Source organism: Neolamprologus multifasciatus, chromosome 5 (assembly GCF_963576455.1).
Source record: "Neolamprologus multifasciatus chromosome 5, fNeoMul1.2, whole genome shotgun sequence".
Classification (NCBI taxonomy): domain Eukaryota; kingdom Metazoa; phylum Chordata; class Actinopteri; order Cichliformes; family Cichlidae; genus Neolamprologus; species Neolamprologus multifasciatus.
Genome location: NC_140443.1, coordinates 36269163 through 36412689, shown reverse-complemented (window position 1 = coordinate 36412689; position 143527 = coordinate 36269163). Strand labels below are relative to the sequence as shown.

The window sequence follows — 143527 nt, the reverse complement described above, 5'->3', positions numbered from 1 at the left end:
AACCAGGAGAGCAAACACAAAAGCTCAGAGTATTTAAAAAACAAAATGAACAAAATAATGGAAAAGGCTCATGGTAGTCAATTACTCTACGTTATCGTGTTTTACTAACACTTTTCAGTTGTCGTTGCTGACAATAAATAATACTGATTTGAATAATTAATGATTTTAGTACAAGATACTGATGAGTATAGATACCTATTTCTCAAATATTTTGATTCAATTTTAAACAAAAATATTAAGTACATGCAAAGAAGGTATTCTGTGAACCACATACTGAATTATTTATCTGAGATAAATGTAAATAAATACCTTAATTTAAAACAAACACATACTTTAACATTTTAGACATTTATTTCAACTTATCAAACTCAAATAATTACTAAAAGGATATTCATAGATTTTATCAGGCTCATCTAACTTATATTTATAGTGATATTTACTAAGCCTCTGAATTACTTTTTAGAGTGTATAGCTTATATATATATATATATATATATATATATATATATATATATATATATATATATATATATAAGCTATATCTATAGCTTAAAGAATATGCTGTGTTTCTTTGCTTTGAGAAACTCCTGGCAGTATGCTTTGGGTCATTGCTGATTTATCCTTACAGTTCTGAAGTGTTTGTCTGAATCTAATTAGAGACTATAGCCCTGTACACTTCAGCCCTGCTATTAATAATCTTTATCTTAGGTCTTATGTGGCAAAGTCTAATCTGGTTTCGGCGATGTATCAGTATTGGCATTTCTAACGGCTGTTAAATGAAAATTTTAAAAGTACAGAAGAAACACACTTCAGTCATCTTCTGAGTTTTAATGTTGCTTAGTTTGTCCACCACAGGAAACTCAACTCCCAACCTTCCTGTTGCGAACAGTGCTTGCTCAAAGCAGTCTAAGGAGCTTGGAAAGAAAAGCGTCTGGACTTCTTTAAGTTGCTTGAAGTTGTTTTAAGTTGAAGCTGCTTGAAGACATTTCACCTCTCATCTGAGAAGCTTACCCCACCCTATCATGTGATTTCCATGGGTGGGGTTAGGTTTCACAATGAGCTCAGCCGAAACCTTGGCTGATTGTGACCTACACCTGTTTTCACACCTTTGCTTGTGTGATTAGGTAGAGGATCATTAGGGGGTTCTTTGTCCCTCTTGGAGGGACATGAGAGGTGAAATATCTTCAAGCAACTTAAAGAAGTCCAGATGCTTTTCTTTCCAAGTTCCTTAGGCTACGTCCACACTAACGCGTTTTCGTTTGAAAACGCATCGTTTTCTCTCCGTTTTGGCCTCAGTGTGGACACTCGAAAACGCAGGCTTTCTAAAACGATGATGCATTTTAGTCATGTGATGCAGTCATGTGACCAATCAAACAAAGATAGCGGAGTGCATTATACAGCAGTTGTTTTGTTTGCTCTCAATTTTGACAGCCCTAAAAAAAAATTAATTTCAGTTTGTACATGCTTAAGATAGCTTTTCTTCAAATTCTTTCATTCTTACTCACTTTTGCGCATGCAAAGGACTGGTACGTAAGCGTTTTCGGCCGTTTCAATGTGGACGTACAACTCTGTGAAAACGACTGAAAACGGTAGTGTGGACGCGGAGCGTTTGCAGATGAAAACTCGGTTTTCAAATCTATCCGGGCGAGTGTGTAGCCGTACCCGGGTATTTTTGAAAACAGAGATTTTTATATGCGTTTGCACCTTTCGTCCACACGTAAACGTTGTTTTCGGTCACTGAAAACTGAGATTTTTAAAAATGCCTGCCAGGGTGGATATTTTCGAAAACTCAGTTTTTGCATTTACGTGTGGACGAGGAAAACAGAGAAAACGCAGCGTCAAAGGTGTGCGCCTTTTTTGACGTCACACTGTGCGCCACGTTATTGTTTCGGTGAAATGAATTTCTACAATACTGTTACTGTTAATTGTTCTCTCTGCAGTGTTTAAATGCTTACATATACACACACAGTTACTGTCCCTCCACACATACGACTCGGTTCTGCTTCTATGCCCCAGCTTTGTTTACTATTTCCCACCGAAGCTTCTAGACTTCTGATTGGCCAACATTTCTACACGGTTAGGAATATATCGCCACCTGTTGCTTTGGCATGTTCTTAGCAGTGTTTATATAGACTAGTTTTATTTTAAACAACATTTAAACAACAATACAGTAGTGTACTGTCAATGTTTTAATGCAGGGGAACTGGCAGACAGCTACAATACACTACACTGCAACTCTGAACTGTAACTTCAAGTTCTGTCGTTAGATCTGTCGTTTCCTTTTGTGCTCTACATATAAGACAAGAATATTTTGGAAAAAGTTGAAAGGCAGATTTAGGCCATGAACAGGCCACAGTTTGGAACTATATTACAGAGGAAAACATTGATAAGAGTAAGTCAATGATTGTTTTGTTAACACCAGAACATGCAATTGAAAATATACTGAAGTGAATTAATATACCTCTATAAAGACTAAAAACTGTACAGCTATTTTTAAATTGAGCTGCTGAAAGTAAACAGTTTATTTAAGTCTGTCTAACCCGGAATGTGCCCCACTTAGTTTGCCAGTGCTGGTTACTAGCATCAGCATGGAAGTGGAAATCCAAGTTGCAGAAACACTTGAAATGCACTTTCTATGAAGTATGAGACATTTTGTATCCAATAATAGTAGTTTTGAGAATTAAATTAAATGTACATTGCTTCTCTTCACATCCCCAACTAAGTACTTCACTAATCTATATGTTAAGATTAAATGGCTGAGTCTTAGTAGATAATTTCTGCAGTGACTGAACACACTTCTTATAATTCTCTTTTTTTTTTCCAGACACATTCAGGCCAAGCAAGAGATTCATCACCCACAAGACATTTCAAGGGTCATTATACATTTTTGTATTCAGTGCCTGGTTTAAAGATTATGATTGTATCAAAATGTCAGCAAGTGCTTCCAGACTGTCTCCTCTGTTATTGGTCTATGACCTCAAACTTGTTTGCACTCAGTGCTGTGTCAAGGAACAAGAAATTACATATAGATTGAAATCAGTTCAACACAAGTGCGGACACAATGTCCTGCTCTGCAAAGCCAAAGATGGCATTAAATGGAGGCCCGTTTCTAGACGGCCAATATTTCCAAACCCAAATCAGTATATGGCCTGTTGGTACTATGTAGAGGGGCGTGGTTGCACCCAGCACAAGAACCGGTGCACCTTTGCCAGAAGTGATGAGGAAGCTGCAGTGTGGACATTTGAAAAGCACCAGGGATTGGATCACGCACTTCTCTGTAATCTCATTGCTGAGTCTGAGAGAGGAACTCGTCAGGCTAACATTGATGAACCTCTGGGTGACCTCTTGGCAGATGTAGATCTAAAAGCTGTGTGTAATTTGTGCTCTGTCAAGGTAAATGAAATAACATACACAGTTCAGTCAGTTGTGCACACGTGTAGAAGATCTCTGCTACTAGCTAAAGGCAAAGCCTCCGACCTATGGAAGCTTGTCTCTAAGCGACCTACACTTGCTCAAACTGTTTGTTACAAAGTGTGTAAATACATTGCTGAGGACTCCAGATGCACACAACACACGCAGGGTCGAGGATGCACTCATCCCAAAAGCCTTGAAGAGGCCACTGTTTGGAACTATCTTAGAGAGAAAAAAATGGATAAGAATGAGTTAATCAGACTTTTAACTGAGTCACAGTCTGTTTCATTAACACCAGAACATGCAGCTGAAAGCATGCTCCGGCACTTTTCAGGTGAATTCATTGAGGTCTGTAAAGACTGCTTTCAGGAACACCCACAAAAACTAACGACCAAAAGGTGGAATGATTTTTGTGCGGCAGACATAGCACATGCCTGGAACCCAGTCTTAGTTTATCACCTATCAGAGAACAGCAGGAAACATATCTACAGTCAGGTGCGCCCGCTTCCCCCAAACTGTCAGTTTACATATTGTAGTTATGTAATACAAGGGAAGCCCTGCTGGCACACTGCCAGTGAATGCCAGTCTGCCCAAAGTGAGGTGGAGATGGCTGTGTGGAAAGCAGAGCATACCGGGCTCTGTGTTCGGCCTCACCTACTTCAGCTGAGCCAACCAGCGCAGACACAGCCCAGGAAAGTGACCATGTACTGCAAAGTTTGCCACCTGAGTCTTTCTTCCCCAGAGAGCTTCTATAAGCACTGCGCCTCTTTGGAACATGCCCAGTTAGTCGCCCAGGACACCACTACCAGGTGGAGAGGACGCGAGGTGCCACACAACCGGCGAGCTGAGCTTTGGCTTTGTGAGAGGTAAATGGCTCCAGTTTCTTTCACATCTTTTACCATGAAGGTTCGTAAGAAGGCTTTAAGCAAATACACCAAAGCTTTTTTTTCTCAGTTCAGTTTAGTTTAAGCTCATTCTGTCATGTAATTTGTTCAAAACAAGGACAAACAGATGTGGAACAAGTATTCAGATTCAGATCAACTGAATATTTTAACTAAAGTGGTTCTGATGTCTAAATGTGAGCAGAACTGAAACAGGACATAGTTTCATGAGTTATGCTTCCAGCACCTCATTTGCCAGCTTATAAGCATTCTAAAACTAATGTTAGCACGGTGGCATGGTGGTTAGAAGTCTAAGGAGCTTGGAAAGAAAAGCATCTGGACTTCTTTAAGTTGCTTGAAGACGTTTCACCTCTCATCCGAGAAGCTTCTTCAGTTCTAAAAGTCAAATGGTGGAGAGTCCCAGATTTAAACCTAGTGGGAGTATCCCCCCAAAGAGGGACAAAAGACAGGGGGTCCTTTGATGATCCTCTACCTAATCACATGAGCCAAGGTGTGAAAATGGGTGTGGGTCACAATCAGCCAGGGTTTCATGTATAGAGTGGGTGAAACGCCTTCAAGCAACTTAAAGAAGTCCAGACGCTTTTCTTTCCAAGCTCCTTAGACTACGATGACCTGGATGACTGAGAACGTTCACAGACATATGGTGGTTAGAACTGTTACCTCACAGCAAGATGGTCCTGAGTTCAATTCCTCCATCAGGCCTTCTGTGTGGAGTTTGCATGTTCTCCCTGTGTTTGTGTGGGTTCTCTCCAGGTACCCCGGCTTCCTCCCACAGTCCAAAGACATGCAGTTAGTGCGGATAGATTGAAAACTCTCATTTGCCCATAGGTGTGAATGTGAGTGAGCCCTAAGAATGTGAGTTAGCCCTAAGACTACTGGGCTAGGCTGCAGCCCTCCAGTGACCCTGAAAAGGATAAGCGAATCGATGGATATTATGAATATGATAATGACATCCATGTTATTTTCATAGATGGTTTACAAAGCATTGCTTAACATTTTTCTTTTGTTTTTTACTTTAAAAATATTTAGCAAAATCTATTTAACTATTTAATATCGATGTATATTGTAAAATGTCTTTTTGTCAAGGAGTAAAATTTATAAACTTATATTCTACAAAAACTGTTTTTATGTTCTGTCATACCATAGTAACAACCATTACAGGAAGGGAAAATGTGTTTCAAATTACTTTATTTGTTTCATTCTAATCAGATAAGTTTATATCTTCTATGTTAGGGAACAACAGAAAAATATAAAGAATTTAAACCTAATTGTTTATGTCTATAGTGGTAAAAATCATTGAAGGACCATTTCCATTTCTTTTGCTAATTTGACTGATTCATTTCACTTATTATTTGTCAAACTTGTCATTTGATCCTAGACCCCAAACTTGTGAGTATGGCAGTAAGTGCCCAAAAGCTCATTCTATGGAAGAGCTGCAGGAATGGATGATGCGTGCTGCAGAAGAGAAGGAGATCAAACATAACATTCAAGCCCAGGGTCTCATGTCTTATAATGATATGCTCTTGGAGGAATACAAAAACAGCAGTAATGAAGTGTACATTGTAAGTATAAGGCTTGAATCCACTGTAAACAATCTTCGTATTGTCTTGAAGAATTTTGTATTTGACAGGGTATGTTGGTGGATCACCAAGGTATGCAACAGTCTTTGGCAGCATTTCCATCACAGGAACTTTCTCCAGTTACTGAAAGCACACAGGTTGAAATTAAGCATAAGGGTAATGACTTTTTGCAACTGTGACATGTTGCAGCCCTTAACATTTTTGACTGACAAGGTTGTTGTTTCAGGCCAGGTTCTAGAATGAAATAAATTATGGTATGGCTGAAATTTGTGCTAAAGCCAACGTAGTGTGACCAGGCATGCTATAGCCAGAAGTGATAAATACAACTTGTGCTTTACATTTTGACACAAAGTTTTTACAAGGACGAAAAAAAAATAATTTCTTGAGGAAATAGCCTGTCAATTTTCAATTTTTAAACAACGAGTTACAACATAAACCGCTTGCACACAAACATCAACATATGCAGACTGCTCCAGTGTGTTATGGAGGGGTGGGAGTCATTATCGATGAATGGCAGCAAGTCTTGCCACCATTCTGTCACTGATCACCTCCACCAGTGTGGCGATCTCATGCCAACAACAGACTCGGCCTTCCTGATGAGTTTGTTTGGTCTGTTTGTGTCCTTTGCTTTGATGCCTGCACGCCACACCAAAGAAGATGGTGCTCGCAACAACAGACTGATAAAATATCTATATATTTTATCAGTCTGTTGTTCAGCAAGTCTGCCCAGAGCATAATTAGCTGACTTAACGCAATGAATCTCATGTCTGTGAAGATTCTCAGTCATCCAGGTCATCGTAGTCAAAGGAGCTTGCAAAGAAAAGCGTCTGGACTTCTGGCCCCACCTTATCATGCAACGCATGATAAGGTGGGGCCAGGTTTCACAATGAACTCACCCGAGCGTTGCATGATAAGGTGGGGCCAGGTTTCACAATGAACTCACCCGAGCGTTGCATGATAAGGTGGGGCCAGGTTTCACAATGAACTCACCCGAGCGTTGCATGATAAGGTGGGGCCAGGTTTCACAATGAACTCACCCGAGCGTTGCATGATAAGGTGGGGCCAGGTTTCACAATGAACTCACCCGAAACTCTGGCTGATTGGGACCCACACCCAGTTTCACACCTTGGCTCAGGCGATTAGAGGATCATCAGGGGTCCTTTTGTCCCTCTTTGGGGGGACACTCCCACTAGGTTTATATCTGGGACTCTCGACCATTTGACCTTAGAACTGAAGAAGCTTCTCGGATGAGAGGTGAAACGTCTTCAAGTAACTTAAAGAAGTCCAGACGCTTTTCTTTGCAAGCTCCTTTGACTACGATGAACATTACTTTTTACATGTTGATTTAAGAGTAGAATTTTTTTTATTCATCTTTTGACTATTCTAAACGATGTCTTTCACTTTTTCAAATGCTGAACAGATGTCTGAACATGTTGACGATGTCAGCATCTCTTGCGATGAAGATTCAACTGTGGAGTGTCAAGAGATTAATGCAACACTAAAATGGAATTTTGAAATTGAGACAGAGGTAGGACTTAATGTTTTGTTATTTTCAGAAAACATGTTCATTGCAGTTTTTTTGTTTCAAGTGTGAAATTTGTGTTCCCTGTGTCCAGGCACAGGTTTCACTATTTTGGGGCCACAGTCACGAAAATAGTGAAATTTGCACAAAATAGGACTCACACAATCAGCATAAAAGAAGCCAAACTTTTCGTTTAATAAAATGTATCTCAGAATGATGACACTAATGGCAGAACCTCCAGGCTTGAAACAACACATTTTTTAAACACTGTTTGAATGCTTGAGCCTTGATAGGGTCTAATAAGTCCAATTGCATCCTCGGAGAGGCTGGGGACCTGCAGTCTGAGTAGACCATGTTTAATTAACATCTCCTTTACAGAGGTAGCCTGTTACAGCAGAAGCCTGAGAAGTTTACCACTGCTAGAAAACAGCAGTGATAGATGGACTGGTTCTTATATAGCGCTTTTCTACTCTTTCTGAGCACTCAAAGCGCTGTACACAACTTGTACATTAACCCATTCACACAAGCACATCTTTCTAAGTGCTTTCTAAGTAACATTCACACACACATTCATACTCCGATGGATGCATCGGAGAGCAATTTGGGGTTAGTATCTTGCCCAAGGATATTTGGCATGCAGACTGGGGAAGCCAGGGATCGAACCACCAACCTTCCGATCAGTAGATGACCTGCTCTACCACCTGAGCTACAGCCACCCACATAGAGGAAGCTGTAAGGTTGAAAAAGGATTGGCTGGCACAGGGTTTTCCTAAAGCAAAAAACAGTTTTTCTTCAGTTACTATTGAAGAAAAAACATGGATGTATGAAGTGTCTAGGGGAGCTATAACTAAAGTTTTTTGTTTGGCCTCAAGTTCTAGCAAACAGTCTGGCAAATCAAGAAGGGGAAATAGGGCTTGGCTGTTCACATATGGAGACTGGTGATCCCAAACAGGAACTTGGTTTAATAGTGGAAAAATACTGGGGAGCTCCTGAACCCAAGCAACGCATCCTCAGTACAGAAGGCAAAGTCTGAAGACCTACCTGGGGGAAATCTTGCACATTTTCCAGTAGTTAGTTGTGGTAGTTGCAAAACTCCTCAATGGCAAGGTGTAGGATGTGAATGAGATTTTGTGATGAGATGCTAAAGTCTCTGAATGTGGTTTGGTGGTTTAGGCTGACTCCCCGTTCAGTGTTGCGGAGAGGTACCTCAAAGGTGTTTTAAAGGGTCCATTAAGAAACAAATTACTATGATTTTTAAATAATGGTTCATTGGTGATTAATAGTAAATTTACATGTCTGATTAAAAAAAAAAAACTATGTAAAAAAGAAAAATGAAAAAAGGTTGTTGTTTTTTTTCCTTTTTCTTTTTTAAATTGTTTTTTATTTTTTTGCTTTTATTTGAATAACAAGGATATTTCTGAGTAACCCCAAACACCTGAATGGTATTTTAGACTGAACAAAGTAGACTTTCAGGCTTTAACAGTTAGATCTTTTACCAAAACACTAATTTTGTGTGGTCTGGTTTCACTGCTCAATGCAAAATTTGTATTGCCCAAGAAAGGTTCGAATTATGTTACAGTATCCAAATTTGTGTTCAAACAGAGAGAGCTTGTGCATGTGGCATTGCTAAAGCAAGAACCAGGAGCTTCATTCACCCTTGGTGATGCAGATTCCGAACCTTGCATCTACTCATCAGGTGAACCTTTTCTCAGGGAGGATGGGACCTATGACATTACCGTATCATTCACATCCATCAACCCAGGCTTGTACAGACAGTGGTTAGTGCTTGATTTTGACATGAGACCAGTGCTCTTGAAAAAACTCAATGTCAGAGTAGGCCATTCTGTAGTCACTGAACAACCAGCTGTGAGCAGTGGAGCAAGATTTCAGAGTTGTGAACGTTGGCACAGAGGGAACAGGATAATCATCCCATGTTCGTCGAGGACAGAAGAACAGGATGAGTTATTAAAGATGTACAAGCCTCCACAGATTAGTTTCCTGTATAAATCCTCCCACAACATTCAAACACCAATGAATAATGAAAACTACAAAGAAAGAATGCACCATTTCCTCTACAATGAAGAATGTGCAGAAGACCAGGTTGTTTCAAGGTAACAGGTTTTTGTATATCATTTAAAATTTTCTGTTTGAATTTGCACATATACTCAGTTGCCTAAGTTTTTTTTTTCTTCATTTTTTTTAGACTAAATGTTTGTGGAGAAATTACAGCACTGGACTACAGTTTGCAGTTTGGTGAGGAGGCTCCTCGGGGGCAACTTTTTGGTGTTGTCTTGATTCCTTGTCACATTACACAAGACAGCCCCGAGGGACTGTCACTACAACGAAGCATCCGATCTGCCCTGATAGCCCCTTTAACTTCTCGCCCAAACTCTAAAGTCTATGAAGCCAGCGTGTTGCCATACAAAACAACTGAGAATAAACTTTTTTTGCTACTGTCAAAGCAATGTTGCTTTGATCTTGCACTAAAAAGAAATGAATCATATCAAATGGAGGTGCAATTCCAGCTGGACCGCCTCAACTACTGCACCATGCACAGGGCTGTCGATCTTCTTCCCGAGACAAAGACTGTGCTGCCAGTCCTTAAAAGTTGTGTAATTCCTGTTGGTAACGTTACCTGTGAAAATCTCAACACAAAGCAGCACTTAGCAATTGAATTTATCACAGGGAATTCTAATGTCAAAAACCTTGTGGCACCCCTCCTGATTTATGGACCTTTTGGAACTGGGAAGACATTCACCCTTGCAACAGCAGCCAGAGAGCTTTGTAAGGATCCTCAGAACAAAGTTCTAATTTGCACCCACACCAACAGGTAATATATTGAAAATATATGCACCAGTCTGGGCAGTTTTCTCTTTATTCAAAGTTTGAATAATTTTAGACTTATTCAGAGTCTAAAATTGGGTAAAACTTTGTTCTAAAGTGAAGGTTTGGTATATCTCAGTTAACATTACACTTTGGTAATGTTTCAAAAACATTTTAATGACTATACATTTCTTTAAAACAAAAAAAAACATTTCTGAGTAGATAGAGCGGGTCACTAACTAGAAGGCACTTAAGCACAGAGAAAAAATCAAATCAAATGCTAACATTTACTTGTCATTTCCTTTCAGTTCAGCAGATCTATATGTCAGAGAACATTTCCATCCAATCATCAGCAAGAAAAATGGTGGAATCAGGCCAATCAGAATAAAAGCAAACAAACAAGGGACTGCTTTGCATGCTACTGATAGCATTACTTTGAAATACTGTCTCCTTTCAGAAGAAGGACATTATTTTCTACCACCTACAAAAGCTGCTCTAGATCAGCACAACATAATCATAACTACCACAACCATGGCAAGACATTTTCATGACCTAAATCTTCCAGAGGGATACTTCACCCATATTCTGATTGATGAAGCCTCTCAGATGCTAGAATGTGAAGCCCTAATGGCCCTTGGTCTTGCTGGGTCAAACACAAGAGTTGTTCTAGCAGGAGATCACATGCAAATGGGACCAAAGCTTTTCTCCGTGCCTGACCATGCTCGTTCCAATCACACACTCCTCACTCGCTTGTTCCACTATTATCAAGGCCAAAACTGTGATGCTGCTAAGAAAAGCAGAATCATTTTTCATGAAAATTATCGCTCAACCAGAGAAATTGTGGAGTTTGTCGCCACCCATTTTTACGTTGGTAAAAATGATTTCATCAAAGCTGCTGGAGATGTTCCAGCTCCTACAAACTGCCATGCCCTGAAGTTTCACCATGTCAGGGGAGAGTGCCTCTTGGAGACAGTATCGATGTCTTGGTATAACAACGCAGAGGTGACAGAAGTGGTTGAAGTAGTGAAAGATATTCTTAAACACTGGCCAGCAAGCTGGGGTCACAAGGACCAAAGCTCAATCTGCATTCTGTCAGAGGGATTTCAGGTAATAACTTTTTGTGTTGAGTCCAGGTATAATCAGACTAAAAGATAAACATTAATCACAGTAATGATAAATACAGGACTTTAAGATTAATTTCAAGACACACATGTAAAGATATGATTAATAACATTTAATGTTTTTTCATTGATTTCCTTGATTTATAGGTTCCTCGAATTAGGACAGCGCTTTCAAGCAGAAAACTTGCAAACATCAATGTTGAGAGACTTGCAAATGTTCAAGGTAAAGACCCCTTGCCAGATTCTTCATTACTGTAGACAGAAAGGTAGTCTAAACTAACATCGCTATTATTAACATTTTCAAATAACACCTTGGATGTGTCTACAGGAAAACAGTTCAGAGCAGTCATAATGACAACTGTGCAAACACGTGACAGCCTAAAAACATCTCACCTGCCTGGTCTGGAGATGTTCAATGATGCCCGTGTTTTAAACACTGCGATGACAAGGGCTCAATCCCAGGTGGTTGTAATTGGAGATGCTGCCGCCCTGTGTTGCTTTGGGAAATGTTCAGGAATCTGGAAGAGTTTCATAAATCACTGCATCAACAGCAACAGTGTTGCACCACAGCATTTCACTAAAGAGTTCTTTGAACAAGATATTATGGAAACTGCAAAGTTTCAGAAGTTCGAACATGTGGATGAGAGCCATACTCTAGATGATGCGATTCTTAAAGAGCTGAAAGATGATTATGAGCAACTGAAAACAGATGAAGACAGTTTGGAATTTCAGATGACCTTTTCAAATCACCATGGGTCAAGAGCACTATACAATTTCACCGATACTGGCACAGATCTTTTAAAGATGTGTAAAAAACAACCGGAGATTTACAAACATGGGAAGTTTTTCAGGGAATCACACAGGAAAGGCTACGTCAAACCATTCCATAATCCGACCAAACGAATAAGCATCGTGGGACAGGCAAATCTTGGTAAGGCCTTTACTGGAGATCAAGTGGTCCTCCACGAAACAAAAGTTGTAAGCATCACCAAAAAAGAAGAATCAGCACGTGTACTTCTGTGCCTGCTTGAGGATGAAGATCACAGCAAATCACGACAGAATTCTGAAAGCAAATTTATCAGAAGGATGATGATACCGATAAAAAAATCGGAGCCCAAAATATGTATACTGATTTCCAAGAAGCAACGCAATTATATGCCAATATGGGAGGAAATTGATGGAGAATGGACAGTTGTAACACAAATGTATATTGATGAAAATCTAAAACAGAACAGTGTATTCAAGGTGCAAGTGATTTGCTGGAAAGAAAACAATTTTTTTCCATTGGGGTACATCATAGATATTCTTCCAGTTGGCAGCTCTTTGGATTCTGGACTAACGATCCTGAATGAAGAATTCAAAGTTGCGTACAATACATGCAAATCAGACAAGGCTGTTTACAACACTGATGAAAACAATACAAACAGACAGGACTTGCGTAAGATCATCACTTTTACTGTGGATCCTGCAAAAGCAAAGATCCTGGATGATGCTATCAGCGTCAGGGAACTTGAAGATCATTACGAATTGGGACTCCATATTGCTGATGTGGCAAGTGTTGTGAAGCCAGGTGATGATTTAGATAGGGCTGCAGAAGAAAGTGGCACTACCTACTACTGTGCTGAGGAGAAACCTATTTACATGTTTCCCCAGGACTTGAGCATTCAACTCAGTCTGCAAAAAGGTCGAGATCGCAGGGTGGTCTCACTGATGTTCAAAGCAGAAAAGGATACAAATAAGATAATAGGACAACCCGAATTTCAACTGTCTATAATCAACTCTGACAAGCAGCTGTCATATTTAGAGGCAGAGGACATCATCTCCAAAAGCTATAAAGAGACCCCCAAATGTGATACTGTTGAGCATTGTGTAACGGTTGCTTATTGTTTTGCAAAAGCTCAAAGGAAGATAAGACTTAAATCTGATTGGGCTTATTCTCAAACCGATGCTGACAGATTGCCCGGGCAGCGCAAAGCACATCTGATGATTGAAGAGCTTGCTGTGTTATTTAACCATCATGCATCCAAGACTTTGATCAGCTGTGACAAAACCAGGTATTCCACACCACTTCGCTGTCAGGCAAAACCAGATCCTGGAAAGGTAGAAGAATTCAAAGAGGAATGTGGAGAATTTATACCATTGTCTTTTCTCGTGCGGCACAAAGTAGACCATGAACAACAAAGCCCAAAGTGTCAAAACTTTCGCATACTCCCTGAAGTGTGGAAAGAAATTGTTGCAGCTACCAGAACAGATGATACAGACAAAATGATAGATCTAGTTGCTGCTGACGAAATCCACCCTCTGGTACAACCAGTCACTCAAAAGTTCAGAAGGTGCGTCAGTAAAGCTTACTTCATCTGTTCAAAATCATCTCCTGAGGCAGAAATAGGGCATTATGCTCTGAACCTAAAGTCTTACACAAAAGCTTCCTCACCAATACGGCAGTACATGGATGTCATCTTGCAAAGACTCTTGCATTCTTACATATGTAATACAGATGTTCAATACACTAAATCAAAGATCAAGGCTTTGTGCAGTCAATTTCAGGAGAACCTCAAGAATGCCGAGAAGTATGAACAGAAGGCTGAGCAAATTTCATATGCAGTGAGCATGAAAAAACAAAGTGCTTCAAAGATAGCCTTTGTTGTTCATGCAAATCCTGAAGAAGACAGTTTTGCAGTAGCATTTCCCTTTAACGAGAACATATTTGTTGGGAATTTGCCAATTATGTACAAAGATTTGCAACTAGACGATCAACCATTTTACAGTGAAGAAAAACACAGTGTCACTCTTAAATGGAAAAGGCGGATCTATTCAGCTGATGCCATGCAAATCCACCAAGAGCTGAAAATGATGGTAGATAGTCATCCTTGCATTGAGGTTCCATTGAGAGTATGGAAAGATACTATTGAGGCAATTGACAATGAAAAATTAGATCATGCAAAGCAACTCTTAATGCATGCTGATGCTGATTTGAAGGAACTGGGAAAACAAACTGTTTTGCCTCAGTCCTCTGAAGGTTACTATATTCAGGCTGAAAAGTGTCTCTCTGAGGAGCAAGAAATACCAGAGCTGCAAACTGAGCATTTTGTTGACATCCAACTCGAGTTGCAGCCAGGTGACATCCTACAGGTCCAATTGACTTCAAGCATTAAACGAGGTTATCAAATGCCCACTGTTCAGTTGGTACACATTAAACCAAAGTTTGAAATGTGTGTTGACCATGTCAACAGCCCTATCACATGCTTCTCCAGATTGGCAGATATTCCTTCAAGGACTCACTACAATGATACCAAGGAGTATATACGGATCTGGAAACCTTTGTGTGAGATGGAATCTGCTGCCAATGCAGTGAATGAAAGTGATATCGTTATCATTGAGAACCTCCAGGTAAAGTTTAACCAAGAGTTGGAAGGCATACTCAAAGGAAGCTTTTTCTTACCGCTACAATGGATCAACGAATGGGCCATTGAATTTAACCTTCGAAACTGCTTTCTGTGCATACGGAAAAGAGGTCTCAAACTGGAAACTTCAAATGTGGAAACTTCAAACGCCCTGGTAGACCCAAAAGAGTTCACATGGGTAGCCCATGGTTTCACAAGTAATGCAGAAAAATTAAAAAATGGTGGAAGTAAAGTGGAGTTCTACATTCGTCACCTGCCTATGGAGACCATTCCTGAATGTGTTTTTCAGAAAAACACTCATTTCACTGTTGAAATCATTCCAAAACTCATCCCTGACATGTAAGTTCAATTGTAGTTCAGTTTTATATTACATTGCTTACTGGATAGTTGAAACTTTTTTTCAGTTACACATTTTCTTACTTTGATTGACACTGATTTACTTCTTTATTTCTGTAGCCGGAAAGAAAATGCTGTAGTCAACATTACGTCGGCATGTGACTTTGTTAAGGCTATAGCACTAGGGCAGCGCATTCCAAAAGAGGGTATGTCCATCATTCATCAATAAACAGTTTGATACTTATATCCATATTAGTTACACAGAATATTACAAGCTCCAAACCCAGAATTTATTTAAATCTTTTGCATTGTCTTTCAGTTAAATCAAGCTTAAATATTGTGAGGAGAAACATAAATGGACTGCCAGAGCTGAACCAGAGCCAGCATCGTGCAGTAGATAAAGCTCTAAATAATACATTCACACTGATACAAGGACCCCCTGGTAGGTGTGTCAACTTGTGTACCTTGATGGTTCATATTTTCTGCTAAGTCTTAAACCATTTTCTTTGCCTCTTAGGAACTGGAAAAACAGTAGTAGGTGTTTACATTGTACACAGTTTTTTTGAGCACAACTCTAAAAACAAAATGAAATTGGATGACCCAAAGGATAAGGAAAAGAAAAAGGTCATTCTCTACTGTGGGCCATCCAACAAGTCTGTTGATGTTGTAGCAGGCAAGTTATGTTGATTCTCTGCAGAATTTAATCTCAATTTCATCTTTGAAGCGGTCATCAAAACCCGTCGTGTTCCGTGTGTCTTTTATTGCTTTATCACAGAGTACTTAATGAGGTTTAAGGACAGCCTAAGGCCCCTCAGGGTTTACAGCCAAGAAGTGGAGATGCTTGATTTTCCTTTTCCAGACTGCAAGCTGCAGTTTTCCCAAAGAACCCTTCGCCAAGATCGTTCCAAACCAGAGCTCAGGTACTGCAATCATATCAGTTGGTGACTAACTGCTTTTGGATTGTTTTGTTGATTGTTAATATAACACTGGCCTCGTTTACATTAATTTAGGGATATCACTATGCATCACCGCATGCGTCAGGACCAAAACATTTATTCAGTTCAAATAAAAGACTTTGATAAACGTATTAAACTTGCTTTTGAAAAAAAGGGAGAACTGACTGCTGAAGAAGTGAAAGAGTAAGTTATTTATTTATTTATTTATTTATTTTTTTAGTGCCTGAAACATTATTTTTTGACCTTTTAAATTAATGTATTATTGGAAGATTTTGGAACATTTTTTAAATAAATGTTAGTGAAACTATTATTTGCAGTAAAAGCAATCAATTTTGCATAAATATCAGTTGAAGGAACTGTATGGATTGTTTTCCTAGATACAAAAACCTTCTCAGAGACGCTCGGGCATATGAACTCCAACAGCACGACATCATACTGTGCACATGTACGCAGTCTTCCACCCCAGTCTTGACTAAGACTGTCACTGCACGTCAAATTCTAATTGATGAGTGTGCTATGGCCACTGAACCCCAGGCCCTGATTCCACTAGTCTGCAACAAACCAGAAAAGGTTTGGACATCATCAAATGCTGTGTTTCCTTCCTTGAGTTGCTCTGCTAGGCCTTTATAGAAACCACTGCTGCCTGTTCTGAGGTCTTTCTGTATTCTGTCTTCTTTAATAACTAAAAAGCATGCTCTCTTGGACTGAAACCAGGGGGTTTAAAGAAGTTTAGAAAAAGACCCCCCATCAGTACTAAATGTGGTTAATAAGATAAAATGATGTTGCTTCATATTGCTGACAAGACATTTAAAAAAGATATATTTTTGCACAGAAACACACTAAGCAGTTTTCTGTTGGTTAGAAGTGTAAAACAAGGTTCAAGTGGTTCACCCATCATATCCATGGGGTCAATATTAGTAACTATAACTTTTAAATAAAACACACGACTGTGGCAAGAGACATAACTGTGGAGATACTCATAACCTAGTATTACAAAGACAAAGCCAACACATGATAAAACAGGAATCAGATTCAAACAATGACAATGAATGGATGATTTTCATAATACTGGACAATAGTTCAATTCCTTTTTATTCATACAGCACCAAATCACAACTGCAGTTGCCTCAAGGCGCTTTATATTGTAAGGTAGACCCTACAATAATACATACAGAGAAAAACCCAACAATCATATGAGCAAGCACTTTGGAAACAGTGGGAAGGAAAAACAGGGAGGGGCAGCCATCTGCTGCAACCAGTTGGGGTGAATAAGACCTCTAGATACTATTGAGCTTACAATGGTAAATATCTTAAAATACCTGTCTTAGAGTCTCACGGGCTAATTGTCTACTGGAATAGACTGTACTCAAGTGACAGTAGCCTGATGGGTGGTGAAGAAAATTGATCTAATAGCATCCTTTCAACTAAACTTAGGTCAAGGGGCATCTTTTTAGAATCTAGGACTACTACTTCATTTTCATTTATGACTACTCCTAACCCATCTTTTGTAAATAAGACCCCAAAAAAGAGGGTGCCTCATCGCTGCTTTGACAGTAGTCACTCTATTGCTAGTTACTCACTCTGTCTTACACTATCACCAATATAACTTTCAGATCGTTTTGATTGGGGACCACAAACAGCTACGACCCATTGTGAGGAACGAACGCGTGAGGAAGCTTGGAATGGCCAAGTCTCTGTTTGAGCGCTACTATACAATCCATGAGAAGAGGGCAGTTATGCTGGACATCCAGTACAGAATGGTAAGAACATTAACTTTACACGATAGAAGTGTATATAATAGTGATATATAGCACATAATAAATATACTGGATTACAAAAGTTTAAGACCACATCAAAAATCTAATCTTACCATATTAAAGTTTTTATATATGCTAAACTTAATAAAGTACACACACATGCACAATCCTGTATGTGTGTGGGGGGAATAGAACAAGAATTTAAACAGCAGATTAGTGGAATTGCCCGTGGGAACACATCTGTAGCCTGCCATGGAAGTAGGTTTCAAGTGATTCAGGTGAATTTGATCTACTCAACAGAGGCTTGTTCAAATCAATAATTTTGCTGTCATTATTCACCTGGATGCTCGACCTACATGTCAGTCAATTTTTCATCAAAACATTGTTGGAAAAGTAAAACATCACTGACTATGTGGGGGTATAAATATGGCCTCAGTTATCAGATTTGAACAAACTTTTGGAGTCTCTGCAGCTCTATATTTAAACAGGGCCAAACAAATACGCTGTAACTATTTACTGCTGACAGGTTTCACAGATTCACTCAAATCCTACTCACTCCATTCTTCACTCAAATTGTTTAGATAGAGAGTATCTTGCCTATATTAAGTCTAATTGACAATGCCAGCTTAACAATTTGTTAGTATACTTATTAGTATAAGTATCTTGCCAAGTGGTCTCATACTTTTGGATTGCACTCTTTATACACTACATTGACTACCACATTCAAATTCTAACTAAACTGTTATTTACTTTGATAGCATGAGGACATATGTGAGTTCCCATCAGATGAATTTTATGATGGAAACCTGAAAACTGGAGTGACACAGCAGAGGAGTGTCTTTCAAGTTGACCACAAGACAAAACCCATTGTTTTTGGGGCTGTCAAAGGAAAGACGATAAGTCTAGTTGTCAACACAGCCCAAGGCAACCAAAACTCTAAAGCTAATCTTGAAGAGAGAAACGAAGTGGTACAGTATTGGATGTTCTTTTGTTTCCTCTTAAACAGTAACATTTACATATAAAAAAGCAAAAGTTACTGTAAAGCTACTGGATGCTCAACTATTTCAATTTGGTTCTCTTGCAGATTACCATTGCTGAAAAGCTAGTGAAGACTGCCAGAATTGCACAGCAAAGTATTGTGATTTTATCACCTTATAATGCCCAGGTGTCAGAAATCAGGAATGAGCTGAAGAAAAAGAAGATGGAACAAATCCCAGTTACCACGATCACAAAAAGTCAAGGTGACAGTGAGCTACTCTGTTACCTAACAACAAAACCTTTCCTAAAGTTTCCTAAAAAGGAAAGGCTTCAGAATGTGTTTCAAAATATAGTAAAATATATTTAGAATAAATAAAACATTAAAACTATATCAAAATGTAATATAAGATAAACAAAACATAATTTGGAAAAAGGCCAACAGAACAAAAATCTGTTCAGTTTAAAAAAGACCCATGTGTTGTAGTTTGCAGTTTGTTTTTGAATATAAAAGCAAATATAATTGACTTCATTTAATTCAGTTGACATGGAATTCTTTTTCTGGGTATGATTCAGGAATTTCTCACAAAATCATGAAACCAGAAGAACTACAACAAAGGATAATAACTAGGAAATTGGGGGATTAGGATCAGTTTGCATAATAAGCAATACTCAAAAGTGTCAAAGGATAGACACAGGAAAAACTCAGTTATGCTGTTTAATGATAGCAAAATATGTGACAACATTTTTGTCTTTTAGGAAGTGAGTGGCGTTATGTCATCTTATCTACAGTGTGCTCTCTACCAAATGAAGAAATTGAGAAACAACCAGAAAGAAGCTGGCTTTCCAAACATCTGGGCTTTGTTGGTGATCCCAATCAGATAAATGTAGCCATCACCAGGGCCAAGGAGGGACTCTGCATCATTGGTGAGATAATGCAGCTCTGCAGATCTGTTTTTAAGAATTATGCAGATGTTGCTGAGCTCCTAATATACAGTTGTCTAAGAAAATGACTCTTGTTTACACTATTAATTGAGTTGTGGATTTTTTGAAATTACTACCACTGTCATATTCCTAACCTAGTTTCACTGAATAACCAATAACGATTATTTTAAAGCATGTTTTAAAACATTTTGGTAATTAAAACCTAAAATATATTCAGTTATAAATATATTTTATTATTGTGTAAAGTAAACTATTCAATTCTTCATTATTGCTACTCATAAGTCATAATAAGTTTTAATTTTAAACATTCACAATGCTACTTGTACATGGCAAAAACCTCACCTGAGTAAAAAGTCTGACTTTGGTGCATTGTCTGCTATTTGTAGGCAGCTTGTATGCAGGAGGCCATATTAGCAGTTGTAGTCTTGTTTCATATTTGCTTTTTGGGGGGTAAATGATGACGCAAATCAGCTGTATTGCCACTGTATTTTTGGCCAGACTTTTTCATACAAGTCAGTTTGATGACCAGATCATTATCTAGTTTTCAGCATCACTTTTTAAAAGTGGATGTTTCTAAATTGAGCAACATTACAAAGATGAACGAAGCAGTCTCTAACATGTGTCTATTGTTTCAAAGGTGACCAAGAATTGCTCATGTGCAGTACAACTTGGAGCCATCTCTTGAAACACTACACTCTTCACAATGCAGTGACAAGTGCAGACAAGATTTCAGTGTGTTCAGCCACCTGATTGATTCTGTGCGTTGTGAAGTTTGCAGCAGCAGACCAGAGCTCCTACAGGGAAGCTAGTACAATTTTATGATTTTTTTTATGTCATTAGTTTTCTTTTTTTCAGTTCTGTTTTTAAGTTTATATTGGAAATATTTCTTTTATTACATTCACCTTACTCATTTGAAATATGAATAGTAAGTAGGAAATCTTACAACACTTCGTTACATGAATTGCAAATATTGAATTTTGTATCACAGTGAATATTTCAGTTGTGTATCGCTAGCAGGAGACTTGGCATGTTATTATAGATCTTTTAAGTTAATTTAGGTATACCTGAGCTGTATGAACTATCAAATTGTCAGTAGTTCCTGCTTATTGATGAATTATTTTGTTTTCTTACCTGAAACCTTGGTTTAGCACTTAAACAGCCTCACCATTCAGTGAGCCTGTCACTGTTTTTAAGGAAATATTATAATATTGCTTTTTTTGTCTTTTTACATTTTTTTATATTGTATCTTCAGGGATCAGCTTTAGCTGGAGTTTTGGACCAAAATCCTGGTTGTTTATTGTATTGTTGTATGTATTGACATGTGTAAATTCTAAGTTTGAATTTAAATGATATTGCTCCTTTATACCATGTTTCACATTGAACTCTGTCTTCAAATATATAGTGTAATAGTAATAATGCTCTCAAATTGATCAATATTCACTGTGGGTTTTGTCTTTGATTGGCTAATGAACTGTATTGAATAAATAATTAGTAAACTGCTCAAAAAAATGTAAACACATCCAAACTCAATCATGCTGGATATCTTTGGTGATAATGACTGTTAAAAATGAAACAGTGCCACATTTATTTTGATGGAAATTAAAATCATCAGCTTACAGAGGGCAAAATTCAAAGACATCCAAAAAATAAAAGTAAAAACAATTTGCATGCTAGTCCATTTTGCCAAAATTTCATAGAGCCACTCAAAATGGTACTCAAAATAGTGTGCCTGACAACACTGTAGCATGTTCCTGATGAGACAACTGATCGTGCCCTGGGGGATCTCCTCCCAGATTTGTATCAGGGCATCACTGAGCTCCTGGGCAGTTTGAGGTAGCATTGGATGGCCTGAAACATGCCCAGATGAGTTTGGGGGCCAGTCGGTGATATCAAATTCTTCATCCTCCAAGAACTGCCTGGATAGTCTCACCACATGAGCCTGGACATTGTCGTGCATGACCTATGCCACCTGCATAGGGTCTCACAATGGGATTTCATCCCCATACTAATGGCAGTCAGGGTTCTGTTGCCTAGCCTGTAAAGGTCTGTCCCTGGATATACCGCCCCAGACCTACCACCAAACCAGTCCTGTTAAACAATGTTAAAGGGAGCATATTGAGCTCCCAAGCCCTTTTGATGTCTGTCACATGCACTCGGGGTGAACCTGTTCTCATCTGTGAAAATCACAAGGTGCCAGTGGTGTACTTGCCAATTCTGGTATTTTATGACAAATGCCATTCAAGCTCCACAGTACAGGGCAGCTCACTAAATGACACCAGGCCCTCAAGCCACCCTTGTGAAGTCTGCTTCTGATTGTTTGGTTAGATATATTTAAACCAGCCTGAAGGTCACTTTGTAACTCTGGTGCTCGTGTGTTGCTTCTTGCACAAAGAAGCAGACACTGGTCCTACTGGTGGGTTAAGAACTCCTATGGCCCTATCCAGCTCTCCTAGAGTAATTTCCCATCTCCTGGAATCCTCTCCATGCTGTGCTGGACACACAGCAAACCTGTTGAAAATGAAACGCATTGATGTACCATCCTGAAGGAGTTGGACTACCTCTGCAGCCTCTGGAGCATCCAGGTATCATCTCATGCTACCAGTAGTGACTAGTGATGGGTCGTTCGCGAACGAAATGGCTCTTAGAGCCGGGTCTTTGACGTGAACGACGCGAGCCGGCTCCTTATCGCGAGCCGTCACGTGGGGTTTTTTTTGTTTTTTCTTTCTCTCAGCCTCTCTCTCGCACTTTTTTTCTGCTTCACTCAGCACGCGAGCTTTGTGCTTTACGCTGGGCAGAGGGGGGAGGGGCGGTAGTTACTCTCAGTAGCACAGGAACAGAGCAGGAGGGAGAGAGAGAGAGGCAGGGACAACAACGTCACATTAGAAAGGTATAGTCAGTGGCGGTCCTAGCCTGTTTGGCGCCCTGGGCAAACACCCCCTCTGGCGCCCCCCCCCCCCCCCACACACACACACACACACATGAAGAGAGAGACAGAGTATGCATTTTTTGCAAACGTTGTATGCAAACGGCTACTAAACAGACATAATTCGTCATACAATGAGAACAGGACAAATCAACAATTGACACTGACTAATTAATATTATATTATTGTATATATTGTTTGGAGTTTAGTCTGTTACTGTTACTATTTTTACCATTTCTTCTTGGAGGAACTGTAACCCACATAATTTCCTTAGGGATTAAGAAAGTATTCTGATTCTTAATGTTTTAGGATACATGACCTGCCATTATCCAATGACACATCTGCTTACCTGTATCTTTTGCTCGTTTCTCCTTGTAGGAGTCATAATTAAATGTATTGAATTTTAAGGATCACTGGGTTTTCATTTGTTTGGTTGCTATGGTGATGTGTAATGGGAGTCACGTGGGTGCTAGCGGTGACATTAAGAGGGCGTTGTCAGTCTGTCTTTCACTGGTTTGATTTTGACAGAGCAGGGCTGGGTAGCCGTAGTTTTTGTTGACCGCAGCACAACGAGTTTCCCCTTGTTGCATTAGAGCCTGTGATGGTTTAAGAGTTTGAATCGCGAGCCGATCACATTGCTCTGTAAACTTTTCAAGCACTTTAATAAACAAGCAAGCAATTCCACCTCTGGCATTATTGCGTAAAGTTGACAGCGCGTCAGGCAAATAGGCAGGCTCAGTCCCCGGCCTCTAGCGACTGTGGAAGTCGCTACGCTCCTCCTCTTCTTTTCTCTTTTTTTAGAGTTTAAAAACGGGTTGTGTGTGAGACTTTAGATCAACAAAATATAAAATATACATTTTCAATTGTTATTGATCCCTTTACCCCTAGTCCTAAAGTGTATATTTATTTTCTTACTCTTCTTATATATAGTTTGTTTACTTGCACTGCTGTAACTGGAGCCTCGTCGTCTCGTCTCTCTATTTACTGGACTGTATGTAGCGGAGATGACAATAAAGTTTACTTTGACTTCAGCAGCAAGCTGGCGCACCGAGGGCTCTCGCGCTCACTTTTCGCGTATAGAATTTTAAAAAAACATCGGTGCAAATTATAAGTCTGTATCATGATGTCTGGTGTTTTCGTGGTTGTTGGTTTGTTTGTAATTTGTTTTATTTTGCGAGTTGGTCATTTTTGCTGCTCCAGCCAGCCAGAGCATCCCCCGCCGCCCCGCCCTCTCCTCCCTGTGCCGCAAGCAGCAGGCGCACCTCGCAAACGGAGGGCGCCCTTACTCCCAGCAAATGGGCGATAGAAAACCAATGCCATTCCCAATATGCGCTGGCATGATGTCGGGGCAGCATGAGAACGAGCCGTGATGCCGCCCCCACCATGATGGCGCCCCGGGCAACCGCCCGTGTCGCCCGTATCTAAAACCGCTACTGGGTATAGCAATCATACACAACTATTTTCAGTTGCGGATGATAAAGGATTCAGAAAGTTTATTCATGCAGGCCCATATGACAGAGAATATGCATCTTCTTTTTGTTTTCATATTTTAATTTATATTTAATTGTGTTGTGGTTTGCAGTGTTTTGTGTTGTTTCACTTTAAATTTGTAAAAGGAAAAAGCTGAAAATTTAAATAGTTAAAAGTTGAAATGTGAATAGTTGATTTTTGTATTATATGATTTATTTATTACATTTTATGTGGAGTGAATAAATAAAAGTATATTTACGGTGGCCCCTACGGACAAAGCACATACAAACTTCAAATCACGTACAAACTCCAAAACACCTAAAAACTCAGAAGCACATAAAAACTCAAAACACTGGTTATTTATGGCCGTGTGCAGAGGATGCCCAGCATTGTCCATAATGTCCAGCAGTTTCTTTAGTGTCCTTTTCTCTGCCACTGTCACCAGAGTGTCCAGCTTCATGCCGACCACAGAGCCAGCCTTCCTGATCAGTTTCTCCAGCCTGGATGAGTCCTTCTTTGCTGTGCTGCTCCCCCAGCACACCACAGCATAGAAAAGTACTCCAGCAAACACTGACTGGTAAAACATCCTCAGGAGCTTCCTGCAGATGTTAAAAGACCTCAGCCTCCTGAGGAAGTACAGTCGGCTTTTTTGTACAGGTGCTCTGTGTTGCATGACCACTCCAGATTGTTGTCCACCCACAGCCCGAGGTACTTGTACTTGTTGACCACCTCCACCTCCTCTCCCTCTATCTGAACCGGCAGTAGACCTGGTCTGGACCTCCCGAAGTCCACAACCAGTTCCTTGGTCTTTGAGGTGTTGAGTTGCAGGTGGTTTGTGTGACTCCATGCGACAAAGTTCCTCACCAGACTTCTGTACTCCTCTTCCTGGTTATCCCAGATACACCCCATGATGGCTGTGTCGTCTGCAAACTTCTGAATGTGGCATAATTCAGAGTTGTAGCAGAAGTCAGAGGTGTACAGGGTGAAGAGAAGAGGGGACAGCACAGTTCCCTGTGGTGCTCCTGTGCTGCTGACCACAGTGTCAGACGTGATGTCCTTCAGCCTGACGTACTGTGGCCTGTCGGTGAGGTAGTCGGAGATCCAAGCCACCAGGCAGGGGTCCACCTCCATCCTGTTCAGTTTTTCCTGAAGCAGACAGGGCCGGATGGTATTAAAGGCACTGGAAAAGTCAAGAAACAGGATCCTGACCGTGCCTTTTCCCCCATCCAGTTGTGAGTGGGCTCTATGTAGGAGGTACAGGATGGCATCCTCCACTCCGACACCCGCCTTGTAGGCGAACTGTAGTGGGTCCTGGGCATGTTGTACCTGTGGTTGGAGGAGGTTGAGGAAGAGCCACTCTTCCTGAAAACTGGAGTGAGACAGATAAGATGTGACGTCAGTGCCACCAGTCGGAAGTCATTCAGACTTCCGACCGGCCATTGGGTTCCTTTTGGGGACCGGGACGATGCAGGATGTCTTCCATAGGGCGGGCACTCTCCCCAGTCGCAGACTGAGATTGAAGACTCGTTGTAGCGGCTCCCCAAGTTCAGCAGCACACGCCTTTAGCATCCTAGGACACACCTTGTCTGAACCTGCTGCCTTTCTGGGGTGAAGCTTCCTCAGTTGTCTCCTGACCTGATCCACTGTGACACTGGGAGATGACTGGAAGGGGGGGGGAGAGATGTCTTGCTGTTGAGAGAGGGATTGGAGGAGGGGGGTGTCATCATAGTGTCAGGAAGGGGGGGGAGCAAGGGAGGAAGGAGAGTGGGGAGAGGGCTCTGTAGTAAAGGTGAGGGTGAGGGTGGGGGGGTTGTGGGCTGGTCAAACCTGTTGAAGAAGTTGTTGAGTTCGTTTGCCTTCTCCACAGTCCCCCCACCCCCCCCCCCCCCCCCCCCCCCCACTGTGCTTTTCTTGGTGTTGTGGCCTGTGATGGTTTTCACACCATTCCAGACCTCCCTCATATTGTTCCTCTCCAACTTCTGCTCCACCTTCCTCCTGTAAGTGTCCTTTGCTTCCCTCAGGCAGCGTTTCACCTCCCACTGTGCTGCTTTAATCTCCTCCTTCACTTTGCTCCTGAAAGCCTTCTTCTTCATGTTGAGGACAGCTTTGACTTCCTGTGTTACCCACGGTTTGTTATTAGGGTAACACCGTACCGTCTTAGCAGGGGCGACCATGTCCACACAAAAGTTGAGGTAGTCTGTAAGACAGTGTGTCGCCCCCTCTATGTCCTCACCATGTGGGCTCAGAAGCACATCCCAGTCTGTGGTGTCATAGCAGTCTCTCAGAGCATCCTCCTTTTCTGGGGTCCATCTCCTGATGGAGCGTGTTGTGACAGGCTGCCTTTGGACGAGATATATGAGTGCCTGTGTATAAATACACAAACAGTACACACATGCTTTCAATTGTGTAATTTAAGTGATCTAGTAGCTCTGCTTTGGAAGTTCAGTTCATGCTAGAAATGTGTTTTGGAGTTTGTACGTGTTTTGTCTATAGGGGCCACCGCATATATTTATATATAAACATATATAAATAAAACCAAAGTCCAATCGTTAACAGAGCTCTATTGTTTGCAGCAGGTACAAAATTATTCGGGTATATATTTAAAATACATATTTTAGGATGAAGTGGAATCACATCACCAATAATTTGACTCAACAGATTTATTACCTTTTCCCAAAAGATTTTCACATGTGGACACTCCCATATACAGTGAAATAAAGTGCCCCTGTCCACTCCACACTTAATACAGGTGTCTGGGATGTTTGAGTTAAAATGATGCATTTTTGACGGAGTAATATATTGTCTTGTTAACCATTTACATTGAAGTAACCGAGATTGCACATTAAGTGTCTGACTCTGGGCTAAGGAGCATGATTTATACCACTCATCATCAGATATATCCATTTGTAAATCATTCCTCCATGCCTCTAAAATAGACTGTGTTGATTCTTTGGAATTTTCCATAAATAATTTGTACAATGCAGAAACTTGGCCTCTCCCATTTAGATGCTTTATAACTGTGTTCTCTAGAGAGGAGTAGGTGGGGATTTCTAAGCTGTTACCTTGTGTGGTTAAGATGAAATTTCTTAATTGAAGAAATTTAAAAAAATGTTTGACAGGAATAGAAAAGGTACTTCTAAGTTGTTCAAAAGACATAAGAGTATTATTCCTAAATATATCAGACACTTTTCTTATAAATCTTATAAAGAAATTACATTTTCTGTTAATATTAACAAATGAAATATTTACAACATGCATAATTCATAATTTAATACAATTTAAGTACTTGCAGGGCCAGTCACCTTTTTCCACGTTCACTGTGACATTAAGTTTTGTAGCTACAACACCAATCCGGTCGTTCAGTCCGACGTCACTAGCTGAGTCTGGGCCTAAACTCCCCTGCAGGTCCATATATCAAACGATCACTATGGCATTACTGAGAGTTGAGAAACTGTCTAAAGTCTTTCATCTTTAATAAAATGATCAGTGTTCTGCTCTACCAGGTGTAACAATTGAGTTTAACATCCAGGCATCCATGAAAACAGAATTTATGACATTTAACAGAGTTAGAAGTTAGCAGGAAGTTAGCTCGCTAGCTTCTATCTAAATACAATATAGCATGTCCTGACTGCGGGGTTTTGGAAACAAATTAAAACGTACAGCTCTGTTGTCACTTCCAACATAAATGAAGACAGAAAACTAAACAGCAGTGACGTTTGTAGGGTTACTGAAGTTTGGCTAGCTGGTTTAAAATGATGTGCTACATGACCGCTAGCGACACAGCTATGTTAGCATAATATAAACAAGCTAACTTTTTTTCCACTCGAGAAAAGTTAACGTGAGTGTTCTCGGTGGCCAGGAACAAATGTAATCGCCTGGCAGGATGCTGTAAAAGGACCAAACTTCAGCCAGGAGAACAACTGAGATAATCCATCCACAATACGAGGTTAGTCATTCATATACTGCTGCATGGGCTGGGCTGTAGTTACATCCTAAGGTTTTAAAAACTGAGCTTAAATAAATGATTAGCGGTAATAAAAGCCGAGGGAGGTCAACAGTGTTCATTGACTGTTTTAGGAGCTTTTTGAGATTAAATAGAAGAAAATACATAACATTAAACATGTTAACAACACAAAAACCATATTAAACGCAGACTACTTTAGGCCCGGAAGTAGGATTCGTCACGTCATCACTTAAGAACCAGATAGTAAAATTCTCACGGAAGCATGATGATTCCCTTATTGTGTTTCTTGATTTTTATAAAGCTTTCGATACGGTAGAACATTATTTCTTATTTAAAGCACTCAAAACCTTTGGTTTTGGTCCAAACTTTGTGTCAACTATCGAAATGTTTTATAAAAATATTGACAGTTGTGTTATACTATATCCAAATACTACTAAAAGATTTCCAGTCATGAGATCTGTTCGCCAGGGTTGCCCAATTTCACCCTTTTTATTTTTGATTGTGGCTGAACTACTTTCATTACACATTTTAAATAGCCCAGTCATTAAAGGTTTATCTATTTTTGGTAAAGAAATCAGAGTGACTCAACTAGCAGATGACACCGTTTTATTCTTAAAAAACAAAGATCAGATTGAAAATGCTATTTCATTAATAAATGATTTCTCAATTGCCTCTGGATTAAAACTAAATAAATCTAAATGTGAAATTTTATGTTTGTACCAATCAAATGTCAAATCCTTATACCATATTCCTGTCAAAAACTGTGTTAGATACCTTGGTATTCATGTCTGTAAGAATGACACAGAGCGTCAACAACTCAACTTTTCTCCCAGGATGAAAAAAACTAAAACTATACTAAACTTATGGCTCCAAAGAGACCTATCAATTTTTGGTAGAATCCTTTTGACTAAAGCTGAAGGTGTTTCCAGATTTGTGTATCCAGCCCTTTCCCTTAATGTGTATGATTCCACATGTAAAAATGTTAATAACTTATTTGTTAACTTTGTATAGAAGAATAAGCACCATCATCTAAAAAAATCATTGCTTTGTGGACCTAAAGATAAAGGTGGTTTTGGCCTTCTGGACTTTATGGACCTGAACTATACATTTAAGGTGAAATGGCTAAAAAAAAGTTTTTTAAATCTCCTGGATCATTATGGCATTTCATTCCACATAACATTTTTAGAAATGTTGGAAGTTTACAGTTCCTATTGTCTTGTAATTACAGAATATCAAAGTTACCAGTTAAAATGTCTGCATTTTATCAACAGGCATTGTTGGCTTGGAAATTATGTTATTCACATAACTTTTCTCCACATAGACCTATTATCTGGAATAACGAATGTATTACTAAGAGGAACAAATCACTATATTTGCAGAATTGGATTGATGAAAATATAATCTTAGACTTATTTGACTCTGAAGGCCAGCTACTTAGTTACAATGACTTTATTACAGAAAAAACATTCCCTATCAAATTTAAAGATTTTAGCTCTGTAATAAAGTCTGTTCCCAGCGGACTGACTGAATTGATGAAAAGCTACAAAAAACAGAACACACCACATGCATCCGTTAACACTCTTTATATAAATGGTATTGATTTCTTAAGCAAGAAATGCACCAATAAACATATTAGAGAATGTTTGTATAATGCGAAGAAAATAACTCCAAGAGGGAAGTTTTTTTGGAATGCTATTTTTGATAATATCAACTGGGATAAAGCGTGGCTTGTTCCTTTTAGATTTTGTATTACAAACAAAGTTAGAGAATTACATTTGAAAATATTACATAATATATATCCATCCAACACGTACATTTCAAGATTCTGTGACATTGATAGAAAATGTACTTTTTGTAAAACTGAACTTGAAAGTGTTACTCATTTGTTTTATGGCTGTTCAATAGTGCTACATTTTGGAGAGAGCTTGAAAATTATATACTGTGCAAGACAACCTACGGAATCAAAATTGAAGGGAAGAACATTATCACTTATTTTGAAACTAAAGAAAAAAAAAGTGCCATCGTCAATCTTTATATCTTATTAGGGAAATTCTATATACATAAATGTAAATTTCAAAACTCAACCCCATCATTTAATTTGTTTTTGATTGAAATTGAATATTACTTAAACTCTCTTAAATTAACTTCCAATAAAAAAGGTTTATCATTGATTGAAATTTATTCAGAAATGTTTTAACGAATGAGCTGTCACAACTTTCAAGTACAAAGTTGTTATGAAGTCTGTCACATCACCCCCTTTTTTTCTTTTTTTTTGTCCTTTATTTATTTATCCTTCTTATTTCATTGTACTGTATATTGTTACTCTTATTTGCCTTGTATGTCTACTGTACAAACTGAACTGGAATGACTGACTGTTCGCTTTATAATTTCAATAAAGTTTGAAAAAAAAATTCTCACGGAAGCAGCAGAAAATAAAGGAAGTGTGTGTGTTTGTGTGGAGGGAAAGGGACAGACTGTTATGTAACGCAGGCCTTGCGTTTTATTGTGAAGGCCTTTGCCGGAAATGCTTAGTTTTTCCTCACTTCTTCTGTGGTTTCTTCCTGTTTGTGTTTCGTGCGATATCGTCCCTATCGTTCTACATTGCTGTGGAAGTTTTCTGTGTTCTCTGTACAAAGGTGACGAGACACACGGGAACTGTTGCTGGAAAAATGTGACCGTTTTTGTTGAAAGGATGAGCGATTGTCGCGCGGATACCGTCGGTGGGGATAACTGGCGGAGACGTACAAGGAGTGCGCGAGCGTGCTGCAGACAAACCACCGAAGCGGGAGTTGACGAGTCCAGCGTGCTTCGGTGTCTGAACGTGGGAAACACGGAAGAGGACCATGACATGGAGGAGGACACCAGCCTCTTCAAGCAGGACGGCCTGGAGCAGAAGGTCATGGCGCCCCGCTATAGTCTGCTGCGGGAGGTGGGAAGGGGAACGTACGGCGTGGTGTACGAAGCTCTGGCCCGGAGATCGGGTGCTAAAGTTGCTGTAAAGAAACTGCGGTGCGACGCGCCGGAAAACGTGGAGCTCGCCCTGCAGGAGTTCTGGGCGCTAGCAAGTCTAGAAAAAAGGCATCAAAATGTTGTTCATCTAGAGGAGTGCGTGCTGCAGAGGAACGGTATGGCACAGAAAATGAGTCATGGAAACAAACTGTCCAAGCAGTACCTGCGCCTGGTGGAGACATCATTAAAAGGTGGGGGTCGCTCTCGCTTAGCCCTACAGCTTTACCTGTTTGAGCTGAGATTAGATAAATTGGATAAAAGCTGTGTTCACAATTAGTGCCGAAGTGAAATAGCATCCTAGGTATTAGATAGTTGTGCTGTGTAGCAATATGTTTTGCTTTTAGGTTAATGAAACCAAAATAAGAGGATTATTCAGTGTACTTTTGACTTTACGTTCTAAGGACGGGGTACTGCGTCAGATTTAGATATGGATTTGCTGCTTGTGCCACGGTTTTGTCTTATTTTGCTTCAATTACTAATCATTGGGGTTCATTAGTTATCAGTTTCAGTTCTGGCTTGGTCACAATTTGGATCACTGGTGACCTGATTTTTACCCAGAGGAGGCTGTTTAATCTTGCTGGTTTTACTTTTTGTGATTCGTGCCTTGTGCTGGCCTGTAGCCAGCTTTTAATGGCCCATAATAAGGTTCTTATGCTTGTAAAGGTTAGTTTGGAGGGTTAGCTTTGTCATTATAGCACAGTTGTTTTTGTCGCCATGACACAGACTCGCTGGGGGATGGGTAGATTTTGACACACTAAAATGGAGTCTGTTGCGTTGCTTGTGTTAGAGGTAATTTTCACATTCCACTCACAATCCGTGCACTTAAGACAAGTTTACACTTACACCGGTTTTGCTTTGTTGGTTTAGCCTGTCTCGGTGCCATCACCTCCCTGGCAATGCTTTCTTTAAACGCACAGTGACAATGTTATCTTTGGACAGTTTATCTCAGGCCCACCAGTCATTGATTGGTAGGTTTTCTCAGTAGAAGTGGCTTTTGATATGTGTATTAAAATCCACCACATCTGTGTTCTTCTCTCATAAGGGGGGCGGGGGGTAGATATGTCTCACCATTTACTTATGTAACAAGTACAAAAACCCCATCAAAGATGATTGCCTCAAGAAGATCAAAGAAGACGTGTGCAGTTTGCCTTGGATTAAAAACTCTGTGTTATGGGGCGATCGTGGCTCAAGAGTTGGGAGTTTGCCTTGTAATCGGAAGGTTGCCGGTTCGAGCCCCGGCTTGGACAGTCTCGGTCGTTGTGTCCTTGGGCAATACACTTCACCCGTTGCCTACAGGTGGCGCCAGTGTCCGGCAGCCTCGCCTCTGTCAGTGCGCCCCAGGGTGGCTGTGGCTACAATGTAGCTTGCCATCACCAGTGTGTGAATGGGTGGATGACTGGATGTGTAAAGCTCTTTGGGGTCCTTAGGGACTAGTAAATACAAAATACAGGCCATTTACCATTTCTTTCCAAAGTATTCATAAAATTTAACTTTTGTTTTTCCACAAGAAAACATAAGCTATAGACTGGTTGTTCAACACCTTTTTGACACTAATTCTTAGTGACATAAAATATTTCCACAGTGTACTGGTAACACATTTGCTTGGTAAGTGAAAGGTTTAATTTCAGACAGAGACGCAAATCCCCTTTGGGGTTGCGTCAGGAAGGACAGCAGGCATAAACTCTGGCAAATCAAACTACGTGACAAGGGAAGCATCTAAAAGTCTATAACATAGACTCGATGTAGGACCGATAATACACAACCACTTAAAAACAGAGAGTACAAATAATGTAGCAACTTGTCAGTACAGCATAGAGCAGGGCGATATGACCAAAAATATTTATCACAATATACATTTCAGGGCTCGCAAAATTTCAAAATCCCTGGTAGCCCTTCGGGCAGGGACTCTTCAGTTTTTGGTAGCCCAAAAATAAATTTAAGTAGCCGAATAAAAAAGAGAGCAATTTTTTGATTGATGTTTTGTTTCCTGTTTTGTTTCCGTTACAATATTATACATTAAAGTATAATATTGTAACGGAAACAAAACATTAATCAAAAAATTGTTGAAACACAAAGTACAACATTGTATAAAAATTACAATCATCAACTCAAATACTTGGTTCTAATTGAACAGAAATTTCTATGAACTTGTAAGAACTGTGTAGAACATGAATCAGTCTGTGTCAGATCCTGAATTTGAAATTTCCACTGAAGTCACAGGTAAGAGGCAAGTGGAACAAAGATCTAGGCCATTTGCTTTTTGAAGTTTGCAAAGACTGCTAAATTGTGCCAGTGGTAGTTCACTCTTTGCAACATAGTAGCTGTTCTAAACAGATTTTTCAGGTTTATTTTTAGTATGTTATTTGCAATTGGTGTTTGTTCTGGGAAAGATATTGCAGACTGAGCAATAATGCATTTCTTGCGTTTCTCATGGGTTCTAAAGGGGGCCTTTCTTAAAATGACTGGTCCCAGTAACAAAGGCGCTTGTCGATCGAGGGAAAACCAACAACATACCCGGCATTCACTGTCAAAATAAAAGACGCGCACCAGATAAGAAGTTGCAGCGCGCGTTTGTGTCCATATAAAAGGCTGTTTTTGTCCGCTAGAGTGGGATTTTCACGGCGCATTCTGCACAACATCTCTGTGCGTTCATCATTTGTTTGAAGCCAGCTCACCTCCTGCAACCACTTTTCCAAGAATACGCGCTTCTTTTGTGGTTCGGACTCCTTCTGACATTTCTTTGGAAGTGGAGGACACCAAAGTAATTGCTTAAAGGAGCTTCTTCGACATCTTTAAGAGTTCTAAACAAATGTCTGTCCTCCTCCAGAAAATCTTATGTACGCAAACATGCATTGCAACTTCTTATCTTGTGCGCGTTTTTTATTTTGACAGCGAATACGCACCTATTTAGCTCGTCATATTGCAGCCACAGAAATTCTTTTGTCCATGAAACCATAAAGCTGCACTTTCTTTTTGCCTTATAGTCTGATTTGTCATAACATTTCCGTTTTGTGGTAAGCTTTTCTTTGGCTGTCACGTCTTCACCCTGACCTGTCTTATTTGGCTCAGCAGAACTAAAATATATATCCTGCTGCTTTTACACACGCACTCACATAACGCTCAGCGATTCTCTGCACGATCAACCTCTCACATGTTTAAGCTTGCTGCGGGAGATTTCACTTGTTTCATGTTTGCATAGTAAGCTAACGATTGATAAGACGATGTCAGAGGAATTGGTGCGCAAATTATCGTCACTCACCAATCAGTACTGTTGCTCTGTATACACAGTTCGCGCGATTGCAAAGTGAAAGCAAAAAACAAGCGCAAATTCAAACGCGATTTCAATATGTCACATATTGACAGTGGCTCACCGATGCCAATGACATAATTACCCAGCTACATTTCTGAAAGAATGCAAAAGCATTGACATATATTTTTCCTTCCTACGATAGGCCGACGGGCAGGGCAGAGACAGATTTTGGTAGCCCGACTGGAAAAATCGCTTGCCCCGGGACGTTGGGTTAGCGATTTTGCGAGCCCTGCTTTTGGAATTTTTGGAAATTTGCGATAACGATATAACTGACACTAGACAAAATACTTTACAACTCCACAACTTTATTAGTGCAAAAAAAAAAAACATTAATGTATTTTCACTTAAACAAGCAGCTGTTTTTTATGTGCATTAAAGTTCTATAAATAAATAAAATTTAACAGTGTATAAAAATTTAACAGTGCAAATGCAAATTCCTTGCTGACAGTTTAACCAAAAGGCATTTCCAGTGGAAATTGGCCGACATATCCTCAGCATAACCATGTATAATATCCACAAAACTTAAAAACAGGTTATACACACACAATACGGTAATATTATGTTGAAGCACAGTACGTATCACTCCACGAGGCTCCTGCCTACGATAGCCATAATGCTCGGACAATCCATCAAGCAGTGCGGCTTAGTAGCTTAGCAAAGTCGTACTAAAACATTTGACAGATTTTCAAGCGCCGTGTACATAAAATCGTTTCAAGGTGAGTAAGCACAACCAGAATTCATACATAAGGCACACATAAGGGGCACTGTCGATTTTCAGAAAAATCAAAGGATTGATTTTAAACGTGCCGTGTGGTAATAACGACGGCCCGCTAGCATGCTCTACCAAAAATTGTGCTTTGTTGTGTATCTGACGGTCGAAAGCTAAACCAGTTCCACACCACCGAAGTTGCACCATTTTTACAAACCAATTCTGGTTCATCTGTTTCATTCAACAATCCGCTTTCGCCCTTCTTATTCTCCGTAGCCGCCATGCTTTTTCCACCATGTGTGCATCAAAACAAAGGCACTGCGCATGCACATTTTACCCATATTCTATTGCGATATTCCTCTTTCTTATCGTTGCCTAACATTATACCGGTATTAATGTGAACGGTATGATATAGGCCAGCCCTAGTACAGCATACCCTGTTTATCATACATCTGGACACTTACGAGGACCATAACTTACAAAGGGATCATTCAATTCAATGAAATTTTATTTGTATAGCGCCAAATCACAACAACAGTCGCCTCAAGGCGCTTTATAATGTACAGCAGATCGTACAATAACAGATACAGAGAAATTATAGCCAGTCAGGATGGAGACAAAAACAATCAGCCCTGGCATGTTTGGTCCAGGCGGCCCACCATGATCGATCTAAACACCGCAGATGGTCCAGTTAAATGTGCACATTTGTACAATTCTTCAAAGCAAAGGCAAAGCCGAGTAGTACCTGCAAAAATTACATAAATAAGAAATAATGTAATTGTAAAATAATATGTCCATACACATTTTATGTACTATATATTTCAATTTCTGTGATTATTAATACTGAAACCGGTTTTCTTTCTAATCAGGTTAGTATCGTTGTTGTTGTATTAGGACATTTGAGTTGCATTGCGTTGCGGCATGTGACAATAAAAAGTTACATTTTATCTATTGTCAGTGAGTCATGGTTCATTTGAATCCTTGAATCTCTCGCTTCCTAATTATGTGCCTCCATAATAGTTACACCTTACTTTGTGTCTTTCTAACTCTTGCTGGGACTACTGTCTAACCTCTCCACAGCAACTGCTAGCAATAGCAGCCTCCTGTATTTCTGAGGCCTTGTTACTAGTTGTTGCGGGTGCTACTGCACCCGCAACTACTGGGGCTGTTGACGGTGCAGCAGCCCCAGCATGTCAGTAAATTTGACACATTTTGCTGCATCTATTTCTGTAATTCAGTGTCAGTAATGAAAATGAATGCACATGCTGCTGTCAGTGCTGTAGCCTGTATAATTATATCGACAAAGGAAAATATAAATATATTTTTTACCCTTCAGCCGACCAGAAAAATACCCAGTATGCTAGATTACCAGTGCAGCCCTGTGTATAGACCTTTTGTAGATTGTGTACAGTGTGTAAAATATCACTGCTAGATATCAGTAGATTACATTTACAGTCAAAAATGTAATCAAACTGTTTGTCAGAGGGAAACTGAGTTTTAGCACAATGTCGGGAGTAAATAAGGATTTTTATGCACATGTGTGTTAGAGCCCTGATTTCAATTTAGGAGATGAGTTTTGAGATGAAGTGGAGGAAAGCTGTGGAGGGGGCAAAATGAGAGGGAGATAAAGAAAATCATGTTAAATGGTCATATATAATTTGAATGGGGCTGCAATGATTCATCGAGTGACTGGAGTATTTCTTATCCGATTACTTGAGTAATTGATGGAATACTCATTAAATTACTCGATGACTATAACGGTTTCCCATCTGTAGAACTGGAAGTCTTTTTGCACATCGAGATGCCTGCTGGCCATTAAAATGAATGCGGGTCTAAGGCACTTCGTCATACCACATAGACATCACTTTGATAAACTGTGTCATTCTACATTTTTTCCTCTTTTTTTTTTGTATCATTTCTGTTTTTACTGTCTATCTGATAAGTGTCTCGCTGTTACAGGTGAGAGAGTGCTTGGCCCCCCAGAGGAGCCTTGTTACCTGTGGTTCGTCATGGAGTTCTGCGAAGGAGGAGACCTCAACCAGTTCATCTTATCTCGGCGACCCAACCCACGAACAAACAGCAGCTTCATGCTCCAACTAACAAGTGCTGTTGCTTTCCTGCATGAAAACAATATTGTTCATCGAGATCTCAAACCTGACAACATCCTAATTTCAGAGAAATCAGGGACTCCAGTTCTGAAGGTGGCAGACTTTGGCTTGAGTAAAGTTTGCGCTGGTTTAGGAAACACCAGCGAGGGAAAAGACTGTGAAGACAAGAACAAAAACATCAACCTCAACAAGTTTTGGTTGTCATCTGCTTGTGGCTCAGACTTCTATATGGCTCCTGAGGTGTGGGAGGGCCACTACACAGCCAAGGCTGACATATTTGCCCTGGGCATCATCATCTGGGCCATGCTGGAGAGAATTACTTTTATTGATTCTGAGTCTAAGCGGGAGCTATTGGGTACCTATGTGCGACAGGGAGGTGACATTATGCCTGTTGGTGAGGCACTTCTCGAGAATCCAAAGATGGTATTGAGCATCCCACAGAAACGCAGGTCATGTATGTCAGATGGAGTGAAAAAGCTGCTTCAGGACATGCTCGCTGTCAACCCTCAGGACCGACCGGATGCTTTTGAGCTGCAAGCCAGAATGGACCAAGTTATGTGTACTACATGACCCTCAGCCATACTGTTCTACAGGTACGTGTCTCATTTTAATCACCCTCCAGCATTCTGTTTTGCTGATGGTTATTCTGCCTTCAGTTCGTCTGCTCGTACTGTTTGTATTGGTCTTTACGTTTAGCTAACCGCATTCCTTGTCCAGATTTGCTCCCTCTGCTGAGTCAAAGTGAATTGAAAAGAAAAAAAAACGATCTAAACTCATTGTACATTACTGCTATCTGAAATGTTCAGCCTGCTCTGTAATGTACTGGAGAAGTATCATATGAAGTAACTTCAGATCATCCTTTAGACTGAGACAGTTTGGGGAATTTCTCTAAAGCATTGCTAATGCTATGTCAATACTACTTCATATGAAATCAAGATATTATTGTGGTTTAACATCAAATATGCTTAGTATTGACTGCACAGGTTTTATTTGATGTTGAGGACCAAGAAAATAGAAAACTAGCAAAGGAACCAGCCGCCAGGGGAAAGTACAAGATAGGAAGGCCTTGGGCTACCTAATTAATTCTTAAACTTATTACTAAATATTATTTAGTCAATATTACTACTGAAATTATTTTTATTCGCTAAGTACCTTCTGACAGAAAAGTGGGAAATATCATCAGCCGATCTCCAGTAAGTCTCTTATTCTGTAAAGGAATAGAACCTTCCAGTCTTGAACTGCAGCTCGCCCCAGTGATAATTGCTCAGCACATAAACCAGTCTTCCACCTGCTGCAGCTTCTGTAAAGACAGGCTTACACTGTGTGAATTTTTTATTTTTTTTTAATTTTTGGCCCATTTTGAGACAATTTTTCACCTGTGTGTCGTGCATCGTGTAGTATACATGGGGTAATGAGAGGCGATTAAGACCTCATGACCATCTCCCGATCAGCGGTCGTATGGTCACAAGAAAATCAAACCTGTATCTCACTGATGAAGCAGTGTCACAAGCTGATTTAACGCAACCTCTCACGCTGCGCATGCGCAAACACGGAAATAGAAGTGAAAAAGACAGAGCAGCATGGCAGTGCAGTGTGGGATCTGGACACAGATTGCCGTCTCCCCACTTCTAGGTTCCTCTTACATTTCCGGAAACAAGAACACCATGTGTTGTGTATGGACGCACACTGTGAGCAATCAGGTTACATCAGCACATCGGGCATATAGTGTGAGAACATGCATTATGAGCTACGATCTTCTAACTCCTGTGATTCAGTCGCACAGTTTGAGCAGGAGCTGAATAACGCGACTGAAAAAATCGCAGTGTATGCCCAGCTTAAGAGTGACCCTCCAGCTCACTGTGGATCTCCAGAGCAGATCAAATGCTGCAGTCCACAAAGGTGGACACTGAGAGTTGATCATTCCATAGAATGATATGATTTTGGTCAAGTAGCTGAATGATATAAAAGACCAGTGCATCACCAACCTAGCCAGCTAGCCAACATAGAGTAAAAACCATAGACAGCAGAAAAAATAAAGACAGACTGTTCAGTATGACTCCACATGAACAACTGATTGCATAAATCCACACAAACTCTTGACATCTGGTGGCCTTCAGGTTGGCATTTCCAGCTTGGTCTATGGTATTTAGAGTAGCATCAAAGGTAGCTAGTTAGCACTTTTCAGTTGACTCGGTGGATCATCCACTAGTAAACTTATGGTGTCAATAATAAGTTGCCATATGTATTCAGGAAAACGGTCCAAGTAATGTGTGTTTGGGGAAGCCGTGCGTTGTATATCAGGCCAGTAAAGTATGGAGACAAATTTGCCTCACAAAGGTTGCAAGTACGTATGATATGATCCACAAGGGTAAACTAAGCTTTACAAATGTTCTGTGACTTATGTGTAACATTTAAGGACTCACGCATGTGCTTCAATCCACACAAAGATATGAAGCAATCTGACCACATGTAAAACTGTTTTACTAATGCATATATCCAAACCTGAATTAACACTGATCGTGTACGCAAAATTTACGAAGTTCAACTCATGAATCTGATCATTTTCTTGATGTATGCATTTGTAAAAGAGTTTTACATGTTGTCAGATTGGTTCATATTTGTGTGTGGATTCCCTTCTTTACTGGCCTAATATACAGTGCACTGTTTCCCTTCTCAAGGATTGTTCTGTCTCCAGCCTTGGTTGGGCTGTTCTCATATTGTTCCCTTGCCACTAAGAATACACCTTGGATGGTTCAGTGGAGAACGGCTGGTTTATTCTCCTGGTTTCTGTTCCTATATCTCTTTGCTTTGCAGTTTTCAAAGACTCCGGTATGGACAGTTTGCTGTACTTCTTAGGCATCCCTTTCTTCATCACACTTTTCTACATTACAGATAGTTGGCTGCCTTCCCCACGTGTTGCCTTGAGCTTATCTAGTCTCCTCCTCCATGTAGAGTACTACTGCTTTTGGCTGTTCATCTTGTAGCCAAGCATCTCAAGGACCACTGCTGTATTTCTTTTAATATTGGCTCTGCCCTGCTGTCAAATTAAAGAGAAAATTGGATCGTCTTCTGAGAAACATCTTTGAATCGTCTATTGCTGCCTACCTGTGCTTTAATAACAATCTATATTATTCATATAAGAATTCTCATTTCTGTTCCAATCTGTATTCCTGTACGTTATTTGCCTCAAATTACATTTGAGGTGTGAGCTACTGGGACCTATTATACAGAATTAATTTATTTGTAATAGTGGGCGGGGCATTTGTTTGTGTAGTGCCTACATACTTTATTTAGTGACTGGACTCTGGATATTTGTTCTCACATGTATAAATGTTTGTGTGTATTGTGGTGGTGCTAACCAAGACCACTGGTTGAGTAACCAAAGCTCCAGTTATCCTTTGACCTCTGAGCCACAGATGGCTGGTTATAAAGGGAGCATACATTCCCTTATTGGACATGGTCAGTGCACATGATGGGTGAGCGTCGTATGCCGTGACTGTACAACACACTATGCTTGTGTTTGCCATTGCATAATGTGACATTGGGGGGTGGGGGCACTACAAACCCAGCTGACCTCCGGTCTCTTGCTCTGCTTTCTTCCTCTAAGTGTTGTGAAGACTCCCACCACCCCTGCATGCATTGTTTCAGCCATCCCCCGCTCAGCTTCCTGCACGTTTTCCATGCTGAGCAAGACTGTCATGAGTTTAAATGGGCTGACTCGTTTACAGTTTAACAATTAATATTTATGCAAGTAAAGTCACGAGCACAGATTTTTTTCTGCAGTGTGAAATTTTGCATCATTGGATAAACATCAGAGAATGCGTATATGCTTGTTTTTCTTCATTGCAGTCACCACATGCTCCTTTCAAGGCTAACACACATACTGATTCACTAGAGTCAAACACGCAGATACACATGCACAAAAACACATAAATACACACCAAATCTCCAACATCCAGAAGACACAATACTGTCAGTTATTTTGTCTCCTACTAATGTGAAAACAACAAGAAGAAAGAAAGGAAGGGTAAAAGCTGCCAGTATTTTTGCATTTTTATGTGCGTGACGGTGTGCTAGTTGTTCTTCAGCAAGGAAGGAGGGACAAGAAGACTTGTAGAGGTTTGCTGACCCAATAGGTCTGGAAGAATTGCAGCCTCAGTGTGTACAGAGATACGAGAGAGAGAGATGGTATTTGTTCTGCTGACATCCTAGTTAACTCTCTTTGGCTTAGCTACAGATCACAATGACCTAAAAATCACCAAATATTCATGTAAAGGTAAGCTCTCCATCACACAATTGCTCCAAAAGGTAGTCCTGTGTGATGAGCGTTTTGAGTATACAATAAACCTGCTCTGAATAGTATAGTATGTTGCAGTGATGCGGCAAAGGGTGAACCACAAGAGTCTGTCAGATTCTCATGTTGCATAAAGCGACAAGTCAGCACTCATTATCAATGCGTATTCAGATTGCAGGATGAAGCTCCAAATCCCTGTTAAAGCTATCTAAGTCACTTATGTAACAGTACAAGTGGAAATGCATGACTGCATAACTGGGTGCAGTCTGCAGGGAAAGGCATAATGGTTAAGTCACATTTAACAAAGGGCCTGTTTGTGCTGCAGAATTCAGCAGAGTTTTTGGATCCTCTCCGCTCTACCATAAACACATCTGTGCAGTCTGCCATGCTGCCACATATTTTTAATGTGTGAATATGACCAGGGGATGCAAGGTTTTTGGGAGCTGATCACATAAACCCGGTTTTCACAGATTCCTTTATTTGACCACCATAATGTTACATTGTCATCTCTGCCAGCGATTTAGGGTTGGTCTGGCTGAGATGGATTCTTTTATGATATACCCTGGGATCTGCCAAGTGAAACATTTGTTTTGTCTTGACTCTAGAGTCAGCTTTCTCACTGTTCTTGTAGATTACAGTGTTGATATTCACTCATTTGATATACTGCTGACTTTGCCCTTGAAGATATTTCTGTGTAATTCAGTTTACATTCATTGTCCATCTGCTGGAAGCAAATGTGTGAATTGCTTGACGTGTGTGCAGTCTGCAGTGGGCATTGCTGTAATAAATTTGGGAGCTATTTACTGCAACAGGTACTGACTCAGCACATCTCTGCTGCTCTTTTCACATACTCACCAGTGCACATAGATCAGCCTTGTAGAATGTATGTCACTGAGGTCTGTCCAGCTGTCTCTATGCCATACATGTTTTTCTGAATCTGAACAACACCTGGCACCGATCTGAAATCCTCTAGGGGACAAGGAAAACACTTTTTAAACATGTTATTATTTTTAATGGCAGATGTGCCGCTACCAAACAGAAATGTGTCAGGAGAGAAGCAGTGTGCAATTTGATCTTTTAACTCCAAAAATAAGAGAGTACCCCCTGATGGCCACAGCTCACTTTGAGTTCTTCAGTAGCTAAACTTATAACGATCTACAGCGGTTTGCATTTTCTATAATTTATAACACATCAAATGTATTCAGCCTTTTTGGCTCTACAACCCTTAGTGTTTGTAATGTTTGGTACAAATTGGTGTCTGGATTGTGCATTCTGTATCACTGGCATTTTGCTGTCTGCCATGTTACTATTTGTTTTGTTTTTTTGTTTGTTTGTTTTTTGTGGCCAAGTTATCAGCTAAGATTGACTCGCTTGGTTAGAATATTTGAAGTCACAAATGTGTGTTCAAATATTCTAACCAAGCGTGTCAATCTTAGCTGTCTAAGACGTGTGTTAGACAGATGTCACAAGGCCCTGAGGCCCTGCACATGACCTCTAGTGAGGTCAGCTGCCCGTTGCCTCTGGTCGATCCCAACAACAGTCGCCTGGGATTTGCTTCTGCTGGGTTGGACACAAAGTTGTTGCCAAAATGTGTGGTCTCAGGTCTTCTCAGGTACTCTTTTGGGCTGTGGATGGCCCAATCTCCTGGATCTATCTCTGTCTGCCTTTGGCTCCTGGGGATTGTTATTGCAACTAGCCACCCTTGTAATCAAGTACATTTTGTAATTTCTCTCTCTCTCACACACAGTCAAGGAACTTGTGATGTTTGGCACAACGGTGCATTCAGATCATAATTCTGATGGCAAAATGTGCCATCAGATCAGGTCTTTTTTTTTTTTTTTTTTAAATTTCAAACTTTATAGCAAATGAATTTATCCTCTGCCAGGCTGTATTTGTAATATAGGACTTTAGAAAAACAAAACAAAAACTTTGTCACTTTGTCCCAAGCTTGTCCACCTCCATGTCCCACGTGTAATAAACCAAAGGTTTTGTGCATCTGTCTGCTTGTTCACTGGTTCTCCTGCTTCTTTGCAGATGTGTGTTGCTGTCCAAAGCTGCTGCATCTGCCTTCATTCAACCTGAAGACTGTGAAGATAAAGAAGTAAAGAGCAGTTTCTCCTGTGATGTAGATGGTGAAATGGGATCGTAATTCTTTTGCTTGTTAGATTGAATTCATTTGCCAGTGCTACTGATAAATGATTTGTTTCATCTTCACGATGGGAATAGATGGAACGGATAAAAAAGATGCAACAACATTTTTCATTTCACACTTGACTTGAGATGGTGACACTTTGGTCGCCAGCCTGGAACTCTGATGATATTTAATGAAAACACTGTGATGTAAGATAAAAACTGCTGCTGGAAAATTTTCACTTGATGCGGTGGAGCGTGTGTGTGAATTTTTTCATTTTGTTTTGGGTTTTTTTTTGTTTTTCTCTAAAAAGTGACAGCTTTCTGATCTTAGGACATGATAGAAAAGCGTGTCAGCTGCTTTTTTTTCTCTGTTGGGTTTAAATTCTAGAATTAAGTAATAATAGCTGGCAAACTCTGTTAGCCACTGTAATAATTCCAGATGTTTTAAGCCTGAATTTGTGTTGTGGTCCCGTTTGCCATCTTTCCAAGCTGCTTGTAGGCTGTCTTGCAGGCCAAGGTGTCAGTCCAAGCTAGTCCTTTCAAAATTTACTAATCATTTAATCTACAATGTGCTTGTCCATCACAATCCACGACAATCAGATCTACTCAGCTGAAGGTAAAAGGGTGTATCTTCACATTTGGGAAGTGGGACCTATTCATTACACTCCACCCCCTCCTGGTCACTACTGCATGCTTTCTTACTGCAGATTGCACCTATACAACATTTTGGCTTCTTTTTTGAATATCTTTCATTGAAGTTGAACTTTAGTGACACATCACCGCTCCATGTGTCATACCTTTAAATTCAAATTTGCACCAGCTGCTTCACCGTCTTTGATTTTGCATGCAACTACATGATCCAGGGTATATGGGCCTTGATAATTTAGCTTCTTCAGTATTTAAGTGTAATTATAGAAAAGGGAACCATGAATGTAATTTTACCCAAATAAATTTTCCATTCATTTCAAATGAGATGGTGACTCAGCAGTTTTTTTTCTGTTCTTGGAGCTTTTGGCATGCAAAGTCACATTTTTACTGGGGAACTGCAGTTGTGCTGTTTGAGCAAAGAAGCAAAGCTGCTGATGTCTTTCAAATTTTAGGCAGTTTAGTTGTGCCGTGTAAGCAGTGGGAGATGTTAGTGCAATGACCCCCAGCTCAATATTTTGGATTCAGTTGGCTGCAGAGTTGTACTGAGCTGACTAAAAGTTGTCTTTGTAATCGTGCTACCTCCTGTTTCCCCTTTTCATTGAGCCATTCCTCACACATTCTGGGTAGATTTCATTTTTGCTTCCACTCATCAATGTTTGTTCTAATTTTCCTTGATGGCATGTTTAAAAAGATTTGCATTACAAGAACATCACACAGGTTTTGAAAAATCTGCTGCTGCCTTGTTTCTTTGTTTTTCCTTTTGTTCAGTGTGTTTAAAAATTAAAAATAACAAAACCCTTATTAACACTGACAGAGATGATTAAATTTATTTAGCCCCGGATAGGTCATGAAGCTCTTAAAACAAATGTTAATTTCCTGACCTTCTGTGATGAACATACCTCAGCTCAACTCCTTTTGTTTTATTATTTTTTTAAATGTTTTATTGATAAACTGGAAATGAGTTAATTTGAAGAGGGAAACTTGAAATGACTGTTTTGTTGTTGTTTGTTTTTTAAATCAAGACTTCTGATCTATTGTTTGATTCAAATGACTCTTCTTAAAATATTATCCACATACATTCTGCTCCCGCTTTGTGCTTTCTTTTGCTGTTCAGGTTATGGAACTATTACGCCTGTCTAAACTTCAGTGACTGATGAGTCACTTGTTTTCTATGCAATCCAGCCCTGGCTAATTTGGTTGTAGCCCATTGCTTCACATCTCTACAAACAGTTGAACACAATGAGGTCCAGAGTTTAAGTGGCTGACCCTTTGCAGCAGTCCTTCGTTCTGCCTTTGACTGCTAAAGCCATTTGAATAAATGGAAATATGTTTGCCATGTGTTTTTTTTATTTTTTTTTTATTGCCAACTACATATAGGAACTGTTTTAATAAAGGTTGGAAATGCCTCTATTTTGTGTGACTTCTTAACATTGACATCACAGCGACTGGAGTGTTGGTAGGTAAGGGGAAGTTTTTGATGACAAATATTAGGATTAAGAGTCAAGTTTATTGTCATTACACATGTATAAATACAGGGTAATAAAATACAGTTAAGTATACAGATGTTTATATTGCTATACAGAGACCAAATGAACAGATGAACTATGTATATGTACAGATGTTCTGTATAGCATACAGATGTACCGAGTGCTATGAATATAGCTTTCACTACTTAAACAGTAGCAGAGGTGTAGCTCTAAAGACTATAATACTGAACAGTGTACGCACTATAACAGAGACTATGCTATGTCAGTGTCCTGAGCTATAGCAGTATCCAGTGTGAGCATATGGTGGAGGCTGAGAATGAATGACAGTCATGATCTTGGTCATCAGGAGGGATGGGGGAAGGAGGAGTGTAGGAGGGTTGAGTAAGTGTGGATGAGAAGGTTCAGCAAGGGACTGAGTTCAGTACGATGACAGCTGTGGGGAAGAAGCTGTTCCTAAACCTGCTGGTTTTACTCGGAAGGGTCCTGTAGCGACATCTGGAGGGGAGGAGCTGGAAGAGTTCATTGGCAGGATGAGAGGAGTCCCTGAGAATGATGCGTGCCCGGTGTAGATATCTCTTCTTGTGGACATCCTCAATGGCAGGAAGTGGAGTCCCGTGATGCGTTGGGCGGTTTTCACCAGTTCCCATACCAGACAGTGACACAGTTGGTCAGGATGCTTTCTATTGCACAGCGGTAGAAGTTACCCAGTATGTCAGCAGACAGGTGGTTCTTCTTCAGTGTCCTCAAGAAAAAGAGGCGCTGATGAGCCTTCTTGACCAGGCTGGAGGTGTTAGTTTGACCAGGACAAATTCTCAGAGATGTGGGTGCCCAAGAACTTGAAGCTGAAAACCCGTTCAAAATGTATCAATTTACTTCCGTCCATGGTCCATCCATAAACTGTCTTCTGTATATTTTAAAGTTAATATGAATTCTAAAAGTCTTCCAGAGCAGTAAGTCGTGAAATGGTGGGTAGGTAGAATAGGTCTTGAAAAAGACAAATATACTCATATTGAGCTACAGTTTCAACCAGCAAGAAGTGCTGAGAAATTTGGGGAAACTAAAATCATCCATTCGCTTATCCTTTACAGGGTTGCGGAGGGCGCTGGAGCCTATCCCAGCTGTCATAGGGCGAGAGGGGCACACCCTGGACAGGTCGCCAGTCTGTCGCAGGGCTAACACACAGAGACAGACAACCATTCGTGCTCACATTCATATGGGCAATTTGGATTAATCAATTAACCTATCCCCACTAACTGCATGTCTTTGGACGGTAGGAGGAAGCCGGAGTACCCGGAGGGAACCCACGCAAACACAGGGAGAACATGCAAACTCCACACAGAAAGACCCCGGCCTGATGGTGGAATTGAACTCAGGACCTTCTTGCTGTGCGGCAACAGTGCTAACCACCGTGCCAACTAAAACTAAAATCATAAGTTTTCCAATTTAAAAAGAAATGAACAGTCTTTAAATGTTATTTTAGTTTAAGTTTAATGAAGTGAGAGACCAAAAATCCAGAAAAAATAATTTGCAATAAATGTATCCGAAGTTCTGTGGTAATATGAAACCAAAACTGTGCTGGACCTGCTTTGGAGGAATAGAGATGCTGAATATGACCCAAACAACACCATCCCCACAGGCAAGCACAAAAGTGGAAACACTATGCTGTTATGCTAAAGGCAGAAGACAACGTCACTGTCTTCTGCACCAATGGACAGGGCCATACATACATATCTGATGTTTTAGAAAGCGACTGCTGTTTGAATGGTCATGTCGCATTAAATCCGTCTTTTACGTCACTGACACAAGACAGATGCCAATTATCAGCGCCAGAGAAGACATTGCGAACGCTTCCTGTCCATGCCGTGTAGGTGTCAGTGAAACTGTTGGGAAGACAACGTGAACATTTTATTTATATTGTATAATCTGCAGATTCTGACAGAAATCTGCTACTATCCTTTGAAGCACCGCTCCTCTCTAAAACAGCAATAAGGATTATTAGGCCATATGTAAATAACAAAATAACTTAAAGCAAAATTGGGGAACGTAAAGTCCGAAACAAGTCTTTATATTAAGGTCCATCAGTTAAACAATACTGTTTGGTCTGCGTCTGAACAGAGCGCGTTGTGTGTGACGTCTTCTTTTGCACATGCGGGCCACTTTGAGGGTTCACACAGGAGCACGTTTGCTGTCACATTTTATTTGTAGTGTGAACAAGCAGACAAAAAAATCGGATTTGATCAAAAAATCGGAATTGAGCATTAAGACCTGCAGTGCTATGACAGCGATATAAACCCCTCAGACTTCATTCAAGATTCGGGTGTTTGAAGGAGAGTTGCGGTTAGTTTGGAGACAGTTTGGAGACAGTTTGGAGGTTTATGAGAGTGAGGAGAGAAAGTCAGGAGAGAATGGAGCCAGCTAAGAAGAGGAGGATGTCCTCCCCTGTGTGGGAACATTTTGATCTTATTCCTTCCAACAAGGTATGTAAATTTCTACAGAAGATGTATTTTCATAATATTGATGGTGCAATACAATTTATGTTAAGCAGCTTTACTTTTGTACAAGGTGAAGTGTTTGCTATGTGCCAGGGAGCTGGGATATAACAACAACACCTCATCCATGCTTAGGCACTACAGAGCTTTGCATGAGAATAAGGGGAACACCGATTGTGGAGGAAGACCAGGTGAGCCATCAAATGCCATAATAATATAGCATGCAGTAATGTTACTAAATGATATAACAATATTATACTTATATTATACATATAAGTTACATGTGTGATATTTATATTTGTGCTTTGTTTTTGTTGTCTTTCCTCAGGAGAACAATCTCAAATAGATGAAGACCTGGTTAGCATGGTGATTGAGGACTCCCAGCCATTTAGCATTGTGGAGGACAAAGAATTTAAAAGATTTGTTAAATCATTAAATCCTAGCTATGTTCTCCCCACTAAAAAGGTCATAAAAGCAGTGAAAATGTAGTTTTTATAGAATAAAATGTGAACAGGCAGGACTGAGGCTCAAAGCCTCAGTCTGTAGCTGTCCATACCTCAACGTTACAAAAGCACAACCACTGTCCACACCCCAACCACACCTCACCTCACAGTAAATGATCATTTCCATTTTAAGCATTTCCAAATAATCATTTTCCATACTGCCAGTATAAATATACACAGTATACTGCCATCACTACAATATACATGTTTTACACACTCCTTTTGTTGTTGACATTTACAGGCTGTGTGCAAAAGGCCACACTCTTCAAATTCATGCCAACTAATATTTTTACGTCCAGTAGATGTCCTACTAGAGCAAATGAAGCTTCAAGACGCTTTGCGCTGGGGTGAACCAATTGGATGAAAAGCTTCAGTGCTTCATGAAGCTTCATCTGCCCATCACTAGATTATACTATGGAAAAGGAAAAGTTTTTAATGAAATTGCTAAGCAGATAAGCTACTCAGAAACACTGCTGTGTTTGAGCAGGAACAGGAAGTGATACTCTACCACAAAGCGAGCGAACACCAAGTGACAGCGCCACCAAGGCACTCTGTCTTCTGCAGTTTGAGCCTGAGCTCTGTCTGAACTCTGTTTTGAACCTGAACTGAATCTGAAATTGACAAGCTGTGTAGTTGCACACCAGTGCTCATTTCACAGCTGGAATGTGACAGTCCAAACATTTTCCAAACAGATTCCAAGATCATCAGTTCAAACAATTGCACATAAATGCTTACAAGTTATTTGGATATGTCACCACTACATGCCCAGGTCTGCAAGACCCAAACTGTCACCCTCAGATAAGAAGAAATTGGTGAGTGAGGCCAAGAACAACCAAAGAGCGCCCGAGGATAAGGACAACCAAACGGTCAAAAAAATCACTAAAAGCCCCAAATTATGACGGTATTTGTGATGACTGTACGTAAACTTCTGACCACAACTGTACTTTCCGCATCTGTGTGCATGTGAGGTAGTGTAGACCAAGTGGCTAAGAAGGCGATAAGTAGACAGCATCAACATCAGTTTCTTTTAAGTGTACTTTTATTTTTGGCATCTCTATTATACCATTTTAAAACCTGGTAGGCAAAATCTCACTTGCTTTCAACAGGACTTTACACACACCTGAACCTCATTAGTCTCTACCATTGGAAAATAGGTTGGACCAAACACTACAATTCTAATCAAAACACAGGAATACGATTATGCATCCAGTCGACAGACTAATTTACCCAGCTAAATGGCCTGAAAAGTAAAACACTGCATACAATACAACTTAAAAGGTTACTTTAAAGAAAATAAATAATACTATACAAAATTAAAAACCCTCTAGTTGGTTGTACCCAGTTGGGCACCAATGACATCATGACCCTATATAAACAAGTACTGGGCCGGCCCCTCCCACGCACCTGTTTTAGATCTAGGACCTGAACAAATGGATAAACATGGTAAGTATAACCAAAGCAACATAAGCAAACATAATTTATTAGAAATTTACCTGTGAACAGAAGAAAATTCAAAAGACTTGATGGTTAGTATAGTATTTGCTTTAGAAACATATGCATGGATGTAATGGATGTAACTAATGCTACCACAAACTAACCCGGGATAGTATGTAAAGCAAAGTTACACCAGCAATGTCTAAATTAAAGCATTATGGTCAACTGTAAAAAAACAAACAAGGGATAAATTATCAATATGGTAGAGGGAGAAGTGATAAATGAGTTCAAGCAGAGCTACTTTGTCACAGTGCACCAGAGGGTCCCAGTAATGATGTTTATCTTGAGAATCTGAGGTTTTGTAATCCTCATTTGCTAAGAAACAAACTGCATATGAACCAGAATGGACACTGAATGTGAGAAGCAGCTGTCTGTTTCTACTTACATGTGTACCAATAATCTTTAAACGGGCAGAGACAAACAAATATGCATTATGTCATGTTGTCCATGTGCACTAAACAATAGTCAACATCTCCATGACCATGGTATACTGTTGTGAACTGGAATCTTATACATTATATTGCCAAAAGTATTCACTCAGCCATCCAACTCACTGAATACAGGAGTTCGTCATTTCCATGGCTACAGGTAAAATCAAGCATGCTTCTACATGCCTAGGTGGATAGCTCTCTGGGGCTCAGTGAATTTCTGTGCCAGGATGCCACCTGTGCAACTGTGAAATTGTGTCCACTTGTGAAATTTCTTTATTACTAAATATTTTGCAGTCAACTATTAGCAGTTTTATAATAAAGTGGAAACAACTGGGAAGGACAGCAACAGTCATTAAAATAGTAGGCGATGTAAAATCACAGAGCGGGGTCAGTGACATCACTACAGGCCTCCAAAGTTCATGTGGCGTACAGATTGGCTCAAGAACAGTTCATTGAGCGCTTCATGCAATGAGTTTCACTGGCTGGGCAGTTGCATCCAAGCTTTACATCACCAAATACAATGCAAAGCATCTGATGCAGTGGTTATAAGGAACACTCTTGGCTGTGATGTCAAGGCAATCTCTTTCTGTCACAGGTCAGTCACACACATACATCTATCTATCCATACATTGTGTGTGTACACACACACACACACTAACAAGACGGTTCAGCAGTTCATGGCAAAACTTATAGCACTGTGATCTGCACTGTTACCTAACTGCATGAAGGGGCTGAGCTCAAACTAACTGGGGTCTGTGTGGCATTTCCATATTATGCATGTACCATGTGGGTTATCTCATGTACTGTGCCTTCCCACAGCACAAGACATACTTATTAGATTATTTAGGTATTCTAAATTGCTGTGAATTCGAATGTTGTCTCGTTTTAGTGTTACCTGTTTATGAGAACAACCATGTGTTGGGGTAAGCCACTAGGTGGAGACAAATAATCAGCATTACTAGTATAGTACTTAGACTTTGATTGTGTCATTGGTCTACTTCAATACGCACATATAAATAGAACTGAAATAAGAACCCGGTGTGTCTCATATTATATCTTAGCCTGATTAAATCAAGTACATTAACGATTGCTTATCTAGTCTGTGGCTTGCTGGCACCAGAGGTCAGAATAGAATGGCCAGACTGATCCACAGACAGTGTGACAAAGGATTATAGTGACTGTACATACAAAAAGGGTAACTGGGACAGAGTACAGACGCCTGGGGAAACTAATGTCATAAAGCAGAATGTCTATGTTGTGACATTCTGAACAACAGAACAGTTTTTTGATTAATCTTTTAATAAATCCCTATTCTTTGATCTTTTAAAACGTTTCTGTAGCTTATTTAAATATTATTTCATTTCATTTGTTTTTATGTGTTTCAGTTGGTTGGGCCACATACACACACAAACCATCGAAGTCATTTAAATATTATAAGGTACTGTGAGAAAGCTAGCTGTATCCTTTAGTGTCGTTTTACACAGCAGTGAGCTGACTGCATCTGTGATGTCAAATGATTTAAAGCAATACATGACTTAATTTGTACTTTGTGCGTGTCTGTTTTTATTTTTACTTTCTTTTTTCCATTCTTTACGTCATTATGAGTGTGCTACCATAGCTGGAAAAAAGTGGGCGGATACTTTCTTAAATTGCATATTCACTTGTGAGTTGTTGTTGTTGTTTTGTTTTTTTTCCCCCGATTAGCTTTCAGTGGAGGTCATTGCTCTGAGCGAGCCGATCACTGACTGCTGTGTTTTTGTAGGAGATTTTATATGACAAAGGTTTTACATCAATGCGAGAGATGTCTGTAAACAGCACAACAGGACCTTGTGAGGACAACCCAATCAATCTAAATTTTACGCACAGCTTTTTGCCGCCCGCCTTTATCACCGTGTTCATTGTCGGGACGGTGTCCAATATCTGTGGACTGAGAAGCGTATGTGTGAGCTGGAAGAAAAACGGAAACATCAACATCTTCATGTTCAATCTCGGGGTGGCGGACCTGCTGTATCTGTTTACCCTGCCGTTCCTCGTCTACTATTACGCGCGTGAGAGTGACTGGCAGTTTGGCCAGCCTTTCTGCAAGGTGACGCGCTTCTGCTTCAACCTCAACCTTTATGGCAGCATCGGCTTCCTTACCTGCATAAGCATCTATAGATACCTGGGCATTGTGCACCCGATGAAAGTGATGGGGAAAATCACCAGTCGCCACTCTCTGGCCATAAGCGCTCTGGTCTGGGTTTTGGTCATTATTCAAATTACTCCTGATATATTCTTTGACAAGAATGATGAAAAAAAAACAAACTCGTGTTTTGACACCACCTCAACCAACCTGACCAGATACTACCTGCCATACAGCATCAGCTGGACGGTCACCGGGTTTGTCCTGCCTTTGGTCATCATTTTGGGCTGTTATGGACACATAGTGGTGGTTCTGGCAAAGAACGCCAATGTCAACCCACTGCTGAAGCAGCGGTGTTTGAAACTGGTCGTGATTCTGGTCATACTTTTCTCCGTCTGTTTCATTCCCTACCATATATTTCGAAATTTAAATCTCACTACCAGGATTTTTAAACAAGATGGGCTTTGTCACCACCTCTTCGACGACATCTACATTGCACACCAGGTCGGCAGATTCCTGGCTTGTCTAAACAGCGCGATAAACCCGCTGATTTATATAGTAGGAAATGATGATTTCCTGACTAAGTTTCAAGACTTCAGTAATCGGACCAGGATGTCTCTTGCCGGACTCAAAAGCGCAATTATTTACCGCAAACCCATAGAAGCGGACGTGGATTTACCCGCAGACACGTGCACCAGTTTCGACAAGAGGAGTGGATAGGGCGCAGAATCAGTTTACGCGAGTTGCTCGTCTATACATGTCACGCACCGCCAGCACTTCCACAGATCCGTCAGCAAAGTACGTGACTGCGACTGATGATTGTGCTTGGGAGGACTGGCGAGGGGTAGGTCACTGAGGTGTCAGTGCACAGAGAAAGTCAAATGTCCGGATGGCTCCCTGGATGTTACCAAAAAGACTTAAAGCTGAAGCTCCAGCTCATATAGCTCTATTTTTGAACTGTTCCAAGTGTTAAGCATTGTAACAACTTATATATTTTTATTTTCTGCGTATTTAGTAAGCCTCAAATCTTTCTTCTGTACAGTGCAGCAGAAAGCATGCTGTTGACACTTATTTGTGTTATGTGCTACACTGCCCTACCTTTGGACTGTTAGATGAAGCTTTGTTATACTTCACCATGAGTTGTATTTTTCACCTCAACATGTAACCGACTCAGACTCAAACCATAAAAGGGATTTTAACAGCACTTGTTTTAGGAGTCTGGCACAGCCTACTTACTGCCGTTTGTTTAGATAAAACGGACAAAATACAGCAACAGCTATGCATGAAACTGGAGTGGACAGTCTGAAGTAGAAATACCACTAAAACTTTTCAAGTGCTCTCTTATTTCTTCTTCTTTTTCCTTTAACCTAAATAAAAAAGTAATATCATCAAATGAATCCGCGTGTCACAAAGGTGAAATAATCTAATTATATCTCATACAGATGGGTAGCAAAGGCGATGCACATTATGCGGAACCCTCACGCGGTTCCATTGAAGTATGCGTGTCAAACACGCACCGTGGGAATAAAAGTTGCTGGGTTTCAGTCTGGTCCACTGTGTTGCTTTGCAAAATTTGAAAATCACAGCGAACAATTAATAATGAATATACTGCCATCTCTGCTATGGGGAAACCACCATTACACAGGAATAAGAATACAGGCAAATATAGGCTACATGGGCTACAGTCAAGTATTTTTATACTGAAAAACGCGAAACTGTCTGGTTATTACATTTGCAAAAGTCTAACTTGTAGACCCCCCCCCCCCCCCCAATTCTACAGACACAATAGCATTATTATTATTTTTTTATTTTGTTTTTAAAGACGCACTTTAAACACTAGTCCTCTGTTTTTCAAATGGTTGCTTTATTAAAATCAGGATTTTGATCATCTTTACAATAAAAGAAAGTGTGACATGGTCTGGTTTTTGTTGGGTCCTTTTGGGACTTTCCTGGTTATTCTGAGGTTATTGTATTACAAGTTTTTAGTTTAATTTTCATTGTTATTCTTGAGCTCTAGTTTTGATTTATTATTATGTTTCTAGGATTATTCTAGTCTGGTGTTTTAGAAATATAATAATGGATTCTTTGTGTGTTAGTTGAACGTACCCTCTCCTGTGCTTTTTCTATGTTTAATTAATTATCCATGTCTTATCTTTAAATCTAGTTAGCAGGGCTGTTTTAAGGTTTGGGGCCCAGATAAGAAAAAAAAAATCCCTTTTGGCCCGACCACTTTACTATTGCAAACCATGCCAGCCCTAAAGCTGTTAACACTTTGCAGACAAGGATCAATATTCTGTTTAAATAGATATTTTTATTTAATGCATGACTGATGAGATGTGTGCAAGTAATTTTTTACATTTTAATATTTTTATTGGTAACATTACATTAAAAATATTTATTTATTCATTTATTTATTTTACAGTGATTGGTACTTTACACAAAATATAACTATAAAATATAAATACAAATATATGTTAACTTTCTGGATGGAAGACTATTTAAATTCTTATCTATAAAATGGTGAAAGTATTTTTTATAATATTAGGTATTGGGAAAACATCACTTAAATAATCCTTTGGGTAATAATTAAACCAATTATAGCCAAACAAGATAAGTTTAAATGTGATTCTGCAGCAGTCACAGGCAGTGTGCAAAACATATGCAGAGCAATGCACACTTGTCCAAAAATGCGCTTTATGTGATGTTATAATGATAATGGATTATTAATTAAATTAATCAAATTAAAACATTAATAGTGCATCGGGGAAAAAAGTCCCAAATGGCATCCTGCAATTAGACATGTTTTGTTTCGTTTTTTTACTTAAAATAACTTACCTCATTCTTCTTCACATATCAGTGGGGCTGGTTCGGTGTCAGGAGTGTGGGTGTGAGGATACAACAGCCTGAGCCAGAGGTTTGATCTGTTTGGCCTCGCAGCAGGTAGCAGATAAGTGATTTAGTACATGGGTATGCCTGCACCAATTACGTGTTGGCTAAAATAACTCAAACACGTTATTTTTGTTAGAAATTAAATATATTAGCTAGTTAAGTCAAACAGTGTCTGTGGACTGTATTTGTTTCATTTCCCCCTGTCTCTTTTCTTTTTTTTAAATACAGACTTCACTTTTAACTGAGCCATCCTAACGTCTTACTGCTCGGCATCAGCTAGGAGCAAGTGCACCTGGACCAAGCCAAACTGAAATAAAGAGGGTGGAGGCGAGGTCAGAGGCTGACTGGATATTGTTTGTTTCAAAAGAAAAAAAGAGAAAATGATGGCTAGTTGAGTGTTTTGTAGGACTCCTGTCAGTCATGAGCCCTTAGAATCGTCATCATTTTTCTCCCCCTTACCTTAGTTACTTTTAGTTAAATTTTTTGTGGGTTCTATTTTGCATTTACTTTTACTTCCCCATCCCTTGATATGTAAATTGAGTTCAGCTCTTGTGCTTTTATACCCTCATGTAGCAAAATAGAGAAGAGAATCAATGTCAACTCCACACAGAAAGGCCCAGGCATTTTGGTGGATTTGAACTCAGGATCTTGTTATTGTGAGATAACCATGCTACCAAGCCATCCATACTTAACAAATGTAGGCAACATGATAACAAGGCTTGACACAGAATTTTCTTTACATGTCTGTTCTTGACAGGTTAAGCTACAATAAATAGCAATAAGATAGACGTGATGTGTGTATGCTTTTCTGCCTCTTATAACTTCAGTGATTTTCCTGTGATTTGAAACATTTTCCTCTTTACCGAACATTACTGGATTTTTAAGCTATTTGCTTTTACAGGTCACAATGTGTATTAATTAAATTTTAAGAAAATTTTTTTTTTTTTTTAAATGAGCAAACTTCATTTTGAACCGTAAGCATGTTGTATCAACTAAATGGCAATGCTGCGCGCTTCTACAAACACTGGTGAAAAAACAGGTCGCTCAAAGGAGCCAGCATTAAACTTCAAAATGTGCAAAAATGTGACCTGTCCTGGGTTTGTGCTCTTCAGAGTACACACTTGGAGCACATGAGGTTGCCTGTTTGCAGTAAGCTCACTTTCAGTCTTTGCTGGATATTTGTACACCAACCACAATTAGTAACCCTGGATCTCCTGTTTGCAGTGCAGCTTTGCCTATTCATCTGTTTTGGCCAACGCTGTAGGAATGGTATTGAAGATGGTTGCCATAAAAATTGAGGCTACAGATCCAGTGTAGCTTCTTTCTTTAGGAAAAATATCTGTATCAATAAATTATAACCTAATGCCAGATGGGATAGTAATTTAAAGTGAGTGAGGATATTGTCTGTATTTACAGTTTTGATAACCACAGTGGTGATACACACTATCTCTGACTGGAGTTTTATAAAAGAGCTCTTTCAAACATTATCAGATCAGGCTGGACTCCATGTGTCAGGTTGAAGTCCATGAATCTTGAGTCATCTTGAGTGCTGTTGTCATCAAAGCATTAGAAGGAAATTGAGATGGGTTACAGGTACACTCTTTAGGTATGCCATTTTAAAAATAGTTTATTTATCGCATGGAAATTTCACTGAGAAGGTCCAAGTTGGAGAAAGGGCCCAGCCAGGAACCTGTTTGCTGTGAGGTGACAGCACTAACCACTGCAACACCCTGACATTTTTAACATGTTCAGCTAAGCGTGTTCAAATTTGTATAATTTGGCAGGAAAGTTTGTATTAAACATAAATGACATTTATCCAGTGGTCTCAATGTATTTTTGATGTCCTTCAGTAAATACCTGTTTCTGAAATGCCTTTCATAAAAGCACCATACATTTCTTTCCAGATGTGGAGCAACTTGGCAGTAAGCCCAGCTGCTAGTTATGTCATGTGCACATTTTCAGGAAAGGGTGTGCTTATGTAGCCTATAAAAGCTTTCATAGTAACAGCACATTCCTTGCCATGGTTTTCAATGCAAAAGCTCAGTAGAATAAAAAAAACACACTTAACCCACACTGTCTTAAATATAGCACATTTAAGAGAGTCTAAGGAACAATAAGAAAAACAAGTTGCAAAGAAATGAATTAACAAGGTCTGACAGTAAGCATTACATCAGCTGATGTTATCTATTGTAAGTATTATCTGGAACTGCGACGTTAACAATAACATAGGAAGTTAAGGGCAAGGAACTTTCGTCTGGCTTTCGTATGAGAATTTCACTAAATGACTTCAGATCTGGGACCCATACTCGCATAGCAGCCAGTATGTACATACAAGGCTTGTTAGACTAACCACTTGAGCTTTAGCTGCTATCACACCAGGACTGTTTTATAAACAGGAACATAACACAATGAGGATTTACATTTTCCCAGTATAACATTTTCCTGGTGGACTGAAGTGTACACAGAAGACACAAGTGCCTTGAGATATTTGACTAAAGTTGAAACAAGAATTGTGAACTGCTTCTTGATTCTGCAAAAACAACATGCACAACTTCCTTTCCCACCAGAATATTTTGTAAAACACCTCTCTGTAGGAAGTAATATATCGTCTGCTTTATGGCAATAAATCGCTGTAGTATGGAGGATCTTTTTCCTTCTCCCATCTCAAGCATATATTTGAATGGATCTCCCCACTCTGAATCTGAAACTGAATATTATGATGTGGAAAGAAACCAAGAGACAAACATTCCTCTTTCTGAATGTGTACTTTGTGTTCTTTTGGTGTTTGAGAAGGACCCAAACAAACGAATGTTATTACAACAGATAAATGTTACCATCTGGCAGATTTTTCCTGGGACATCGTTTCTAATTCTGTAAGCAGAGTCTGGTAACAAAAACAGAAACCAGCCTGATGGATGTGTAGGAGAAGTTAGAGGTAGCAACGACATGATACAGCTGCAGCCAGAGACCACATGCCACAGGAGCACGTCAGGAGAACAACAAAGGAAATCACTGCAATAGCTACATCTTTTTGCACACGCTCCTTTCTACTTGGTAATGTTGCTGTCTATTTTTCTTGATATTTATTTATAATCACATCTGTCAACCCTGGATATTTATTATTTGGTAATTTGTATATATTGTACTATTTCTTATATCTTGGCATATTGTATTGCTAATAGTCTAGTCTGTTTTTGTTTCTGTTTCTGTTTTTCTTAATGTTACTGTACTGGAGCAACTGTAGCCCACATAATTTCCCTGGGGATTAATAAAGTATTCTTATTCTGATTCTGATAGCAAATAAATTTGTCATGCAAATATTTTGGAAAATTAGAAATGGTCCACTTATGTTGCTGCTTCACATTTTTGGTGTCTTTTTGGAACTTAAGATTCTTCCAGATTCAGACTATTTGTCATTTCTAAAAAGAAATCAGCTCAGATGGGTTCAACCCTTGCGATCCAGATTTGGATGAATGTATGGTTATGTATAAAGCATACTCAATACATTTGAATATGAATTTGTTTGATGTACACTTAAAACAGTAAAGACATTGATGAGCTTGTATTAGTGTTACTCATCTCTACTTCTAACTTTTACATATATTTATATGGCCTGTTTAACAGAAAGTTAAATAGACCAAAGTGAAGTCCTGACTCTCTGTGAGAGAGGGCAGCTGGTTCTGCAATGATCTAGTCTGACTTTTTAATTAGATTACGTAAATGAATAAATTCACTGTAATTGCATAAAGTTAATGAGCTAATAATCAACATCAGGATATGTGGGGCATGGTTTTGTATAATATCATTAACTGTTGCTGTCTCTGTGGTAACAAGCAACTGCCATCAGATTAAATTTTAATGAATTATTTTGAATTATTTTTTATTCTTGTATGTTTAACAAGTTTAAAATGTCTTAGTTTTTTTAAAATCGTTACTTCTTGTTATATTTTATTCAGTTATAAATATAATAAAAACTTAATTTATTGTCATTATAGTCTCTGTGAATTCATTTTTATTAGTAGTAGTAGTACAGTTCTGATCAAAAATTTAAGATCACTTGAAAAATGGCCAAAAATCATATTTTGCATGGTTGAATCTTAACAAGGTTCCAAGTCGAGCTTCAACATGCAAAAAGAAGAAATAGGAGTGAGACAAAACATTGTTTGAGCATGCAATTTATTGGAAACAAAACTTAAACTGAAACAGTTTGTTTTACAGTGGATCAAAAGTTTAGGACCACGTGCCAAATCTGTGCAAAAATGTGGATTCATTGTCATTTTCTGGCAGGTAGTCACACTGTTATGACATTATGATAGCAAGGGCCAAAAAAAACCCTTTTCTGAACGTGGTCGAGTTGTTGAACTGCATAAAGCAGGGTCTTCTCGTGACATGACAATGAATCAACATTTTTGCACAGATTTGCCACAGAGGTAACAAAAATAAAAATGTCATGATTTTCATAGGAAATCATCAGGATGGACAGACATAAAAATTTGTATATCACAGACATAGAAGCTTGAGCAGTTTAGAGACAACATTAGAGAGGCCAGGTTGAGATGGTTTGGATTTGTACAGAAGGATAGTCGACATACTGGTCAAAGGATGTTGGATATGGAGTTTCCAGGTAAGGCATGTAGTGAGAGTGGACATTCATTTCATTCATTCATTCATTTATTCATTTCAGGCACAACAAAATACATATATTGAACATAAAGTGCACAAAACAAAAAACAAAAATTACCTGAAAAGGAGTGGGACGAAGAAAACTTATTAAATCCCACCCCTATACTCACTCATCAACAAAAAAACAAGCAAGCATCTCCACGGCAGCTCACAGGTAACAGGCAATAATAATTACATAGTGACAAACACACATACATACATATCTACACACACATATACATACATACACACACTTTTTTTCTTTTTTTTTTTTTTTTGGAATCCATACCAGCAATGGTAAGAGAACAGACATTACAGAGCACACTAAAACCATCATTGAGTATACTGTGACCAGACCAACTGTTTGTAGAGGAATTTAAATCTGTGAATATTTTTGCATTGTTTCAGTTGTAAACTCAGACTGTTCCAGATTTTCACACCACGTACAGACACACAAAAACCTTTACGGGTTGTTCGAGTTCTGGGTAATTTGAATTCCCCGAAGCCTCTCACACTATAAACCCTTTCTCGAATTTCAAATATAATTTGTAAATTTATAGGTAGAAGTTTATTAAAGGCTTTGTATAAGATTATAGATGTATTGTAATTAACCAGATCCTGGAATTTAAGTAACTTTGCCTGAAGAAAGAGTTTGTGAGTATGATCTAGATAACCAGCCTTGTGAATAATACGCAGTGCTCGTTTCTGTACTGTGACTAATGGATTAGTTGTATTTTTATATGTGTTTCCCCACACTTCCACACAATATGTAAGATATGGAAGAACCAGGGTACAGTACAGAGTACGAAGTGCATCTTTATCAAGGTATGGTTTCACTTTGTTCAAAACTGCGAGGCTTCTGGAAATTTTGGTTTTTATGTGTCTGACGTGTGGTTTCCATGAAATTTTGTTATCAATTACGACTCCCAAAAATTTGTGTTCACTCACATTATCAATTGGTACACCTTCAATGATAATTGGTAATTCTATATTATATTTTAAATTACCGAAAAACATTGCTTTAGTTTTATTTATATTTAATGATAATTTATTTATATCCATCCATTTTTTTATTAATTTTAGCTCCCTGTTTACGGTCATTACAAGATCAGTATAATCATCGCTACTGAAAAATATGTTGGTGTCATCTGCGAACAGTATGAGTTTAAGTACTTGAGAAACATCAAAAATATCATTTATGTATATATTGAAAAGTTTTGGTCCCAACACTGACCCTTGGGGAACACCACATGTAATACCAAGTTTCTCTGAATGGTAATGCCCTATGCTAACATATTGTTCCCGACCTGTTAGGTAACTTTTTAACCAGTTACCAGCTTTCCCTCGAATACCATATCTTTCCAATTTATCCAATAAAATTGAGTGATTGATTGTGTCGAAGGCCTTTTTGAGATCAACAAAAATACCAACTGCATATTTATTTTTATCCAGTGCATTGGTAATTTCTTCTACTGCCTCAATTATCGCCATTGAAGTGGTTCTTTGCGTTCTGAAACCATACTGACCAACATTTATTATTTGATGTTTTTCAAGGAATTTTTCTAATCTTGAATTAAAAAGTTTTTCTAAAATTTTTGAGAATTGAGGCAGTAGAGAAATAGGCCTATAATTGTTAAAACTGTGTTTATCATTACTTTTGTATAGTGGTATTACCTTCGCAATTTTCATTTTTTTGGTAAGGGTTGGTGTGGCAGAGGAGGATGCAGGGGATATGGTGAGATGAAGGGAAATGATCTGCTTTGGTGACACCCATATAATAAGATTATATGGGTGAAAGAAGAAAATAAACATACTAAACCTCTGTCAGGTCCCCAGTAATCCATCTAGGATTTGGGTTGGGGTTAGTTTAAGCTACATGCTACTAAATATTTAAGATATCAGAGATGATATTAGCCTCATACATTCAATCTGGGTCAACCATACAGGTATGAATTCAGTTAAAAAGGATGATGGTCCATAATCTTACATAGGTTTCCAGTGACATGGTAGATGTTAAAAAAAACAACAACCATAATTTCAAAGTGATCCAAGAGTGTCAATGAATAATACATATTTATAAGGCAGTAAAAAAATATTCTCAGTGGACCTTTGTCTGATACAATGATGTTTACAATTCACAGTACATAAAAGGCCTTAATGGGTTGTGGATTTTAGCGGCTACTGACATAGATCCTTTATCCATTTTAAAAACAATCTCTTGTGTGTGTATATTCTTCAATTCTTTTATTTGCAATAAAGCAGGTTAAGTCTATTTCTCTTTGTGTATGTGCGAGGCATTGGATTTCTCTCACTCTTCGTGTTCAAAAGAGTGAGAGATTTTCCTCTCAAAAAAGAAATGTTCAAGGTCTTCGGTGTCCAGGATGCATAAGGAAATTTTGTTCTCAACTGGAAACTTTCAGGATCTTCATTGTGATGGTGTCAACCCATCTCCCATAAACTAAATTAACAACATCTACTCTCTTAATAGAGAATTGATAGTACCTGTCAGGGATCGAGTTGCTGACTTGTATGTTCTGCAATTTGCATATCACATTAGAAAACTGTCTGTGTTCCTCTTCTCGGGAAAGGCACTTTACATGGAAACTCATTTTACGCAAACTCTTGGCTCCTGAGACTGGTCCCTGATAGAAACCAGCACAAATAAACAGAGTTGTGCATCACTTTTCCTTGACAGTATTCTCCGAAAAATGAGGAGAAGCTCTACTTGGGTTTTAAGACTAATTTTAAAAGTAGAGATAGTGTCTGTCTCACAAATCCAAATTGGAATTGTGGGCCTGGAAACTGAAGGCTCTGCCTCCCATCTACTTTTAAATACTCTAGGAACAACAAGTAAGCCCACAGTCCAGTGGATGAATCCACAGGTATGATCAAACAGATCTAAGAACACAAAAATAAAAACCTTACATGATTTGGTCTGATCTCTCATACAAGGTGTCAGAAGAATGTAAGAATCTCCGGCATGTTTGTCACAAATGGAAATAAGGGAAGTTGTTGTGTCCGTCAAAGGGGCCTAAGGAGGAACATGACATGTCCATTGATGGTGTTTCCGTCAAGAAGATGTCTAGACATGTCTGGACAGGTCCGTAGAGGTGTATAAAGAGGGGAGGCAAAAGCGGAGTGGGGCTTTTTCCTCTAGTCCCGAGCCGGTGAGTAGGTTGAGAAGAGACTGAAGATCCGCGGTGAGAAGACGAGCAAGGGACAACAAGAGGAGAAGTCATAACCCTTCACCGGGGATCAACGGATTGAATCATGAATTTTGCACTGCCTACGCATCGTATGCTGAGTTAGAATCGGAGTCAAGAGGGTGAAGTCGGGGAGCCTTGTACTGGGCTACACTTTATCTTTCCTTTGGACTATCGGTGCACACGATCATCTTCCTTCGCTCCTAAAAGAAGACCCACCTCAACAACGGTTGTAGATATTTAGCAACAGAATAGTTAGGGTTTATAGCGTGATAAATTGATTATTTGGATTTGATTGATTAAATTGCAATTAAGCTGTTTGCTAACCCCTGCTGAAATCTTGCTTTAAAAAAAATTATCTATCTGCATTCAAAGTCAGAATTGTGGACATTCATTCTATTACTTCCTTAAAACAGTAAATGGTAAGACTTTATGTGTGTTAACTCTTAACATCAGATTTAGGGTTCTTATAGGTTATTCTAGTCAATCATTATAACACGTCCTTGGGACCTACTGTCCAGGTCACTACATGTTACTCAGCACAATAACAAGTGCCATAGATCATTAGAGGAGAGCTGCCGTTAATAAGTGTGGCTTAAACTAGTCTCAACATCATCTAACAGGGTAATACCCGTAGGGATTAAGGGACTCTGACCCGAAGGACAGAGAGCCGGTCCAGACCACCTGTACAGGGGTAACTGGGATCTAACAAAGGTCATTGTAGGGTCTCTGCCTTACAGTATAAACTGCCTTGAGGTGACTGTTGCTGTGATTTGGCTTTGTATGAACAGAACTGAATTTCTGGGGCATGTCCACACAGCTCCTAGGATGGCTGAATTTTTTTTATCATTCTCTGGAAATTCTGTTCTGACAAGTGTTACGACCCCCTCTGCTAGGCGTCAGGGAAGGAGTAACATACACAAGCCCCCAACACAAAACTGAGTAAAGAAAAAGGTTTTAATTTGAAACTTTGAACAGAAAACCGACAGGGCTGTTCAACAGACCACTGGGCAAACAATTATTACATAAAGAAAAAAACAGTCAAGAGTAAAAGCTAAAGGTTAACTAAGGCAAGCCAGCATCACAAAATCCTACTCACAGCCAGCTAGCAGCTCAAAACTCTAATCAGTCTAAGTTCAAGCATGCACCAAGGCTTGACAAAGTTCAGCAATATGAACAAGTTCAACAAAGATCGAAGAGGGAGGCACGAAGGGCAAACTGCATGTTCAGTCCTAAGCAGCAGCCACTGAGTGAAGGACCTCCAGCCTTTTGTAGCCACAGGTGGGCACGATCAGCCACTGATTGCCTCTTGGAGCATCACGGGATCCCCGGGCAGCCAATCGTCCGTGTGGTCTGGCACACTTCATTCTGCATAAGAGAGGGTTAGCACGGGTCTCCCAGTAACCAATCACCACAAGTCATGGCACACATGGATTTGCATGAAAACAAAAAGGCAATCTCACTCCCTCCAAGGCCCAGGGCCGTAACACAAGCATAACATGGCAGGACAGGTTTTGCCCTCTTTAATTACTATGCAATTGCACCACAATCCTCAAACCTACATAACAACCATAAATCAACTTCTGTTTCAAACTGACTGAAAATTCTTGTGAAGGATAGTTGCTGGTAAGAGACCTCAGTCTATGGCTAACCACAGCAGACCAAAGCAGCGTGCAGTTTAATGGTGCTTAGTTTCCCACTGGGGGCATTGGGAAACTCCCCTCACCACACTCCCTGCCGGTGGCTGATCCCCCTCAGGCGTTGGTGGTTCTCGGTGTCCGGGGCTGGGTACTCCCAGGCATGTACCGGCTCACTCCCAGTGTCTGTTTGGCAGGGCCTCAGGCCTCTGGGCCAGGGCTCGGTCCACTCTGGCATGGCTGGCTGCCGGCAGAGCGGGCGGGCATGTCACTGAAGCCCCCTGTAGCTTCTGCACCATGGCTGCTCAGTGATCCCACATCTGGGGCTCTTCTCAGTTCTTTCCGGAAGGGTGGCACAGTTGCCCCTCCGTTGATCCTCCTTGGGCTCTCGCGCTCTGGAGGGCCTCTGGATGTCTGGGGCCTGGATCTCCTCCATGCCTGCTTCATGCCCTGGGGGACGGGATTATGGCTCCCCACACCCTCTAGCAGATCGTTACATTGAGAAACCTTTTGAATACAAGTGCGCATGTCCACACAGGTGTGCACACAGGTGTACACACGAGTGCTCACAAAAGATTTTAATAAAGATTTAGATTTTTATAGATCTGTGCTCTAAACTTTTTAGGATACATTTTTGACAGATGCATCTTCTCTCAGACAGCACAGGTACATATGGGAAAGCTTTAAAAGGAAACATTCAATTCTAGATTTACAATTCACCACCTGTTGTTATAAATCTACCATCTACCATAGCTTAGAACATGGATTCACCAATCTAAACTTCATGTGATTAGGTGAAAATGGATAAAATTGAAAACAAACAATCTAAAGTATCTTTTTATAAGAACAAGTTACAGTAGCAGGTTTAATTTATATATCGGGATGTAAAACTGTTATTATATAAATTACAGTGTAATTAGCCATCAATGGTTTTTAACCACAACACCACTCTACGGCAGTTTTATAAGCAGAATTGTCTCAAAATAAATTACAATACACTCAGAAGTATAAAACTTATGAGACTTTGCACTTCGACTTGTGTTGTGTTGTTTAAAGCAATCCTTACTATTTCTACTTATGGGACTTATAGTATCCTTTATTTAATCCACATTTGACACATCAAAACAAAACTTAACAATTCTAAACATGTTTGGATACTGAGTGAAGATCTCATTAAGAAATGTGAAAGATAGAAATATTAGCTGTTCTCCTATTGGACAATAAACAATCCACACAAACCAATCCTCAAGATAACAGAGGAAGTAACAACTTGCCAGTTCACTGAGCAGTCTGTGAACAGCCAAGTGTTCAGGGTTCTTCAAGCATGATGCAGCTATCCAGAGAGATATAGACACTTTAGATAAAGCTGTTTAGTGGGAAGTAGATTTGCATGAATTATTAACAATGGTTAAATGTGTTAACATGAAATTGACTTGGATCAATAGAGAGAGGAAGGTTGTATGTTGGTGATGGATGCTAAGTTTGATCCATAAACTGATGATTGAGCACTCAAAGCACTTTGAGCACTTTGTTGCCATCTGATAGTGTGTCAAATCAAGGCAGTAGGTCCAACTCAAGTGTATCATCCACTTCATCTCAGGGCAGATGACTGCCTTGCTCGCACGTCAACATATGCTCAAAGAAAAACACTCTCTTGAAGAATAGGAGGAGCAATTGAGGAGAAAGAAAGAACAACTTCAAGCAGATATGAGCAGTTTGAAGCAGATATAGCTGCAACTGTTGAAAAAGTGAATGTGCTGAGAACTGGATCCACTGTGCGGAGCGTTGCTTCACGGAAATCCATTGGAATGGAATCATATTTTAAAACAAAAAGAAACGGCGTCGAAATCCTTTATGCGGATGCAGAGACTTTTGTTCCACAGACGCTTACCACAGACAGTCACTGGGAATGCAGAGCTTCAAGTAAAAACAACACAACGGAGTATGAAAAGAGAAAGACCTGCACCCACTCTTATGGGACCTTCTGACACTTTTAGACCAATTCAACCTTTGTCTCGGCAACAAGCTGCTCATCCTGTAGCCAATGAAAACCTGCTGTCCATTATGGAAAAATAAAATGAATTAACTTGTATGTCGGCCCATCAGCAAAGTCTCTCTTCACTGCCCAAAAGAGAGATTCAAACCTTTGATGGCGATCCTTTACATTTTTAGGATTTTCTGTGTTTATTTGAACAGGTCATAGAAGCAAAGACTGGCGATGCTGGCGACTGCCTGCATTATCTTGCACAGTACACCAAGGGGCAGCCCAATGAACTTGTTAAAAGCTGTCAACATACGCCTGATGGTGCTGGATATGTAAAGGCAAAGACTCTTCTGTATGAGCATTTAGGACATGTGATTGCATCTGCTTATTGAATAAAGTTCACTCATGGCCACTGATTAAATCAGAAGATGGAAAGGCTCTTCAGGCATACTGTTTGTTCTTACATGTTTCCTTCCTTGAGGTTCAAGCTAAGATTGCTACAGATCCTATCTTTGGAAATCTATTTGATGTTACAGCAACACAGCTAACAGCCAAGGGCAGTGATGGAGGGAGACATTCTCCACATCCAAGGGCTAAAGGAAGTAGTTTTGGCACAACTGTCTCTGATGTTGAGAGAAAGAATCAAACAGGGGCTCAAAATCATCACAGTACTGCGAAGGCTTGTTTGCTGATTTGCCAGAAATTAAGGCCAGTGTGGAGATTTTGATTGGCATGAATATACACAGAGCTCTAGAACCTTTGGAGGTCATCTGGAGTGTAGGTGATGGACCTTTCACCAGTAAGACTGTGCTTGGTTAGAGAGTGAACAAGCCACTTAATCAAGAATGCTGTGGAAGGCCAGGATATCTGTCAACATTTACCACTAACAGAGTTTCTGCTGTTACACTGGACAAGCTATGATGGACTTTCCTGAGAGCAGCCATGATGAGCAGAAAGGACTGTCAAAGGAAGACTAAAAGTTCCTGGAGTTGGCCAGCAAGACAGCGGCCTTGAGTGATGGGCACTAGAGTATTGTCCTACCAAGGGGAAGATGCGGGTTGTTTGATTGTCTAGCATCATTCCAGAGTTTTTCTCTTAACGTGCAGCTCCTGAGTGGTCCTGACTTAACAAATGATTTGGTTGGCGTGCTGACAAGGTTCAGGAAAGAGGCTGTTGTTTTGATGTCTGACACTGAAGCTATGTTTTACAGTATATTCCTCTGTGCATGTGCTAGAGGAATATACTGCCCTACTGAGATTTTTCTAGTGGTCTGGTGTAGAGATGGCACGATACCACTTTTTTATGTCCGATACCGATACCAATATCATAAATTTGGATATCTGCCGATACCGATATGAATCCGATATAGTGTGTTTTTTAATCAATAAAGCTGTTTTTTTAATATCTTGCTGCTTTTTGTATAAGTTCATACTCAAGTTAAAAAACAACAACAACACTAAAGCTATTCTGTTATACCTGTATGTAAAAAAAACACATTGCACCCAAAATATTTCATAGATCAGCAAAACTGATCAATCTAATAAAGTTAAACCTACTCCATCCTCCCTATTCTGGTATTTTAAAGAGTACTTAGCAGAAATATTAAGCAACCTAACTAATAGGGTTGCAAACTCCCAGCAAAAGAAAATAGGGAATTACCCTCTTCCTCATGATGCTTAATCAATGTAATCAACTTTAATTTGATGCAGGGTGAAAAAAATTCACAGAAAAAAAATATTTTTCAAGAATAATTAAATAGATTCAACATCTTTCTTCAACAGAATTGCAGAATTCACAGATGGTATCTTCCCCAAAGGAAAAAGTACTATAGCTTACTAGGGTATATTAGACTTAACAGTTACTATATACAGTAATGGACTTCTATACGGGCAGCACGGTGGCACGGTGGTTAGCACTGTTGCCGCACAGCAAGAAGGTCCTGAGTTCAATTCCACCATCAGGCCGGGGTCTTTCTGTGTGGAGTTTGCATGTTCTCCCCGTGTTTGCGTGGGTTCCCTCCGGGTACTCCGGCTTCCTCCCACTGTCCAAAGACATGCAGCTTGTTGGGGACAGGTTAATTGGTTAATCCAAATTGCCACTAGGTGTGAATGTGTGATTGAAAGTGAGTGCGAATGGTTGTCTGTCTCTGTGTGTTGGCTCTGCGACAGACTGGCGACCTGTCCAGGGTGTACCCCGCCTCTCGCCCTATGACAGCTGGGATAGGCTCCAGCGCCCCCCGCGACCCTGAAAAAAAAGGATAAGCGGAAGCGAATGGATGGATGGATGGATGGATGGATGGACTTCTATACATTTTACATCAGATTAAAACTTTGGGTGTAAGATTCAGATAATTATTAAATAATTAAAAGCTAGATATTTTAAATGAGAATAAGAAAGAAAAGTATGTCTTTGTGCCCCCTTTTCCCTGTTCATGCCCTATCGGCCCCCCTGGCTAAACTTTGCTAGATCCGCCCCTGCACAGTTACCAGCCGTCAGCTGCGTAGAAAAAGATCCTGGTGTAGAAAGTAATATTAAATAAATTCTAACAACAGCTTATCAAGCTTAATAGTGCTGCTGTTGTTCAGCCGCTGGTTTCCTCTTTCTGGTGCAAAGTGGGCCAAAAACAAAGAAGAGAGACGGACTCGCGACAGAAAAGCCGATCAGCTGATCATTAAGCAGTTTCACAATTGAAGTAGCAGCAGGAGAGAGAAGAGGCAGTTGCTCTATATATCGGTTGTTAAGCTTAACGCGGGAATGCTTTACAAACATTCAGAGATGAACTTACACACTTGCTTTACTTCTCTCCGAGATAACTTCCTCGGAGATGAAATGTTTGCTAGCAGGCTACAAATACACACAGCCGCTCTATCATGTGACCACACTGCTCCGACGTGCTAGGTTATGAGCCGAGTTACGCCGTGTAGCAAGTTTTGTGAGGTGCTTTTTTGATATTTAATGGATCGGATTACATTTTTTATTTCTCTCCGATATCCGATCCAGTAATTTAGGTCAGTATCGGACCGATACCGATACGTAATATCGGATCGGTCCATCTCTAGTCTGGTGGTGGCCTAAATCAGATCATGCAAGAGTACAGGATGTGTGTTCATTTGTTTGGGGCAATGTCCTCTCCAAACTATACTAACTATGCCCTGCGGAAATGCACAGAGGACAACAAAGCATACTTTAGCCAGCAGGTGATTGACATCATTCCATAGTTTTTGTGGATGACTGCCTTGCTTCAATAGGCTCTGAAGAGGAAGCCATCTCTCTTAACTCAGATCTCAGAGACATCTGTGCCAAGGGTGGCTTTCACTTAACAAAGTGGATAAGTAATAGCCACAGCGTGTTTAAGTTCTGCATGTCCATCCCAAACACACCATTGACCCTGAGAGGGTTCCTATCCACAGTAAGCTCCTTTTATGACCCTTTGGGGTTCCTTGCTCCTGTCATCTGCACAGCCAAAAGGATCCTTCAAGATCCTTCAATCAGCAGTTGCTCAAGAGTGGAAAAGCTGGATGGAAGAATTACACCTGTTAGACAACATCAGCATGAGGTGATGTTTAATTCCAGAGTCCAGGGTGGCACCTTTAAAACCAGTCGTAATCCCCGAGCATGGAATGTGGAAGTGGTAGCAGCAGTTCATATGGCTAGAAGGGAGGAGGGAGCTAAGACTACGTCTCCTAAACTCAGTGTTTTGAACAGAGAGCACCGCAGTGTTGAAATATATAAATAACGAGACTTCCTGGTTCTGTGTTTTTGTGGCGAAGTGAGTGTCAGAGATCCTCAAGGCTTCTAGGGCCTCCCAATGGAGGTATGTGAACACAACGCATAACTCGGCAGACCTTGCTTTCAGAGGTATGAAGATAGAGACTTTTCTACATGACACTGAATGGATATCTGATCCTGCATTGCTTACACAGCCAGAGAACGACTGGCCTGTGAATCCAGAGAATTTGCAAGAACTTCCACATGAAGACCCTGAAGTCAAGGTGTTTGCTACTATCGATGCAAGCACGTGATGTTGATCGTCCTCTGACCCTTTTGATCAGTCATACCTCATCCTGGACTCATCTTATCAGGGTGATGGGTTAGATTTTGAGGTTCAAGACATTGTTTTTGCATTGCAGGAAGAACAAGACACAAGTCCAGTCTGCATCTGATACAACTCAGTCTGAAGGTGTTCATCATAGGGTTGAGTTCTACAACGGCTTTCTTTCATTGGGAGAGACTGAGGATGCTGAGATGCAAATAATCAAATTCTGTCAGAGGAAAATATATGCAGAAGAAATTTCCTGCCTCCAAAGGGGAGAGAGTGTGAAACAAAGCACTCACATATATGAGTTGAATCCTGTTTTGGAGGACTATGTGCTGCAGGTTGGTAGATGTCTCAGTAGGGCAATGGAAAAAAAATTCAAAGCACCCTGTCATAATCGCTAAAGATCTTCACATTTCTAATCTCATTCTACAGCATATTCATAAAGAGGTCATGGTGGAAGGAACCACATATTCTCGAAGCTGCATCAGAAATATTGGATTCCTGGTGCTGGTACTTTGACTAGAAACATTATGTCGAAGGTAGAACGTTTCATGGAGTTGCAGGCCAGCAGCAGATGTGTGGCTTGCCCGAAAGCAGATTTGACCAACTTTGTGGAAGCAGAGCGCGACCTGACATGAGCTATGGAAGAAAATCAGGAAAAGATCTCTGATACGCTGTAAAGGTAAAGGACACAGCATTTGGACGAAGAAGGACTCCAAACTGCTCTTTGTGGAGTGTAGTCCATCCTCAACAGTAGACCCATTACACTGGAATCCACTGATCCAAATGATTTGGAATCCTTAACACCAAACCATCTCCTCCTTCTCAAATCCAACCTGTGTTTACCCGTCTGTTCCAGAAAGGTAATCTCTTAACGATGGAGACAGGTCTAATATATATCTCACCTGTTTTGGAAAAGATGGATTAAAGAATACTTGCCACGACTTCAACAGCGCCAGAAATGGGGAAGGATTAAATGCAACTTTATTCCTGGAGATGTGGTCCTCATAGTTAATGACTCTGCAACTCGTGGTTCCTGGATTATTGGCAGAGTCACAGGAGCTGTGCCAGAGAAAAAGGAGCTTGTATGTCAGGTCTGGATTAAGACCCCAACCAGCCGTGTGTGCAGACCCGTCACAAAGGTATGCCGTCTTCAGGAGACCTTTGACCCAGGATGATGACAATTTTGACACAGCGTGACATAACTTACTTTGATTTGACTTTAACACTAAGAGAGATACATCACAGACTGACTATATTTAGGCTATGTGCTGGTAACTTCTGGCCTATGACTGACTGACCATGTGTGGACAGAAGAAGAGAAGAAAAGAAAAAACAACTTGTCTCGTTATGTTGTCTAACTGTGATGACATGTGATGTGTACGTCTTGAGTTATGGTGTCCAATATGTAATTATTACAGTACTGATTAGTTGCTGGAATGTGGTTGATAGGCATAGCTTTGGGTGTTGGTGTGAAGTGGGTGATGGGGGAAGTCGACTGTTGCTGACCGCTCAAGCTTGGAGTGTTGTCATCACTGTTGTTTTGGATGGATTTTAACAATTTTTGATACCATATAAAGAAGTCTTAAATTGAAACTGAATTGCATTACATTGGCCTCTAGTATGACTGTATGGAATCTGGAATCTTCCCATCCACCTGTTAGTGACCCTTCATCTGAATTATTAAGCCCCTACTGGCTCATATCTATGGGGGTGATTTCTGCTAATAACGCCCATTGTATAGACTGATAACGTCCGAAGTGCATAGGGATAAATCGCAACTGCTGAAACTTTTTGGAATAGGGTTTGCAGATTTTTTTTCTTTGAGTACTACAAAGAAAACAGATTTCACTACTTGGGTAAAACAGTGATACAACTGTTAGCTGTCACCTGAAAAACATTTTTAATGACAGTCCTTGTGACTGTCAGTCAAAAGGAAAGTGAAGTTTGAAGTCACTGAATTTATCCTTTCCTCTGTTGCAAACTCATTGTCAATTCTGCCATCTGCTGACATACAACAGCAACTGGAGAAAAACTCTTTGCTGCTTATACTGAATGGGCTACACTGTACTGAAGTCCCTCTATTTAACACAATGATAAAAAAAAAACCCCAAAACTATTTAATATTCTCATAATATCTTTTAAGAGATATGCTTAAGAGATATTCCAGGTTGATTTGTTAGCGTCTATTGCCATTTCATATAAAATGTGCTCGGACACTTGTGTGTCAGTGTGTGCATTTAAAAAACAAAACAAACCCCCCAAATATGTGGTGACGTACACCAGAGAGGGCAAGTAAGACCTAACCTGATCTGATGGGGACCAACTATCAAAAATGGTCAGAGTCAACTGGTATTATGGGAAAAGAAAGGAAAAGCACTGTTTTTCATAAATAGATACTTGTTAATGGTAATAAACAGGTACATTAACAAATTCTACATTTTCAGGTCAAATTATCACTTGGGCAAAGATAGGCAACTATCCATGTTCCCCAAAGAACCATATCATAAAAATGAGCACTTATTAAAATATAGCATAGATAATGCAAAGCTTGAATGTGTAGTAGAAGCTCAACAAGGGGCTGCATTCTCCAATCTCCATTCTTGTCACATCTTAGAACTCAGACTTTTAAAATAACGCCAAGTCATGCCACTTTAAGAAATCCTTTCAGAGTGCATGTATTAGTACGTATCATGTACTAGTACATGATATTACCAAAAACCTTCTTTTTCTACTGATTATTTTGAAATGAATGCCCAGATCGAAAACCCTTTGTGCCAATTTCTTTTTTTTTTCTTAACTTTTCTACATAAGTAAAAGCCACTTGTTCTGATTAATTAATCATTTCAGGAAATAGTAAAAAAAGAACCATAAATGTGGTCCAAAACCTAAGGTAACCATTTTGAATGTTTGTGATTCTTACCTAAGAAGTTAAGGCAACATGTCTCTTTCACCCACTTAAACAAGCAGTTTTTTCTTCTTTTTCTGTTTAAGTGCGTTCTGTTTAACAGTAGTGCCACTTGGGTTTAGTACCTTAACCAAGGATTTTTGGCATGGATTGGCTAAGTGAACCACCAACCTTCCAAATTTGTAGATGATCTGCTGTATCAGGTCAAGAAAAAGTCCCTTTTAACAGGAAGAAACCTCCAGGAGAACCAGGTCTTCTGCTGCAACCAGTTGGGAGTGAGGGAAGGAAGACAGGACAGAAGACGTGTTATGGAAGTGAGCCAGAGATTGTGATACAACATACAAGAGAAGGGCTGAAATGAAAGAATGAAAGACCTATAAAAAGGACACAGGCTTTTCAAATCCTAAATAAATTAATACAGAAAGCGCTTCTTTTATGTATAAATGAAATTGAGTATGTATGACTTATGACTGAAGAAACAATAAACAGTAAACCACTAACACTAGTAGACTTTGCCACTAACTAATAATAACTTTATCATTGTTCTAATATTGTTAAAATACTTTATAACATATAAACCGTTAATGACGATTAGAAAACCTAATTACGTATTAGTATGTCCACATACCGTCACCAAAGCCTGTACAAATGACAACAGGTCAACAACGTCATGACGTCACCCAGCGTTACTTCAGCCAGCCAAAGCTCTGAAGTAGTTCGAGGCGCTCTCGTTCTGTCCTGACCGCCTGATAGAGAAGCTTTATTTTCTTTCGATAGTGAAAACACCAGCGAAGAACGGAAGCGAAATAACGGGAAGAAGAACTCAGACTGTGCGCTTCTGTTCAGAAACCCGGCAACCATGGGAGCTGTTCTGGGGGCATTTTCTTTCGCAAGCTGGGTAAGGTCTAATGCTGCGACTCAGAAGTGAGGTTTTTACAAGCGCCTTGATTTAAAGTGATGAGAAATGTAAGGTGTCGTAACAACCTGAAGCTTAGACAGCAACAGGTAGTAGGCTAGTGCTAAAGAACATGGACACACTCAGTTAGCTGCTATATTAATTCCCGTTGTGTTCTGTGATCTAGCTCAGGTTTGTTAAAACAGTTATGGTTTCGGTGACGTTTCAGCTACGCTGTATTTTGATTTTATCTGCAGAAATCTGAGTATTCCCCTGAAGTAGCTGCCGCGTGAGGAGCAGTTCAAATATACGGCACAACAGATAGTTAATCCCAACGCACTTGGTCATCTGCTGGCATGTGATTAACTGGATTAGTTGCGCTTTGTTACATTATAATAAGAACACAACAAGCGTCGTATTTAGTAATGTCAGTAGATGAAACGTAGAGAATGAAAACAGTGTCTTTTTATATAAGGCAAGAGAGGAATAGCACTACATGGATACGCAATTAGGAGTAGAGCAAATACCACAAATATATCTTGTAATAAAGCATTCAGTTTTTCACAGAGCTGTATTATCTGTCAATTTAACAACTTCATTTATACAAAAAGACAGACACAAGTAAAACTATAAAAACGGTATTAACAGTATATTTTCTGTCTGGGTTTATTTATGGTTGAGGTCATGATGAGGCATGGCCAACCATTTTCAGGCTGTATGTTTTCTGGCAGACATTGTCAAGGCCAGTCTGCAGAAGAACTAAGCTGACCTTGTCTGGCTGGCATACTTGTTGACAATCTTCCAAGTATCGTTATCACTTGACTCCACGTCTGGTATTAGTGTATATGAGAGTCCATGCAGTGGTTTACTGTAAATTAATACACATGCTGACAATGTCAGTTTGTGATTGTTTGTTTTGTTTTTACTACACCAGACAACAAACTTTATCAGTTTAGTCCAGTTATATTTCTAAGTAAAGACACTAACATACATATACATATAAAGGTTAGCATGTAGTACTTGCATTATATTACTGCTTCCCACAATCATGTGTCATGTAGGCAGGTCTGTATCCAAACTAGACTTAGAAACTTTGGAGTAGCAATATACATTTTACATAACGCTAAACAAATATTCTCGTGGCATATTTTCAAAGCTTTAGAATCAATGTAGCTAAAGTATATATTTGAGGAGGAGTCGCTGTGACAAATTCCTGCCCACAGGCCTGCTGGGTCTGACCACAAACACCACATGCTGCCTTTCTTAAATAGCTGCCCCAGTTTTAACAGTCTTTCCTGGGTGTTTTACTGCAACTGATAGCTCATTAAATGAAAGTGAATACTGAAATTTTGATACATTTAAGTACACATATTACCATACTATAGTTTGATACAACATCACACATGATTCTGTAGCTTTAACTGTTAATGTATATTGAATGTATAATGAATATTCTCCAGAAAGCCTGCATGCCCATAGAGGGCATACAGTGTCTTTAATTCAAGAGGTAGAATAGACCACTTGCATAAAGTTATTGGCGCACATGTTGGCAAAGTGCGTCTCCTCTGTCCTCATAACATTTAAAGCATGTTCCCACTGTGGTCCAAATTAATGTGCCTTTACCACAAGGTAACTGTGGTCCAGTAGTTTCCAGTGAGTAAACCACATTTGCTTCCTCCACTTTATCTTTCTCATACAAATTATGTATCTTAATACAAATAAAAAAAACTGGTCTTGTCAAGGGGACCATTTGACAAAGCTTTTTGAACTTGCCATTCAAAAGTCTCTTTTCTTTATCACTTTCTGCTCACCATACATATTGTTACTGCTGCGTCACTACCAGACATCCTGAACTACGAAAGTGGCCAAAGTCACATACTGTGCGTGAATTCCTATGTGCGTTAATTGTGCATCAAAAAAGAAATTAAATAAATGCATATATACATATAATATAATATATATTTGTAGCATCTATTCTGGCAGTCAGCATGCTGGTTGCCTGATCCCTACTGATATGCTATTGTGGTACAACTTGTCATATTTGTTCCATCCAGCATGAAAGTTGATTGAAGTAGCATTTTCTTTCATTTCATTTGCGATTAAGAATTTTATGCTAACAAGTATTCTATTTGTGTATACCTTTTACCTTTTACCTTAATCTTAAAGTGTATATTTGTTTCTTACTCTTCTTATATTTATTGTTTGTCTTTTGCACTGAATGGAACTGGAGCCTCGTTGTCTCGTCTCTCTATATACTTTACTGTATATAGCACAGATGACAATAAAGTTTACTTTAACTTTGACCACAATAAATACAACATACAACAATATACCATTCAGAAATGTTTTTTTATTAGCCTGTGCTTAAATAAGGGGCTTTACAGGACTGCTTGAATTTCTTTTTGTCATATTTTAACTAGCCAGTACTCATTTTTCATGTGTCTGTTCAAAATTGCAGGTTCTGATTCAATGTCATGGTAGGAAGGGGTATTTAAAACTTCAGGCTTTTGTCTTTAATATTTTTTGAGACCTAACTTCAGATTTCAAAGTGTGGGAAAACATGCTGAAAGTGGGTCAATAGACATTTTTCAATAAATTTATATCTTAAAATAGATTTGATATATGAAGATGTCGGCCCAACCTTTGCAACCTAACAGCTTCAGATATTGCCAGGCAGGCGGGCAGCATAGACACTCAAGTTTGTGAATGCGATAACTTAAGAAGGAAGTCACCGAGGACTTTCAAATCAATACTATAGGTGCATCTACTAGGAGGCTGCGGGGTACCACTGGTGCTTGCCAATATTTTTAAAATTTGTGTTACTATCCATACATGTGTGGAGAGAGACAGAAACATGTTACTGTTTGCAAATATTTGATAATCATAAGAAGAAGAGCCCAGCCTGTTGTTCTTATAATATTATGTTCATATTAAATGAACAGTAACTGTAACATTAGTTAGTGACCAGGCAGGCCCAATGACTTTTATCTGTTTCTCATATAAACAGGTTTAAGTGGCTCATCTTTAAGTACCAGCTAGAAGTCTTAATATCCTTCTGTTCAGTACAGTCAGAGAAGCCAAGGTAGTGTTTGAACTATAGTACTTTTAATTAACATTCAAGCAACACCAGCTTTGCCCCGACAGCTCACTCCTCGTCTTGCCTAGCAAACTAAGAATATTAATTTACTCATTATCTTAGAAATCACACATTTAACTTACAGAAAAAGTGAGACAATGAGGCCTCAGGTTCCACGTGTCAGTTAGTCCAGTTTACTGCAGAATACTTTACTCTGTCAGTTTGCAGCAGTTGGAAACACTCAGTGCTTCTGCTTTATTTGCAGTTCCAGAAAAGAGATACATACAAGTTTCTCCATGACAGCAGCTGCCAATAAAAGCTTTCATCATTAATTATATTCAGGCAGGGGAAAACAGGACATGGGAAGGACTGCTGCAAACTCATTAGGATTAAATAAGTAATTTTCACAATAAGAGTGAAGGAAATGTCTAATAATAAGTCAGTAAGTCAGTACAAGAAAACACAGCAAACTTGTGACAACTTTTTAACCTGCAGAAAAAAAACTTAACGAGGGATAATTTGTTTAAAGTCTCAGAATCACACAAGCCAATCTGCTTCATATGTCCTCAAGCCTGATGGCAATAAAGTAGTCACTTTATGACACAACATATCAGATGGCACAGTGGTCAAAATACAGAGTGCTCTCAGTGCAAAGTAGTTTTTCTCTGAATGTCATTGTCTCTAATTGCCAGTGCTGTGCTGAGTCATTGAGTGTTACTCAATGAGACGTTACAGTAGACTGTGTTTTTTTATCGAACCACTAGCAGCAGCAATTAGACAGAATTCAGCAATTAAGGGCATAAAATGCAAGAACGTGGAACATAAAATCAGCCTTTATGCTGATGATGTGTTACTCTTTCTCCAAAATTCACAAACCAATATCTCTGGGGTGATTGAATTGATAAACTCTTTTGCAAGAATATCAGATTACTCAATTAACTGGTCAAAATCTACAGTCCTTCCTATTAATTGCTGCTTCCATAATTCCTCTTCTACTCCACTGCAATCGGGAAATATAAAATATTTAGGTATTAATATTTCTCCCAAGCTTGCAGATCTAACTAAATTAAACCATACCCCACTTTTAAAGAAAGTAGAAGGTGATCTGGCTAGATGAAAATGTCTACCCATATCACTCATGGGAAGGGTTGCTGCTATAAAAATGATGGTATTACCAAAAATAAATTATTTATTCTCAATGATCCCAACTAAACCGCCGCAAGATTGGTTCAGATCTCTAGATTCATATATGTCCAAATTCCTTTGGAAAAATAAGCCCCCACGTATAAGCTTAAAAACACTACAAAAGACCAAGGATAAAGGAGGATTAGAACTACCTAACTTTCAGCACTACTTCTTAGCCAACAGGCTTCAGTTTATCTCAGGATGGCTAAAACATACGCTTTTAGATGAACCTTGGCTAGATGTAGAACAAGCACTTTGCAATAATCTAGAGATTTCAGATCTACCATTTATCAGCTCAAACATCCAACGACATGAATGCTTCAAAAGCATCAACATCAGCTCTTCTCTGACAGCATGGTGGGAGTTTCTGAAGTTGACAGAGTCTTCATTAATCCCATGCAAACGTACACCTATCTGGAACAACCCTGACATATTACAAAACAATAATATGATAAACTTTTCAGATTGGAATGGTAAAGGAATCAAATATGTAGAACATATACTAGAAGGAACAGAATTTATTTCATTTGACAGACTAGTTACACAATATGGGATCAACAAGAAAAGATTTTTAGAATATCAACAAATTAAATCCATAATAAAAAAGAAATTTAAACCGGGTCAAGTTGAACTACAAACACCACCAAGTGTGGTTCAATTTTTTACTCTTAAAACCCCCAAATTACTATCCAAAATATACAGAATGCTTTCTAAAACAGATGAATCAATATCACTTCCTATTGCAAAATGGGAAGCGGATTTATCAGTTAACTTAGACCAAAACTTCTGGTCTCAGATTTGCTTAAAAACCTTTCATCTAATCAGAAATCCCAGTCTTCAATTAATTCAATACAAAATACTACATAGAGTGCACTATACAGGTCATCGGATGTTCAAGATGGGCTTTGCATCTACCAACAACTGCTCACACTGCCAAACCAATTCACCGGACAATTATATCCATGCTCTTTGGTTCTGTCCACCAGTTCAGAAGTTTTGGCGCGAGATATGTGAAGACTTATCAAAGTGTCTGAAATGTAACATTCCAACTTCCCCCTTAGTGTGTTTGTTGGGCAGCTTAGATAATGTCACTACAGAAAAGAATATAGCCCATATGGTTTTCACTGCCCTATGCATAGCCAAGAAAACAGTCCTCATGAACTGGAAAAATAAAAACAATCTTAATTCTAACCAATATAGAAATTATCTATTAGATTACATTAGTCTTGATACAGCTTCTGCCACCACATCAGATCAATCGCTCTGGGCTCCTCTGATCAGCTCCATCACCTAGTGGGGGTGGGGGGTCATATTTTGGTCTCGCCTTCACTGTTGTGATTGGTGTGGGGGTAGGGTCAGGCTTAGGGCGTCGGGGGGTTCCCCGGGAGCATCTTCCTTGGGGGGCTCAACCCGGGGTAGCGGTCATGGCCAATTAGGGGCTCTGTTGGCTCTTAGGTGGCGGTTTCCTCGTGGCTACGTGCAGCGGGGCTAGGGGAGGGTCTGTGCTGACGGACGGGGGTTACTGACCTGGTAGCCTGGCTGCCCCTGGGTGGGTCCGGGACGGGCGTGAGGTTCTGGGGGCGCTCCGGCTCTGGCCTGGGGCCCTGGCCGGGCCTCGGGGGCCTGGGTCCTGGTTGGTGTGTTGCCGGGGTTGTGGGCCGGTGGGTGTATGGGGGCCCACCACTGGCGCAGGGTGCTGCCGGTGCGCCGAGCCACCTGGGGGGCTCTTCAACTGGTGGGGGGGGGGTTGTCACATCTTGCAGGAGCTTTCCTCTCTCAGGAACTCTCTCTGCAAGAGGGGGAGATACAGGAGAGGTGGAGGAAGATCTCAGCCTGGGCGTCTATTGTCTTATGTAGTCTGGAAGATGAGTGGATGATGGGGTGGGTGCAGTTTTCTCTGTGGTGGGGTTGGGTGGACTGCCCCGGGCTCTGTGGGGCCGGGCGGCGCCGCTGCACTGGGCCCCGGTTCGGATGGGCCTGGGCCCCCCTTCCCTGGCGGGTCGCGGAGTATGGGGGTGCCTACTGGGGTCAGCGGGGGAGCTGGTCCCAGGGAGGGGTCACTTGCCCCTCCCTTCCTTCCCTCCCCATCTCCAGCTGCCTCCCTCTTCCCGCTCCACCACAACCACCCACACATGCAGGGCCTTGGAGTAGGGGTGTGTCACCAGGGTGCAGAGGAGGTAACCCCCCCCTCTGTCCCCTTCTGGCTGCCTCTGCCTCAATTTTATCCCGTAACTTAGACATTCACATTACTCACACTCTCATTACACATACATATAGGATCTTGGGGGTGGGCACGCTACACGGAATCCCAATTACCATCAGGGTGTACACCTCACCCCTGGCGACGTTGCCCACCTCTCAATTTTAAATACACGTAGACATTGAGGGCTAGCAGGAGGGACTATGCGCTTACCTGCTGCTCTCTGGCAGGTAGCTCCATGCCCTCCTGGGTTTTAAATGCACCTTAGAACACACATACATCAACACTACAATGAGCGGGTGGAGGGAGGTTAGGAGTCTTCTCTCACCCTCGTTCTCTGCGGTCTGCTGGAGCAGGGGGGCTAGGAGGAGGAGTTGGCCGTCCGACTGGGGTCCGGAATGTGGGGCCTCCCTGCTGCTGCGGAGTCGGGGCGGTCTGCTTCTCCCCACCACAGGGAAAAGGGTAACACAACCTGGGTCTGGGTGCGGTTCCCCCCTCCAGGGGCAAGGGTACCTAGACCCGGTTCGTAGAGTACGCTTGGGGAGTGTGATTGTGTGTACAGCGTCTCTTTATGTCTGTCTCCACGTTGGTTGAGTGTGGAGTAAGTGCATATGAGAGCATGAGGGTGGGAATAGATGTTTGTATCTGTGTGTGCCTGTATGTCTGTGTCCATATGTCAGGTTGGGTATCAGACGCCACCTCTCTGAGGACAGCTCAGGCCCTCCAAGGTTTGGAGGCCTATCTCCCCCCACCATGAGGAGGGGGGAGATAGGCCTCCTATCTCCCCCCTCGGCCTATCTCCCCCCTAGGCCGAGGGGGGAGATAGGAGACATCGGTGCGTTGGTGGTTCTTTGTGTCCGGGGGTGGGCGTCCGGGTGCACACCGGCTCACTCCTTGGCGGCTGCTTATCGGGGCCTGGAGCCTGGGGCTCGCTTGGGCCACTTCGGAGGTGGGGTGCCCCCGGCCTCTCGGCCTGGGGCTCGGTCACTCAGGCACAGCTGGCTGCCGGCGGAGCTCACGGGCACGTCACTGCAACCCCCCCTGGCTTCTGCTCCGTGGCTGCTGGGTGACCCCTCATCTGGGACTCTCCTCAGCTCTTTCTGGGACAGTGGCACGGCTGCCCCTCTGTTGGTCTTCCTTGGTCTCTTGTGTTCTGAGGGCCTCTGGATGTCTGGAGTTTTGATCTCCTCCATACCTGCTTCATGCCCTGGACGACGGGGCAGTGGCCCCCCACACCCTCTAGCAGATCATTACATGAGGGAACCTTTTAAGAAAACAAGCGCGTCCATGCTCACAGGTGTACACACGGGTGATCACACACACAAACTACACCCTTTTTGGCTCCTACCTCAATGCACACTGTGCTGTCGATCTTACGTGCTGCACAATAATGTTTAATATTTAGTATTTACTGTCATATTCCCATATATCATTGTGATGTTGTTTATTGTATTACTCTCGTTTTCTTCTGCTTGTTTTCTTTTTTCTTTCTCAACAGGTGATCCAGGTGATCGATATATGTATTTTTTTTTTCTGCTTATTCTGTTGGTTTTTGTTTTTTGCCCTTCTCCCCCGTCCCTCTTCTCAACTGTTTTTTTCCCCCTCTTTCTTTCTCCCTTTTCTTTCCCCCAGTCAAGTCTGTCCCGTATTCAGCAAGTGAAAATAAAATAAATAATAAAAGGTGAATCAAATGGACCATTACGGCAAAGCTGGGATGGTCAATTTGGTAAAGAAAATCCGTTGGGCATCTTTCTTCGCCTTTAGACAATAATTCTGATGGCAAAAGAGCCAAACGGGACAGGCAAAAAAGAAAAAAAAAGAAAAAAAACAAAAAAAAAACAAAACAGTAGACTGTGTACAGCATAACAGTGCAAACATCAAGATCAGTCTGTACTGGCAGTTGAATAGTTGAAAATCTAAAATAAATGATTGAAATATTTTGTTGTTGTTGTTGTATAAGTTGTTGTCTTATACATACATATATATATATATATATATATATATATATATATATATATATATATATATATAAAATATTTTTCTAAGTTACTAAAATGTGTTGTGTGTGCTTGTTGTCAGTACTGGAATTTCAAAAACAAAAATCCAAAGGTTTAGTAAAGTGCATCATTGTATTATGCGGTAAATGTTTGATTAAGAACATGTATATGTTGTGTTCTCACATTGATCGCTTACATCTTTCCTTACACATATCCCTGGATGTTCCACTTTTGCTTCAAGTGTGATTTTTTTATTGATCCTCCAGGTGCCGTGCCTGTGCAGCAGTGCTACATGCCTGATGTGTAGCTGCTGTCCGAGCATCAGAAACTCCACGGTGACCAGGATCATCTATGCCTTTATAATGCTGATAGGCACCATCGTTGCCTGCATCATGCTGTCACCGGGTGTGGATCGGCAGCTCAAAAGGGTAGGAGTTGACCATAAAAATACCCTAAGATAGACATTTACATTCACAATAAAGTTTGCATTATTTAAAGTTAAAATAAAGTTATAATGGTTGAAACTGGTGCATAACTGATGCAAAAAATGAGCATTCATGCAAAGCCACCATGAGATTTATAACACGTGCACCAGCACAATTTGTTTCTCGTTTAAAACAATCGTTGACAATTGTTTAAAAATGGATAAATAAAAAGTGATGCTGACATAACAATGTTGTTTCCTCTGAGACATTAACTGTGATTCAAGTAAAGTTTGTAATCAAAGTTCATATGAAAAAAGAAAAAGAAGGAAACAAGTGGAAGTCAAGGAGCAGATGACATGTCAGCCCCAGATAACACAGTCCAATCCAGACTCATAGCTCCCAAGAAATAGTACCAAGAAATTAGAATATGTGATAAGCGATGACATCCAGCAATAACAGAAGCTATTTTAATGAAAGGTAAAATCATTTAAGATAAGGAAAACTTGAATATGTATAAACCGAAGCAATTAAATTAAACATCAATCTGTCAATCCTTTCCGTGTCCGGGCCGGGTGAGGTTTCCCGTGTTGGGTCAAATTAAGCCGCAGGCTCCACACAGTATTTTCTTTCTTTAATTGCATTTTTTTTCTATTTAATTCTGAGCATTTTTTTTAAGCTTATGGTGTTTTGGAAAATAAATAGTCAATAATAATAATAACTATAATAATAATAGTACTTTACACCTTATTTACTGTTAGTAAAAAGTTAGGATTAAAGTGGAGATGATGATAATTTTGATGAAAGCCAAACCGCATGTCAGCACAAGTCCAGGCCTCAAACCATCTCCATCAAGAGTGCTGTGCGTGAACATATGTCTACAAACCTCAGTGTACTAAAGCACTTTTATAAAGATGAAAGAGCCAAATTTTCTCCTTATCAATGTCAGAGACAGATAAAATCTTGTAGAAAATCTATTACATCATTGCTGCTAAAGACCTGAGACTGGAATAGAGACTTTGCTTTATCTGACTGTAAAAGAAGCTCGATCATCACAACCCTAACCCTAACATCATAGCCCTAACCGGCCCCTTCTCGGAGTAGACATCAGCAGGTCACAAAGCTTTGACATCATAACAATCTGATTGCTCACATGCAATCTTGATCCTGGACAAAGACTATTATGCTGAACCAGTAACAACAATATCATGAGGATATATCAAATATACCATAAAAGACAAACACAAACTTCCCTGCTGTGTATATATTGTCTGAGTCTCTCTGTTCTTTGTCACTGTTCGTTGTTTGTCTTGTTGTCATTTGTTCCCTTCGAGCTATGTTTCTTTCCTGGTGCTTAGTTTGTTCCTAGTTTCTACCTAGTCTCAATTTTTGAACTTTGTTCCCTGAATTACGGCAATAAAGCTTCATGTTGAGTTTAGCTCTGGTTGCGAGAACAAATCAAATTTGAATTATTGGTGAAAAAAAACAGTAACATCCTTCCTACAGAAGCTAAGTACAGCAACTGGTGATATTTATTTAGATGGCTTCTCTCTAATTGATCTCTTTGAACTTTAATAATTTCACCATGCCGTCAGCATGTCATTTCAGTGAGGAGAGATCGTTAGAAGGAAAGTGGAAATGATGTAAAGCTTAGATTAGAAAAAGGTTTTTGTTGTTTTCATTAGTTATGTTTTCATTAGTTATACTTCTTAACAAATCAGAATCTGCAAAACGTACTTAGAAGGTCGCACTTTAGAAATTTTGAAATCATAATCAGCTAAGAAAAGTTCAGGTGGTGCATCCGTACTTCTTATGGCCTCAGACAGTGGACTCTTTGTACCTGTCCTGCTAAATCAGTGCAGGATTCAGTACTGTTGACTATAAGATTATACGAGACAGCATGGACCACACTGTTGGATTTAAAGGAAATACACTGAACTGCTTTGAACCATGTATATCTAATAGATTACAGTTTGTTCAGGTAAACAGGGTGCCTTCTTCACATAACAAAGTTAGTAATGGAGTTCCACAGGGTTCTGTGCTAGGACCAATACTTTTTTTATACGTGCTTGAGGCAGTGTTATTAGAAAACATGACATACATTTGACCTGTAATTTTCTTCTACTAAATTCTGATAAAATTCAGGTTATCGTATTTAGTATTAAACATCTTAGAAAACATTGTGTCTAATCAGACACGTATTTCAAAGGTGGCTCTTCTTTACACTCTCTTAAAAGCCTCATGTGCATATAAAAATCTCGTCTGGATGTACAGAAAACAAGGGTCTTTCTCTGATTTCTGTAGATCCCAGGCTTTTGTGAGGATGGGGCAGGTTCGTCTGTCCATGGTCTACAGGCGGATGTCAAGTGTGAGATGTTTGTGGGGTACCAAGCAGTTTACCGTATATGCTTTGGAATGAGTATGTGGTTCTTGGGGTTCTCCGTTCTCATGATAAACATAAAGAACAGCAGAGATCCACGTGCTGCTATCCACAATGGGTAAGTACTGCAGTAAATCTAGCAACATGTAAATATTTTTACCAGCACAGTCCTACCAATCCTAAGGTTCAGTTTTAGACTTTTTTAAACCATAGCAGGTACATAAACACAAAGCAGCCATAGATCATTTGCATTTAAATATCGCATTTTCAGGCCTTCACTGTGTTTGCACTCTAGTCCACCTTGGCTCTTTAACACTGTGAGGTTGTAAAATGTAAATTACACAAGATGTGTTTTAGCAGAAGACCTTTGTTTTTTAGTTTACAAAGTTTTAAAAATGCAACAATAAATATTTATCATAGCTGTCCGATGTCATTCTAGCACATATATAATGTCCATTATCATATTTGGCTGTAAAGGTCTTATTTGGTTTTATTTTGGTCTCACCAGTAGTGTGTCTTTCAAGTTTAAGTGTAAGGTCAGCATAACATAAAAAAAGTAATAGTGATAAATTCTAATAAATTCACTAAATAAGTATTAAATAAATACACGTGTGTTGCACATTCATATCAAAATCAAAGTGTGTTTGGACCTTTCAGGGTAACTGATTGGACTCTGGATATACAGTGGCTTGCAAAAGTATTTGGCCCCCTTAAACTTTTCCACATTTTGTCACATTACAGCCACAACCATGAATCAATTTTATTGGAATTCCAGGTGAAAGACCAACACAAAGTGGTGCACACGTGAGAAGTGGAACGAAAATCATACATCATTCCAAACATTTTTTACAAACAAATAACTGCAAAGTGGGGTGTGCGTAATTATTCAGCCCCCTGAGTCAATACTTTGTAGAACCACCTTTTGCTGCAATTCCAGCTGCCAGTCTTTTAGGGTCTGTCTCTACCAGCTTTGCACATCTACAGACTGAAATCTTTGCCCATTCTTCTTTGCAAAACAGCTCCAGCTCAGTCAGATTAGATGGACAGCGTTTGTGAACAGCAGTTCTCAGATCTTGCCACAGATTCTCGATTGGATTTAGATCTGGACTTTGACTGGGCCGTTCTAACACATGGATATAAGATAAGATAAGATAAGATAAAACTTTATTAATCCCTCGGGTGGGTTCCTCTGGGAAATTCGGTTTCCAAAAGCACTGCACCGACAGAAGTTACAGAGCGTGAGCAGAATATTAAATATATATATATATATATATATATATATATATATATACACACACACACACACACACACACACATATAAATACAGAGACATATATAAATAAAATATACGAAGGGGATAAATAGAATAAATAGGAATAAAAATAAAAATGCAAGTGAATTGCACATTTAAAGTATTGAGGTCTATTTCACCGTTGACTATTAACAAAAGTATTGCACAAAAGGTATTGCACAGTGACGTGAAGAGGCACTACAGCTTAGTTGTCCCCCTGTCTCCCCTCCCTCTCCCCTCCAGAGAGGAGTTAAACAGTCTGATGGCGTGTGGGACAAAGTTTTTAAGTCTGTTGGTTCTTGTCTTTGGGAGAAGCAACCTGTCACTGAACAGACTCTTCTGGTTGTTTATGGCCGTGTGCAGAGGATGCCCAGCATTGTCCATAATGTCCAGCAGTTTCTTTAGTGTCCTTTTCTCTGCCACTGTCACCAGAGTGTCCAGCTTCATGCCGACCACAGAGCCAGCCTTCCTGATCAGTTTCTCCAGCCTGGATGAGTCCTTCTTTGCTGTGCTGCTCCCCCAGCACACCACAGCATAGAAAAGTACTCCAGCAAACACTGACTGGTAAAACATCCTCAGGAGCTTCCTGCAGATGTTAAAAGACCTCAGCCTCCTGAGGAAGTACAGTCGGCTTTGGGCTTTATTATACAGGTGCTCTGTGTTGCATGACCAGTCCAGTTTGTTGTCCACCCACAGCCCGAGGTACTTGTACTTGTTGATAGGTCTGTGAAGGTTCTCAGTCATCCAGGTCATCGTAGTCAAAGGAGCTTGCAAAGAAAAGCGTCTGGACTTCTTTAAGTTACTTGAAGACGTTTTCACCTCTCTTGTTGACCACCTCCACCTCCTCCCCCTCTATCTGAACCGGCAGTGGTCTTTGAGGTGTTGAGTTGCAGGTGGTTTGTGTGACTCCATGCGACAAAGTTCCTCACCAGACTTCTGTATTCCTCTTCCTGATTATCCCAGATACACCCCATGATGGCTGTGTCGTCTGCAAACTTCTGAATGTGGCATAATTCAGAGTTGTAGCAGAAGTCAGAGGTGTACAGGGTGAAGAGAAGAGGGGACAGCACAGTTCCCTGTGGTGCTCCTGTGCTGCTGACCACAGTGTCAGACGTGATGTCCTTCAGCCTGACGTACTGTGGCCTGTCGGTGAGGTAGTCGGAGATCCAAGCGACCAGGCAGGGGTCCACCTCCATCCTGTTCAGTTTCTCCTGGAGCAGACAGGGCCGGATGGTATTAAAGGCACTGGAAAAGTCAAGAAACAGGATCCTGACCGTGCCTTTTCCCCCATCCAGGTGTGAGTGGGCTCTGTGTAGGAGGTACAGGATGGCATCCTCCACTCCGACACCCGCCTTGTAGGCGAACTGTAGTGGGTCCTGGGCATGTTGTACCTGTGGTTGGAGGAGGTTGAGGAAGAGCCGCTCTAGAGTCTTCATAAGATGTGACGTCAGTGCCACCGGTCGGAAGTCATTCAGCTCATTGGGCCGGTTCCTTTTGGGGACCGGACGATGCAGGATGTCTTCCATAGGGCGGGCACTCTCCCCAGTCGCAGACTGAGATTGAAGACTCGTTGTAGCGGCTCCCCAAGTTCAGCAGCACACGCCTTTAGCATCCTCGGACGCACCTTGTCTGGACCTGCTGCCTTTCTGGGGTGAAGCTTCCTCAGTTGTCTCCTGACCTGATCCACTGTGATGCTGGGAGATGATTGGGAGGAGGGGGGGGGAAGATGTCTTGCTGTTGAGAGAGGGATTGGAGGAGGAGGGTGTCATCATAGTGTCAGGAAGGGGGGGAAGCGAGGGAGGTAGGGGAGTGGTTAGAGGGCTCTGTAGTAAAGGTGAGGGTGAGGGTGGGGGGGATGTATGCTGGTCAAACCTGTTGAGGAAGTTGTTGAGTTCGTTTGCCTTCTCCACAGTCCCCCCCCCCCACTGTGCTTTTCTTGGTGTTGTGGCCTGTGATGGTTTTCACGCCATTCCAGACCTCCCTCATATTGTTCCTCTCCAACTTCTGCTCCACCTTCCTCCTGTAAGTGTCCTTTGCTTTCCTCAGGCAGCGTTTCACCTCCCACTGTGCTGCTTTAATCTCCTCCTTCACTTTGCTCCTGAAAGGCTTCTTCTTCATGTTGAGGACAGCTTTGACTTCCTGTGTTACCCACGGTTTGTTATTAGGGTAACACCGTACCGTCTTAGCAGGGGCGACCGTGTCCACACATATGTTTTGTTTTAAACCATTGTTGCCCTGGCTTTATGTTTAGGGTCGTTGTCCTGCTGGAAGGTGAAGCTCCGCCCCAGTCTCAAGTCTTTCGCAGACTCCAAGAGGTTTTCTTCCAAGATTGCCCTGTATTTGGCTCCATCCATCTTCCCATCAACTCTGACCAGCTTCCCTGTCCCTGCTGAAGAGAAGCACCCCCAGAGCATGATGCTGCCACCACCATGTTTGACAGTGGGGATGGTGTGTTCAGAGTGATGTGCAGTGTTAGTTTTCCGCCACACACAGCGTTTTGCATTTTAGCTAAAAAGTTCCATTTTGGTCTCATCTGACCAGAGCACCTTCTTCCACATGTTTGCTGTGTCCCCCACATGGCTTGTGGCAAACTGCAAACGGGACTTCTTATGGTTTTCTGTTAACAATGGCTTTCTTCTTGCCACTCTCCATAAAGGCCAACTTTGTGCAGTGCACAACTAATAGTTGTCCTATGGACAGATTCCCCCACCTGAGCTGTAGATCTCTGCAGCTCGTCCAGAGTCACCATGGGCCTCTTGGCTGCATTTCTGATCAGCGCTCTCCATGTTCGGCCTGTGAGTTTAGTGGACGGCCTTGCCTTGGTAGGTTTACAGTTGTGCCATACTCCTTCCATTTCTGAATGATGGCTTGAACAGTGCTCCGTGGGATGTTCAAGGCTTGGGAAATCTTTTTGTAGCCTAAGCCTGCTTTAAATTTCTCAGTAACTTTATCCCTGACCTGTCTGGTGTGTTCTTTGGACTTCATGGTGTTGTTGCTCCCAATATTCTCTTAGACAACCTCTGAGGCCGTCACAGAGCAGCTGTATTTGTACTGACATTAGATTACACACAGGTGCACTCTATTTAGTCATTAGCACTCATCAGGCAACGTCTATGGGCAACTGACTGCACTCAGACCAAAGGGGGCTGAATAATTACGCACACCCCACTTTGCAGTCATTTATTTGTAAAAAATGTTTGGAATCATGTATGATTTTCGTTCCACTTCTCACGTGTACACCACTTTGTGTTGGTCTTTCACGTGGAATTCCAATAAAATTGATTCATGTTTGTGGCTGTAATGTGACAAAATGTGGGAAAGTTCAAGGGGGCCGAATACTTTTGCAAGCCACTGTATAACTGTGAAAGCAGATGAGATATTTGATTGAGACAGTTTTCCTGAGACTTATGACAGTAACAATCTGTTTCAGATTTTGGTTCTTTAAGTTTGCTGCCTTGGTGGCAATTACAGTTGGTGCCTTTTACATCCCTGAACGGCCTTTCACCTACAGTAAGAATTTGTATTTAAAATCCTTGATAACTCAGATCTCTTTTACACACAGATTTGTTAGTTTGTATGAAAGACGAGTAGTTCAATTACTTGTGTATTTGTGTTGTCGCAGTATGGTTTGTCATAGGCTCTGGTGGAGCCTTCTTTTTCATTCTGATTCAACTGGTGCTGCTGGTGGACTTTGTCCACTCCTGGAATGAGTCCTGGGTTGACAAGATGGAGAATGGCAACTCCAGAGGCTGGTATGCAGGTCAGTGACTCTGGCCCAGTTACATGCTGTATTCATCTTCTAAATACTGTTACATAAGCGAGCACTTACTCTGAAATGTTTTTTAAAAAAGCGTGCATGTAGCACACACAGATTTCACAAATCTACTTTCAAATCAGTTTTTTGGTTTCAGCTTTGAACTGTTTTTACCTTATATTTTTAGCTCTACTGGCTGTCACGATCCTGAACTACATCCTGTCATTAACAGCTGTTGTGCTGTTCTTTGTCTTCTACACGAAACCCAATGAATGCTTCATCAACAAATTCTTCATCAGCTTCAACATGTTGCTCTGCATCGTTGCCTCTGTTGTCTCAGTCCTGCCAAAAGTCCAGGTGTGAATACACGGCATGTCTGCGATGCACAGATAAACATAAAACAAAAACAAGACACACTATTCTAAGCACTGAAGATTCTGCTTTGTGTTTGCAAATGTTTGTGCTACTAGCATCATGTCATGATGAGCATCTGTAGTAGCATCTACATGGAATTGATGCTAAGGCCCCTTTGCTGAGTTTGACAGTGTAAAACGGAAAGACAGAATAAACCTGAAAATGGTTGGATATCTCTCTCTTAATTCTGTTATTTCAAAACATTATGACTGTGTTTTGTAGCAGCTTGGTTTAGTTTTGCTACGGGAGATAATATTGAAAAGTAAACACAGCTCATGATAACATTTCTACCAGCTATTTTTGTGCAAAACTAACTGAACCGTGTTAATGCAATAATAAAATAATATCAGATGGGAATAAAAACATTATTTAAGTCTAAATTTTAATTCTAATAAATTTACTCAGGTTGAATTAATCAATTAGAACAAGAAAAAATAGAAAAAGAAGGAAAATTTAAAAAATAGCTGTATTTTCTTTGCCTCAAAACAGAAACATGAGTACAGTCAGGGGTTAAGGTGAGATTCAGCGGGCAGGGAACCCTAAAATCAGTTTTACAGATGGTGACAAAAAGCACAATTCACTCAATGTACTGTGATCAGTTGACCTGCTAAAAAAAAAAAGAAAACACAACCCACTTAAACTGCCCACTATGGCACACGACTGCACCTCTTTGTTCTCTTTTATGCGATATCCCCTGGTGATTAATGCACGAACATGATTACCTTTCATTTTTTACTGTTTAGGCTTAAAATTGATGTGTGAAGGCCAGTGATGTGAAATGATAGCTTCCTTCAAATGCGTTAAACCAAAAGTAACAAGCCTGTTTTGAAAATGTAAGTAGTAGAAAGTACAGATAGTAAAAAGTTATCAGGAAAAAAACATTCATGTTAGAGTTTAGCAGAACAGGTTTTCCCAAGCTACCCACAAACATTCCCACTGTTGCTGGCCTTTTTTAACCATCTAGATATTTCTAAATAATAAACAAAGGTTAATTTTTGTGTTTGAAGTGCTTAAACAGTAAACACAGGATTATGACTTCTTTTTATATAATACATATGTACAGTTTCAGTTCAAACCTGTGGGAAGTAAATACTTGGCACTGATAAATCGTATCTGTGTATTTGCAGGAGTCTCAACCTCATTCAGGTCTACTACAGTCTTCTTTCATCACCTTGTACACTGTGTTTCTAACCTGGTCTGCCATGACCAATGAGCCTGGTGAGACTGTTTATATTGTCTGGGAATTTCAATAGACGCAAACAATCCTTTATCTGTATATATTTATGTACTTCTCCATTCATTTCAAATAAAAGATCTTTTTGTCTCATAACCTTAAGATTTATTGCTTTTTAGAAAAGCTTTGGGTTATTTTGTTCAAATTGCACCTAAGCTAACACAGCATGATGTAGTTAATTATTATTCCATAAGGTATTTATACATGAAGTACTGCAATTTTAGGTACTATTTTCAAGTTAATTTCACAGAGCTCTTAAAAACATATCAGTTGTGCACCACGTGTAATGATATAGAGTATGTCTCCAAATATGTCTGTGTCAGTTTGTGTAGATTCAAATATTGTGTTTGTTTTTGAAAGTATTTTTTAATTATTATTGTTATTGTTTGTTTTGCTGATCTCAGACCAGGAATGCAACCCCAGCCTGTTGAGTATCTTCCAGCAGATCGCAGCCCCGACCCTGGGCCCTACAGAGACCGAGAACCAGACAGCCACCATGGCAATGATTACCACAATCACTGGGACAGAAAAACCTGCCTTTACATCTCCATACCTGCAGTGGTGGGATGCTCAGAGCGTTGTGGGCCTCATTATATTTATCTTGTGCATCCTGTATTCCAGGTAACATTGTGTAAAGCGCTTTGAGTGCTTTGTTAGAGTAGTAGAAGTAGTAGAAATAGTAGAAAAGCTCTATATAAGAACCCGTCTGTTTTACCTCTTTTTACTGTAGACTGCAGTGTTAATGAGCATTAAAAAACATGCTTACAGACTGGTGCAAAAAAATGATTTTGATCTCTGTAGCCAGTTTCCTCCATCATAACAACTTTTGCAGCATACCCTTTTCAGTTAATGGTCACCTCACTTCCTAATGCTAGCTAACAAATTAGCATTTTCTCATTCAAATGTAGTTACCAAATTGTTACCATACCAAAATACTTACATTGGATTCTGTTCATCTGGACGTAGCGTTTTCAGTGGGAGAAACGTTTTGTCACTTATCCAAGTGACTTCTTCAGTCAGGAGAGAAGGACAACTGCTGCCTAAGCGAAAACCTGTAGTGATCCCGTATGTGTCAGGAGTATCGGAACAGTTTTTTTTTCTAAACACCGCGTCTCTGTGGCTTTTACACCCCAAAACACACTGCACCCAAGGATTGGATCCCCCGACACAAACAGAGTAACAAAGTGTACGCTGTTAAGTGCAGGAGGATTGCCAGGATCTATACATCGGAGAAACCAAACAACCTCTGGCGAAGCGGATGGCACAACACAGAAGAGCTACCTCTATTGCAGTCTATTACAGGCTGTGTCCTACAAGCCAGTGGACACTCTTTCAATGATGAGGATGTTCACATCCTGGACAGAGAGGAACGCTGGTTTGAGCGCGGAGTCAAGGAGGTCATTTACGTGAAAAGGGAAAGACCATCTCTGAATCAAGGAGGGGGCCTAAGGGTACATCTGTCACCATCTGACAATGCTGTGATTGCAGCCATTCCCCAACTCTCTGTGAATGGTACTCATGGCCATTGATCAGTGGTCTTTGATCAATGGTCATAAGAATGTGCATAATTATGATGAAGGAACTGACCTCCCAGCCCATTGTTCCTTCAGTGGGTTGGTTTCAGTCATTGTGCAAACGTACTGTTTAACAGAAAAACAAAGAAACTCTGCATTTCGTAGGCCTGGCAGAAAGTAACAGAGACCAGGTTAGCCATACAGTGGGACACAGAATTTCCTTTCCCAAATTAAAAGCACAAATGAAACTAAACTAACAAATGAATCTGTGGGGGGAGGGGGGGGGGCAGACCACTGGAGCCTCCATTCCAAGTGGGGAATGGAGGAAGAAGGGAGGGGGTACATTACCAAAGGCCCATCTAAGCTGTGTTTAGCGCATTGAATTTGTGGGATTAAAATGTGCTCATTGGAGAATGTGGATTAGGTTGTTCACTTGAAAATAACAACATGGGCTGTTAAAACTGGTTAAGCTGCTGTTTTGTAATGGAGCTGAACTATGAACTGGCTATTGTTCAGTCAGTGAGACTAGTTAAAAAAGGCAAGCAATATCTGGATAAACTTGATTTAAAAATATGATCTCAATTAAATTAAAAAGTTAAAGTTAGTAGGGGCTGTCTGTGAGGACATAGTTCTGGAAACCAGGGGAGATAAGCTAAAACTGGTCAAATATGATCTATTTTTTCTTATGAGCAACCGAGCAGCAGCACTGGGCAAGCAGACAGAGAGGACTGAAAGAGACCAGTTCAAGCAGGAGGAAATGAATGACAATCGTACAATCTCTCACAAAAAGAAAAAAAAGCTTATTTTTCAATAAAAAGCAGAGAAGGGAAAAACAGTTTTTCACCACTAATGTTATTTGCTTTTCAAACCTAAAATCCTAAAGTTTTTTTCATAGGGCTTAACATAGATGGACAGATTCCCAGGCTGATCAGTGAACCCTCTGATGGAACTACCAAAAAGGACAATTTCTGTTTTATCCACTATTTATCATACAGCTAAAGGAGGTTTTGTGCCATCCCGTTCTTAATGTCCTGAAAGCCTATGATGATGCTATCCAGCCTGGAGCTGTCAGACCTGAGAGGCAGATATAGTTGAATATCACCAGCATAGGTGTAAAAGGAGATAATAGGAAATACAAAGTGCTTTTCCATTTACCATTTCTTCAGTAACTTAAGAGTAAAGAAAATTGAATTAAAAAGAAAATTAAAATCATGATCTGGACCAGTGGCTCCCAAACTTTTTTTGCTTGGCCCCCCTTTGTTTTACAAGAAAAGAGATTTTTTTTAAAAACTTCTGCCAGGTTGGAGATTTTTGCAAACTCAGTTTTTGCGTTTACGTGTGGACGACTAGAATACGGAGTTCGTCACGCAACGTGAAAGGTGTGTGCCTTTTTCACGTCTGTGCAAAATTGGTGCGAAAAATTGGTGCCCCTCCCCCTCCAGCAATGGCTCTGCGCCCCCACTTTGGGAACCTCTGATCCCTAGTTACTAAAATTCCTGGAATTTAAAAATTTCAACACTGTGCTGTTATTGGTGTAGAGTACTGTTGTAATTACTAGTTATGGTTCCTCACCTGATGAAGGGTTAACCATTTCTAAGCCTTCCTTGTTAATGTGAACTGTGTTTGTGTCCGTTATTTTTTCATACTGTGATCCTAATACTTGCTTTTCTTTCTTCTTCATCTCTGTTTTGATTCCAGCATTCGTTCATCTAGCAACAGCCAGGTCAACAAGCTAACTATGGCATCCAAAGATTCAGTCATCCTCGCTGAGGGGGGCAGCACAGCAGAACTGTCAGAGGAGTCGACAGGGCCCAGACGGGTGGAGGACAATGAGCGGGACATGGTCCAGTACAGCTACTCCTTTTTTCATTTCATGCTTTTCTTGGCCTCACTTTACATCATGATGACCCTCACTAACTGGTACAGGTCAGTGGCTCCCTTCTCTTTTAGCACAACATCTAAAGTGTAGTTTGAAGTGTTTGGGTGGTCAATAATCCTACAGTATATATATGTGAATGGTAGTTTATTTCATTTCCTTTTTATACAGTGTGTGAAAAAGTGTTTGCCCCCTTCCTGATTTGCTATTTTTTTTGTATGTTTGTCAGACTTAAATGTTTCAGAGCATCAGACAAATTAAAATGATGGCCCTGTGTGAAAAAGTAATTGCCCCCTAAACCTGATAACTGGTTGGGACCATTAGCAGCAACAACTGCAATCAAGTGTTTGCAATAACTGGCAACGAGTCTTTTACAGCGCTGGGGAAGAATTTTGGCCTGCACATCTTTGCAGAACTGTTGTAATTCAGCCACATTGGAGGGTTTTGGAAGGAAGCTGGTTTGGAAACATATTTGGTGATGCTTCTTCCTCTGCATTGCGTTTGTGTGCTAGCAGTGTTCAAGCATTCGTCTTCTTTTCTTTCTTTTTTTTCAAGAGCTCACAAAAGCATTCTGGGGGTCTTTTGTGAGCTCTTGGATGAGTCGTCGCTGCATCCTTGGGGTAATTTTAAACAGACTCCTGGGAAGCTTCACTGCTTTTCCATGTTTTTGCCATTTGTGCCATTTGGCTCTCATTGTGGTTCACTGGAGTCCCACAGCCTTAAAAATGGCTTCATAACCTTTTCCACACTGAAATATCTCAATTACTTTGATTCTCAGTTCTCCTGAATTTCCTTGGATCTTTATTTTAAAACCTTTATTTAAAAACTGCATATTATTGTCAAATATTTACATTTGTTTGATGATGTGAAACATTTAAGTGTGGCAAACACTGTTTCATGCGATTGTATCCATTCAGATGCATGAACCAGACTGACAGAAACTAAACAACAGAAGGGATAAATGTATATGAAGCAATGCATTCAAAATAGGTTATAAACCAAAACGGGGTTTTTTTTGCATCCAATTATTTTTATGTGTTATGACACAAATGTTATGGTTGACCATGAGAGTCACAGTCTGGCACTAACATAACCCAGAAAATGGTTTAAATATCCAGAATTGCCCTTTATTGGTGTCTGCGGCTGGTATTATTTGGTCAAGTAGTACCAAGAAAATGAGGACAATAATGGTCTACTGAATTTGCATATCAGTTTCATCTTTTGTTTTGACCTCTTTTTTGATTATGATCTAGTTTTCTGTGCAGCTGTCAGTCCATTGTGCTTTTATTTATATTAGGAAATTCATAACTCATTGTTAAAACTGTAAATGGTCCCACAATGTTTCATTAGGGGTTTAATGGCACCATATAAGCCAAGCAAAGGCATTTCTTACTGTATAATTGATATGCTGACTTTATTTTTCTGAGGTGCAGTCTTGCAGCTAAGAGATTTTGTGATTTCTGCTTGAACAAGTTAAGGAATTTCCTTCTTAAAGTAGCTTTCTCAGTTTTTTATAAATATATTTGTTGCATTTTTTTGTTCTGACAGCCCTAATACAGACTACACCATAACAAGCAAGTGGCCAGCAGTATGGGTGAAAATCACCTCCAGCTGGGTTTGTTTGGCTTTGTACACATGGACACTGGTGGCCCCCATGGTCTTCACCAACCGAGATTTCAGCTGATCAGCCAGTCTCCACAGCGTGCTCTTATTTTTTGTCTGTTTTTACATTAAATTTGTCAATAATGCTACTGTCAAGATGGACTCAGGTTTTACACTTTTAGATGGATTCTGATTGAGTTGATTGTGTATGCTTCCAAAGTGCCCTAACAGTTGCTTCAGATAAAGATTTTTACTGTAGAGATTTCACACCAGTCACATCACTAACAATAGCAATATATTGTTGTATTTTTGTACTTGGGTAATTTTCTGGTTAGAGCAAACCTTTTGGATTTTGTTATTTTAAGTCAGCTAGATTTTTCTTTATCTTCTTCTTTCTCTTTTTTTTTTGCTGTAACACCAATTTATGGTGAATGCTTAGTTGAAAAAAAAAAATTCTCAACATCATGGAGTTACACCTATGACTTACTGTGGAGCTGGGGTGAACTGCATTCACTACGAAGAGGATGTAGTTGGCTGTTCGACCTTCATATGCCTTATATGTCTGAAAAATGTTAGAATATTAGATAACTGGGGAGTATGTACATGAAAGTCGCAGACATAACTGCAAATATGACCAAAATCAGCTCAAGTTTCTGCCAAATGTAAACGGACCTGCAGGTCCATCAGACCTGAAGATGTCAGGTGGTTTAAAAATATCCTTAGAACAAAGAGATACAGGCACCTCTGAATAGCCTAGAAGATCTTTAGTATTTATTTTGATTATTGTTGTAAGAATGTGTTTCTGTAATTTTAAAAAGATTTAAATTTTTAAGAAAAGGACTCTATAACTGAATAATTACAGATGTTTGAGAATAAAAAATCTGAGCATTTGCCTTGTGTTCCAGATTTACCCAGTGTGGTTAATAAGTTGTGAATTCTCTGTAATGCATCTGCAGTTTGTGATTATACTGACCTACTATATAATCATTTGCTTTGCTGTGACTCAGAGATTCAGTGTGCTCATCATGTCACAGACAGGAAAAAAAGCCTTCTGAAAGTCATCAAGTCATAATTGGTTCCACACTTTTTTGTGTTACTAACTAAATGTTAATATTTTCCAAGGACCACTGTGTTTTTTTTAATTTTTGGTAAAGCTGTGTACTTTGAACCTTTGTTATAACTCTCAGCAATGTGCTGTAAATGAATAAAGGCACATCTGGAGCTTTCTGTGTGCTTTTGTTTTACGTTTGATTGTTACTACTACAACTAATACTAGTAAAATATTCAATCCAAGTGTCTCATCTTATATTGGTGAGACACTTGGATATAAGCAGCACCAATACAGGAAACTCAATTATTAAGTGTTAACTTACTGCTTTGCAGTGTGCCAGAGAGCAGTAATTCCTTCAAATCAGTTTGATACACCAGTACAATACCAGTAAAATACTAATCTTTCTGAGAAATAAACATTTAAAACCTGGTACAAATAAGTACAGATAACTGTTTTAATCTCTATGGACACTTTTCATAACAACTTAATCTTTTTTTAACCATTTGGATGATACGTTAAATTGACGTGTGCACAAGCAGCGCCCGGCAGTCCTACGTTTTTATCTGAAGGGATGTCAAATGCTATCATTCTTCTGTAAAGTAAATTTACCTATGGGTATAAGTAAAGTAACCTTAACCTTAAATCAGTGGCAGATTGGCACTGATTTAACAGAGCAAGGCCACTGCCTCTTCTTTCACCACCCTGAGATCAGCTACAGTTTCCACTTGTGCGGAAAGACATCCAGCAAATAAACAAGCTTCAGAGATTTATCATTGTGACAGATGAGTTTCCTCATACCTTGGTGAAGAGGTTGTAAATAACTCCTTTTATTAGCAATGATGGACACGATGATGGAGAGGGGACACCAGCTCTGACCATCTGTCTAATAAAACAGGAAAATCCAGGCTCAGCAGCACTTTCAGAGTAGCATCTATATAAAATTAATAATAATTTAACATTTCTGCATCCAGCAAGAAGATATCTTTTCATCTATAGTAACTAAAGTATTGTTACCTTCTTGTGACGTATAGGACACAGGAGTATTGGGTTATTGTGTACATGTTGGTAAGGTGTCTTGTGGCAACTGATGAACTGAAACAAATGAGCGTGCTGTGCGTGCAACAGCGACGAACATTACCTGTCCTTTTATTAACTGCACAGGGTGTCATGGGTCTGTAGCTCTGTCCACCGTTTTAGGGAACATATTTCGTTTTAAAGTAAGTTACAGGGCATCTCCCTGCTTTACCTTACCTGATCACGGGCAGGGATCACGGGTAGGTGTTGATAACCCGGATCCTGTTCTTACCGTTCAGCTGATTCCTCAGGACTTGCCCGACCCTCTGCAGGTACTTCGTGGTTGCAACTTTCCTAGCAGCTTCTTCGTGGTTGCCATGTTATTTCACGGTAGAAGGTAAATAAAACTGACAAAGCCAACCTAGTAGATTTAGTCGAATTGTTTTGAACCAATAATTTATAAAATCAAATGGCTATGAACCTCGAAACAAAAGAAATCAGCAAAATACTAGCTTTACTTTGCCAGCAGTATAATAATGACATAAAACTGCTTCAATAAAGCATTACTACATTTTCTTCTTTAAAAAAAAATAAAATAAATTTCTCTTTTTTTTTAAAATCTTGGGTTGCTTTATCACATATATCACCAAATGGCAGAGCTTGGTCCAGATCCAGACGAAGTGCTTGTTCTGTCCAGACCAATAATCAGAGACAAAAAAAATTTGCCCGTAATACATAAACCCAGAGCACTGTTTTATCAGTACACCATAAAACAATGGTCGCAGGTAAACCAGTCCTTACAGTAATCACCTGTTTACGTAGTTAGGTAGAAAAGCCAATCAAACCATAGCTTACTGCAGACGCAAAATAGAGAGGAGCAGACGTTGCGTGCTTGAAGGTGAAAAAAGTTGATTCAGAAAATAGAAATTATAAAATTGAAAAAGAATATTTTTATTATTTGCAAGTAAGGCCTGAAGTTCACTCTGTTAGTCACATGTGTGCTAATTTGAACAAAAACTTAAATATTACTATAATGAAATGGAAATATATGGTTTAAGCCTAATCCATGGGATGAAAAAGACTTGAGATCTGGACCTTGTTGTGAAAGAAATCTTAGTAACCGGACCTGTTGGGTTTGTAATAGATTACCCCTGCTTTATCACATCATGTAAATTTTCACTTAATTAAAACGACATTGTGACACTGTAACTGAAATACACAAATTATAAATTGAAATTAAAATAATAATTTTTAAGGAATTAGAACACACTTACTGTGTTTCAACATTTAATTCTGTTAATAGAAAACAACAAAACAATTGTCCCTCTCTCAACAATCTTTGTAACAAAACTTGAAATTGTTTGCAACTACAAACTATAGTTTGCCATACAAATAAAAATGTTCTGCACAAACACAATAGAACAAAAAACATGCAGCAATTAGAATACATATAGGAACATATAGCAATGAAACCAAGGTTACTCAAAACTTAGAGTAAATTCAAAGCAGCGTGTGCACCGACTGCACTAACTCTGCAGGTAGCTTAAAAGGTAGAGCCTCTAGCATCACCTTAGAAGAGTTAGTTTAATGGCTTAATAGTTAACTGACACTGTTAACTATATGAAATACAATATTGTGTGTGATAAAAACAAAAAGTAATAATGAAATGGCTATTGTTTTATCCAGAGGGCATCAAGTGGTCTTTAAGATTGTCAGCAGTCTTAAATGTGGATAACCCAGCCTGTTTAACCTAAACTGATATTCAGGCAGGATAAAATTTGCAGATATCAAACTAAAGCATTTCATTTTTTTTGTTTTCTGTTTTACAGTTTTGTAGTCAGCAGAACTGCAGAATTAAAACTGAAATTATTTACTCCCCAGATGTGAAACGATCCAAAGTAGGTTTAGACATCAACAGCTGTCTGTCAGGCAGAGTTTTGGAAATATGAAGATCCTTTCCTCAGGCTCCTTCTGAGCACTATGAACCACCTGGCATTTGAATGTGCAGCCTTGGTCATTCTTGGTGGGATTGAGTTTGAGGAAACTGAACATGGAGTACAGGCCGTTGACGTTCAGGCTGGGGGGAGTATTAAAGACACCAGAGACAACCTTGTCTCCATCTTTAGTCCATGTCACCAACACCTCCTCAGGACAAAAGTCTTTTATGTGCAGGTGCAAAGTACACTCTTCATTCACTTTAGGACACTGAGGTTCGTGGTTGATGAACATCACATCAGGAGGGGTTCCTGTTTGAACATACAAAGCAACACATGTATTAAAGCATTATGGATATATTGAAATTGAAGGATCATTTTGAATAACTCTGGTTTGTATAATTTTCAATGAGAAAGAAAATGCAAACTGTGGAATGGAAATAAAGTAGTAATTCAAAGTAAAATTTTAAATAATCAAATTGCTAATTACACGTCTAAAGTATCCTACCTATCCTATCCTACTGGTAACAAAAAACCCCAAAAAACTATAAGATGTGGTTGAAATTTAGGACAGTAAGTAGATTTAGGATAGTGAGGCATAGACAACAAAAAAGACACCATGACCCGCTACTTTCTAAAGTACCATTTTAAAGCTTCTGTCATCACCATCCTGGTTGTAAAACCCCAGATGTGATGAGGAGGACAAGTTGTTAGCCAATGAGTGTACAGTTTCACAGATCATCAGTAGCTAAAGCTAGTTTAGTCACTTTGTTTTATTTTCTGACATTTGGGAATTTGACTTCAGTTTCTTTTAACACATCAAAAATAAATCTGTCATCATAACTGATAGAAAAGTAGTCCTTTTTAACACTGACTAGTCTATCTTCCCAGAGCATCATGGTCTCTGCTACCTTTGACTCTAAAGGTCAGGTTGTGATTTACCATAAATTGCAATCAATTTAATACCAGAAAGGGACCTCTTATATGCCTCTGACCATTTTCAGACTGATCTCTGACCAGTGCAGTGTGAACATATAACAGAAAACTTAGCAACAAACCAATTATAAATTGTATCTTTAGGCACTGTTTTCAGCCCGTGACACACACACCTGATTTATTCCAATTTCTATAGTTCGATTTTGAATCTATAACACAGTTATAGTCTTTTTACACCAACAACACCAATTTCCATTAGCTGTCATATCTTAGCAGAAAGGTTCAGCGTGTCCTTAAAAACTTCGAGGAAACTACAAAACACGAAAGAGGACAAAAGAAAAAGTGGGAGGTCTTAAAACTATCTATAGGATTAGTATCACGTCCTTGAGAAATAAATTTGTAAACATTGTGGAGACTGTCATGTTTGGGGCTACTAGTGGTGTTTGGGATGTTGTCAAAGTTGATAGAATTATGACCATGGAAAACTATCGGGAGCTATGCATGGTGGTATTTTTTTGCACTGTAGACATATTTCCATTTATGTCTGCATGTTTCATAAATCACTGCATCTAGGTCCCATTTCAAGCAAGATATAAAGAAATGAGGGGGTGTCTCAAGACCTTTGCATACTACTGTACATCCATCATCACCAGGACATTTTTTTAACCAGCTAATCTAATCAGAGAGGCTGAGGTCTTTTAACATCTGCAGGAAGCTCCTGAGGATGTTTTACCAGCTGGTGTTTGCTGGAGTACTATTTAAGCTGTGGTGTGCTGGGGGAGCAGCACAGCAAAGAAGGACTCATCCAGGCTGGAAAAACTAATCAGGAAGGCTGGCTCTGTGGTCGGCATGAAGTTGGACACTCTGGTGACAGTGGCAGAGAAAAGGACACTAAAGAAACTGCTGGACATTATGGAAATTGCTGGGCATCCTCTGCACACGGTCATAAACAACCAGAGGAGCCTATTCAGCGACAGGTTGCTTCTCCCAAAGTCAAGAACCAACAGACTTAAAAACTACTTTGTCCCACACGCCATCAGATTGTTTAACTCCTCTCTGGAGGGGAGAGGGAGGGGAGACAGGGGGACAAAGGAGGGCGGGAACAACTGAGCTGTAGTGCTTTTTTTCACTGTGCAATATTTGCAATGTTTTTTAATATTCGACTGTGCAATAACTCAGTCGAATGTGCAATCCACTGGTATTGTTATTTATCCCTATTATATGTTCTGTATTTATATATGTGTATATTTGTATATATGGTATATTTATGCTCATATCCTTACTCTCATTCCCCTTTATTTGGTATTTCAACTCTGTAACATGCTATGTCTGTCGGTGCTGTGCTACTGGAAACTGAATTTCCTGGAGGATTTAATAAAGTTTCATCTAATCTCATCTAATCTAAAACATTTGAAGCTGCTACCTTGAGTGTTGATGTGGTAAAAGACATCCTTGTACCCCGGAGCTTGGAAGCTGGAGTGGTAAACACGGCAAGTGTACATGGCCCTCTCATCCTCTATGGCCATGATGAGCTCGATCTTACTCCACACATTGTAGAGGCGGCTCTGGTCAGAGAAGGGGCCAAAGAGAGTGACGAGGTGGACCTTCTCCCCATCATTCCTGTACCATTCCAGGTCGATGTCCTGGGGGTAAAAGTTCTCCACGCGACAGCAGAGAACCAGCAGCCTCTCCACCTTTGGGATCTGAGGAATGCTGGAGATCTTAAGAAAAGATGGTTCTACTGGAAATATGTGAGTGTGTGTGGTGGGAGGAGAGCACATGAGAAGAAAATGAGGTCAGTCAACAGGCATCATTTTATAATTAAATTATGTTATAATAATTTAGTGGGTTGAACAAAAAGATAAAAAATTAAATGTGAGGAACCAAAGCAATCTTAACACAATCCCTTTATTACAGGGGCTCAAAAGCATCAGGACAGATTAAATAACTGAAAATAAAATGTTCATTTCTAACACTTGGTTGAAAACCCTTTGCTGGCAATGACAGCCTGAAGTCTTGAACTCATGTATGAACTCAGATGTTGGGCTTCCTCCTTTTTAATGCGCTGCCAGGCTGTTACTGCAGCGGCTTCCAGTTGCTGTCTGTTTGTGAGCCTTTGTGTCTGAAGTTTAGTCTTCAGCAAGTGAAGTGCTCTGTTGGGCTAAGATCAGGTGACTTGGCCATTCAAGAATATTCCACTTCTTTGCTTTAAAAAACTCCTGAGTTGATTTGGCTGTTTGTTTGGGTCATTGTAAATCCATATTATGAAACACTGCCCAATCAATTTGACTCCATTTAGCTGGATTTGAGCAGACAGTATGTCCCTGTCACATCATCAGTAAACACTAGTGTCCCAGTGCCACTAACAGCCATGCACACTGCCTCTGCTGTGTTTTACAGATGATGTGGTATGCTTCCCCCCTGGAGAGTGTTGTTTACTTAATTGGCTATTGTGAAGGGGTTTCTCATCGCCATGGAAATAATTCTGCAATCATCCACCACTGTTCACAAGTGCTTCTTTCTTTCTCAGGATGTACCAAACTGTAGATTTTGCCACTCAATTTATTGTACCAATATTAGGAGTGGGTTTTTTCTGTTTTCCCAGCTTTAGGGTGGCTTCTTTTCAACGGCATGGAGCTGGCCACCTGTTTTCTGTTCACAGCAAAATCTTCCAAATGCAAGCACCAAACCTTAACTCAACTCCTGGCCTTTTATCTACTTAATTGATAATGACATAACAAAGGAATTGCCCACACCTGCCTATGAAATAGCACTTTGAGGAAACTGTCCAATTACTTTTGTTTTGATGCATGCTCAGTCATCCAGGTAAGTAAATCTCCAAAAGTTGATTCTGTTCATCTGGACGAAGCGTTTTGTGGGAGAAACGTTTCATCACTCATCCAAGTGACTTCTTCAGTCTCAGCTGACTGCAGGTTTCCAATCTTATAAACAGGACATTTGCATAATGACTGAAACCAGCCCACTGAAGGAACAATGGGCTGGGAGGTCAGTTCCTTAATCTTAACGTTTCTCCCACAAAACGCTTCGTCCAGATGAACAGAATCAACTTTTGGAGATACACATAATGTTCAATGTCCATTGTCAAACTACAGTAAACGGGTAAAAAAACAAAACTTGTGTTAGTGTTCTAATATATCTGGACCAAACTGTAAATGATTGTCGTTAAATAACAATGAAAGTAGTTTTTTTCAGGATTGGCAAGCCATGCAGCCCCAAATGAGATTGTTTAATTTAAATACAACAAAAACAAAAAAAACCCAGAAGTTTCCAGTAACACAAACATTTAGTGCCTTCTTACAAATCCCCTTTGGGGTTGTGACAAGAAGGAGATCTAGCATAAATTTTATCGTTGAATCTTTCATTAACCTCATGGGAAGTAAAAGCCAAAGATGAGGACTTTTGGAATGATGTCATCGGATATATGAATCAAAGATGTTTGGTGCGATTATGTCGCCTTATATGTAGACACCACTTAAAATACGATCTTGTGTTTATTTTCCCAAAATCTGGCGAACTTCCTATTTCATTTCATTTGTCTCTGGCTAACACAGAGAGACAGACAAACATTTATACTCACATTCACGCCTATGGGCAATTTAGATTCACCAACTAACCCCACTAACTGCATGTCTTTGGGAACATGTGGGACTGTGGGAAGAAGCCAGAGAACCTGGAGAAAACCCAGCACATGTATAGAGAACATGCAAACTCTACAGAGGCCACAGCCAGTGCATTTGAACCAAGCCACTGTGCCTCCTAGTCTGGTATATAACTATATATACTATATATATACACAAACCGGATTCCAAAAAAGTTGGGACACCAAACAAATTGTGAATAAAAACTGAATGCAATGATGTGGAGATGGCAAATGTCAATATTTTATTCAGAATAGAACGTAGATGACAGATCAAAAGTTCAATCTGAGAAAATGTATCATTTGAAAGGAAAAATATGTTGATTCAAAATTTCACGGTGTCAACAAATCCCAAAAAAGTTGGGACAAGTAGCAATAAGAGGCTGGAAAAAGTAAATTTGAGCATAACGAAGAGCTGGAAGACCAATTAACACTAATTAGGTTAATTGGCAACATGATTGGGTATAAAAAGAGCTTCTCAGAGTGGCAGTGTCTCTCCGAAGCCAAGATGGGTAGAGGATCACCAATTCCCACAATGTTGCGCAGAAAGATAGTGGAGCAATATCAGAAAGGTGTTACCCAGCGAAAAATTGCAAAGACTTTGCAGTTATCATCATCAACTGTGCATAACATCATCCGAAGAGTCAGAGAAGAAGAAGAAGCCATTTCTAAGCAAGATCCACAAGCTAAGGCGTTTTCACTGGGCCAGGGATCATTTAAAATGGAGTGAGGCAAAATGGAAGACTGTTCTGTGGTCAGACGAGTCACGATTCGAAGTTCTTTTTGGAAATGTGGGACGCCATGTCATCCCGACCAAAGAGGACAAGGACAACCCAAGTTGTTATCAAAGCTCAGTTCAGAAGCCTGCATCTCTGATGGTATGGGGTTGCATGAGTGCGTGTGGCATGGGCAGCTTGCATGTCTGGAAAGGCATCATCAATGCAGAAAAATACATTCAGGTTCTAGAACAACATATGCTCCCAACCTAGACGTCATCTCTTCCAGGGAAGACCCTGCATTTTTCAACAAGATAATGCCAGACCACATTCATCAATCACAACATCAGAAATGGCCAGTCTGCAGTCCAGATCGTTCACCTATAGAGAACATTTGGCGCATCATAAAGAGGAAGGTGCAACAAAGAAGGCCCAAGACGATTGAACAGTTAGAGGCCTGTATTAGACAAGAATGGGAGACATTCCTGTTTCTAAACTTGAGAAACTGGTCTCCTCGGTCCCCAGACGTCTGTTGAGTGTAAGAAGGGGAGATGCCACACAGTGGTGAAAATGGCCTTGTCCCAACTTTTTTGGGATTTGTTGACACCATGACATTTTGAATCACCATATTTTTCCCTTAAAATGATAACTTTTCTTAGTTTAAACCTTTTTTCCGTGATTTATGTTCTATTCTGAATAAAATATCTCCACATCATTGCATTCAGTTTTTATTCACAATTTGTTAAGTGTCCCAACTTTTTTGGAATCTGGTTTGTATATAAGTTATGGTACAGAACTTAATTGTATAATGTAATATAGATAAATAGAATTTCAACACAATCATTACTTCTTTTCTATAAATAGGATTAAATATGCCGACTGCACTTACTGGTACACGTGGATTGGGTCACGTGTTTCTCCAGTTAAACCTTTTAGAGTTAGGATGCATGGCATTATGGGAGTCCAACACAGTCTCATGACATTTCTCGAAATAGTTGTAATATTTAATCTTTAATCTATTGTTATTTGTTCCTGGAAACAAATTTTATAGGTTTTTTTTCTGTACCAGTTCATGTCCATTTACACGTATTGAATATTTCCCACTTTTAAAGGTTGCATTTTAGTGATAAGAGGGATTGGGGGCGGAGTTAAAAATCTTTTGCCACTGTGCTGTGTATGACAATTTCAAGTCATACACATCACAGATTTTCAAACAGCTTGTTTGAGGTTAGGGATTAAAAACTTATAATTAGAAAAAGATTGTGTTTGGGAAGAATAGTTGCCACATCTTTTAAAGCTTTCTTTTCTCAGTGTGATACTTTCTGTGTTTCTCTGAAAAAAAAATCATGCTTCTGTCATGAAATATCCTCCCTATTAAAAAAGTTTAATTACAAATCCATGCTCACACTCACAAAAAATGTAACAGTTTGTGTGCACATGAACATGTTTTCTTATGAAACCGGGCTGAGGATTTCCCCACTGAGCTGAATTCTCAGAGTGTCTGATAATCTGCTCCCAAAGCCAAAACTACTCACCTTTAACCTTGACTGTGGTCTCCCTTCTGAAGCTCCTGTCCTTGCACCACACTACACACTGGTATTTGGTTTGGTCTTCAGTAACAGTCAGAAATACAGGCAGGAGAGATGTGTGATTTTTGCCATCTGACTGCAGACAAGCCCGTTCGCTGACATCCTCAGTCTCCAGCAGGGAATCTGAAGAACCTGACTCTGGCTGAATCACTGAGTCTGGACTGGTTCTTTGTTTAAACCATTTCACTTTGAGCTCCCACCTTGTGGCTCCCTGAATGGTGCACTTCAGTTCTGTGGGTACCTGAGCGTATATGATGTTGGGCTGACTGATTTCCGAAACATTAAATGGAACTGTGAAGAGAAATAGCAGCATTTTCTTTTTATTTTAATGAAATCGAACTTTTTCAAAATCAAACACATTTTATGATATCTAGGTAAAACTTTAAAGGGATGGTAATAAAGGGATAAAGAAGGCTCCCTAAATACAGAATTGAATTTAAAATCCTTCTCATCACATAGAAGGTCTTGAATAATCAGGCTCTGTTTTATCTTAAAGGCTTCATAATATCGTATCATCCCAATAAAGTAATCCACTTTCAGACTGCGGGCTTACTTGTGGTTCCTAAAGTATTTAAAAGTAGAACAGGAGGCTTTCAGGCCTTTCTTCTGTGAAACCAGCTTCCAGTTTGGATTTGGGAAAGAACACCCTCTCTACTTTTAAGATTAACTTAAAACTTTCCTTTTTGACAAAGCAGGTGGTCCCTTTCTGGCATCCTGCTTGTCCCTTAGTTACGCTGTAATAGATCTAGGATTATCCACAGCATGTCTTTGTCTTCAATGGATGAAGAGCAATATTGGCCAAACAGCACTAACTAAAATGGGGATTTATTTTTAACATATTAAATTGAATTTGTTTTTGGTTTTATTGGATCATTTATTTAGAAACTGGAAAATATGGCATGAAAAATATGTTGTTTTATAAAAAATATGTTATAATATTCTTGTTAATGAGGTAGTTACATTTTCTTGGAAGAAAAAAAGAAACTTTTCTGTTTTTTTCACAAATAAAACTCTGAATGTAACCATGAGGTCAACTCCAATTTGGTCTATTCAGAGTATTCTTAAGCTGTAGTTTTTCCCTTAATTTACACATAATTGCCAAATTTGTTAAATCTGTAGACATCTTTAATGTGAACATCTGTCATTATCGCATTCAAATAAGACCAAGCAAAGAAAATTATCAAAATTTAACAAAAGAAATGTGCTTGTGTTGATACATACCTTTGTAAAAATATCTGTAGAGATATAAAGATCCTCCAGTAACACAGGCGACCAGTAGCAAAGTTATTACACTTGTAACAGCTATCACAGTGGCTGTACTGTGGAGCAGCTCTGATGGAGCTGAAGGAAAAGCACATGAAAGTAACATAGTAAATATTAAATGGTTCTCATGTCGTGCTTTTCTTCTCTACTGGAAAACTCAAGTGAACTACAGGCGCTTTTGCTTTGTGCTTTTTTGTGCTTCCTGTCTAACATTCACACTCAAACGCCAATGGACACATCAGAAAGCAACTTTTGGTTCTTGCCCAAGGATACTTTGCCATGCAGACTGGAGCAGCCAGGGATCAAACTATCAATCTTCTGATTACCTGCGCTACAGTATACCACTATGTATCTATGAAATCAAGCGATCCAAAGAATAAATAAATAAAATCCCACCTTGAACAGCCAGTGTTACAGATCGGTTGTACAGACCATTGTAGGTCTGGTGCTCAACTTGGCAGATGACATGTATTTCTCCACCCCTTAGAACTGAGGAGTGCAGCGTGATGCCACTACGAATGCTGTAGGTGCCATCTGGATTGTGTACAGCCAGCTCATTGCAGACACGGGACAGTTGGCCCAAGCCTGCATGGATGGTCTGGGTGCCATTTTGGATCAGCCACGTCACAGCCACTTTCTCTGGGTAGAAACCTGTTACATCACACTGTATGGTTTTCTCCTGTCCTTCTCTCACTGTTGCCTTTTCTGGGAGCAACACTGAAGGCAGAGCTGAAGGTGTACGGTTCAGAAACAGATATTACATTGTTATCATTAAAATTATTTAAAATGATTGTGCTTGAATTCGACAATTTGCACAAAAATGGATATAATGTCACTAATTGTTGAAGCTATGAAGACCATAAAGTCCTCAGTAACACATTTATTATTAATCAAGTGAGCAGTTGGGTAATTTTCTTAAAAAGAAAGTACACCCTCGTTCAATGCTAAGGTTTTATAGGCATAATAAAATTATCCAGTAAAGACAATCACAGATTAACATGTCATGTTACGGCATTATTTATTTAACAAAAACTAAGCCAAAATGCAAAACCACCTTTAGCTGCACCCATCCATCGCTTATGTAACGAATGACCACTGTACAGGATTCAGTGCAGCCCAAGTTTGTTATTTTCATTTATCAAAGCTTAACATGGAAGCTCTGGCAGATCTCCATACCGTGCTGCTGATAAGCTGCACCCTGGAATTTTTACAACTTTGAGACAGTTCATTTAGGTTTGCAGGCAACTGTTTGTGCACATATACATCTGTATATATTTGTGTGTATGTATATTAGGGATGCACCGATACCGATACTGGTATCGGGTATCGGGGCCGATACTGTAAAATGTGTGTGTACTCATACTCGTAAAAGTTAACCGATACCATGAACCGATACTAACTTATTTCATTAGTCAGAGGGTGGCTTGTCATTTCTGTTGTAGTTTTTTAGATTGGCCACTAGGGGGACATCCCGCGCTAAACAGGCACAGGGTTAGGCGAGAGAGACTGGCGGCTCCAGATAAAAAAGAGAAACTGGAGGCTGCTGTAGCTAGGCTAAACAAAATGTCAGCAGTGTGGAACAGCCAACTTTAACTCAGGTTTTGGAAAAGCGATGAAAAATGTCAAGAGAAAATCCACGAGCAGTTAAAATAACAGAAGCTCTGACTCATTTTATCGCTCTGGATGACCAGCCACTGCCGGTCGTGGAAAACATAGGATTGAACCGTCTTCTCAGCATACTCGAGCTGCGATATGAAATTGGACTCTCTGCAATCATTTTAAAGTTTATTTTATTCTCAAACCTAATTTGTATTTATTTTATTCCAAACAGAAGTGTTTATTTATTATTCTGAAAGCTCGAGACAGTGCCAATAGTTCAGTGATATTTTGTTAAATTACAATGTGGAGACTCTGCAATAATTTAACAGAAGTGCTTATTTTTCACTTGAAATTTTTTTGTGGTCATTTTTATTAAGATTTTATTTTTTATCGGCAGAGAATAAAATAAAACCTGTCTTCCAATTCATTGCATTTATGTGTGTGTGTGTGTGTGTGGTAGAAGTATCGTTTTTTGTACTCTGTATCGGCAAGTACTCAGATCCTAGTATCGGTATTGTATCGGTTTGAAAAAATTGGTATTGTTGCATCCCTAATGTACATATATTACTGTAAATCCTATGAGAATACTACCTTTTTATAGTTCAGCCTGTTCCAGAGGGTCACCTTGTTTAAACTTTGAGAATAAATTCATGCATGCATAAATTTCATACAGCGTGATGTCTTAAACAAAAATAACCTGCAGCTTGTCTGTTTGGTGAAGCTCGCTGACATCTGAAATGTCACATTTTAAATTACCTGCAACTTCACTTTAAAGTTTCTCCTTTTTTGTATTATTAAGCTAGATAAACACTGTGGCTTTCTTGGCCCATATAACTCTCAGGCATACCGAGCACTTTCAGAGCAGTGGACTCTGTGTAGATCAGAGGGTTGATGACTCTGCAGGTGTACAGCCCTTCATTTCCTACAGTGACATTATGAAGCTGCAGCGACGCATCACTCTGACGCAGGCACGTTTCATTCACCACAGAGCCTTCTTTGTACACATGAGCTCTTCCATCTTCCAGCGTGTACACCATGCTCTTCTTTGCATGTTTGTCCACCATGTTCCATTCAATACTAAGAGCACTCCACTCCACTAGCTTATGCGGCGTGTCGAACATGCAGCTGAGCGTTACCTCATTGCCCACTAAGACACTGAGCTCTCTGGTGATCTCAGCCAAGGAACCTGGAAGGAGTCATGTAGACTATGAGAAAGGACAGAGCTGTCATTTACAAGCCGGAACACTGACAAACACTCACCTTTACAGTACAAGGCAAGAACCATGAGTTTAATTGTCATGTTTGTAATACGCTGCTGATCCATGGGGTCTCAGATGTTACCGTCAGTGTAAATTAAAAATGAAAGCGACATGTGACACATTCGTTTTTACTTGGGTGTGTTCGCACAATTCAAACACAGTTAACTAAAGATCACGTGATGCGTTACAAATCCTGTGTTAATAAGCATGGTTGTGGTGGCTAAACATTCACCTTAAGTGTTTGCTTATCAGTCATAGTGCACCTCCTCTTGGACTTTGACCTGCCTACCTGACTTCTAGTGCCATTTAGACTCAGAATTTTAACTGCAGAAGAAAACCAAAGAGGCACAAGGAGAATCTGCAAGCACTATCCACAAAGGCTCCAACCATGAAATTTAAACCCAAAACCCTGTATGTATGTCGTCACCAGTAAGTTCTGGTTTGGTCTAACCATTACAAATTGGTACTTGTAAAAATTTCTGGTAATTTCTATTCCAAAGTTTGTTCTGCATCCAACATGTTCACTGTAGTGCTGTAGGGCATGGCTATTCAACTACGAAGTTAGTTGGGCCAGATTTTCAAACCGAGGAATTTATCTGGGCCAGATATTTTTTTTGAAGCCAGTAAGCAGCAGATCATGATCCATTTCAAACCCATTTGAAATAATAATAACAAAAAAACATTTTGATAATTCCCTTTCAAATTAAAATAAATATTTCGCTGAACACTCACTTTTCCTGCCATGGATGGAGCCCCATCCGTCACAAGTATACAGACACGCTTCATATCCAGACCATTTTCCTCAAAAAGAGCTGAAATCTTCTCAAACATTATTTCGCCAGCTGTGTGTCCCTCTAACGAAGCCAAGCAATTTCCCATCCAAAAAACGGACATATACGCACAACTGTGCATTATCAGTTCTGTCTGTGATCTCCTGCTATAGATATTACATCAGTTTCCTTCAGGTCATCTAACAGCATTTCAAACTCGTCTGACGCCAGAACTTCAACTCTACGAATATTTGAACTGTCCTACAGGGGCACGTTTTTAATAGCAGATGTCACACTTACTTTAATTTTTTCATCACTTTTCACCGCATCCACCACGACCAGCATGCAGTATTTCACTGTTTCAGAATCTGTGAAAGGCCTTTTCTTCTTCACCAAGAAGCAAACACGAAGGGAAGCTGCTGCAGCTCTCTTGGGCTGTACAGGACCCTCACCATGGTAGTACAACTCCAGTTGTAAGATTATTAAACTCGGTAAAATGAATAAGTATTTGTCAGTCCAGGCAGGGTTAAACCGACAGTTTTCATTGTCAATTTTGCGCTTTTGGAGAGAGAAAGACGTGCTGTTGTCGCATCATATATTACCATGATTGTTTAATATGTTTACATCACGGTGCATTGTGGGTTAAATATTGCTAGGCTACTAGGAGTGTTGCATTCAGTCTACACTACGCTGTAGGAATTTTTTTTTTTAATCAATTAATTTTTTGCGTTTTCTGTTTCTGCCAGGACCACTCGCAGGTTGCTTCTAGGCCGCCATTTGAATAGGCTTGCTGTAAGGTCTTTACTAGGGATGGGTATCGTTTAGGTTTTATCCGATACCGGTGCCAAACCGGTACTTTTGAAACGGTGCCGGTGCTTAAACGGTGCCCAAACCGGTGCTTAAAGAATGGAAAACACAAAATTGGTCCAAAAACCTCATGTTCAGCTGTTTTTTTGTAAAAAGATAACAATGTTAGTCTTTTCTGCAGGTATAGGGCATATATGGTATCACTCTGGGCTGGAAGCAGTGCTTAAACAATGGAAAAAACACAAACTTTGTCCAAAAACCTCTCATGTTTAACTGTTTTCCACTTTTTCTTCGGTCATTTTAGCCTTTTTGGCCAGGGTGAAGGGAGTATCTGCCATCAAACAAGAAGACAGCCGCATGTAGCTATGATGGTGTTTGCTAGTTCACCTTACATGCATTAATTTAATAACGCGGTTAGCTTACTCAACGTAAATTACACACGAACAACATTAAGCTACTCACGCAGAGAAGAACGGCTGCTGCTGCCATCATCATTTCTGCTACACTGGCAGGGCTAGGTTCATCGGATTTAAAGTGTGACCTCCTTTGACAGTATCAGCTTAAAGCACTTGTTGCAGCTGCTGAGTTTGCATCTTTTGCTGTGAAGTACAGCCAGACTTTTGACCGCTTCGCCTTGGGCATTTTTAATCTGTAGCTCTGCTCTAAAAGAACGTACGTACCTGGACCCGCCTACTATCCTCGAAACGTAAAATGATTGGCTAGAATCTAAAGTGTATCATTCCATACCAGTTGGTGGCGGTAATGCACCTTTCAGTTGTTTGCCAACCGCCAATAGAAATGTAAGGAAGAAGAAAGTGTACCACAGCTGAGGAAAAAAAAGCACCGAAATAAAGCACCGAAATGTGCGCTGCTTTTCGGTCTGGTTACTACCGTTTATGTCAGAACCGGTGCCATGATGGCACCGGATACCGGTACCCATCCCTAGTCTTTACAATATAAAGCACCTTGAGGCAACCGTTGTTGGAATTTGCTGCTATATAATTAAAACTGACCTGAACTAAAGTCACTTGAATAGCTGACTGTTCTCTACAAGTAACCTTCTCCGTGATTGAGGAAACACTCATTTCTGCTGTCTTTAAAATCCTGCATCGTTGCTTCAGCTATCAGTGCTCATTTCAAAAGGAATGCAGTAGTTTTATAAAGTTCTTAATACTAAATTGATCCACTTGTGTGTGTGTGTTCATAAATTCAGTTTACCAGTTCCATTTTTCATGGAACACAAACTACTTGATATATATACATATACACACATATCCATCTATGTCTCAATCCTTCAAGCTCGGGTCCTTAAACCTGGGAGCTTGAGGGTACTGAGCAGTACCTTAGGTGCTTTTATATAAATAACCACATAAACTGCAAGATCTGAGGCCCCATTTATTAGAAATATTGTTATATTCAATTACAATTTTTGCATAATGTTAATTTACAGACTGTGCACAACAGTGTCTTAATTTCAGCGTTATGAAATTCCACAAGTTTGCCCCTGTACACACATGGGGAGTATCTTCACCCCACCATTGACCTCTTCCTTCCCCTCAACCGAACCTCGTCAAGCTTTTTAATGACAGCTGATGACTTCTTGGATGACGCTGTGTAGCTTTTCAGCAGCTTCTCAAACAGTTCCTCTGTGTTGGGGTGGGTACTGAGGAAGGCTTTCTCCAGCACATACAAGTCCACACCCTTATCCTCGGGCAGAGCGGAGATGTAACTCAGACCAAAATCTATGAGGACCAGGTCGGATTCTCCTCCCTCTGGGCTGGGTCTCAGCAGCATGTTGGAGGTGGTCAGGTCTCCGTGGATGACATCTTCATCATGCATTTTAGCCAGGACCTGCCCCACGCGCTCGACCAGCCTCTGCAACTTCAGCTCCTTGCAGGAGTCAGACTGTTGAGCAGATGCAATATAGTCACGCACAGTTGAGGAGCCCACAATGTCCTCCAGGAAGATACAGTGGCAGGTATAGTCCACAAAGTAGACTACAGGGGCAGATATTCCTGTGAAGAAGAAAAAGTCTGATTTTACAAACTTTGTGTGACTACAATACCATTCAATTATCGATTAAGGTTTGTGTGTGGCTAAAAGATGTTTCAGTGTGGGCGGAGCAGATTTTAGAGAAAATGTTCAGGTAAGATAACACAGAAGTTGAGAATGCACAACAAAACATAAGAGATAAAATGTGAGAAGGGTTGAATTTGTAATTTTTCATGCAGAAGCTGTGACTAAACATCTGTGGAAGCATTTGCTCATCTATTGTGCCCCCTTGTGGAGAAGAAGGGGTTTGTAGACAACATACCAACTATGAGTTATGTAGAGATCACTTTCTTGCATTTGAATGAAACGAGCAAAGGAATAAACACATTCCACTTTGTTGTTAATCTACTAATGGCTGCTTAATCATTTAGGCTACGTCCACACGGTATTTTTGAAAACGGAGATTTTCCGTTTTCGTTTTAAAAAATAATCCCGTCCACACGTAAAGGCAGAAATGAAGGAAAACGCTGCTAGGAACATGCCAAAGCAGCAGGTGGCGATATATTCCTAACCGTGTAGAAATGTTGGCCAATCAGAAGTCTAGAAGCCTTGGTGGGAAATAGTAAACAAAGCTGGGGCATAGAAGCAGAACCGAGTCGTATGTGTGGAGGGACAGTAACTGTGTGTGTATATGTAAGCATTTAAACACTGCAGAGAGAACAATTAACAGTAACAGTATTGTAGAAATTCATTTCACCGAAACAATAACGTGGCGCACACTGTGACGTCAAAAAAAGCGCACACCTTTGAGGCTGCGTTTTCTCCGTTTTTCTCGTCCACACGTAAACGCAAAAACGGAGTTTTAGAAAATATCCACCCTGGCCGGAGTTTTTAAAAATCTCCGTTTTCAGTGACCGAAAACGCCGTTTACGTGTGGACGAAAGGTGCAAACGCATAGAAAAATCTGCGTTTTCAAAAATACCCGGGTACGTGTGGACGTAGCCTAAATCATGGTGCAAGTATAAATATTCACAGATCTGAAGCTTCCAACAAGGTAGAACTGCTGCTGTATACGTCTCTGCAGACTGAATATCGTCTGTTGTTCAGATACTAAAAGCAATTTAGCTGAAAAGTCAATCTGGCTTAATCATTGACTCAGAAACTAACGACCAGCAAAGCCAACAGTCTATCCAGTGGGTTAGTTGGCTACAAATATTCTTAAACCACCTTCTGGTGGTGCTAATTTGATCACCTCCACCAGCGGAGGACTTACCTGCTCTCCGACACCGTAATATGGCGCGGACCTCCTGCACGGTCCTGCGGTGTGTCAGCTTTTCGTCTAAAGCCGGGTGTCTGTAGCGTTTAGGGAACCTTTCCTTCACTATGGTTGGCGTTCCCAGAAACTCGGCCCGGTATACGCGGGCTTCTGCCCCTTGCTTCAACAACTCTGCTTGCCCGAGGAACTCAGGGACCGCCGTGTTGTTCTCCTGCGCCATGTTTACTTCCTGCTCCGCGCTGTGCGGTCCCTCCGTTCTTCTTCTTCTTCTTCTTTGTGTTTAACGGCGGTTGGCAACCAACGTAAAGGAGCATTACCGCCTCCTACTGTTCCGGAGTATGGGTCAGACAGTGAGTTTACAATTCGTATCCAAAAAACGGTCCCTCCGTTTTCCTCTGTGCTCTTTTTTACGTCTGCCACCTAGCGACCACAAAAATACCTACACATAAATACAGAGAAACGTTTTCGATGTAGAACACATATACACAAATAATACACAAAATATACACAAATAACCTCACAAAGTTCACGCCATCTAAAACCGGCTTCTTGAACATGACTCGGGTTCACTGTACATAAAGAGGCCTTCATTGTTACTATTAATGCAATAGACCACCTTTTGAATGTAGCGGAGCAGTGATTCAAATCATGGAGCTGACAAATCTGCAGCAGCTGTGTGATGGCAGCATGTCAACATGGACCAAACTCTCTAAAGAATGTTTTCATCACCTTGCAAAAACAATGCCTTTGAAAACTAAGGCAGTTCTGAGGGGAAAGGCAGTACAACACTGTGTACCTAATAAAGTGGCCAGTTAGTGTATTCATTCAATTAGATTTATTTATATAGTGTCAAATCATAACAACAGTCGCCTAAAGGCACTTTATTTATAATGTAAAGACCCAGCAGTAATAATAGTATTAACATTTTAAGTGTAGTTTGCATTGATACAACCTGTTACATCCATATCAGCATTTTCAAATTGAAGACAGCCGTCGGCCATTCTGCTGCTTACCTAAACCCTTCAATCCCAGTTCTGAGCAGGTGTGGGATTTTTTGTTTTTATTGCTTTGTCGCAATCATCCTCACCTCTGCTTGGTGAGGATGATTTTATTTAACAGCTTTACCTGACACCTGATAACCACTCCGGTTTTTTGCCATTACTGACAAAATACAAGATGGGGTCAGGATGAAAAACTGTTCAGCAAATTAAGGATAAAGTAGAAGTTGTAAATCCTGTGGCTTTGTTATTTCACTTTTCTTTTTTTTTTCTTTAAGTAACTCAAAGATCCCTGAATCTACATTTCTGAGAGGATTATGAAAAAGAAAAGACATTGGTGGAATTTTCAAAGGAAAATTTTTTTTTTTTTAAACTTATCTGGTAGTTTTATGTCATTGTTTTTATATCACTGTGACTACAGGTTTTAAAATTTGTTTAGACAAAAAAATAGCTGCCCACAGTAGTTTCAACATGGAGGGTGGTGAAGCTCATTTCTAGATATTTGAGATCAAATTGTCTTCTTTATATATACTTTGGAAGGGTTCCTACAAAACCATTTTAACAAATAATTACATTCTGTCCAAAAAAATAATCCATTGGCAGGTTGAAGACAAATGGCACCTTCCTGGCCTGCCAGATCTTGATAAATTTAAAGGCGATGGCAAATAGGAGGAGAGGGGGAGAGGGGCATGAAAACAATGATAAACTTTTGTGTGGCAGGAAGTCGGCGTTGATAGACATACCACTGGAAGGGGGATTTGTGGGGTGTGGTCCTGCTATTGAACTTCAGATACATTATCTCCAGTATGAATTCCATATTAAACACATATTTCTAAGGTACCATCAGCGCAACATTTTCATTGAAAATTAAATCGATTATATGAAGTAAGAGCAGAATTTCACCATTTCCAGTTTACCAAACCAGAATAAATAGCAGGCACACACAAACAGAGGTTGTTAAACAGTATTTCTGTTCAGCTACAATATAGTGTAATTAATTAAGGCAAGCCTACAGTGTACACAGTATATAGATTTCTTACACATCTCTTTTTTAAATGTAAGAATATATTCTACAGCTTTAATTATTCCAGAAACCTTCAGTGTCAGCACTGCAGATTATGTGATATTATATTATGTTTACTGCACTGACATATCACTATCATCACCAGTAATTATATCACAGTTAATAATACGCGCAAAATGCAGTATGAGTATTTTTTTAACACTTCAGCTCTTTATGCTACTTATAAAATAAATAAAATAGTTAACTATACTACCAAATTCAGCACGTCACTTTCACAGACACGATAAATGATTTCATAACTGTGGTTTTTTTCGTGATTAACGCGCGCGCGTGTGTGTGTGACAAAGCGAGCGGACTGGTCCTCCTCTCTGCTCTGGCAGGCTGTGGGCGGTGCTTGCAGATCCTCTGCCTGGATTACGTTCCCGGGAACTTCCATAGCTGACGACCACTGGCGTCAAAACTTGGCCAAGAAATTCTTCTTTGCAATTCGACACTGCTGCCACGTAGCCCCAACTTCCTGGAGGGCCAGAGGCTTTCCAGGAGCATTTTTGTGTATTGTTTCCTGTTGCCAGAGGTGAGTCCATTTCTCTGTCCTACCCAAAATATATAAATTCACAGCGGATTGCCCTGTGTGTGTGTGTGTGTGCGTGCCCACTGTGCCTGCTGAAATACAGTGGGAGGGATGAATAATGGAGCTACATTTCTCCACAACAGAAGAAGCTGGAGCGTTAAAATAGGCTGCAGAGAGTTGTGAAGAGGAATTTTTACGGAATTTTGAATTTTACGTAAATATGGTGGCCTTTACGTAACTATAAGTAAAAATGTTATTGAAGTGTTTTATAAGGAAATATTTTACTTTATACTGTCATGGTTTTAAGTGTGAACCCCAGCCGTGCTACAGATTTCTAAACATCGTATTTAATTCCAGGTGGATTGCTATTATTATCATCATTATTATTATCATCATTATTATTATTATCATTATTTTTGCAATAATAGTCGGAAACAAATAAAGTTGTATACCGTATTTACTGCCTTACTATCGAAAAAGCACAGCAAATTTTGTAAAGTAGCTTATGAAATCATTCTACTTGCAGATTTTAAATATTTAAATATTTAATAAATTGAAAGATTGAATTAATCCACCTTTTACACAAAAAGGTTTGTCAGACAAATTAATTATTTTTAAGAAAAGTGATGAAAAGTTACTCTGTTAAACTAGTTAGGTTATTCTCATAGAAGGCTCTTATACACCCTGGACTGACACTAGCACAAAAAGACAGACGACTCTGCCAACATACTTCAAAGTTTCAGTTCAAGCGTTAAGTTGAATCGTTGTCTTTTGCATGTTAGTTATGAGCACTGTCCAAGTTATTAATCAGTGAATGAATTGTTGAATGACTCATCCACCAGTCAGGAAAGTCTGGATGTTTCGGTGACAGTTCAGTGTTCCAGCTAATGAATACTGAAGCTTGTCAGTGATAATTAATGTCTTCCAGAGTCAGCAGAGACACAAGTGCCTTTTAACTACAGTAGTGGTGTTCCTCTCCCTCTTGATATTTCAGAGCGACACATTAAATTCTCCACTGCCTTGTCACTGTCAGGTGACAGGATGTTTAGCAGAATTATACTCTGACGAGCTAACTGCTTTCTACACAGACATGTTTTATTTCATTCTTTTTATACCTTCTTTGCATGGACTCCCTAATGAAATCATTGTAATCAACAAGAGCGTTGTCATGGCAGCGGTGCTGCTACAGGCTGTGATGGGCTTCCTTTGATTTTCTGTCAGCAGGGCTTCCTGTTGGTGCCAGAGCAGGAGGACAGTACACGAAATGGAGATGATCTTTTTATTGTTTCCCATATACTCTACAGTGAATGTCTTCTAAAAGATGGATTCAGAGCTGCATGGTCTGGCTTAAATGTGCACATAACAGGACAGAAGCAATGAGTAAGTAATTTTATGTAAATCAGTTTACCACAATAAAATGCTGATTTTACTGTGACATAAAGTAAATTGGTGTAAATATTGTGTGAAATGCATTAGTGTTGACTAATGTGGTCCGCCAGTGCAAATGCTTGCTTGCTTGTTCTAGCTGCTGATAGCTCACATTTCACACTGAAGCCCTGAATCTACATTCAGAACATGGTTATTGAACAGCACAACATCTTTAATTACTCAAAGGTGCAAAGGTGAAAATTAAATGACAATCAAGGGAAGACTGAACTCCAGCAGCTTACATCTTCATCTTTTTCTGCCTCATTTGCATTTCAATCAATTCTGAACATCAGAGAACCACATTGATCACAGTGACCAATGTGGCTCATTTATTAGGGTACTTTCTAATGCTAAAATGCACCTGTTGTTCTAACGTGATCAGCAAGATCTTCTTCTTCCTAGCGGTTTATATCCTGCCACGCAGGGTCTGCTATCTTGCATGCCTTCCTCCACTTCTTCCTATCAAGGGCGTCTTCTGGTGTAACATTCACAGCCTTCATATCATCCTTGATTCGGTCCATCCAGCGCTTTTTTGGTCTTCCTTGTATCCTGTTTCCATCCAGATGTAATTGCTGGGCTGTCTTTGCGATGGAATTTTTATCGCTACGGACAACATGGCCGTACCATCGGCGCCTTGCCTCTTGCATCTTGTCTGTGATTGGTGTCACTCCCCATTGTTTCCTGACATCTTCGTTCCTCGCTCGGTCAAGTCTGTGAGACCCAGAGGCCACCTCAGCATCTTCATCTCCATGGTGTGAAGAGCTTGTTCGTGTTTGGTCGTCGCTGGCCAGCACTCTGACCCGTAGAGTGCCATTGGGCGCTGACTAAAGCTGCCCAATTCAAGTACCTCGGGTCCCTTGTCACCACGGACTGCGAAACTCTACCAGACGCCAGACTCCGTGTCAACACAGCAAGATGAAGTTGTAATACCACTTGCTGATGATGTCAGGAGTTTAGTAAATTGTAAACTAACTCCTGACATCTGAAGGATTTAAGGTTTTGTCCAAATAACATCATCTAAGTATGCATCAAACCAAGCTGTTTCAAGTTCTATCTTTATTTCTAGACGCTCACCCAACAAACACAAAGAAAAAGAATGTTTCCAATTCAGTTTACCACAAATAACATAAAATGAATGGATTCAAATCTTAGAACCGTTCAGTAGTTTTCTTCTGTGTAATTTTCTTTTATACTTTAAAAATTAACCATCTTAATTTTTCTTTCCTCACAGGTTGTCCTATCACGCCATTGGCCAGTGTGGTGTCTACTCTGGGCGGACTTGTCTTTGGTTATGAGCTGGGCATCATATCGGGTGCTTTACTGCAGCTCAAGGTTGATTTCAGGCTGTCGTGCATTCAGCAGGAGGCGCTGGTCAGCTCCTTGCTGATAGGAGCCTTGCTGGCCTCGATCATTGGCGGCTGCTTAATTGACCGTCATGGCTCCAGGAACTCCATCCTCATCAGCAATGTCATGATCCTGACAGCCAGCCTGGTTCTGCTCATCAACTCATTCTTAGCACTGGTCATAGGAAGGATCACAATAGGCTTTGCCATGTCTGTATCCTCCATGTCCTGCTGCCTCTTTGTGTCTGAGGTAGTAAGTCCAGACCGCAGAGGTTTCCTGGTAACACTGTATGAGGCTGGGATTACTGTGGGCATCCTGTCAGCTTATGCCATTAACTATATCCTGTCTGGCTATAAAAGAGGGTGGAAGTGGATGTTTGGCCTAGCTGTGGTACCAACACTGGTACAGCTCATGTCCATCTGCTTACTCCCTTCCAGTAGTAAGGATTCTTTCAACCAGAGTCAGTGCTTTCAAAATGACAGCACTGAAGCCCAAGAAGCAGAGGAGTCAAAAGTGCAGTCTAGCAAGAGAAATAAGAAGGTTCAACACAGCACTTTCTACCTGTTCAAGCGCCAGGACAATATGAGGACTCGGACTGTCATCGGGCTGGGATTAGTTCTCTTTCAGCAGTTCACAGGCCAGCCAAACGTACTGTTTTATGCCTCCACCATCTTCCACACAGTGGGATTTCAGAGTGACTCCTCAGCAGTGTTGGCATCAGTTGGGTTGGGGTTGGTCAAAGTGATTGCTACTCTGATATCCATGGCGTTTTCAGACAGAGTGGGCAGAAGGCCTCTGCTCATCGGAGGCTGCTCTGTCATGGCTCTGTGCCTAATAACCATCGGGCTCTTCAGTGGACATTCGCAGGTGACCGCTATGAGACCTTGTAATTCTCAAAACATTGACGTTAACGAAACACAGGCACATCACTCACCTGTTGGCAATTACTCTGTTTTTGATACGTCTCTGGCTGGAAACCACTTTCTTTTTAAAAACACCACACAAGATAAGGATGTAGTGTTCAATAAAATCGGCCACATATCTTTGGAACCCACTCCAGAAACTTTTACTAAAGTCCACGGCAAAGTGATCAACTGGATCATCCTCCTGTGTATGATGGGTACTGTCAGTGCATACTCTGTTGGATTTGGACCAAGTGTGTAAATTTACTCAATATTATTTACTTTATAGATTTAAAGCTTAAATAATTTCTGTGTATTTGTCAAGCATCCATTACAATTTTTACCTGTGGGTTATCATAACTTTTTTTTTTTTTTTTTTGGATCAGTGACATGGCTCCTCCTGAGTGAAATATTTCCAGCTGCTGTTAAAGGAAGAGCATTCGCATTCACCAACTGCTTCAACTGGGCTGCAAACCTGCTGGTCACCTTCACCTTTTTGAATGTTATTGGTGAGTTTTGGAGTTTCAATAGCACTATAGGTTTCAAAGTAGCTAGATGTTTACCTTTAGTTTACCAGAAAAAAATAAATGAATAAAAAATAAATAAATAATTATAATAATAAAATGCTTCCAAAATAAATGTTCATTACATCTATTGATTTCATGATGCATGATAAATGGACTGCTCAGTCAAAGCGCTCTAAACGACATGCCACATTCACCCACCCTCCGATTGATGCATCAGAGAGCAACTTGGCGTTAGTATCTTGCACTAGGATATTTGCAGAGTAGGACCAGGGATTGAACCACCAGCCTTCCAATGAGTAGATGATCGGCTCTACCTCCTGCGCTACAGCCACCCACAAAAATGTGGAACGCGTCACGAATTTGCGTGTCATCCTTGCGCAAGGCAATGCTAAACTTCTCTGTATCGTATCCAATTTAGTGCGTACCCTAAAATAAAAGTACTGGATACAATAAAGTGTAATTACATTGTATTATGTGGTGAATATACATATGACCTCATATATGTACAAAAAGACAAGGATCCACTGTTGCAAAAGCAACACGCTAACATTAACATTAACTGCTAACATTAAGCTACCAGTGGTGATCCCACCCTGACAAATGGCTCGACTTGCTAAGTCAGACTCATTACTGGTGGGAGTTGGACTCTGCCAGGGCTGTCCTTTGTTAATAGTTCTGTTTATAACTTGTATGTGAAGTGGCTTGGGATGAGAATTAGCATCTCCAAGTCTAAGACCATGGTCCTTAGCTTAAAAGCCACAGAGACGCAGTGTTTAGAAAAAATGCATCTCAACTGTTCCGATACTCCTGACACAGGAGGCAGTGGTTCTCCTTCTTTCCTGGATCGGTTGGAGCTTTCTTTAGGTGCCTTCCCAGGTTTAACAAATGTCCAGCAAGGATAACCACGTTTACTCAGGGCCTTCTTGATGTGATGTTCTTACATCATTAATGATCAAGGAACTGACCTCACAGCCCATTGTTTATTCAGTAGTGCTGGTTTCAGTCATTGTGCAAAGGTACTGTTTATAAGAATGGCGAAACCTGCAGTCAGAAGACTGAAGAAGTCACTTGGATGAGTGACGAACCGTCTCTCCCACTGAAAACGCTACGTCCAGATGAACTGAATCAACCTTTTTGGGATTTACTTACCTGGATGATTGAGCATGCATCAAGATACCACTGTTATTATGGGTAGTAAAGCAAGTTACTCTCTCATTCCCACCTCGTTTTTATCAGCTTTGCTTCTGGCTGTGGATAATACTCGAATACTACAATTATTTGTGCTTCTTGAGATGGGAATTTGTGATCGGTGTCATGCTGGCAGATAAAAGTTGAAAGCTGCTTGAAAGCTTGTTAACTGTTAATTATGTGAAAATTCAGAGAGACTTGTTTATAACTGAATGGAGACTGAAAGTGTGAAATATGGAGAATTATACTTTTTGTTTTTAAAAGTAAGATAGCTATAATGTTGACTTTTAAATGAACCCAACCTTGACTTGAGTTAATAGTATACCAAAATAAAAGATCTCCAGTTTGAAGTTAAATTTGTTGCACGAAATAATTTAATATTTTTTTGATAATGAATAATCAAAAAATGCAAAATATTAAATCTATAAATGCAGAATTTAAGTTTAACAGTTAAGATTACTTGTTTGATTTAAAATCCACTGTTGTGATTTACAGAAGCAAATTGGTTTTTCTTTATTTTCATTATTCAAAAATGTATGGCTCTAATTGTATGTCATTAACCTAGAACCCAACACACAAAGTAATGGCAGCCTGTGTATGTCCAAATAGTTATAGAACATTTAGGATTTTTAAAATAAAAGATTGTTCTTTTTAAATAATTGCTTTAGTGCGAGAGGGGATCTTTAAAAACATATCAAGACCCACAGTGTAAATATTTTTTTGAACATGGTAGCAAAAAGAAATTTGTTTTAATTCTGCAGATATGATTGGACTGTCAGGGATGTTTCTTGTGTATGGGCTGACTGCTGTGGCAGCTGCAGTGTTCTTCTACTTCATGCTGCCAGAGACAAAAGGGAAGACTCTGGAGGAAATAGACAAGGAGCTGCGTTTAAACAGGTATGATCTGCAGTCTATTCATCTGATCAAATACAGAGTCCCGAGTGATGCAATGTGAGGCCTCCACTGTTGTTTTGCAGGTTTTACCACCATCTGGAGTGCTGTGGCCTCATCAGCAGCAGAAATACCTCCCCACAATACCAGAGAGTGCACTGTCAGGTTTGCACATCGGGGTGAACCAAAAAGATAATGAACTGTTTAGGAAGACATCACCTCAAACAGCTGACCTGAAATCTTTAGTCAAAATAAAAATTGACAGTTAGCGTGTGCCGAAGTTCATGAGGGTTGAACATGAATGATATAGGACTTTGTAACATGTCTTTGAATTTAACTGGGTGACATGAGCTTGTTTTTTTCTTCACCACTGTGGGCTTATTGGATTTCTTTGTTAAGAGAACAGGTCAACATCTTTCCAGCTCCTGCTTTAGAACAAACCAACCTTTATTTGTCACATACACATTCATACAGAGCACACCATGTAGTGAAATGCTTGTGTCCGAGCTGCAGACAGGCTGTAGACATAGCCGGGGTCTAGCCAGGACCCTTACTGGATACCGGGTGGGGAAAACGAACTTGCGACTCTCACTCCAAAGGTGTCTAGTCTTACCACTACACTATCCAGATGCAGGGGATAGTGGGGATGAGAGGTGACTGTCAAACAAAAGGTTTGCTTGTTTACCTCAAAATATCAACTTTAAGATATTAAGTCTTCGGAAAATGTTTTCATAGAGTTTACAGCTTGTCCTACTGAATAAATATTTCATACTACACCAAAATAACTGTTTTCCCACCATCTACAACAGAAGTGTGTGTGTGTGTGTGTGTGTGGAGGGGGGGTTATATTCTATCACAACTGGGCCTATAAGCGGACCCATCCTTATGGTAGACTTTTTGAATGGAAAAAGGAAAATTAATGGCAGGAAAAACAACTTTGTTCCATCCATGTGAACAGGCTTCAAATTCGTGATATTGTGTAACATCTGAAGAAAAGCATCCACTTCAACTGGACACAGATTTGTTTTTGCACAGAGAGGTAGTAGATTTTAACCACTAGTAGAAACGGCACAATAGTCATTGTTGCTGTAGCACAGAGTTGTACACACTGAACTCGAGATGGCAACACCTTTCAAAACTGAAGTTGCACTTTGGGATACACAAATATTTCTTTTCCATATTTATGTTTTCAGTGTTCATTTAGCATCAGTGCATCTTTCTTAAACTCTTAATTTAGAGCATTTGTGGCAAGACATCCAGATGTTGCATCTGTAACAGTCTGTGTAATCATGACAGACATGAATCAGACAGATTTACCTGATAAATAAAACACATGTTTATTTACACAAATATTTTCAAATACTAGTCTTCTACATAAGGACAGAAAAATATATACAGTGATGTAGGGATTTAAACTGCTCCATTGTCGGGTCAATGTATACATGTTTTGATTTATTTGCATTTTCAGGTTTTGAAATGGAAAAAAGGCATATGTACAGCAGGATCTAAAACTTGCACTTTCAAACTCTGGCACTAAATAAAACATTAGGGGAAACCATCTTTCAAATGCTATTATACTCCACTGCTTCCCTCAACGTGTTGGTGAAAGCCAACAAACTGCGTGACTCTTCAAAAAGCACGTCACTCACTATACATAAGAGGTGAACTTTTCTCTAACAGTCACCAGCAGGTAGGGCTGTCTCAGTGAAAGGATTATACCTGCCCTACGCTATGCAACATTAATCTTAATTTACTTTACTTACTCTGGATTTTAAGGGGTGCGTTTCCCTCATTTAAGCACACTCCTTTTCAAATAAATGGGAGTCTATCCCATTTTGCTCTCACTTCTGGTTGCACTTGCTTCTCAAATCCGTTTCATTTGTGGAGAGGCACGTGAAGAGTTGATGACAGCCCCTCATCTTATTCTTCAGTTCCATAAAAAGTTCAGCAGAGGAACATAGAGGGCCAACAATGTTCCTCCTCTGATTGTGTCGTGATTACACAAATACAAATCCTCGCATGTGGCTTTAAAGCACAAAGGTGTTCCAAAAAAAGAAAAAGAAAACAAAGATATACATCACTGTACTTCATTTTGTTGGTATTGTGACAGCCCTACCAGCAAATGACAATGTCCTATGTTTTCATTTCATTCACTACACATATCACACTGTCCACTCTGTGAGCAACTCCTACTAGCTTCCCACTGGAGGGGAAGGGAAAAAAAGCAATTGGTCAGCCTCTTCTTCCAAACAACTTGAGTAAACTTTGGTTAGATCTTGAAGTAATTCAAGAAAAGCCACTTGAAGTATTTCAAGGAACTGGAAAGCAGCACATTTAGAGAAACCATTTCTTTGAGAACCTGAATGACCCTTACCTGGCTTCTTAAAAGATCGCACAACAACAGAGTCGAACAGACACCTTGATGGTGGAGAACTTTTATCCAGCAGTCCACAATGTTTTGGATTAGAGAAAATAAAAAACAAAACAAAGGAGGATGACGTGACAGGGAGTCACAGAGCAAAAGAAGTTGAGTGATCTTGTTTGGTAAGAAAGGCAAGACAAAGCTACTCGGGCAGAGAAAGTGTTGAAGTGTCATTGTGTTTACATACACCTGGGGTACAGAACAGCACCAAAATCTTCCAAAATACTGATCTGGAGGGTGTTTCAACTCTCCTGGGGAGGTCAGAAGAGTGTTCTCATTAGGTCGTGTGTTTGACGCTGCTCAGTAGTAAACTATATATATATATCCTCTTGGTCCTGACAGCCAGCATCTCCTTTTACCTTCTGCTGATATTCTTATTGACCAGTGCCTTCTCTCGCCAAACTAAAACACACAGTGGGGGAGGAATGACCATTGCTTAGTCTCACCACCCAAAACATACTTGGGGAGCGAAATGAAAATAATACCAGATAAACAACATTCATTTCATATGTCATGTTAACACTCTCATTCACAGGAGGGAAAACAGCTCTTTTCTGTAAGATAACTGCTGCCTCCAGCTGCTGAAGCGTAGTCACACCAAGTTAAGTTGGATATGGTGACGGCTGGCAGAGAACGGCTAAGACACCCCTCCCCCATCCTGACTGGTTGGTGGTGAAAGTGGGAGATTGATAAGACAGGGAGGGGTGGGGGTGTTTTTAGTGTGAATCTGGGTGAGGGTGTCACTGTGGCGCGCCAGCAGCAGCGGGCACCGGGGTGCTCAGGGCATTGGTGGCAGCAGATAGGACAGGTGAGCCAGTGAGAGGCCCCAGGGCAGTAGAGGCTGGCAAGGCAGAGATACCTGAGAGAGAAAAGCCAGACGAGACCATCAGGACAGTCGAGCACTCTGACGATTAGCATTTCTACCTCAGAGTTGACAGAAATTTTTCAATAGTTTCAAATTCGCATGGGAATTGATAAGAATTAACCAATTCCATTATCGATTCTGATTGGGTGCTCACTGACGCGCTTGAAGAGTCACCACCATCGCATTGCATATCAGAGGCTACGTTCACACTGCAGGTCTTAATGCTCAATTCTGATTTTTTGACCAAATCCGATTTTTTTGTCTGCTCGTTCACACTACAGATAAAATGCGACAGCAAACGCGCTCTAGTGTGAACGCTCAGAGCGGCCGCATGCGCAAAAGAAGACGTCATACAACGCGCTCTGTTTAGACCCAGAGCAAACAGTGTTGTTTGACTGATGGTCCTTAATATAAAGACTTCGGACTTCACGTTTCCCAATTTTTGCTTTAAGTTATTTTGTTATTTTGTTATTTACATTTGGCCTAATAATGATCCTTATTGCTGTTTTAGAGGAGCGGTGCTTCAAAGGATAGTTGCAGATTTCTGTCAGAATCTGCAGATTATACAGTACAAAGAAAACGTTCACGTTGTCTTCCCAACAGTTTCACTGGATGGCCAGGAAGCGTTCGCGATGTCTTATCGGGCGCTGATAATTGGCGTCTGTCTCGTATCAGTGACGTAAAAGACGGATTTAATGCGACATGACCGTTCAAACAGCAGTCGCTTTCTGAAACATCAGATATGTATCGGATTCAGTACCACATACGAGAGTGACCCAGATCGGATTTGAAAATATCGGATTTGTGCCGTTCACACTGTCACACCATGATCGGATATGGGTCGCATAGGGTCAAAAAAGTCGGATTTGATGCGCTTTCGCCTGCAGCGTGAACGTAGCCAAAGACATTTGTGCAAATTAACTGCATGCTGTGTGGCCAAATGTGTTGCATGTTGGAGGTATCAGCTTTGGGGTCATTATTTTAGAAAAGTAATGTATTACACATCACACAGAACAGTTCTGCAGTGCAGTTATTACTCACAGGAGAAAGGTTTTTTTTCTGTAAAATAACATGAAATGTATTATCTCATAATTACCTTTTGATAATATAAACCTATGGGTTACAGTCCCACACAGCAACACAAATCCCTATCCTAATAAGACAGAGATGATATTTCTCTTAGTATTTATGTGTGAACATAAAGCCAACAGCACAAAGCAAAGATTAAAACCCAGCCCACAGTAATTCTACTTTAGACATATGATACAGAAGCTGCAGCCTGACTGCTCATCACAGGGTCTGGCTGCTGGGCTGGGGTCAGCATTCACTCAGCTTCGGGTTCTTGACTAGCTGTGGCTAGCATGCTGCGTGTGCAGCTGCTTACAAAGAGTCCCAGTTGTGTTAATGGGATAATGTAGTCGTTTCTTTCCTGGACACAATTTAAAATTTACCACTGCACTCTGATCCTTTTGTGCAATAGAAATAAAAGTGATGCCCATATCTATGCTGTAGACTGCACTACTAGTTTCCTCCTCCAGCACACAAACTGCCCAACTGCAAGTGAAACCAGTAAGCAAAGCAGGCAGCTTCAATTCCAAGGATTTGAACTACTGGTTCTGTACAAGAAGAAATAAATCCATAATTTAATGCAATCACACTGTGTGACCAAAGGTAAACCAGGAAGTAATATTACAAATCTGAAGTAAATTTTTACTTTAGGACAACAGTGGATATCCTTAATATGGTCGTCCCAGGTACACACCTCCATTTTTAATAATAATAATGGATTGCATTTATACAGCGCTTTACAATACCACTATTCATTCACTCTCACATTCACACACTGGTGGAGGCAGCTACAGTTGTAGCCACAGCTGCCCTGTGGCAGACTGACAGAAGCGAGGCTGCCATATCGCGCCATCGGCCCCTCTGGCCATCACCAGTAGGCGGTAGGTGAAGTGTCTTGCCCAAGGACACAACGACCGAGGCTCGAACCGGCAACCTTCCAGTTACAAGACGAACTGCGAACTCTTTGAGCCACGATCGCCCCATCACATGACAGTAAACTGAAGATTTGGATGTTGTACTGTAGGACATCCAGATTTTTGACATGCATCTTAATGAAGCTAATGCATAATAACTCATATTGGTTGAGGAAAATGTAAACCTAAAGCACAAGGATGCACAAACCCATAAGTTTTGTTTTTTTAAAGAGAAACTTGGATGGATTAAAAGGCATGGCGATTTAAATTGTAGGCCAGTATACTATCAGTATAAGTGCGCGTTCTCACCAGTTATCATGTTTGCTGTGCTAACAGCAGGGTTCCCACTGGGTAGGTTGGCTGATCCGGTCACACGAGACTGATCTTTCCCAATAGGGACTGTAGAAACAATAAATAAATTACTTCTTGTCATGGCAACCTTCATTTTATTGTTAGCAGAAAAAATAAATAACTATAGATAAACACAGAGGTGATGGTGAGGGCTTACAGAAGTATGGGTGATCCATGGCCTCGCGGGCAGTGAGTCTGGCCTGGTGGTCGTAGCGCAGCAGTTTGTCTAGGAAATCCAGAGCCTCGGGGCTGACCAGGTGCTGGTTCTCACTGTGGACAAATCGCTCCCACCGCTTACGAGAATGCCTATTTTGGGGTGGGGGGTGGGGGGGGGTTAGTGCCTTGTGTTTGTATTCGTTTACAGCATGTAAACACAAAACAATAAACACTTTAGATCACAGTGGGCCAAAACTCAAAACTGGAAGTTGCGGGCTAACATTAATATTTATTGAAATCTTCCTCCAGAAATAAGAATCAATCTTTTCTTATGGACTCAAACAAGTTTTGCTGAAAAATGGCCCGCGGGCCAGAGTTTGACACCTATGCTTTAGATTATCCCATTACAAATCTCTGTAACGTTTTGTGGCCACCAAAACAGGTACACACACATGAATGAGTAATAAGATGGGAGTGGAGAAGATATACTCAGTGGATCATCAGTCACCCAGCAGCTAAAACTCTTCTTTTGAACTGTGATATTTAACTTAAAATGTGCAATATAAATACAATTTTATTCACATTGATTCTTTGTATTGCTCTGTTCTCTTGTGGATATTTAAATGAGTTCAGTCTTTGTGGAGTTTGGTTGTGTTTGTTTCTGACTGGAACATCACAAACCATGAAGAAATTCCAATATGACCCATCTTAGATTTACCTGACAGCATGACCCCCCCCCGGTTGACCCCCCCGCAGGTGTATTTGCTAACAATAATTCAGCTGAACCTAGTACCTGCCAAGAATGTCATTGAAGCGAGGTTCCAGCTCAATGTTGTATTTGTCTATGTAGTCGTAGAGGTCTTCTGTCCCCAGCACCTTGGCTATTCTCACCAACTGCAGGAGAACATGCAACAGTCATTTAGAAATCATCAATCACACACACACGCACGCACGCACGCACTATAAAAAAATCTATTTCCCAGCTGTTTACAGAAAACATCTGGACACTTAGTAGATCAAAACCCTATTAAACAAAGCTCACGGTAATATCTATAAATCCTGCTGGGAATTAATTTAATAGTCGTTTAAGAAAAAAGAAAGAAAAAGAAACTACAGTAGTTGACTAGTTTGAAGGACAGAAAACATCAACAGCCTGTGTATACTTTATGTGCGCTATAAAACTCATCATCTTTAAAATTAACAAGTACAGACAAACGGCAAAAAACTATTTTAAAGAAAATAAAAAGGGAAACACAATAATAGCTTAGATTTATTCACCTGGTCATAATTGTCATGACCATGAAAGAAAGGTTCCTTTCTGAAGATCATGGATGCCAGCATGCAGCCCAAGCTCCACATATCGAGGCTGTAGTCATACATCTGAATACAGAATACAGTGGAAGAAGCAATGATGAGGAAAGATGAGAGAAGACGACTGAAACACTACTCGCTGAAATCTGCTACAAAGTCTATTTATTTACCTTACAATGTAAAGCACCTTGAGGTGACTTGATATGATTTGGCACAATATAAATAAAACTAAACTGATTTGACTTTCATTTGCATTTCAAAAGGAACAAGACTGTAATTTTGGACAACAGGTTAATTCAGGGTTATTCAGCGACTGACAAAGACTCAAAATTTCAGTATCCACAGTACAAAGACCTCCAACTGCACTCCAGAAAAACGCTAAAGCACACGCTACTACCTCACTGCCATACCTGATAGTCCACCAAAAGTTCGGGTCCTTTAAAGTAGCGAGATGCAACTCTGACATTGTACTCCTGTCCTGGATGGTAAAACTCAGCCAGACCCCAGTCAATAAGACGCAGCTACAAAGAAATTAAGCGATTAGCACTCAGAACCAGGGTACGTACCAAGTACAAGTAAAGTAAGTGGAAATTAAAACATTGTGCTTCAACCTGTGAATGCAGTAGAGTGACTGTGAAGAACAGGAATCCACACAGAGAGGCAAACAGAAAAGCACAACAGCAATGACAATGAACTTTATCATGTTGTTACATTGCAGAAGCAACATTATCTCTCACCCACCTTACGGTGCTCATGATCTATCATCACATTATGTGGCTTCACATCTCTATGCATTATTCCCATGCTATGGCAGTAATCCAGAGCCTACAAACAATACCAAAGGGACTTTGTTAAATACTGTTTAAGTTTTTCTTCCCAAGATTTCCAAAACAGCTAGAGATAATTCGCTGATTCTCCCTTCAGGAAAATGCTGATAACAAAATGAATTCAAGTATAAAAAGCCAAATAAAAACACAGTCAAAGAACATTTTCCAGGGAATTAGTGTCTTGTGTAAGGTCTTCATCACATGTATCACAACGTTGTGAGTTTGACACATCATAGAGTGAGCTGGAGGACTCACCTTGAGGATCTCATACATGTAGAATCGAATATCAAAGTCCGTCAGGGTCTGGTATAGTTGCTGAATACCAAAAATAAAATCATTAACCTTTTAATGATAAAGTCCTACAGCTAAATGAAAGCATGTGTCTCACAGAAGGAGCACTGTGCCAGTGATTGAGGATAGAACCAGAAGACTGTTGACTTTCTGGCACCGAAGACATAGCACTGGACTATCCTATTCCTCCATCACATACACACACGTGTACGGTAAAACAACGAGTATGCCAAGAAAGGAGGATGATATATATTACAATAAAATGCGTGACAGAATAAAAATCATAGTGTGTTCCTACCTTGAAGTCTGTGTTGTTAACATGTTCAAAGACTAAGGCGGGTGTTCGGGACTGCAAGAGAGACATTTCGTGTATTTTATTTTTCGTTTGCAGTTTCATACAAAATCCAAACAATTTAAGAAAAAGAAGAATACACAAAGAAAAAGCACTAAATCTATCTCTGTACAAGCCAAGCAGACAGCCACACTGTGAGCCTTAAATTTTGTTTTAATATAAAACATCAAAAGTCTAATCAAACTGATCTCTGCACAACCATATCCACAAATAATGCTAATCACAGTGTGAATCAGAGCTACCAACTTTCACTATTAAATCTTTGATGCTCTATTAAAATCAGTTTCTATTTAAGTAGAAATAACCATGAAAGATATTCTCCACTCTCACCCAGGGAGATGAGTTCTGGAGATTTCTACCCTCTGCTTTTTGGAAACTTTTTTTTTTTTTTTAACTGGTCACAGGTAGGGCTGCTCGATTATGGCAAAAATGATAATCACGATTATTTTCACTGAAATTGAGATCTCGATTATTTGACGATATTTATTTAACAATAACAATGTGTTGAATAATGACTTTAAAGATTGTCAAAAATAATATAAAATAGTGCAAATACTGATAACAGTGCAAATGTTTGCAATATAAAAAATAAATGAAAAATGTAAACATCTGTGTTTAGTGAACTTTGCAGTGTTGCTCTGTGGTGCAGCTACGACACTGTAGCAAAGTTTACACACTGTGTCTACTTGATCCACGTCTGACTCCACGAACCCATAATGTTTCCACACCACTGAAGTTTTTTTACCTCTTTTCAACCAACAGCAGTCACTCTCCTCTCCAAATAACTTCTGCTTAGCTTTCCGAGCTTCCCTCGGGTCCTCTTAATCAGCGGTCCCCAACCCCCGGGCCTCAGACCGGTACCGGTCCGTGAGTTGTTTGGTACCGGGCCGCGAGGGTTGAGGCTCAGGTGTGAAATGTATAGTTTTCAGGGTTTTTATCGGTTTTCAGCGTTATTTTGTTATCGTTTTTATCGTTAACTCGGTTTTCCTGGGTCTTTTCACGTGTGTTATGAATAAATCTTCTTTTTTTCGGTACCGGTACTAGTTTTATTTTGTTGTATTTAACCGCGACACCTTAAAGGCCGGTCCATCCAGAGAGGTGCGCTCGATTTGCCACACGGAGCAGCGCGAGAGTAAAGCACGAGGGAGGGGCTAATAATCGGCTCAGTCATTTTTAATGATCGTTGAAAGCCCAGATCGTAATCGAGATTAAAATTCGATTAATTGAGCAGCCCTAGTCGCAGGCTTGTCCAAAAATAAATAAAATACCACGTGTTACAATAGGGTAGATATTTTCATAAACAGACTTCTAAAATTCTAAATCAGAAATCTTAATCTGTATTTGTTTTAATCTTAATCTCTATTTGTTTTAATCTTGAATGACCATGACGGCTCAGACACAATGTGTTGTTCCACTGCTTGGACAGAGCCCTCACTACATTTTATTACTATAAAACTGCTTACATGTATCTATCTAGCCGTGGTTATTTAAGTACTTACAGACACAAATTTCCCAAGTGTAACCAATAAGCTGGCACAAGTGGTAGGTTCAATGTGCTATTGGTACAATGACACCATCCCAATATTTAATGCATCTTTTTTCTGAATAACACATTATGTAATCAGAAAAAAGAAAACGCAAATAAAATATAATTTCTGCTGTACTTGTGAACAAGACCTTAAATGTTCTTCATTACTATGATACTTACTACAGGGTCTTTCACTATATCGATTAGAGAGATTATGTTAGGACCTCCACGCAGGTTCTCCAGAATCTTAATTTCACGCTTTATTTTCTTTTTCTTTACAGGCTAAAGGATAAACGAAGAAAAAGAGTTAGGATGCATAATGACTTCATGAGGTATAAAAGTAAGCCTTTGTACAGCTTTACCTTGAGTATCTTCACCACAACCTTCTCGTTATTGGTGATGTTGATTGCCTCAAAGACTTCACTGTACTTGCCACGTCCTAACTTCCGCACTAACTGAAAATCATCCTGGTTTCTGTAAAATACAGTAATTTTGCAACCAAATATCAGTTACGAACATTTCTCAACTAGCATGTGTAAATTTGTCTAGAAGTCAAAATATTTACCCCCATTCAACCACATGGGACTCATAGTCCCAGTACTCCCTTGGCCGGTGAGTGTTGACCTCTGTGTACACTCGGGCCCGGCTTGGCACGGGTCCTGACATGTCCGACAGCTTGGCGGATATGATGGGGAAATCTTACTGCAGCGGATGACAGCCAGAGGGATGGAGGCTGGGGGGGGAGGAAGAGGGGATGGGGGGGAGGTAGGGGTGAGGTGGTAGATCCCACAAGGGAATGGGGTTGGGGGGGGTTTTGCCTGAGGATGGGGGGAGGGGCCACCAGGGGCAAGGTGGGAAAGCTGACAAAAAAAGATTGGAACAGAAAATTAATGATCAAAGAAACCTGATTTGGGCTCACACTCCTGTATTACCAGCTCCACTGTCTTTCTGCTGCACATTAATCAAGCTATCATTCTGATAGCAATGCAATTTGTTTGCAATATTTACAACCAAAGAGTGGCTATTAAAATACTGGCAAAGTGTACACCTTTTTAAAGCTATAAATGTAAAAAGAAAAAACAACAATTATTTAAGATAACATACGCTAGCCTGTTTCAGTTCAAGGTTAAAGGAGCTAGTAAACACAAACAGAAGTGATTAATTAGTCAAATAGCTTTGGCCAAACCCTGAGAGAGAACATGACATCAACAGGTGGATTACACCTGCGATGTGCAATAACTGTGATCAACTTTGCGATAACAATATGACTTGATATATAAGTCATGATAAAATAAATAGCAAAAAAAATATATATACATAATTTCCGTTTTACTGCAACAGTTTTATTTAACCCTTTAAGACCTAACATAGAACCAAGTCCGCCAGAGCTTATATTATATTTTTACAAGCTGTAGTGCCATTTTTGGGAGCATTTCAAGTTGCTATACATCAATACAACCATTATAGACCAAATTTTAATAATATGTATGCATTAAGTGCATAGTAATTAAATAAATTGCAAAAAAGTGCAATAAACTACAACAAAATTGAAAATTGTTTTTGTTTTTTTAACATATTTTTCTAGTTAGAGAAATTTAAGAGGCTTATCCCTCAAAACTGCAAATACAAAAAAGTTGCACAAAATAGTTTCCCACCACAGGAAATTTATTTTGAGTGTCTTCATAGTTTTATTTTTGAAATACACCAATTTCTATACACTGTAGGAAAAACGAAAATAAATATTATAATGCAAATTTGCAAAAAAGCAGCATATGCATGAAACATTGCCCCCATAAAAGATTTTCTGAGGCTTGAATTCTGAAAGACATCCTTCCCGATCTCTATAATTAATTTTAGATAAACACAACTTAAATTATACTGCAAATTATCTCAGTGCAGTTGTTCATCATTTCACCACTCACCAAGTAGTTATGTCTGGAAAATACACAGTCTCTAGACACCGTGTTTTCAGTTCAAAGTCTTCGGTGAGGAAGTGCACTGTGAAACTCATATATGGTTCCGTTGTACAACTTGACCATAGGTCTGTAGTGCCTGCGTAGTTTTCAGCTTGGCTTAGTTCAAACATGACGGTCTTGCGGCACGTTTTGTACATTTGTGGAATGGCGAACTGGTGAAGCCCTCCCTGCTAACTGTATTTATAGGCATCACGTCTTTAGCCAAAAATTGCGTAATGGCCTCTGTTATTTCTTTGTAGCGCTTCGACGTTTTCTCATAAGGAGTTCCACTTGAAAAACTCTGATACAGAGACGGCTGTTGGACTGCTGTGCCCTTTGTCTTAACATTAGCAACCTTTGTTTGTCTAGCCCTGTCTTTCTAGAACTCTTCAAACAGTTCTCTGTGGTCGTATTGAAGATGATGGTGGCGATTAGTTGTGTTTCCTCTGGTGGTTGCCACGAGTGTTCGGCAAGTTTTGCAGAGTACCTGTGTTTGGAGAAGGTCGTGTTTATTAAATCCAAAGTACCTCCAAATAAGCGAAGTACTTTTTTTTTAGCCACGAGTTCATAAGTCAGTAGCGCTTTCGTCATGCGTCTCGCTCTCAGCCATTACAACTTTGACTCGTTGCTGCAGCATTGTTCGCTCCCCACCTACGTAGGAGGTGGGCCTCTAATCCATTTGATTGGTTAATGCCGTGAAGGGTTATATTCGACTGGTCAAATGTATAAAGGGGTTTCTTTGATTGGTAAATTCTTTAAAGCACGTGTGTAAACATTTTAAGGTACCCAATTATCGCAGTCTACGCCGTCTTTTGCGATGGGCCCATCGCACAGGCTGATATCGCGATGACAATAAATTTTCGATTTATTGTGCAGGCCTAATGTTCCAATTATAAATGTATGTCATACATGTGATACCAAGACATAAAACTGCACTTTGAAGCGTCCTCCAGCTTGGGCTGGTAAGCTATGAAGGCGCACCGCTTGATGGATTGCCGGAGCATTACGGCTGCCGTAGTCAGGAGCCCTGCGCACTAATCTGGGTCCAAAACGCCGTCCACTTCAGGTCCCAAAGTCAAAACGAACACTGCGGCATCATTGAGAGTTAAAAACTGTGTAAATTCTTTCACCTTTAATAAAATTATCAGTGTTGCTGCTTTACCAGGTGTAACAATTAAGTTTAACATCCAGGCATCCATGAAAACAGAATTTATTAAATTTAAAGTTAGAAGTTAGCAGGAAGTTAGCTCGCTAGTTACCAACTAAACACGATATGCCATGTTATGACTGAGAGATTTCTGAAAAAATTAAAACGTACAGCTCTGCTATCACTTCCAACATAAATGAAGACAGAAAACTAAACAGCAGTGACGTTTGTAGGGTTACTGAAGTTGGACTAGCTGGTATATAATGATCTCCTATGTGATCGCTAGCAAAACATCAACGTTAGCATAACATTAGCACAGTGAAGCTGAAAGATGAACACTAACTTTTTTCCACGCGATAAAAGTTAACGTGAGGGTTTCTGGTGGTTAGGTAACAAATGCAATTGCATGGCAGGATGCTGTAAACGGACCAAACTTCAGTCAGGAGAACAACTGAGATAATCCATCCACAATACGAGGTTAGTCATTAATATACTGCAACAACATGGGAATAGAGCAGCTGCGAGAGAATTCAGCATTAATGAATCAATGGTATGGAAGTGGAGGAAGCGCAGTTTTTGCCTTTCCCCATATTTCAACAGTGCTTCGTCTTAGGGCTGTGCGATATGACCAAAATCTCATATCCCGATATAAGAAATCTATCGTCCAGATAACGATATAAATCACAAAAATGTAAAATTTTCTGTAAATTCTGTGAATCTCGGGCAGCTCGTCTTGCGGGAAGTGTTTCCAGCTGCATGTCATGTGTCAAGTGTTTTAACCAATGCATGAAACTATACACTTTTAGACATAAGTTGTAAAGGCCGCCGTTTTCTTTGTGAGTATTTATTACACGGCGTGCTGTGGGGAAAAGCCTGTTCTAACATTTGAGTCTAAGGTTTATTTTTTAAGCACCTAGCGGCTCTTTTTTAATTCTCCTCCGTAAATAATCTGCTCTTTCACGTGATTCAGTTTATTTTGAAAAGTCTCAATAGGAACTTGAGCTTTATTGTGAAAGGTTTATGTGGAACATAAACAAGCGGACACGGGATGCTGTTACCGTCGTTGTTGCTAACCACAACGCATAAAAACAGGCACTTGTCCGTCCGTAGTGTGGTTATATTAAATATACGAGAAAGAGAGAATTTTAAGAAATTAATATAACCACTACAGTGACCATCAAAACAATGAACAAAATATTGCCGTAAACAGTTTATTTTGCGACACCACAAAACAAACGATGGCGTAAAATGAAATGAACAGCCCTACTTCGTCTCTTTGCTATTACTGTCGCCCATAATTTGCAGATGTTGTATGCAGCCGCTGCAATGCTTTCGACCAAAACAGGTGCAGCTTGATGACACCATCAACGTGCACTATTGCGGTAGAGTGGTAAAGTAAAAATCTCTACCATTGGCCAAATTTATATCGTTTCTGCTGTATACCGTTTATACCATCCACCCCTACTCGCTAGTTTCCACATAAACATGCTATAGCATATTCTGACAGGGAGGTTTCGGGGGGGGGGGGGGGGGGGGGGGGGAGAGAGTTCTGCTATCACTTCCAACGTAAACAAAGACAGAAAACTAAACAGCAGTGACTTTTGTAATCTGCAGATGATATTGCTTGCAGCCGCTGCAATGCTTTCGACCAAAACAGGTGCAGCTTGATGACACCATCAACATGCACTATCGTGGTAGAGCGGTATAGTCAAAATCTTTACCATTGGCCAAATTCATATCGTTTCTACCATATACCATTAATACCGCCCACCCCTACTTCATGGGATGGGTTTCTATGGTCAAACAGCTTCACCAAGCTTTACATCACCAAGCACAATGTAAATTATTGGAGACAGCGCTGTAAAGCATTAAGCTCCACTGGACATGGAGTGACAAATCACACTTCCCTGTTTGGCAATCCAATGGAAAAGTCTAGGGTTGGTGGTTGCCAGAATTGTACTGCACTGTGCCAAATGTGAAATTCGTTGGAGGGGAATTATGATGTGGGGTTGTTTTTCATGAGTCCATTAGTTCCAGTGAAAGGAACTCTTAACACTTTAGTATAAAAAGACATTTTTTAAAATTTCATGCTCCCAACTTTATGGCAACAGTTTGGAGATGGCCTATTCCTGTTCCAACATGACTGCACACTAGTGCACACAGTCCATAAAGACATGGATGAGTTAAGTTGGTGTAGAAGAACTTGATTCACCTCAAACTTTGCCAGCACTTCATGTCCAACATCAGTGTCTGACCTCACAAATGCACTTCTGGAACAATGGTCACAAATTCTCATAAACAGTCCTAAACTTGTGTAAACCTTTGCCATTAGAGTTGAAACCATAATAATAATAATAATAATAATGGGATGTCACTCAAGGTCTTACGCATGTCAGGCAAACAAGTAAAAGCAACATAATGTATATAACGCCAACTGGACGTTATCACTTCAGCTTATGGCCCTTCGTTTCGACTGATAGGTTGCTCACCATTGGGGATTAAAAAACCGTTAGCTCTGTCTTTCACACGTGATTGACACAGTCTTCCACATAGGGTAAATACAAAAACATCCCGAATGTACCTTTCCGCATATATTCCTAAATTTAACTTAACTTTAAGAAATGAATCGTCCCTCACTTATAATCAACGAAGAATCATGCACCGGGGACCTTTTTTTCAGATGAACCGGTGGAACACCGGATAAACTCATGGGTTCAATAGAAATCCCGCTAACTTTAGCTAGATGGAGGAGTTAAGTAGTCCTCTAGCACATTTAAGTATTGCCAAGTTGAATTAACCTTTTGCACAAGGCTCGCATACCACCTTTCACCGAAAACCGCAACACTAGATATAACGGTAACGTGGACTAGTGTCATGTTATCTTTCAATTAGATAATTTGCGTACTCGTTTGAATTCGACATTCGGTAAGTCAACGTTATAGCGACTTACGTATTAAGCCTGAAGAAATGTAGTGTTTTCAAATGTAATGCGGTGGATATTGTGTTTATCGATAGTTCAAGCACTTGATCTAGTTCGTTAAATCCAAGACCGGTACTGCTTTCTGTGTATTGAGGTTTCGTTAACTTATGGGCTCTGGGCAGGCCCTGTCTAATAGCCTGCTAACCTTAGCATGGCTAACATTAGAACTCGCCAGTTCCAACAGAAAAGCTGTTTTTGCTAAATCAACAGTGAACACAAAAATTGGCTGGTATTTACCCCCTTGATCAGTTCTACGACCGAAATGCTTCCAAATAATGAGGGTTTCTGCAAACTAAGAGTCCTCGCCTCCCTCCTTCACCGGTGCGCCCGTGCCAGTGTATGATTTCTGCTGTATCAGAGACAATATGGCAGACCACCACCTACATCCTACGTCCCAGACATTTGCTACGGGGGCACTCGATGGACAAACTTGTAGAAAGTTGCAAAACCATAGACCAGAGGTGTCAAACTCAAATACACAGTGGGCCAAAATTCAAAACTGGAACAAAGTCGCGAGCTAACATTAATATTTATTGAAAAAAAGAATCTTCCTCCAGATATAAGAATGAATCTTTTCTTATGGACTCAAATAAGTTTTGCTGGAAAACTGAATATGGAACAAGCAAAGCTTAAT

At 40.1% G+C, this 143527-nt stretch overlaps 8 protein-coding genes and 2 non-coding genes across 16 annotated transcripts in view; 5 read left to right on the top strand and 5 right to left on the bottom strand.

The window, feature by feature from the left end:
• LOC146519242 (3'-5' exoribonuclease HELZ2-like) overlaps positions 1-21247 on the top strand; it is a 24470-nt gene extending 3223 nt beyond the window's left edge. For 2 of the 4 annotated variants that reach the window (XM_085159918.1, XM_085159915.1), the window contains exons 2-20: positions 2825-4277; positions 5692-5875; positions 7314-7421; positions 9018-9526; positions 9619-10245; positions 10547-11345; positions 11507-11582; positions 11688-15102; positions 15220-15305; positions 15419-15541; positions 15617-15772; positions 15875-16019; positions 16110-16238; positions 16433-16625; positions 17669-17815; positions 18571-18780; positions 18897-19053; positions 19547-19714; positions 20370-21247. In XM_085159918.1, the coding sequence (XP_085016044.1) occupies positions 2929-4277; positions 5692-5875; positions 7314-7421; positions 9018-9526; positions 9619-10245; positions 10547-11345; positions 11507-11582; positions 11688-15102; positions 15220-15305; positions 15419-15541; positions 15617-15772; positions 15875-16019; positions 16110-16238; positions 16433-16625; positions 17669-17815; positions 18571-18780; positions 18897-19053; positions 19547-19714; positions 20370-20482 (8694 nt within the window). In that variant the 5' untranslated portion in view covers positions 2825-2928 and the 3' untranslated portion in view covers positions 20483-21247. Of the gene's footprint in view, positions 1-531; positions 4278-5691; positions 5876-7313; positions 7422-9017; positions 9527-9618; positions 10246-10546; positions 11346-11506; positions 11583-11687; positions 15103-15219; positions 15306-15418; positions 15542-15616; positions 15773-15874; positions 16020-16109; positions 16239-16432; positions 16626-17668; positions 17816-18570; positions 18781-18896; positions 19054-19546; positions 19715-20369 lie in introns of those variants that run through there. The other 2 variants (XM_085159917.1, XM_085159919.1) reach the window with 2 other exon arrangements.
• A 9298-nt stretch (positions 21248-30545) lies between these two features.
• Positions 30546-45636, top strand: LOC146519241 (serine/threonine-protein kinase PDIK1L-like). The gene is made up of 3 exons (XM_085159438.1): positions 30546-31289; positions 37077-37818; positions 43554-45636. The coding sequence occupies exons 1-2, from the start codon at positions 30614-30616 to the stop codon at positions 37793-37795; spliced, it is 1395 nt and encodes a 464-aa protein (XP_085015564.1). The 5' UTR covers positions 30546-30613; the 3' UTR covers positions 37796-37818; positions 43554-45636.
• A 118-nt stretch (positions 45637-45754) lies between these two features.
• LOC146519240 (P2Y purinoceptor 1-like) lies at positions 45755-59009 on the top strand. The gene is made up of 2 exons (XM_085159439.1): positions 45755-48467; positions 48605-59009. The coding sequence occupies exon 2, from the start codon at positions 52497-52499 to the stop codon at positions 53544-53546; it is 1050 nt and encodes a 349-aa protein (XP_085015565.1). The 5' UTR covers positions 45755-48467; positions 48605-52496; the 3' UTR covers positions 53547-59009.
• A 15914-nt stretch (positions 59010-74923) lies between these two features.
• Positions 74924-100584, top strand: serinc3 (serine incorporator 3). 2 transcript variants are annotated; one of them, XM_085159436.1, is made up of 10 exons: positions 74924-75046; positions 83768-83929; positions 86228-86421; positions 91026-91105; positions 91218-91355; positions 91537-91706; positions 92891-92981; positions 93402-93618; positions 96210-96437; positions 97936-100584. In XM_085159436.1, exons 1-10 carry the CDS (start codon positions 75008-75010, stop codon positions 98069-98071), a joined length of 1455 nt encoding a protein of 484 aa, XP_085015562.1. In that variant the 5' UTR covers positions 74924-75007; the 3' UTR covers positions 98072-100584. The 2 variants fall into 2 exon arrangements, with proteins under 2 accessions (XP_085015562.1, XP_085015563.1); XM_085159437.1 differs by lacking the exons at positions 74924-75046; positions 83768-83929 and adding an exon at positions 83936-84227 and having other exon boundaries at positions 84272-86421.
• A 55-nt stretch (positions 100585-100639) lies between these two features.
• LOC146519238 (uncharacterized) lies at positions 100640-115853 on the bottom strand. Its single transcript, XM_085159435.1, has 7 exons — positions 113010-115853; positions 112597-112935; positions 110547-110879; positions 110109-110228; positions 108834-109178; positions 104348-104665; positions 100640-102300 (listed from the first exon to the last, which is right to left on the bottom strand). Exons 1-7 carry the CDS (start codon positions 113071-113073, stop codon positions 101966-101968), a joined length of 1854 nt encoding a protein of 617 aa, XP_085015561.1. The 5' UTR covers positions 113074-115853; the 3' UTR covers positions 100640-101965.
• Positions 115854-115962: 109 nt separating this feature from the next.
• On the bottom strand, positions 115963-118200 carry tp53rk (TP53 regulating kinase). The gene is made up of 2 exons (XM_085159440.1): positions 117851-118200; positions 115963-116600 (listed from the first exon to the last, which is right to left on the bottom strand). The coding sequence occupies exons 1-2, from the start codon at positions 118071-118073 to the stop codon at positions 116113-116115; spliced, it is 711 nt and encodes a 236-aa protein (XP_085015566.1). The 5' UTR covers positions 118074-118200; the 3' UTR covers positions 115963-116112.
• Positions 118201-120235: 2035 nt separating this feature from the next.
• slc2a10 (solute carrier family 2 member 10) lies at positions 120236-128795 on the top strand. Of its 2 annotated transcripts, none has more exons than XM_085161094.1 (6): positions 120236-120449; positions 121671-121826; positions 123106-124374; positions 124507-124629; positions 126597-126732; positions 126813-128795. In XM_085161094.1, the coding sequence occupies exons 2-6, from the start codon at positions 121754-121756 to the stop codon at positions 126907-126909; spliced, it is 1698 nt and encodes a 565-aa protein (XP_085017220.1). In that variant the 5' UTR covers positions 120236-120449; positions 121671-121753; the 3' UTR covers positions 126910-128795. The 2 variants fall into 2 exon arrangements, with proteins under 2 accessions (XP_085017220.1, XP_085017221.1); XM_085161095.1 differs by having other exon boundaries at positions 121668-121826.
• LOC146519236 (U6 spliceosomal RNA) lies at positions 124984-125086 on the bottom strand. The gene has a single exon (XR_014874324.1). It is a non-coding gene; the product is annotated as a U6 spliceosomal RNA (small nuclear RNA).
• An 851-nt stretch (positions 128796-129646) lies between the features above and the next one.
• Positions 129647-143275, bottom strand: LOC146519233 (casein kinase II subunit alpha). Of its 2 annotated transcripts, none has more exons than XM_085161102.1 (13): positions 138734-143275; positions 137377-137671; positions 137174-137285; positions 136992-137093; positions 135230-135280; positions 134896-134955; positions 134555-134638; positions 134224-134334; positions 133781-133882; positions 133296-133396; positions 132504-132652; positions 132305-132394; positions 129647-130007 (listed from the first exon to the last, which is right to left on the bottom strand). In XM_085161102.1, exons 2-13 carry the CDS (start codon positions 137475-137477, stop codon positions 129889-129891), a joined length of 1182 nt encoding a protein of 393 aa, XP_085017228.1. In that variant the 5' UTR covers positions 137478-137671; positions 138734-143275; the 3' UTR covers positions 129647-129888. The 2 variants fall into 2 exon arrangements, with proteins under 2 accessions (XP_085017228.1, XP_085017227.1); XM_085161101.1 differs by having other exon boundaries at positions 143131-143275.
• On the bottom strand, positions 135037-135173 carry LOC146519234 (small nucleolar RNA SNORA57). Its single transcript, XR_014874333.1, has one exon. It is a non-coding gene; the product is annotated as a small nucleolar RNA SNORA57 (small nucleolar RNA).
• Positions 143276-143527: the final 252 nt, after the last annotated feature.

Excerpts from the sequence above, each read along its gene's own strand:
- slc2a10 (XM_085161094.1), top strand. The coding sequence starts at position 121,754 with ATGTCTTCTAAAAGATGGATTCAGAGCTGCATGGTCTGGCTTAAATGT. Across the intron at positions 121,827-123,105 it reads TAACAGGACAGAAGCAATGA|GTTGTCCTATCACGCCATTG; the intron begins GTAAGTAATTTT and ends CTTTCCTCACAG. Across the intron at positions 126,733-126,812 it reads AAGGAGCTGCGTTTAAACAG|GTTTTACCACCATCTGGAGT; the intron begins GTATGATCTGCA and ends GTTGTTTTGCAG.
- LOC146519241 (XM_085159438.1), top strand. The coding sequence starts at position 30,614 with ATGCTTAGTTTTTCCTCACTTCTTCTGTGGTTTCTTCCTGTTTGTGTT. Across the intron at positions 31,290-37,076 it reads GGTGGAGACATCATTAAAAG|GTGAGAGAGTGCTTGGCCCC; the intron begins GTGGGGGTCGCT and ends TCGCTGTTACAG.
- tp53rk (XM_085159440.1), bottom strand. The coding sequence starts at position 118,073 with ATGGCGCAGGAGAACAACACGGCGGTCCCTGAGTTCCTCGGGCAAGCA. Across the intron at positions 116,601-117,850 it reads ATTACGGTGTCGGAGAGCAG|GAATATCTGCCCCTGTAGTC; the intron begins GTAAGTCCTCCG and ends TCTTCTTCACAG.
- LOC146519240 (XM_085159439.1), top strand. The coding sequence starts at position 52,497 with ATGCGAGAGATGTCTGTAAACAGCACAACAGGACCTTGTGAGGACAAC.
- LOC146519238 (XM_085159435.1), bottom strand. The coding sequence starts at position 113,073 with ATGGATCAGCAGCGTATTACAAACATGACAATTAAACTCATGGTTCTT. Across the intron at positions 112,936-113,009 it reads TCTTGCCTTGTACTGTAAAG|GTTCCTTGGCTGAGATCACC; the intron begins GTGAGTGTTTGT and ends GACTCCTTCCAG. Across the intron at positions 109,179-110,108 it reads CTACAGATATTTTTACAAAG|TTCCATTTAATGTTTCGGAA; the intron begins GTATGTATCAAC and ends TTCTCTTCACAG.
- serinc3 (XM_085159436.1), top strand. The coding sequence starts at position 75,008 with ATGGGAGCTGTTCTGGGGGCATTTTCTTTCGCAAGCTGG. Across the intron at positions 93,619-96,209 it reads TTGTGCATCCTGTATTCCAG|CATTCGTTCATCTAGCAACA; the intron begins GTAACATTGTGT and ends TTTTGATTCCAG. Across the intron at positions 96,438-97,935 it reads ACCCTCACTAACTGGTACAG|CCCTAATACAGACTACACCA; the intron begins GTCAGTGGCTCC and ends TTGTTCTGACAG.
- LOC146519233 (XM_085161102.1), bottom strand. The coding sequence starts at position 137,477 with ATGTCAGGACCCGTGCCAAGCCGGGCCCGAGTGTACACAGAGGTCAAC. Across the intron at positions 137,286-137,376 it reads TCCCATGTGGTTGAATGGGG|AAACCAGGATGATTTTCAGT; the intron begins GTAAATATTTTG and ends TGTATTTTACAG. Across the intron at positions 134,335-134,554 it reads TAGATCATGAGCACCGTAAG|CTGCGTCTTATTGACTGGGG; the intron begins GTGGGTGAGAGA and ends ATTTCTTTGTAG.